The 117315-nt window shown below is 44.5% G+C and overlaps 3 protein-coding genes across 7 annotated transcripts; 1 reads left to right on the forward strand and 2 right to left on the reverse strand.

Moving 5' to 3' along the window:
- The first annotated feature begins 15185 nt into the window (after nucleotides 1-15185).
- ric3b (RIC3 acetylcholine receptor chaperone b) lies at nucleotides 15186-20673 on the forward strand. The gene is made up of 6 exons (XM_049031323.1): nucleotides 15186-15385; nucleotides 16179-16408; nucleotides 16852-16930; nucleotides 17883-17976; nucleotides 18625-18752; nucleotides 19612-20673. Exons 1-6 carry the CDS (start codon nucleotides 15268-15270, stop codon nucleotides 20088-20090), a joined length of 1128 nt encoding a protein of 375 aa, XP_048887280.1. The 5' UTR covers nucleotides 15186-15267; the 3' UTR covers nucleotides 20091-20673.
- Nucleotides 20657-69035, reverse strand: LOC125751902 (tubby protein homolog). Of its 4 annotated transcripts, none has more exons than XM_049031313.1 (12): nucleotides 68912-69035; nucleotides 41956-42007; nucleotides 33794-33956; nucleotides 30141-30275; nucleotides 28164-28319; nucleotides 27474-27595; nucleotides 25552-25746; nucleotides 24975-25087; nucleotides 24312-24426; nucleotides 23787-23885; nucleotides 23511-23682; nucleotides 20657-22615 (listed from the first exon to the last, which is right to left on the reverse strand). In XM_049031313.1, exons 1-12 carry the CDS (start codon nucleotides 68965-68967, stop codon nucleotides 22482-22484), a joined length of 1512 nt encoding a protein of 503 aa, XP_048887270.1. In that variant the 5' UTR covers nucleotides 68968-69035; the 3' UTR covers nucleotides 20657-22481. The 4 variants fall into 4 exon arrangements, with proteins under 4 accessions (XP_048887270.1, XP_048887271.1, XP_048887273.1 ...); XM_049031314.1 differs by having other exon boundaries at nucleotides 25552-25743; nucleotides 68912-69034; XM_049031316.1 differs by lacking the exon at nucleotides 68912-69035 and adding an exon at nucleotides 44569-44912.
- Nucleotides 69036-87977: 18942 nt separating this feature from the next.
- Nucleotides 87978-109281, reverse strand: rras2 (RAS related 2). Of its 2 annotated transcripts, none has more exons than XM_049030393.1 (6): nucleotides 108905-109281; nucleotides 92916-93003; nucleotides 92217-92319; nucleotides 91339-91447; nucleotides 90121-90239; nucleotides 87978-89909 (listed from the first exon to the last, which is right to left on the reverse strand). In XM_049030393.1, the coding sequence occupies exons 1-6, from the start codon at nucleotides 109004-109006 to the stop codon at nucleotides 89822-89824; spliced, it is 609 nt and encodes a 202-aa protein (XP_048886350.1). In that variant the 5' UTR covers nucleotides 109007-109281; the 3' UTR covers nucleotides 87978-89821. The 2 variants fall into 2 exon arrangements, with proteins under 2 accessions (XP_048886350.1, XP_048886351.1); XM_049030394.1 differs by lacking the exon at nucleotides 108905-109281 and adding an exon at nucleotides 104858-105935.
- Nucleotides 109282-117315: the final 8034 nt, after the last annotated feature.

Here is a 117315-nt window from a genome sequence, read left to right on the forward strand (position 1 = left end):
TCATAGTGTCCCTCATCAGTGTCTGTGACGGACTGGCATGGCATTCACAGTCTCCTCCATCTATGTCTGTGACAGACTGTCATGTCATGAAGAATGTCCTCCGTCTCTGTCTGTGATGGACTGACATGCCATTCAGTCTGTGTCTGTCTCTGTGACAGACTGGCATGCCATTCACAGTGTCCCCCATTTGTGTCTGTGACAGACTAACATGACATGCAGACTGTCCTCCATCTGTGTCCTGTGACGGACTGGCATGCCATTCAGTGTCCCCCATCTGTGTCTGTGACAGACTAACATGCCATTCACAGTGTCCCCCATCTGTGTCTGAGACGGACTGGCATTCCATTCAGAGTGTCACCCGTCTGTGTCTGTAACGTACTGGCATGCAATTCAGTGTGTCCCCCGTGTGTGTCCGTGACGGACTGGCATGCCATTCATGGTGTCCTCCGTCTGTGTCCTGTGATGGACTGACATGCCATTCATAATGTCCCTCATCAGTGGCTGTGACGGACTGGCATGGCATTCAGAGTGTCCCCCATCTGTGTCCGTGACGGACTGGCATGCCATTCACAGTGTCCCCCATCTCTGTCTGAGACAGACTGGCATGCCATTCACAGTGTCCCCCGTCCGTGTCTGTGATGGATTGGCATGCCATTCAAAGTCTGTGTCTGTGTCTGAGACGGACTGCCATGCCATGCAGAGTGTACCACATCTGTGTCTGTGACGGACTGGTATGTCATGCAGACTGTACCACATCTGTGTCTGTGACGGACTGGTATGTCATTCAGAGTGTCACCCGTCTGTTTCTGTTACGTACTTGAATGCAATTCAGAGTGTCCCCCATCTGTGTCTGTGACAGACTGGCATGCCATATTGAGTGTCCCCCATCTCTGTCCGAGACAGACTGGCATGCCATTCACAGTGTCCCCCGTCCGTGTCTGTGATGGATTGGCATGCCATTCAAGGTCTGTGTCTGTGTCTGAGACGGACTGCCATGCCATGCAGAGTGTACCACATCTGTATCTGTGACGGACTGGCATGCAATTCAGAGTGTCCACCATCTGTATCCGATGACGTACTGGCATGGCATTCACAGTCTCCTCCATCAATGTCTGTGACTGACTGGCATGCCATTCAGAGTGTCCTCCATCTGTGTCTGTGACAGACTGGAATGCAAAATAGAGTGTTCCCCATCTGTGTCTGTGAGGGACTGGCATGGCTTTCAGAGTGTCCCCCATCTGTGTCTGTGACGGACTGGCATGCCATTCATGGTGTCCTCTGTCTGTGTCTGTGACGGACTGGTATGTCATGCAGACTGTACCACATTTGTGTCTGTGACGGACTGATATGTCATTCAGAGTGTCCCCCGTCTGTGTCTGTGATGTACTGGCATGCCATTCACAGTGTCCACCGTCTGTGTCCTGTGACGGACTGGCATTCCATTCACAGTGTCCCCTGTCTGTGTCCTGTGACGGACTTGCATTCCATTCAGAGCGTTCCCCGTCTGTGTCTGTGTTGGACTGGCATGCAATTCAGAGTGTCCCCTATCTGTGTCGGTGATGGACTGGCATGCCATTCAGAGTGTCCTCCATCTGTGTCTGTGACAGACTGGCATGCCATTCATGGTGTCCTCCGTCTGTGTCAGTGACGGACTGGCATGCCATTCAAAGTGTCCCCCGTCTGTGTCTGTGATGGACTGGCATGCCATTCATAGTGTCCACCGTCTGTGTCTGTGACGGACTGGCATGCCATGCAGAGTGTACAACATCTGTGTCTGTGACGGACTGGTATGTTATTCAGAATGTCCCCCGTCTGTGTCTGTGACGGACTGGCATGCAATTCAGAGTGTCCGGTATCTGTGTTTGTGATGGACTGGCATGCCATTCAGAGTGTCCTCCATCTGTGTCCTGTGATGGACTGACATGCCGTTAACAGTGTGCCCCGTCTGTGTTTGTGATGGACTGGCATGCCATTTAGAGTGTCCTCCATCTGAGTCCTGTGATGGACTGACATACCATTCACAGGGTCCCCCGTCTGTGTCTGAGATGGACTGGCATGCCATTCAGAATGTCCCCCATCTATGTCCGTGATGGACTGGCATTCCATTCAGAATGTCCTGCGTCTGTGTCCTGTAAAGGACTGGCATGCCATTCAGAGTGTCCCCCGTGTTTGTCTGTGACGGACTGGCATGCCATTCAGAGTGTCCTCCGTCGGTGTCCTGTGATGGACTGGCATGCCTTGCAGAATATCCAGCGTCTGTGTCCTGTGATGGACTAGCATGCCATTCACAGTGTCCCCCGTCTGTGTCTGTGACGGACTGGCATGCCATTCATGGTGTCCTCCGTCTGTGTCTGTGACGGACTGGCATGCCATTCATGGTGTCCTCCATCTGTGTCCTGTGATGGACTGACATGCCATTCATAGTGTCCCCCATCATTGTCTGTGACAGACTGGCATGCAACATAGAGTGTCCCCCATCTGTGTCTGTGAGGGACTGGCATGCTATTCAGAGTGTCCCCTGTCCGTGTCCTAGGACAGACTTGCATGCCATTCAGAGTGTCCTCCATCTGTGTCCTGTGACGGACTGATATGCCATTCATAGTGTATCCCATCTGTGTCTGTGAGGGACTGGCATGCCATTCACAGTGTCCACCGTCTGTGTCCTGTGACGGACTGGCATGCCATTCACAGTGTCCCCTGTCTGTGTCCTGTGACGGACTTGCATTCCATTCAGAGTGTCTTCCATGTATGTCCTGTAATGGACTGACATGCCATTCATAGTGTCCACCGTCTGTGTCTGTGATGGGCTGGCATGCCATTCAGAGCGTCCCCCGTCTGTGTCAGTGTTGGACTGGCATGCCATTCAGAGTGTCCTCCGTCGGTGTCCTGTGATGGACTGGCATGCCTTGCAGAATATCCTGTGTCTGTGTCCTGTGATGGACTAGCATGCCATTCACAGTGTCCCCCGTCTGTGTCTGTGACGGACTGGCATGCCATTCATGGTGTCCTCCGTCTGTGTCTGTGACGGACAGGCATGCCATTCATGGTGTCCTCCATCTGTGTCCTGTGATGGACTGACATGCCATTCATAGTGTCCCCCATCATTGTCTGTGACAGACTGGCATGCAACATAGAGTGTCCCCCATCTGTGTCTGTGAGGGACTGGCATGCTATTCAGAGTGTCCCCTGTCCGTGTCCTAGGACAGACTTGCATGCAATTCAGAGTGTCCTCCATCTGTGTCCTGTGACGGACTGATATGCCATTCATAGTGTATCCCATCTGTGTCTGTGAGGGACTGGCATGCCATTCACAGTGTCCACCGTCTGTGTCCTGTGACGGACTGGCATGCCATTCACAGTGTCCCCTGTCTGTGTCCTGTGACGGACTTGCATTCCATTCAGAGTGTCTTCCATGTATGTCCTGTAATGGACTGACATGCCATTAATAGTGTCCACCGTCTGTGTCTGTGATGGGCTGGCATGCCATTCAGAGCATCCCCCGTCTGTGTCTGTGTTGGACTGGCATGCAATTCAGAGTGTCCCCTATCTGTGTCTGTGATGGACTGGCATGCCATTCAGAGTGTCCTCCATCTGTGTCTGTGACAGACTGGCATGCCATTCATGGTGTCCTCCGTCTGTGTCAGTGACGGACTGGCATGCCATTCAAAGTGTCCCCCGTCTGTGTCTGTGACGGACTGGCATGCCATTCATAGTGTCCACCGTCTGTGTCTGTGACGGACTGGAATGCAAAATAGAGTGTTCCCCATCTGTGTCTGTGAGGGACTGGCATGGCTTTCAGAGTGTCCCCCATCTGTGTCTGTGACGGACTGGCATGCCATTCATGGTGTCCTCTGTCTGTGTCTGTGACGGACTGGTATGTCATGCAGACTGTACCACATTTGTGTCTGTGACGGACTGATATGTCATTCAGAGTGTCCCCCGTCTGTGTCCTGTGACGGACTGGCATGCCATTCACAGTGTCCCCTGTCTGTGTCCTGTGACGGACTTGCATTCCATTCAGAGTGTCTTCCATGTATGTCCTGTAATGGACTGACATGCCATTCAGAGTGTCCCCCGTCTGTGTCTGTGATGTACTGGCATGCCATTCACAGTGTCCCCTGTCTGTGTCCTGTGACGGACTGGCATGCCATTCACAGTGTCCCCTGTCTGTGTCCTGTGACGGACTTGCATTCCATTCAGAGCGTTCCCCGTCTGTGTCTGTGTTGGACTGGCATGCAATTCAGAGTGTCCCCTATCTGTGTCGGTGATGGACTGGCATGCCATTCAGAGTGTCCTCCATCTGTGTCTGTGACAGACTGGCATGCCATTCATGGTGTCCTCCGTCTGTGTCAGTGACGGACTGGCATGCCATTCAAAGTGTCCCCCGTCTGTGTCTGTGATGGACTGGCATGCCATTCATAGTGTCCACCGTCTGTGTCTGTGACGGACTGGCATGCCATGCAGAGTGTACAACATCTGTGTCTGTGACGGACTGGTATGTTATTCAGAATGTCCCCCGTCTGTGTCTGTGACGGACTGGCATGCAATTCAGAGTGTCCGGTATCTGTGTTTGTGATGGACTGGCATGCCATTCAGAGTGTCCTCCATCTGTGTCCTGTGATGGACTGACATGCCGTTAACAGTGTGCCCCGTCTGTGTTTGTGATGGACTGGCATGCCATTTAGAGTGTCCTCCATCTGAGTCCTGTGATGGACTGACATACCATTCACAGGGTCCCCCGTCTGTGTCTGAGATGGGCTGGCATGCCATTCAGAGTGTCCCCCATCTATGTCCGTGATGGACTGGCATTCCATTCAGAATGTCCTGCGTCTGTGTCCTGTAAAGGACTGGCATGCCATTCAGAGTGTCCCCCGTGTTTGTCTGTGATGGACTGGCATGCCTTGCAGAATATCCAGCGTCTGTGTCCTGTGATGGACTAGCATGCCATTCACAGTGTCCCCCGTCTGTGTCTGTGACGGACTGGCATGCCATTCATGGTGTCCTCCGTCTGTGTCTGTGACGGACTGGCATGCCATTCATGGTGTCCTCCATCTGTGTCCTGTGATGGACTGACATGCCATTCATAGTGTCCCCCATCATTGTCTGTGACAGACTGGCATGCAACATAGAGTGTCCCCCATCTGTGTCTGTGAGGGACTGGCATGCTATTCAGAGTGTCCCCTGTCCGTGTCCTAGGACAGACTTGCATGCCATTCAGAGTGTCCTCCATCTGTGTCCTGTGACGGACTGATATGCCATTCATAGTGTATCCCATCTGTGTCTGTGAGGGACTGGCATGCCATTCACAGTGTCCACCGTCTGTGTCCTGTGACGGACTGGCATGCCATTCACAGTGTCCCCTGTCTGTGTCCTGTGACGGACTTGCATTCCATTCAGAGTGTCTTCCATGTATGTCCTGTAATGGACTGACATGCCATTCATAGTGTCCACCGTCTGTGTCTGTGATGGGCTGGCATGCCATTCAGAGCGTCCCCTGTCTGTGTCCTGTGACGGACTGGCATGCCATTCACAGTGTCCCCTGTCTGTGTCCTGTGATGGACTGGCATGCCTTGCAGAATATCCTGCGTCTGTGTCCTGTGATGGACTAGCATGCCATTCACAGTGTCCCCCGTCTGTGTCTGTGACGGACTGGCATGCCATTCATGGTGTCCTCCGTCTGTGTCTGTGACGGACTGGCATGCCATTCATGGTGTCCTCCATCTGTGTCCTGTGATGGACTGACATGCCATTCATAGTGTCCCCCATCATTGTCTGTGACAGACTGGCATGCAACATAGAGTGTCCCCCATCTGTGTCTGTGAGGGACTGGCATGCTATTCAGAGTGTCCCCTGTCCGTGTCCTAGGACAGACTTGCATGCCATTCAGAGTGTCCTCCATCTGTGTCCTGTGACGGACTGATATGCCATTCATAGTGTATCCCATCTGTGTCTGTGAGGGACTGGCATGCCATTCACAGTGTCCACCGTCTGTGTCCTGTGACGGACTGGCATGCCATTCACAGTGTCCCCTGTCTGTGTCCTGTGACGGACTTGCATTCCATTCAGAGTGTCTTCCATGTATGTCCTGTAATGGAATGACATGCCATTAATAGTGTCCACCGTCTGTGTCTGTGATGGGCTGGCATGCCATTCAGAGCGTCCCCCGTCTGTGTCTGTGTTGGACTGGCATGCAATTCAGAGTGTCCCCTATCTGTGTCTGTGATGGACTGGCATGCCATTCAGAGTGTCCTCCATCTGTGTCTGTGACAGACTGGCATGCCATTCATGGTGTCCTCCGTCTGTGTCAGTGACGGACTGGCATGCCATTCAAAGTGTCCCCCGTCTGTGTCTGTGATGGACTGGCATGCCATTCATAGTGTCCACCGTCTGTGTCTGTGACGGACTGGCATGCCATGCAGAGTGTCCTCCATCTGTGTCCTGTGATGGACTGACATGCCGTTAACAGTGTGCCCCGTCTGTGTTTGTGATGGACTGACATGCTATTTAGAGTGTCCTCCATCTGAGTCCTGTGATGGACTGACATGCCATTCACAGGGTCCCCCGTCTGTGTCTGAGATGGGCTGGCATGCCATTCAGAGTGTCCCCCATCTATGTCCGTGATGGACTGGCATTCCATTCAGAATGTCCTGCGTCTGTGTCCTGTAAAGGACTGGCATGCCATTCAGAGTGTCCCCCGTCTTTGTCTGTGACGGACTGGCATGCCATTCAGAGTGTCCTCCGTCGGTGTCCTGTGATGGATTGGCATGCCTTGCAGAATATCCTGCGTCTGTGTCCTGTGATGGACTAGCATGCCATTCACAGTGTCCCCCGTCTGTGTCTGTGACGGACTGGCATGTCATTCATGGTGTCCTCCGTCTGTGTCTGTGACGGACTGGCATGCCATTCATGGTGTCCTCCATCTGTGTCCTGTGATGGACTGACATGCCATTCATAGTGTCCCCCATCATTGTCTGTGACAGACTGGCATGCAACATAGAGTGTCCCCCATCTGTGTCTGTGAGGGACTGGCATGCTATTCAGAGTGTCCCCTGTCCGTGTCCTAGGACAGACTTGCATGCCATTCAGAGTGTCCTCCATCTGTGTCCTGTGACGGACTGATATGCTATTCATAGTGTATCCCATCTGTGTCTGTGAGGGACTGGCATGGCATTCAGAGTGTCCTCCATCTGTGCCCTGTGACGGACTGGCATGCCATTCACAGTGTCCCCCGTCTGTGTCTGTGATGGACTGGTATGCCATTCATAGTGTCCCCCATCATTGTCTGTGACAGACTGGCATGCAACATAGAGTGTCCCCCATCTGTGTCTGTGAGGGACTGGCATGCTATTCAGTGTCCCCTGTCTGTGTCTGTGACGGACTGGCATGCCATTCATGGTGTCCTCCGTCTGTGTCTGTGACGGACTGGCATGCCATGCAGACTGTACCACATCTGTGTTTGTGATGGACTTGCATGATATTCAAAGTGTCCCCCGTCTGTGTCTGTGATGGACTGGCATGCCATACATAGTGTCCACCGTCTGTGTCTGTGATGGGCTGGCATGCTATTCAGAGTGTCCCCCGTCTGTGTCTGTGACGGACTGGCATGCAATTCAGAGTGTCCCCTATCTGTGTCTGTGATGGACTGGCATGCCATTCAGAGTGTCCTCCATCTGTGTCTGTGACGGACTGGCATGCCATTCATGGTGTCTCCCGACTGTGTCTGTTACGGACTGGCATGCCATTCATGGTGTCCTCCGTCTGTGTCTGTGACAGACTGGCATGCCATTCAGAGTGTCCTCCATCTGTGTCCTGTGATGGACTGGCATGCCATTCACAGTGTCCCCCGTCTGTGTCTGTGACGGACTGGCATGCCATTCATGGTGTCCTCCGTCTGTGTCTGTGACGGACTGGAATGCCATTCATGGTGTCCTCCATCTGTGTCCTGTGATGGACTGACATGCCATTCATAGTGTCCCCCATCATTGTCTGTGACAGACTGGCATGCAACATAGAGTGTCCCCCATCTGTGTCTGTGAGGGACTGGCATGCTATTCAGAGTGTCCCCTGTCTGTGTCCTAGGACAGACTTGCATGCCATTCAGAGTGTCCTCCATCTGTGTCCTGTGACGGACTGATATGCCATTCATAGTGTATCCCATCTGTGTCTGTGAGGGACTGGCATGGCATTCAGAGTGTCCTCCATCTGTGCCCTGTGACGGACTGGCATGCCATTCACAGTGTCCCCCGTCTGTGTCTGTGATGGACTGGCATGCCATTCAGAGTGTCCTCCATCTGTGTCTGTGACGGACTGGCATGCCATTCATGGTGTCTCCCGACTGTGTCTGTTACGGACTGGCATGCCATTCATGGTGTCCTCCGTCTGTGTCTGTGACAGACTGGCATGCCATTCAGAGTGTCCTCCATCTGTGTCCTGTGATGGACTGGCATGCCTTGCAGAATATCCTGCGTCTGTGTCCTGTGATGGACTAGCATGCCATTCACAGTGTCCCCCGTCTGTGTCTGTGACGGACTGGCATGCCATTCATGGTGTCCTCCGTCTGTGTCTGTGACGGACTGGAATGCCATTCATGGTGTCCTCCATCTGTGTCCTGTGATGGACTGACATGCCATTCATAGTGTCCCCCATCATTGTCTGTGACAGACTGGCATGCAACATAGAGTGTCCCCCATCTGTGTCTGTGAGGGACTGGCATGCTATTCAGAGTGTCCCCTGTCTGTGTCCTAGGACAGACTTGCATGCCATTCAGAGTGTCCTCCATCTGTGTCCTGTGACGGACTGATATGCCATTCATAGTGTATCCCATCTGTGTCTGTGAGGGTCTGGCATGGCATTCAGAGTGTCCTCCATCTGTGCCCTGTGACGGACTGGCATGCCATTCACAGTGTCCCCCGTCTGTGTCTGTGATGGACTGGTATGCCATTCATAGTGTCCACCGTCTGTGTCTGTGATGGACTGGCATGCCATGCAGAGTGTACAACATCTATGTCTGTGATGGACTGGCATGTCATTCAGAGTGTCCCCCGTCTGTGTCTGTGACGGACTGGCATGCAATTCAGAGTGTCCCCCGTCTGTGTCTGTGACGGACTGGCATGCAATTCAGAGTGTCCCCTATCTGTGTCTGTGATGGACTGGCATGCCATTCAGAGTGTCCTCCATCTGTGTTCTGTGATGGACTGACATGCCATTCAGAGTGTCCCCCCCATCCCATCTATGTCTGTGATGGACTGGCATGCTATTCAGAATGTCCTGCGTCTGTGTCCTGTGATGGACTGGCATGCCATTCACAGGGTCCCCCGTCTGTGTCTGAGATGGGCTGGCATGCCATTCAGAGTGTTCCCCATCTATGTCCGTGATGAACTGGCATTCCATTCAGAATGTCCTGCGTCTGTGTCCTGAAATGGACTGGCATGCCATTCAGAGTGTCCCCCGTCTTTGTTTGTGATGGACTGGCATGCCATTCAGAGTGTCCTCCGTCGGTGTCCTGTGATGGACTGGCATGCCTTGCAGAATATCCTGCGTCTGTGTCCTGTGATGGACTAGCATGCCATTCACAGTGTCCCCCGTCTGTGTCTGTGACGGACTGGCATGCCATTCATGGTGTCCTCCGTTTGTGTCTGTGACGGACTGGCATGCCATTCAGAGTGTCCTCCATCTGTGTCCTGTGATGGACTGACATGCCATTCTTAGTGTCCCCCATCATTGTCTGTGACAGACTGGCATGCAACATAGAGTGTCCCCCATCTGTGTCTGTGATGGACTGGCATGCTATTCAGAGTGTCCCCTGTCTGTGTCCTAGGATAGACTTGCATGCCATTCAGAATGTCCTCCATCTGTTTCCTGTGACGGACTGATATGCCATTCATAGTGTATCCCATCTGTGTCTGTGACGGACTGGCATGCCATTCAGAGTCTCCTCCGTCGGTGTCCTGTGATGGACTGGCATGCCTTGCAGAATGTCCTGCGTCTGTGTCCTGTGATGGACTAACATGCCATTCACAGTGTCCCCCGTCTGTGTCTGTGACGGACTGGCATGCCATTCATGGTGTCCTCCGTCTGTGTCTGTGAGGGACTGGCATGGCATTCAGAGTATTCTCCATCTGTGCCCTGTGACGGAATGGCATGCCATTCACAGTGTCCACCGTCTGTGTCTGTGACAGACTGGCATGCTATTCAGAGTGTCCCCTGTCTGTGTCCTTGGACAGACTTGCATGACATTCAGAGTGTCCCCCGTCTGTGTCTGTGACGGACTGGCATGAAATTCAGAGTGTCCCCTATCCGTGTCTGTGATGGACTGGCATGGCATTCACAGTCTCCTCCATCAATGTCTGTGACAGACTGGCATGTCATGAAGAATGTCCTCCGTCTGTGTCTGTGATGGACTATTCACAGTCTGTGTCTGTGTCTGTGACGGACTGGCATGCAATTCAGAGTGTCCCCTATCTGTGTCTGTGATGGACTGGCATGCCATTCAGAGTGTCCTCCATCTGTGTCTGTGACGGACTGGCATGCCATTCATGGTGTCCTCCATCTGTGTCTGTGACAGACTGGCATGCCAAATAGAGTGTCCCCCATCTGTGTCTGTGAGGGACTGGCATGGCATTCAGAGTGTCCTCCATCTGTGCCCTGTGACGGACTGGCATGCCATTCACAGTGTCCACTGTCTGTGTCTGTGATGGACTGGCATGCCATTCAGAGTGTCCCCTATCTGTGTCCTGTGACGGACTTGCTTGCCATTCAGAGTGTCCTCCATCTGTGTCCTGTGATGGACTGACATGCCATTCATAGTGTCCCCCATCATTGTCTGTGACAGACTGGCATGCAACATAGAGTGTCCCCCATCTGTGTCTGTGAGGGACTGGCATGCAATTCACAGTGTCCCCCGTCTGTGCCTGTGACGGACTGGCATGCCATTCAGAGTGTCCGCCGTCTGTGTCCTGTGACATACTGGCATGCCATTCAGAGTGTCCTCCGTCTGTGTCCTGTAATCGACTGGCATGCCATTCAGAGTGTCCACCGTCTCTGTCTGTGATGGACTGGCATGACATTCACAGTCTTCCCCGTCTCTGTCTGTGATGGACTGACATGCCATTCACAGGGTTCCCCGTCTGTGTCTGAGATGGACTGGCATGCCATTCAGAGTGTCCCCCATCTATGTCTGTGATGGACTGGCATGCCATTCAAAATGTCCTGCGTCTATGTCCTGTGATCGACTGGCATGCCATTCAGAGTGTCCCCCGTCTGTGTCTGTGATGGACTGGCATGCCATTCAGTGTCCCCCGTCTGTGTCTGTGATGGATCGGCATGCCATTCAGAGTGTCCTCCATCTGTGTCCTATGACGGACTGGCATGCAATTCACAGTGTCCCCCGTCTGTGTCTGTGACGGACTGGCATGCCATTCAGAGTGTCCTCCGTCTGTGTCCTGTGACGGACTGGCATGCCATTCAGAGTGTCCTCCGTCTGTGTCCTCTGACGGACTGGCATGCCATTGAGAGTGTCCCCCGTTTGTTTCTGTGACGGACTGGCATGCCATTCAGAGTGTCCCCTGTCTGTGTCTGTGATGGACTGGCATGTCAATCAGAGTGTCCCCTGTCTGTGTCTGTGATGGACAGGGCGCCCCTAAATGATGTATCAAGACCTCTTTCGGATACCAAATCTATAGATGCTGTAGTCCCTCATATAAAACAGTGTAGTATTTGCATATAACCTATGCATATCCTCACGTACACTTTAAATGATCTCTGGATTACTTATATTTCCTGATACAATGTAAATGCTACATAAATAGTTGTTATAATGTATTATTTTGGAAATAATGAGAAGAAAAAAAGTCTGTACTTGTTCAGCACAGATTCAACCATCATAGTACAGACAACATAATCTTAAACAGAAAATATAAATTCATTTTTTCTCTACTTACATGTCACTTCATTCATGTGGATTCAGTGTAGGGTTCGGCCTGCGGAAAATTCTACTTTTGATTTTTTTCTGGATTTTTTTTTTCTCCCCAGAACATTTGGCTGAATCAGCAATTGCAGAACCCGCTCATTCAGAGGGCTGACTGTAGTTACAGAAATGCATGTGCGGAAGGATCATTATACACCACAGAAAACATGATCTTGAGAACAGGCAGGGTGGTCACCAAACTCCTCTGGGTAACACTCATAACAGAAAAGGAAATATCGTCCACCTATATTCATACACCACAAATCCTAAAAGACAACAGCATTCTGAGCTTAAGATGCTGAAAATACGAACTCTGTTCAATGGCAGTGCCAGTATAATGAGTTCTAAAATCATATTCTGGTTGGCGTTGATAATTTAACCATAAGCCATTAGCCAAACAACTGTTTTCAAGGATTACAATGTTGTAAAAGGACTGCAGCCAATAATTACAGGGTGAACAGTGTCAGTTTTGCTGAAAGTTTTCAAGATGCAAGAACCAAAAACAGCAAAGAGAGCAAAGTCCTTTCAGAGGGCCATGCTGTGTGCATCCATGCTACAGCAGAAAGGCAAAGATGTACCGGAATGTGAAGGAACTTCCTTCCCAGGTGCTGGATCAGGATGGTGTGAGGCGGCCGCTGGATCAAGTGTAAGGAAGTGCTGAACAATCAAGCCAGCTACTGGGCTCGGTATGAGGCCCAGCCAAGACGAGCTGAGGCAAGGCCGTAGGTTTGGTTCCATCATTGGTGGAGACCAAATCAGCCCCAAACCACCAGCCAGAGCCCCAGCTCACGCCGTAGGTGACACAGGTGATCGCCTAGGGTGCGATTCCATTGGGGGCACAAATGAGTGACTGAAAAATATTAGAAGAAATACCTCTGGCTGTATTCCACCGATTTAATATTTCAGTACTTTTCTGTAACAGATGCCACCTAGCTAGTTAATAGCCAGACACCCTGTGCTACTGAAATTTTTTTAAATAATTGACCTGACAAAATTTGTTTGCTGGGGGGAGAGGAATGGAAGAGTCTTGCCTACGGCACCAGAATGCCCCCTGAACACATATGGCACACACACAATAATGGTAGGGACAAGCATCTCCTGTCCAGGCACAAATTTACATCCTTATGCTGAGGGCCTGAAAGGGGCTCCAACTGGGTGGCATGATTAGTCACCAGCTGTATTTAACTGGGGTTCCCATGTGGTGAGGCCCGGCACTGCATTCTGCCGGCCCATGCCATTACAGTGACAGTGCCCTGGCCAAGGAAATCAGGACATAACAAGGGGACAACTAGGCACAACTAGGGCATGAGTAGGTGATCGTGGACAAGTGTTGGAGTCCTGCTGATATTGTTTCCTTACTCCCTGAGATATTAAGGGACTACCATCCCGGTGATGTGTAGTTCAGATGAGCGTCCACACTTGTTAAACAAAGACAAACATCAAGATAAAGAATGATTCAAGTCCTGAAAATCACAACATCAGGTGCTTTCAGTTTGGACATTCAGTTTTTATGTCATTTCAGGAACTACCTCCAATTTAAAAGTGAACGGCTTGAATTACTGCCACTTCAGTAATACCTAAAATGGGACAGTGACCTTTGAAACTTACTTAATGAGATAATAAAGACTGAACAAAGACAGATCATAATACATCCACAGGGCCTGCTTTTCCCTTGCCATTTATCATTTCCAATCTCGTATTAGATTTCAGAACACCCCAAAGACCACAGAAGTCTATTTTCCTCCTCCAGCACCCTCCATCTGCCACATGGAGGCTCCCAACTCTTCTCTCTGTTGCCATCACCCTTCTGAGAAGGTACCTGTGAGGCACTTCCCAAGAAATTTTCTGCTTCAAGCCCTTGCTTCCAGCATCAAAAGGCTCCAGCAGCTCCATAATGGCTAAGGGGTACATTTCTTGGCAAACCTTGAGTGAACTCACTGCCTCGAAAGTCAAGGTTGACTAGGTGCTCACGTGTTATTCTTGTGAGAAACCATACGTATCTCATGATGCAATATGTGTTCCTTGGGGAATCTGAGAAAGATGATACCATTGTCCATCTTTTACAACTTCAGTAATGACAAAACCATGGTACTATTCTCTATAGTATTTGGAGAGGAGATTGGGACACTTGTTTCTTGCTGCATTTACCCCATGCTCCCTGAAAAAAAAAATCAAATTCAACTAAGATCAACCACAACTTTCTTGTGATAGATAATCATGTAAATAGATTTCCAAAGTCCATATACAAAAAATTGACGGGCAGATATTGACAGGGGAAAAAAATGCAATTACTTAGTATATAGTCATTAGACATTGTGCAGAATTTTCATTTTAACAAGTGCCAAATTGCTATACTTCCACAAACCTAGCTACTGCAATATCGTTCCCTATAACATATGCATTTATTCAGTGCTTTAACTAGAATGAATAACAAAACACGATAACCAGCAGAGGGGCGGCATGGTGGTGCAGTGGTTAGCACTGCTGCCTCACACCTCTGGGACCCGGGTTCGAGTCTCCGCCTGGGTCACATGTGTGTGGAGTTTGCATGTTCTCCCCATGTTGTCGTGGGGTTTCCTCCGGGTACTCCGGTTTCCCCCCACAGTCCAAAAACATGCTGAGGCTAATTGGCGTCGCTGAATTGCCCATAGGTGTGCATGTGTGAGTGACTGGTGTGTGAGTGTGCCCTGCGATGGGCTGGCCCCCCATCCTGGGTTGTTCCCTGCCTCGTGCCCATTGCTTCCGGGATAGGCTCCGGACCCCCCGCGACCCAATAGGATAAGCGGTTTGGAAAATGGATGGATGGATGGATAACCAGCAGAAACGTATCACCACTCAGTGACAGAACTGACATCACAACCGAGAATATGAGAAGAGGATGAAGTTCTCTGATTTAACCCAGTACTTCCACTGCCATCTACTGGACGTCTAAGTGCAGAATCTTAACACATCCGAAAAAAGAAAAATCACCGCAATATACGAATGTAACAATAATCATAACTCATCAGCCTTTCTGATTTCGCTTAACATATTACGATGGAGCGCAGGTGTGCTTTTACCCTTGATGTTAACACTCGTAGGGCGCCCTAACTTACGCAACTCGAGCACACGAAAACTACATTATTAAATACGACTAACAAACAACGCCCCCTTTACGAGAGAGCTGAATGATTCGATTGGACTGCGCTTCTTTCTTGTGACGTATATTGCGTTTATCCGGAAGAAAAGGAAGTGACGTCGACAGAAGCCGCAGCGACTGATTTTACCTATGAATAAACGAGGTTATTCCTTCATGCGGCAAAATGTCTATGTCCACTTTTCAGAAGGTTACACTTTTCTCATGCGTCGTCCTCTGTGTCTCCCTTCTCCTACCTAAAATTCTTTTATCTAGAGGAAAAAAGGATGTAGGGCAACAAGATGGTAAGGTTTCATACTAATCTAGCCTGCCTTTTATTTTTTGTGATGGATGTTTTTTTATTAAATGTAAGTGCACTGTAATTTTTTTTGTTTTGGATTTACATTTCAAGCTATTTCTCTAAAAACAGCAATGTCAAAATTAATTTTTGTAAATTTGGTATTTGCATTACGACTTTTCTCTAGAGCAAATATTTATCATGAATTGTTATGAATTATCAAATGGGTTAGTAATGTCTATATATGTGTATCTCTCTTTAACAGTGAATTTGTGGTGCATTTCTGTTATGCATTTGTTATGCATTTTGTGTCAACTTGTGCCATTGTATTGTGTTTGTATTTTGCCTTTTTATGTTGTGAGTTTTTGTTGCGTCATTTATTTTTCAATAAAGTCAAACATAATTATAATTTTTGTTGATGTTTCTGTTTATTTAATCTAATTTCTCCTGCCACAATCCTGCCAGATTTCATCTTTATACCCTAATACAGTATATACAGAAAATTGACTTAGAAGTACTGAATTTTATTTCATTTGCACATTTGTCTCTTAAACTTGCCTCTCTACCTACTGGTATGTAACATGAATAAATGAAGTGAAATAAATTGTAATACAGTGTTTGCTTTATTATTAGATAAAAAATTATGTAGCAGATCCTGAAGTGTACAGAATCCCATAAAAGTAGAAAAGTTATACACTATACAGTACAGCAGGGTGTCTTTCTGATACTCGCATATGGAAAATTTATGATCCGAGTTCATTTGAAGTGCATTGAAGTTGGATGTCTGTTCCCATTGCTAGCTGGACCTGGACGTTTTCCTCCCATGATGCAACAGCAACAGATGTCAGATAGCCAGGCCCAGTGGGGCGTAAGGCCACCCAACAGCAAAGCTTACAATCCTGATGGCCTTACCAAGGGCAAAGGTGTGGGGACAGTGGGCAGGGGTGGGGGGAAATCCAACCTCATGGGGCGAATCATTCCAATATATGGGTTCGGAATCCTCCTGTACATCCTCTACATCCTCTTCAAGGTGAGCTTTTTTCATGTGGCTTTTATGGGTGTGTTACAACTTAATCATGAAAATGAGACAATTTCATGTGATTTGTGGTGTTTACTGTAGTAGGAATATAGTTCAGACTCATTATTGTGGCTCAATTTCATATATACTTTAAAGATCTCATATTCAGACTTTAGAACCATTGCCCAGATTACTCATGTAGCACCGTGATTCATGGAGAAACTAGGACTAAAGTTCAAAAGCGGGTTTTGGGGGGAACCCTGTCGTTTATAATCTGACATGTCAGAAAGTTTTCTGGTCTATCTGTGAACAGCAATTGTCCTTAAAAATGGCCTGCAAAAGTATTGTAATCACTAAATGTTTTCATTTCCATTCATAAAATATCAGTGTATTTGTTGAATGTGCAATTCTATTTTAAATATGTACATCTGCAATAACAATGATTTCTTTCACAGATAACATCTAAGGGTAAAAATGTCAAAACAGAAACAAGATTTCCTGCCCAGAAATCAGAGAATACGAAAAGAAAAATAAGTAAGTATAAATGCACATTTTCAGCTAATGACAGGACGTTTTGGGTCAGACCTGAGGTAATGCACTCATGAGCACTTTTATTGACTAGCTGTGACATCTTTTAGGATAATGATCCCTGTGACTGAGTGCGCATTGCTAGACCCTCTACAATGTAAAATGCCACAATCAGACGCAAGCAAGCCCGCTAATGAAGAGCAATGGTTCTTTGCCATTTGGCAGCTTCCTTCTATCAATCACTTCCTTGTGATTTTTGGGTCATTGTTCAGGCCAAAGTCTTCTAGTGGAGCTGCCTTCCTTGTCAGACTCTCGCAACACATATCTGTATCTATGGCTGAAACAAGTCTCTCAGATAAAGTAGATTAAGATTAAGATCCCGTCTAATTCTTGGAGAGCTTTCTCCGGGTCTTTGTTAGACCTGGATTAGCCCACTAAGTAACGTTGTATCAGCCCTGCAGCATCCAGTACCAATTATCTTGTGTCTTTTGGCTCAGCACAAAGAAGTTTACTTCTGCTCCATTCATCATATGGAGGCCAAAGAGTGAGAAGAACAAATATGGTGGCAATGTTATGGTTTTAGGGAGAATTGTTTAAAAGTGAATTTTTTTAATTCTTTATGCTTTTCTCTATTTACATATATCCAGAATTAAACACAACACTTTTTGGATAAACCTGAAGATCCCACCCTTCAGTGTGACCCTATTTCATTCGTAAATTATTCACCCATAGTATGTAAAGGATGCAGTATTTTTGTGGGTCAAAGTAGATCAGTGAATGTTTATATCGATAAAACATGTGATTGCCGGAGTGAAGTGAGTAGTGTGGTCCGGAAGAGCCAGAAGTCCGGCTGAAGTAGACAGAGCTCGTCAGAGAGCGCCGAACTCTTCCAGGAGGGCTGAAAGTCACACCCCCAGCCTGCAGCCTCAGGAACGCCTAACTGCAGGTTCTCTTCTAGCTGACTATGAGCTGGCCCAGCTACAGGAGAAGCTGAAGGAGACAGAGGAGGTGATGGAGAAGATAGTGTCAAACGCGGGTGACAGTCCCGACAGGTACTGTCTTACAGCTGCGGGGTGCTCCACGCTGCGGTATCAGATATGACCAGTCAGAATGGCAAATTCAATTAATCCTGTGATTCATCTGTGTTAAATCCTCATGAACACTAAAATTATGCATCTCCTTTTTCTATAATAATCCACTTTTGAGTTTCAGTATCTACATTTATTCTTTAACAAAAAGATGATATATATTGACTTGAAACTGAAACACTCTTTGCATGTTTTAAAGTAATCTAAGATAAAAATTATCCATCTTTTTTTTCCTGTAATTGTACTGCTTAAACTGTGAATGGAGTATTTAATTATTTAAAGGTTTTAAATTGTTAACTATTGTTATGGCCTATCTTAAATTGAGACACTAATGTTGAAATTACAACAGCAGTAAAATGTAATATATAGCAATTACTAAATACCAATTACCAGCTAAGATGTAGCTTAACCCGAAGAAATTGTTTGTGGGTTGAGCTTGTTCTATTAGAAGTGCATCAATAGTAAAGTGATACAATTACTGAGTGAAGAAGATGTGATTGTAAGTGGCTGATGCTGAATTATATAAGGGAGAGAGTGCAGCAGAGCAGAGTGACAGAAGCTGCCCAGGTGTCCCCACCCTGCCCAGAAGCCCTGGCTCTCTCCCCTTCACAGGATCAGGAGTGTCACGGCAGAACATGAGGAGAGGCTGCTGCACCAGTTGAAGGAGATCACCAGGGTGATGCAGGAGGGCAAGCTGGTGGAAGGCATCTCCCTGGGGAGCCAGCTCGAGGACTGGGAAGGTACAAGCTGAGGAGACAGCAGGGGTCGTGCTGGTCAAAAAAACTATCATTTTTAGCTGAAGGTTGCAAATTCATCATGCAGCATAGGAAATGCAGTAATATCTCTGAAGAATCTGATTTGCAAATGTACAGATACAGCCTGTCGCTCCCTGTACAGCCATCTGTTTATATCAGATAAACAGTATTTTTTGCTGCTTAAGTAAAACATATGGTTTATGTTTCTGCAATGTACTTTTTCGTTTGTAGCATCAATTCCTATGACTTGAGCCCAATCTGTTTTAGTGCTCTGACACATAGTTAAAGGGTGTGACTTGTTGTTTTCTTAAAATAATTCATCTTTGCAGTAGTGATTGCAGGCTGTGACTCACACTGGATGTGACAATCTCAGATAATGCTGCAGTTTACCACATTTGTTTTTTTTCTTATCCCCCAAGCTCTTCTCAAAAGCAGAAAAATGAGCTTTCTTATTTCCATTAAAATGTCATCTAAACGATTTACTCACTGAAGGGCGGCATCAGCTAGGAGTGGGTAGGGGAACAGCTCCGCCATTCGCATAGTAACATGCTCCAAATCTCAGCGAACAGTTAACTTTGTTGAATTATAAATAAATTTTAAGATAGTGTAATGCTTCAAAAAGAGCCAGACAAACTGATGGGATAACAGCTGCTGACTCGCCCTGATAGAGGGCAGGTCTTATAAGACTTGTAAGTTACACTTTGCGAAGAGCTAAACATGCTAATTGCAATTTGCACAGAAGACAGATAACTTAGCTTGTCCCTTAAGAAAGTCAATGACCTGCCTTTAGTCCATGTAACTAAAATGGTTGACATTGCACCTCCCCTCCCTCTGGCCTACACAGATGAACCTGAAGAGGTTTACCCTCCATACTCTGAGGCTTCCTGCAGAACGAGGTACGGCAACATCAGAATGGGGGAGCGAACTGCTGAGGAACTTGCTGAGGGGGTGGGCAAAGTGATGGAGGAGGCGGAGCTGGAGGGCGAGCTCCGCCTACCCAGGCTTTTCACTCAGGACTCACTGGACGAATGGGAGGAGGTGGAAGGGGTGGAAGCGAGGGGCCACTGGCCACACAGCATGAATCAGGTAGGTCAGAGGGGGGGTGCAGAAGACTGCAGCAAGGAGGGGGTGGAGCCAGTGGTGAAGGCAGAGAGGATGAGCTTCTGCAGTGCAGGCTGCGATGGTGACTACACGCAGGACGAGGTGGAGAGCTTCCTACACGCATCCGACTCTGAAGACACAGATGGCTTCAGCAAATCAGAGATCACTGCGGAACTGGGAGTTGGCGTGCTCCGGAAGCGAGGCAAACGGGAGCCCGAGTGACAGGCAGAAACAGTGGCACTGCCAGGCATCTTCCGGGATATCCCATCCTGCTCTGGCACGATCCTGATTTTTCTCTCCACGTACTTAAGCATGCTTGCCTCCGGCCACAGATTGCAGGCCGTTCCCTTCACACGTGTATGTTTCTGTCCACTGAGAGTCAGAGTAATGCTCTTGATAATCCAAAGACGCAGAGGACTCATCAAAGCTCTCGTTTTTAAGATTTTCCTGAATACAGTTTTTCCATTGAGGGAACCATTCTGCTGCGTCTACACTATAACAAAATCCAAAGAGTTTTAAGGGACAGCAAAGAACTAGACATTTTAGATAGATATATTCAAATGCAAACTTTCACTTTAGCATGAAGTGTATGTATTTTGGTTCAGTGATGGACTGGCATCCCATCCAGGGTGTTCCTCTGCCTTGTGCCCTATGCTGCCTTCGACAGGCTTCACAGCCCCCCCAGCCCTGATGGCGGGGGAAGATCAGTGATTGGATGGATTGACCTAATACAGTTTTACATGTCAAAGTAAACTACTTTGTTCTAACAAACTTCTGGTAACTCAGAATAAATTTTATTTCTGTATTCATACAGATTTTATTCTGAATAAACACTGAAAGGCACACTCTCACACACACAACACACTCCATTAAAGGCAATTTGATCTTCCCCACAAAAACACAAATGACCAGGATTTTGCTACATTTCAAATAGTTTATCTCAAACCAACCAATAAATCATATAAACACTTAAAGACGACACAGCTTCTGTGAAAGACCAGAGTTGATAATAAAAGGACAAAAAACAATGATGTAAAAATAAACCCCTCCATGGATATTCCTTGCTGTGTTTGATTTGCTTGAATTGTGAAGGGACAGAAAAATACAGCCTTCATATCTTCTGGATTTAGCATTTTTGACTGGTTAAAGGTTACATTAAATTAAATAATAAGTTCATCTTTGAATTAGCATTCTCAGGGTTAAGTCATGTTAGCATGTTTAGATAGTAAGAGAATATGGCATGTAAATAATATGCAATTTAATCAAAAAATACTGTGAAAAATTCATTGGTCTTTGCTGTCTGATTATATTTTTGACTTTTGGGCCTCGTGACTAAGTTGAAAAGGAGGCGTTGAACTTCTGTTGACCTCACTGCTGACACTGGATTCTAGCTCTCAGTGATAGATTTTAGAATTCAGTTAGTGGAGGTTTATGTGAAAATGCCACAAGGACAGATTATCAATCAACAGATAAGAACTGACAAGCATTCAGAAAAAGGAAATGCAATAGATTGGCGGCTTCTGCTGATGTGACAAATCCTGATATATAACCTAATGGCTGGGCTGACTTCAGGTTTAATATTCATGTGGAGCCGCCTTATCTGAGAAATACTGTGGTTTCATTTCATTTTAGAGAAATGGCAAAACAGCAGTGTGATTCCAGTGTTAGTGGGCAAATATTGACACGTTGATATAATTTTATAATTTCATTTAATTATATAATTTTATTCTGCCATCAACCTGTGAAGTAAAATGCAGTGACTGCATTTAGGGCTGCTGGGAAACAAAAAGCACCCACCTCACTGGCAGTGAGACAAATAATAGCCTTGTGCGTGCTGTAAACCATACGCGGCATCTAACTCAAAAGACAGCTGAGGAATAAATACCTCATCGTATAATGCAAACGTGAAACAAAACGCTGGATCCCCACACCAAAGGCACGACATTTACACGGAACATGTAGAAAGTTCTGCAGCCTGGAGGCTTTTGGCAGGTCACACCCTAACCACGCGTGAGTGTGAGGACACCATGCTGGAATGACTCAGTGGTTGGCATTTCAACACTTCCAGTCCTGGGTTCTTTGTTTATTCATCTGTATACATCATATATATATATACCAACTACAAGTGCAATGTGCTAGACTGATGCAAAATTTCTCATAAGTGTAGGTGTGACCCACCTGATTGCAGTATGTTTTTAGTATTTTTAGTTGTTTTAGTGTAACTCTCAAACTCTTGAAGAGCCTCATGCTTCATGTAAGGGTGCATTAAGTCACTGCCAAGAATGAGAGTTAGTACATATGCGGTCCTTAGAAGTAAATTCAGGTTATGGGAACTACAATGTTAACACATTACTCTGCTACATACAGTTGTGTTTATTCACATTTAATCCGACGAGTGAGAAAAGTTAGCTATCTGGCCCTCAAGGACTCGTGGAACATATTCACACAGCCGATCAGAACATGGAGATGTCCCACAGGTCTGTCTCATGCACAGAAGCCAGCCAGTGCTAGTGTATCTTCTGCCTCTCCATCACGTTCTTGGGAAATAAGAGTTCTTTCCGAGGCAGTAGGGAGGGTCGGGAGTCCAGGGCTCCTGCACTAGGGGAGCGTGCCCTACTCACAGGCCAGCTTGCTGTCGAAGCTGGAGAGTGCGATAGCGAAGGCCTGCAGTGCACACATCGGGTAGCTGTAGTCCATGGTGAAGATGTCCTCTGCCACTCGGCCGAACTGCATCACGATATAGTCGGCTGCGGAAAAACCAGATTCTCCATGACTGACAGGATAATTAATACACGTGTCGAAGACAAAGTATAACCCAGAGGAGAGAGTGGATTCTGCTTGTGTGTGAAAAAAGTGAGTCAATAGCAGAATTACTATTACAGAAAAATAAAATTAAAAAACATTTTCGTAAACTGAACTAAGATATGAAAATAAAAAATTAAATGAAAACTAAACATTGCTTCCATAACTACCTGAAATAAAACATGCATGAAATACTTTACCATTTTTAATTCTATTTAGCAAAATGAACTGTTAATCTTTAATTAATACGTGGAACATTTTGAGCATTGAGAGAACGTTACGGACAGGCATGATGCCCTGGAGGACAGGGGAAACACACAAGGCCAACGGCAAACGGGAAAAAGGCAGAGGACAGGGCCAGGCACCGACCCATACTGTACATACTGTAATGTGCTCTGTGAAGAACAGATACGGAAAAGAGCTCTAAGACGTTTAACCTATCCCTATTAAAACTATAAAAATTTAAACTGAAAGTAAAATATATAAAACTATGCAGAAATGCATCCTTAAAATAAAAAATAATACAAACTAATAAAACTACGCTGAAAACAAACTAAAATTAAACTGGATTGCAAATGAAATTTAAAAATAATATAAAAATCAAAACTATAATAACAATGTTGCATGATCACAGAAATGTTCGCGTAACAAGCTTTTACCCAAACTGCCTTTTCATTTGTGCACTTTTATACAGATGGAAGTTTTATTTGAATGATTCAGATGAATGGCTCCATTCAGGGGCCCTGCAGCCCAGCTTGAGTCCTGAACCAATTTCCAGTTACAAGTACCGTCCTTTGCCAGCTACTCTGAAGACGTTCCCTTAGCCCTGACAATACTTACGGTCGTTGTTGTGGATGATCTGGAAATTCTTCACGGAGGCCTGAGTCACTCGACCGTGGAAGTTGAGTACGTAGGATTGCGTGTCGTCATTCCACACTGGGGTCTTGTTGTGCAGCTCTATTACACTTTCTGTGTTCTTGTTCTGCCATCGTGCCAGAAGGGACTCATGGTCCTGGGATAGGGGTGGGGGGGTTACTCACATTCAGCGTTACATGTGGCACAGATTTGTAAGAAATTCGCTACAGCCCCCTCACACAAAATGAGAACCTCACTCACGTTGCGCGGCCGCACTGACACTCTCTCATGGTCCATGTTCATTCCGGGAATGATGACACTCATTTTGCGAGGTCCTTTGAAACCCAAAACATTTGTTTCCTAAAATGGAGATTTGTAAATTAAAGATAAAAAACACAGAAATGTACTTAAACTAAGATAAACCTTTGGGGGAAAAGATAATATAATATAGGCAACAAAAGTAACAAATATTTACATATTTTAAATTAATGTGCTGGAAATCATTTAATATAATACTGTGGTGCTGTAAGCAGGAGCCCGCTAAGTTCGCCTCTTGCTATTTCCTGTCTGAACAATAGGTGTCTCCCCATTACATCTCATCTCTCTCCAGCTCAGATACTGGCCATCTCCTTGCGGAGGCCATCTCTGATAAGTTGACTGTGCAGTGCTTTTTGCTTATTTTTGAACGTGTGAAGCAGACTGACAAGCCAATAAGCGAAGGCTATGAGCCGAACGCTTTTCAGGAGGGAAACGGTGTCAGCGAAAGCTTCCGGAAAGGATGCTCACGTAGCAGATCGCTGCCAGCTCCTGCCGCAGACTGCCGGGCTCTATGCCTGAGGCCGTCTTCCCTGGATTCTTGCCGCTGTCATAAACCATGAACTTGGTGCCCATCAGGTTCGACCTGCAAATATGAAACAACCCACAGCTGCGGGTGTGATCTATGAAATGCACAACTATCTGTAACCTGCAATATGACCTGCAGGACAAACAAGTCCAGCGCTGTGCTGACTATGGACACATCCTGCCTGGAAGCCATCTGCTCTCAGTCGGTAATTATGGTAAGAGGCTGCACAGTAATACCCTATTAGCAGGGAAGATCCCACACCCTAATGTTTCTGCTTCAGTACAGCGTCTGGTGCCCCCTTCTGATAAATCATGGCACTACAATCTTATTAATTTCAATAACTCCTTAAGAGCTTGGCTTTACAGAACTCCATACAACTAATATGGTTATTCAAAGCTATTTCCCTTCTGTTTAAAGTTAAAAAACAAGATTAACAATATTCTACAAAAATTTACCCTCTGTACCGCTGAGAATGGAATTGTAGTTCATTCATCTGACAACCTTCTCGTAGAAATCTTTTTTAATGTTGGGGCTGAACTTAGGCTGCATATTTACATGCAGCTGTATTCACATTCGGGTGCAGAACACAAGCAGCTCGCTCCTACCTCAGCTTCCCAACGAAGCTCTCTCCGTCTCGAGACAGATCCGTGGGGTCCACAGAGATGAGGTAATTAGACGTCTTGCTCTTCTTTCGTTTTCTTCCAGCTAACAGGAAGACCTATTTCGCCAAGAGACCCCCAGTAAATGTGGAAGAATAGAATTTTACAATAAACACCAAAAAAAGACAAAGGCACATTTTGAATATGTCATAAAATCACTCTACAGTAAATCTTATGTCTAATAATCCTTGCAAATAATTCCTTGGGTAATACATCTCCTAACACAAAAAGCAACTCGTCAAAATGAAAAACCTAATCATTTCAAACCAGTGGCGACACTAAAAGTAAATATCAAACATTAGGCAAACATATGGCAGTGCAGTGTGTCCCATTGTGAGCATAACATGCTTTATGTGTTTGTAAAGATTTATGGTCTTTAAATGTCGGATATGTTCTACAAAGAAAGATAACCAGGGGAGTTTTATAAACCCTACTGCCAATGCATGAGAAAAGCAGTGGAGGCATTCTGCCCTCGACGTCTGGCTCCTGCTGTTCTGTGTGCTAAGGGCAGCAGTGCGCTGACCTTCTTGCCGTCTTCCCGCTCCAGGTGTAGGTAGTAGGTGGGGTACATGCCCCGGTCCATTCCCTTCTTATCTCGCGTGATCCTGCACTTGATGGTGATGGCCTGAGGGGCAGGTCTCAGGGAGAACTCCTGCAGGTCACCCACATCGACGGGTGGCTGGCCGACCAGCGGGCTGGATGCTGAGGCCACGTCCTGCTGGGAGGGAGGGTCACGCGGGTGGGGGTCATGTGGAGAAATGCCGCTGACACTGGAGCGCTCACACTTATCTGAGTTACAGCCCAGTGTTTAGCCTTCATTACCACCACTCAAGACTGATGTCTCTAATTTGCCAGTGTGACACACTAATTACACTGGAAGCAGGAATTAATTCCATGTAGAAAAGTTGTAAATGTTGAGGTTACTACCAGATAACGCCACTCCAAGCTACAGAGACACTGGAGTATATTTCAAAACCACAGAAGATCTAATTATGACACTCTTGTCTCATTAGACCTTAGGGGTGAAGAATCCCATCTTCAGACCAAAGTCTGGACCCTTGCAATCCCCCAGAGATCAAATCATTGGCTTTTTTATAGAGGCAATATCCACATGGCAAACAGTGATAATAATCATTTTGGGGTCTTTGATTGTGAATGTGAGAACAGCAAAGACCTTGATTACCATTTGTAGTATTTTAGCAGGCAATTATATATCAACTTAGAGAGACTTAGTGCTGAAAATCTTTCTTTTTCATCATGCTAGTTCTTAATTTACAATATGGGAAGCCAACAGGCAGTAAATTAGGTACAGACAATTTACCACAGAATGGTTAAATTTTATGACATTTAGAGTCATTAAAATGGAGTGACAGGCATGCGAGTCCTTTTTAAAGCGTAGTTATAGATTGGAAATTAAGATCAGCTTGCAGATTGAGTCTGCGTGGAGACTGATGGCCTCTGCAGCACATGCTGCAGGGGCTCCTTGTTGAGGAGGAGTGAGTGGCAGGATGGGCCTGTGAGATACGGGGGCCAGGCCTGCAAGGCAGAATGGCGCTGGCTTTTCAGATGTGTCCCACAGAGCAGCATTACATCAAGCGGATGGCATTTTAGCGCATGGCGTCTGTCCATACATCCATATTCAAGCTGCTTATCCAGCATAGGCAAGCAGTGAGCCTGGAGGCCATCCCAGGCAGCACAGGGCCTGAGGCAGAGGAACCTGAACAGGATTCAAGTTCCCTGAAAGGCAAACACTATGGGAAATTCAGAGAAGGTACTTTAACCAAATTGTCTTTGGACTGTGGGAGGCAACAGAGAGCGTAGCTCTGGGATTCAATACCCAGCACGGGAGGTTTGAGGTGATGGTGTTTCTGCCTGCATCACCATGCATCAAATGAGACATGCAAAAAATCATATTCAAAAGGCAGAGTGATGGTTATGGAAATGGTAAAGCTAGCCAATGGAATCTAATGAATGAGGGGACATTTTGGTAATATATTGTAAGGATCCTCATCCAGCGGGCGGCATGGTGATGCAGTGGTTAGCACTGTTGCCTCACACCTCTGGGACCCGGGTTCGAGTCTCCGCCTGGAGAACATGTATGCGGAGTTTGCATGTTCTCCCCATGTCGTCGTGGGGTTTCCTCCAGGTGCTCCGGTTTCCCCCCACAGTCCAAACACATGCTGAGGCTAATTGGACTTGCTGAATTGCCCATAGGTGTGTATGTGTGAGTGAATGGTGTGTGAGTGTGCCCTGCGATGGGCTGGCCCCCCATCCTGGGTTGTTCCCTGCCTCGTGCCCATTGCTTCTGGGATAGGCTCCGGACCCCCCGCAACCCAGTAGGATAAGCGGGTTGGAAAATGGGTGGATGGATGGATCCTCATCTAAAAAGGGCAAGAGGTCATGTCTTTATTTGGTGTTATTTACAGTAGTCACTATGTACTGTACCTTGTTGGATTTCCTGCTAGTCGCTGAACCAGGTCTAGTATTGCTGTTGAGCTGGGAGGAAGAGGAACTGTCTTCATCCTCATCATCCTCTTCTTCATCAAAATTCATACTACTTGAAATACCTTTGCAGGTAGAGGACATTGGTAAAAACACACTCCTCACATATGCAACAACCCCCTAAGTTTATATAAGACATTTTTACTGCCAAGCCATGAGCAGTTGGAGCTGGAGGGGAATATGGAGACACACCTGCTTCCCCTGGCCAAGTGATGGGGGAAAGAGGGGCCAGGCGACAGACGGAGGTATCGTCCCACTGGCCCAGTGCACCATGGGAGCCAATCCCCATGTCACATATCATTAACTGCTGAACTGGTGAATCACCTGCGCCGCTAATTAACCAGAGGCATATTTGTGTGTGTTTGTGGGGGGGGCGAGGGGAAGCTGGCTGGAGCCAAGCCGAGCGTGTAGTTGGAGTGTGATATTACTGCAGCAGGGTGTCATGGGAAATGACTGCGGAGAGGGAGACTTTCAATACTGAGGTCACGAGGTCATGTTGTTCATGCAGAGCCATGCTGTTTACAGGGGCTGAAAGTGTTCCCATTTTTATAAATGCACCCCATAGCTTATCAGTGCATCTCCCCCATCTCTGGTGTCACTTCACGCTGCGCTGGGCTTGGTGCTACAGGGTACCTTTCTTCAGCATGGTCACCCTCAGGTCCTGCTTGGCATGGTGCTGCCCGCCGGCCAAGGCTCCGCCCCCGCTCCCATCCCCAGACGGCTGGCTGACCGTCAGGATCTGGATTTGGCTGGCCAGGTCCACCGCATCATCGGCTGGGGCTTCACTTCCTGCCAGACAGGTAAATCCACCCCCGCCCCCCCCCAAGGAACAGTCTCATCAGCCAATCAGGTTTCGGTTACACTGTCACTCATTCATGTGTAAATGCATACCGCTATGCTCACACAGGGTTATATACAAAGAGACCTTCTCTTTCCCTTTTGCTCTGTTCACTGACAGAAATGTCTCTGTTTAATACGATGCGATTCATCACTTTGTTCTGCTGTGTTTCTGTTTAGTAATATGTTTAACCACCGATCCCAGGTGTAATTCTCTTTAAACCTCATCCTGCCCTCTATAACAGACACAGGACCCCCAGCACCGTTATGGCCCAGGAGCAGAGCCTGCTCAAGAGCCCAGCGGGGATATGATTACTCTATAATGCATTATATCATCTATCATCCATCTTTCTATCATCTATATCATATATCATAATGCATTATAATGCTCGGTATAAGAATTAATAACCATTACAACCTTTTCTATTGGCAGTCATAAGGCATTATAGTGTTGATTATAATATTTCATAAGCTGTCAATACATTCATAATGCAGTACAAAGCAATTGTATTACTGACCGTTATAAGGCATTATCTACAGTACATTATGAGGGCCGTTGTCAGACTTTGTACAATTGGGGGGCAGACTAGGGCCAGACTAGTCCCAATGGTTTAAATGGGCTAATATTTTGCCAAGCAGGGGGGGGGGGGTTCATTTAGCAGACCACGAGCATTATCCATTAACCATCCATTAATGATGGAGTTGGCGACACACCACAATCGACTAATTTACTGATCGACGGGTTGGTTTATAGAATTAAATGCTCCATATTTCATATTTATTTTTTTGTTGAGGGTGGTGAGTTGGTGGCCAAGTATTTAGAGGGGGGACTTAGATCTGGCCCTATGCTGCATTATAGATGACAGCTTCACTAAAACGTTACCAGATTTTCTTCTGTTCTCCAAAATGTTACTGATCTTGTAGGATGGCTAGAAAAATACAGCATTGGTTCCCAAACCTCTCCTCAGGGGCAACCCAGCCATTTTTGTTAAATTTCACCAACAGCTCATTTAATTCATTAGCTTAGTGAGTGAATTGACTTCAAGAAGTATTGATTGCCCAAACAAGGTGTGCTACTGGGTTTAGTTCAACAAATACCTGGACACAGTGAATGGTAACTGGAAATTCTGGGGTATAATGATGTCTTTCTAGGAAAATATATATGGGGCTGTCTTTATAATAAAGATGCCTGCTAATCTTCATCTGGTGTGTTATGTTTCTGTAAGTAGTTTCATTATTACTGTAAAATTGTCATCCTTGCTCTATGAGGTTCTGGTTGCCTGTTAGCTCTGACAATACTTCAGGCTCTCATCCCAGAGTACAGTTACTGCCATTTAATGCGGCCGGCCACCTGTGCTCAGCTCTGATGAAGCCATCTCCATCACGGAGCCCAAAACGCTGTCCTTAATGGTGACATCAGCATCCTGAACATGCTCTCATCAAGAAAAATTTGCCATCGAGTCATTAGATTCAGGACGACGCCCTCATTTATTTAAGGCTGCTGAAATTATGCAGGCAGGCTGAAATAATGCCCACCATGAGCTGCCTGCTTCCCTCCCGCGGGAGCTGCTCTGCTGTGAGCCTTCTCTGACTCGTGCCGCCTGTCCTCGCCAATGACTCAAGGCAGTTCTTAATGATGCTGCGAGTACCCTGGGGCTCGCTGGCGGTTCTGGCCCTGTGCCGGTTCATGAGGTCGCCATGTCTTCCCACATGTGGCCGAGCACGGGCACTGATGCGTTTGGGGGCCTGCTGGGCGCTTCACGGCCTCCTAACCTCTGTGTTTCCCCCTTTTCTCCTTCTTCCCGCTGCTGGACTGTGGCGTGGAAGCAGCGGCCCGGGGCTTTTTGCAGGAGAGGGGGGTCTGCGAGTCTCCCGTCGAGTTCCCCTCCTCATGTTCAGCCTCTTGCACTAGGAGGAGTGAGGGAGTCAGAGGAGGAGGTGGAGAGAGAACCCAGAAGAGAAGGGAAACTGTGAAGTTATGCAGCTACTTTGAGGAAGAAGCATAAAGCCTGTCTCTGTCTATCTACCTGCCTGCCTATCTGTCTGTCTGTCTGTCTGTCTGTCTATCTATCAGTCTGTCTAAAATGCACTGACCTCCTTTTCAGTAGCAGTCAATGGGAGTCACACAAGTCAAACACACAGTGACCCTTCACCTGTGCCTCTGTGGTCACACCCTCTCTATTGATCGGACTGGGTCACACTGACGAACGCCATCCTGCCCTATCGGACCATGGGCCCTCTTGCCTGCAGTCAGAGTGAGCAGGCCGCTTAATCCAGCTGCACACCAATGAGTGTGGCGCTGCGGGGGCTACGTGAGGGGAACAGCAGGGTCCTGGCTGCTGCTGTCCTGCCACACCCATCCCCAGTGCCTTGGCGTGAAAGTCCATCTCACCAGTGATCATGTCAAACAAGAGGGAGAGAAGCGATCGATTCATCATGTTGGTGTGGAAATAGCGCAGCGAGGTTGGGGACGGCGCAGAGCCAGACAGATCGACTGTTTGCTTCTTAAATGTCAGAGAACTGATCTCTGGCTTTTCCGAGAGGCGGTACTTCACACCAGGGGAATCCAGCCATTCTGTCTGTCAGACCTAAACTGGGAATGGACTCCAAAGCCTCGACTGAGAGCGGCTCAGCCATCTGGGTGTCCTTATCCTGACATGCCGTGCCAATACCGGGCCAGCGTCAGGGGTTCTCAGCCCTCTCGGTACTCTGTGCTCAGCTATTGAAACCTCACAGCACTCAGTGAAGACAATCTGTGTGACGTACAACTCAGACCTCACTGTGACTAAGCCTATTCAGCTACAGTTTAAAGGTATTTTTCTCGATCTATATGGAGAATCAATGCTTTGAAATCCAATTTAATGACTGCTAAAAAACAAGAACAGAGTGTGTCTGGCCATTCTGTAAAACATCAGTAACCTAGGGTGAACATAAAAACAAACCAGGCCTAAAAATAGTTCTCACCATGGAGGTGGGTAAACAGGATGTACTTCATGCGGAGCGTGTGAATGAAGCACTACAGGCTTCCAGGTGAAGCAGAGATGGCAAGCTGGTCTGCAGTAACCTGACAGTGAACCGTTCCTTTAGAGTTGCCAGTTTGAGTTTCCAAAGAGGCTCGCAGTTGTATCTTGCTCCAAGTGAAATATCCGGCTGTACTGATGGTTAAAAAATTGTCAGGTCAGCAAATGAATGTGAATACAAATAAGGCCCATGGGAAAGGTTCAAGGGAATCCATTGTGGCCGATCTGCGTTAAACCCACAGACTGCCAGGAAATGTAGCAGGTGAACGAACTGGCATGCCTTCCCCGGGAGTCGGAGGGTATAAATCAGCCAGGGTATCCTGCCAGCGGGAGCACAGAGGCTCTGCTAATCCGCCGGGTGTCTGTCGCTTTCTGGTCACTAGGCAGTGGTGACTGGGCCTGTCTGTGCTTAGCTCCACAGAAGGTGATTAGTTGCATTCAAGGTAATATGAATAGAGATCTAGCAAGTGTAAGGTCATGTCTGAGGAAGAAACGGAAATAAGTGAAACTGGAGAGAGACAGTGTGTGTGTGTGTGTGTGTGTGTGTGTGTGTGTGTGTGTGGGGGGGGGGGGGGGCTTCTTTCCCCACCAGCCATCACAATGACCACAGCACCTATTCATCTGAAATTTGTTCTCCTTCATCAAATCCCTGACATCCACAAAAAAGGGAACCTACACATATCAGCAATCCATACCTCCACAAGAACATCTTCCATTTCCGCTGATCTGTTAGGATTGTGAGCCTACAGCTCATTCCAGTGACCTTCACAGGATTATTTTTAGTGCTGCTCTAATGCAATCTACAGGTAACCAAACCCTGGGTGTACTGCCCGGCCAAAAAAAGTCGCCATTTGAATTTTTCATTGGACGGCCTTTAGCTTTGATTATGGCGCACATTTGTCATAGCATTGTTTCCACAGGCTTAAGCAACATCTCACCCTTTATTTTCATCCAGATTTGCATTCATTTCTCACCGAGATCCTGTATTGACAAGTGAGCTGAACCACTCCATAAAGCAGGGGTGGCCAATCTTATCCGCAAGTATGTCAGCTGGTAAAACGCAAGTGAGAGGACTCCTCAGCCAATCAGTCCTCTAATTAGTAATCTAATTAGGGAGTTACAGTGAAAACCCGCTTACACACCGGCCCTTTGCGGACAAGATTGGCCACCCCTACCATAAAGCCTCCTTCAGCACATCCCAAACACCCAAAGATGGTTAAGGACACAACTCTATGACCAAGTCATTCGTAAAAATAATTCCTCATGCTCCCTGAACCACTCCTTGAGAATTCAAACCCAATGAATCTTGGCATTCTTGTGCTGGAATATACCCATGCCAACAGGGTGAGGAAAAATCCATTGATTATGAATGGAGGTGTAACCTGGCCATTCAGTAGATTCAGGTACTCACCTGACTTTACTTCATTGCTGCATAACGTTGCTGAGGTGTAATAATTATCCAGTCATTAGCTCTTAAGTATTTGCTGATATAAATTCAAATGGCTACTTTTTCTGGCCAGACAGTGTATAAATGCAGCTTTACTTTAATTGGCTGGTCATTTGCCCTCTCGTAGCCATGGTGTCATATTTCGGTCAGGACTCCCCAGGTGTTAGCCCTCATTTGTCCCATGTCTTCGAAGGTGAAAACCTGCTCTTGCACATCCCATAGCAGCTGTCAGGGATGCAAGCCAATGGCGGTGGGATAGGAAGTCAGTGACCCCTAAATTAAGACTGCCCGAAAGCCGAAACAGTGGCTCAGTTCATCACTCACAGCCTAAATTGTTTTTCCTTCCCCCTCGTGGGTGAAATTGCCCTTCGGCACAAATCAGCTTCAAAGCTGACTCGCCCGCAAGCATCAGATGGTGCCATTCATGCAGTCAGGCCAGTGGGACCCCATTCAGGCTAGATAAGAGCCTCCTCTCCTGGAAATCACAGGAGTTTGAAGGCTGGATGGTGCCACACGTGGCTGAGGGCTTTGCCATTTTCCTCTCTCCATTCCCTAAAACATCGGAAATGTTGTGGCCCATCGCAGCACATTCGGGGCTCAGAGCTGTGCAATCTGGCATCATCATGCATTCAGAATGCGAGGATGGATGTAATTGGGGCTTCCCAAAATACAGATACGAGATCAGAACCTTCATCAGCAGAATCAAGCATGGTTAGACTGGGGAGCTTCTCAGAGCATTCCCTTAGCAGATTATAAAATTAGCAGATTAGCGGATGTTGCATGCCCAGACATCTCCTGCGGTACAGCGGCATTTCTATGGCCAGTAAACAGAAATATGCAGGGTTAAGAAACCTGATTTGATCAGGAAACTTCCCAACCTTCTGAAACATCACCTTTCCCCATTTTCATTTATTTTTATAACCCAGGAGCTTATTAGGGTCACAGCAGCTGCCTGTTACCGTGGTAAATGGTGCTGCTGTTGCTGCTGAGGTATGACTCCACCAGCGGTGCCTGCTCCTCACTCTGCTTGGTCCTGCGGACGCGTGAGCGGCCGTCCGCGTTGGCTTGCACCATCAGGGGCTCCTGTCGCTTCTTCTTCTGCTTCTGCTCCAGCAAGGCACGCTGCAAGACACACACACACACACACACACACAAACACACACACGCACGTAAAGAGACACACGCACAATCTCCTGTTATTATTCTCAAACACTGTAGGCAGTACAATGAAATACACATTCTGCTTTTAAAAGTAATTTTATATTCTCCTTCTGAATAATGATCTTCATACTCATCTTCATTATTATAGTTTTTTTCCTTATTTTTAGGATGCATCTAAATATCTGACTACAGATACATTCAAAAGCACAGCGCCAATGGATTCCTGCACATACCCTACCTCCTCCTTGGATTACTGCATTACCAAACCTTTATATGTTTATATAAACAGGGAAGCACATAACTGGTACGAAAGTTCACATATAAAAGCGATGTGCGGCAATCGATTGTTCTAACATAGCAAATACATATTTTTTTATGTGCATTTGCACTGATACGACAAACGATCGTGCATTTTAACCTTTAAATGCTAATTTGTACTTCATTTGTGTTATGAAGGTTAAAATGCAGAGTAATTTCTTGTCATATCAGTGCAAATGCACATAAAATAAGTATGTGTTTGCTATGTTAGAACAATCGAATGCTACACATATCGCATTTAGTTTGAATGCGTGAATGTACCAGTTATGTGCTTCCCTGCATATAGAAACATAGAGTGTAGAGAGAGACCATAACTGCAGGATGCATCAGTCATGCAGCACAGATCAGTCCCTTGGAAGGATCACTGCTCTTCTTTCTGGGGCTTCACACCAGACTCCCATTCATTTCCATAGACGCAAACATCATTTTGATACAGAACCACATACTTACATTACATTTTATTTATCATTTTTATTAAGCATGGTCAGTTAGTTCCAGGAGCAATTGTGGTTAAGGGTCTGGTTCAAGGGCCTAATGCTAAAATGACTCTGTGACCCAGGGACCTTTGAAACCCACTGATCCACACACCATCTCCTGATACACTCAGGCTCACAAAAGCCACTTTTGGGAACGTGGTGCTGTTACGCCAGGCCAAACTTCCTCACCGGGCACCAACAGAGCACAGCTCAGCCAGAAACATCCAAGTCCTTAAGACATCAAACTGACCGCAGCTCGGAGACCTTCACACTGCGTTCTTAGTCCATAACCATAACCAGTCATGAGACATGCTGCCCCATAGCATTTTAAATGCAATGGATGTAGGATACGTGAAGAAAAGTGTGATCAGGAGAACGGGCGGCTTCCACAACCAGCGGCATGTTGGGAGAATAGCACATGGGGTGTGCATGTGTCACCTCTTCCGTCTCGTTCATTTCACAGTAGCTCCTGGCACTGCTGCAAGGGACACTGTGTTCTGTCCCCCCTCCCAAAAAAAAAGCCTTGACGTCAATAGAATAGTAACAGCATTTTGCTTCCAGCTTAGAAGAATTACTACGTTAATTATAGATGGTACTTTTTGGTTTTGAGAAATGGGAAATGTAACAAAAGCACAACTAGAACAGTAAGCTCTCAGCAACTCTTACTGTGCTTAATTCTAGTGAAACCTTTCCAGAGAATGGCTTTGATGTCGCACAGCAGGGCACTTCAAGTGAATTAACATCTTTGCAGATGCTTGGAGAGCCCTGGCAGCTCTCACTGTGGGGCTTTTAAAGACAGCTCATGAAAGGTTATCATTCAAAGCAAACAAGGATTCAATATGCAAACCCGATGCATGGCTCTCCGCATTGTAAAAACCGTCCCAGGTAGGAGATCGAACCATGAGAAGACAAGTCCTCCAGCACCCGTCTGTCCCAGAGCCACTGAAACAGCCCGTTAAGCAGCTTTTCCACATGCCGTCGGTTCCTCTGCTCACACAAGGCTTGAGCTCACATCTATCCTCTTCCACTTGTTCTTGCCACTCTCATCAAATCTTGCAGAACTTGCCAAAGAGAGACCATCCTGAATTCCAGTGCAATGGGATGTCTAATGATGAGGTTCGGAATGATGCTGCCGCACATCTCAGTCACAGCCACTTGGTAAAATGGTTATATTTCGGTAATGAAGTGCCCATGGAGGACCATAAGAAGATTTAAAAGATCATCAAACAGGTCACAATTATCTTCCACCAATTGCAACACAGATTGCTCTGACCATGAGGAGTAACAGGTCACAGAAGATTAATCTCACTCTTTCCCATTTTCAGTTTTACGGTCTTTTTGATGGCCTTTCATTGTGTTTTGCAGTTTAACCATTCTAGACCTCAGATGGGCTAAATACATACTGCTGTTACCAAAAACCCTGTCAACATGTGATCATGTGAAGTATGAATGATAATTTGGACATAAATGGTTATATTTGCTGTTTAGCACAACAAAACAAAGTGCATTTTACATCATTCCCTTCACATTCAATAAAGACAAACTCACCAAAAGAAGAAATGGCAAGAAAAGATTTATTTTATCTTCATTGGGGTTAGGGTTAGCTGCCTGCTTCCCACTCATGCGTAAATGATGAAGCACATGTCCAATGAGCTGGCATAGGTGCCCCAATATCTACACAGTCGGCTGTGCTGCCCCCTGAATCACAATCAGAATACTTTACTTGCCAAGTGCAAGACGCGCAAAGAATTGATCTTAGCGCAAATGACAGCATAGAAAATATAATTTCCCTTCCCCCAAGATAAATAAAACAAAAGACATGTAAAATATACACTCACCGGCCACTTTATTAGGCACACCTGTCCAACTGGTCGTTGACGCAAATTACTGATCAGCCAATAACATGGTGGCAACTCAATGCATTTAGGCATGTTGACATGGTCAAGACGAACCGCTCCAGTTCAAACCGAGCTTCAGAATGGGGAAGAAAGGTGATTTAAGTGACTTTGAACATGGCATAGTTGTTGGTGCCAGACGGGCTGGTCTGAGTATTGCAGAAACTGCTGATCTTCTGGGATTGTCACGCACAACCATCTCTGGGGTTTACAAAGAATGGTCCGAAAAAGGGAAAACATCCAGTGAGCAGCAGTTCTGTGGGCGAAAATGCCTTGTTGATGCCAGAGGTCCACGGAGAATGGCCAGAGTGGTTTGAGCTGATAGAAAGGCAACAGTAACTCAAATAACCACTCGTTACAACCGAGGTATGCAGAAGAGCATCTCCAAACCACACGTCGAACCTTGAGGCAGATGGGCTACAGCAGCAGAAGACTACACTGGGTGCCACTCCTGTCAGCAAAGAACAGGAAACTGAGGCTACAATTCGCACAGGCTCACTGAAATTGGACAATAGAAGATTGGAAAAATGTTGCCTGGTCTGATGAGTCTCGATTTCTGCTGCGACATTCGGGTGGTAGGGTCAGAATTTGGCGTCAACAACATGAAAGCATGGATCCATCCTGCCTTGTATCAATGGTTCAGGCTGGTGGTGGTGGTGTAATGGTGTCGGGGACATTTTCTTGGCACACTTTGGGCCCCTTAGTACTAATTTATCATCGTTGCAACGCCACAGCCTACCTGAGTATTGTTGCTGACCATGTCCATCCCTTTATGACCACAGTGTACCCATCTTCTGATGGCTACTTCCAGCAGGATAATGCACCATGTCATAAAGCTCGAATCATCTCAGACTGGTTTCTTGTACATGACAATGAGTTCACTGTACTGAAATGGCCTCCACAGTCACCAGATCTCAATCCAATAGAGCACCTTTGGGATGTGGTGGAACGGGAGATTCGCATCATAGATGTGCAGCTGACAAATCTGCAGCAACTGCGTGATGCTATCATGTGAATGTGGACCAATATCTCTGAGGAATGTTTCCAGTACCTTGTTGAATCTTTGCCACAAAGGATTAAGGCAGTTCTGAAGGCAAAAGGGGATCCAACCCGGTACTAGCAAGGTGTACCTAATAGAGTGGCCGGTGAGTGTATATAGACTATATATAGGATATATAAATATCCTATATATAGTATAGGATATATAGACAAACCTTAAAACACAATTATGTTAAAAAAACACATGCAAATATCCGCTGTTTAAGTAAAGATGCATAGTGCACCTGATAAGTTATCCATCCATCCATTTTCCAAACCACTTATCCTACTGGGTCGCGGGGGGTCCGGAGATTATCCCAGAAGCAATGGGCACGAGGCAGGGAACAACCCAGGATGGGCGGCCAGCCCATCGCAGGGCACTTTCACACACTATTCACTCACACATGCACACTTACGGGCAATTTAGTAACTCCAATTAGCCTCAGCATGTTTTTGGACTGTGGGGGGAAACCGGAGTACCCGGAGGAAACCCTACGACGACATGGGGAGAACATGCAAACTCCACACACATGTAACCCAGGCGGAGACTCGAACCCGGGTCCCAGAGGTGTGAGGCAGCAGTGCTAACCACTGCACAACCATGCCGCCCCCTGATAAGTTATATACAGTCAAATTATAATTGTACCGCTAAAAAGGCCAGTTAGTCATGGATGAGGGATGTGGGAAGGAAGCCTATTTGTAAGGGTTTTGCACTGAAGAACAGACACAGCGATTAGTCCATGTCTTTAGGGCTCTTATTCTCAGCCATTGTTGAGATTCATCTCTCCTGCTTCCACATCCTTGTTGAGTACAGGTATTCACTGAGTATAACCAGCAGCCTGTGATGTTCTCTACACACTCTACGATGTGTTGCAGTTTAGAGTGTGTTGATGCAGAGCCAAACCAGACGGAGGATGTGATCTGGTGTCTGAATCAATTATGGCTGCATAGGACTGAACCAGCAGTGCCAGTGACAGCTAGCATTTAAGGTGCTCCAAGAAAGAACATGTTTAGCTCCTCACCATGATACCAGTTGACTTACTTTCTCCCAGTAAGTGGGCTCATCCGTTTGTTTAACCATGATGATGTCATTTGGAAATCTGAGATGCCATTGGTGTATAATGACTACAGAAATGGAGACAAAGCTCCTGCTGGTCTCTTCCTTAGCGAAAATCAGCTGAGAACCAGGGTTTATTGTTGTACTTAGGAACGGTCTTCCTTGGGATGCAGGTGTCCTTGCAAACACTGATGTAAGAGGCGACTGTGTCAGCATGATCATCCAGGTTGTCAGAAGTTCTTGGGAAAATGTCCCAGTCAGTGGAGTCTCTGAATTCCTACAGCTTCAGTAGACCATATTCTCAGTTTCGCCTCACATTTAGCAGCTATAGCATTCTTCCTGTGAGGAGGGCATGCATCATTGCTTGGTGAACCCCCTGATATTATAGGTGCCTACAACCTTGCAAGTCAGCACAGCATGTTGCGGTTTCTAGATATAGCATCAAACAGCCTTTCTTGGGAGATTGACTTTGTGTCCTATCATTTTTTGTTGTTTCCTACCCATTTGGAGAGTAAAAGATTTCTTTCGTGTGCTTGTACAAAAAATGAAAGGTTCCAGTATGCAGGCTGTTTTCACAGCTCCAAGTAATTCCCAGGATGTCCATTAGAGGGCAGCATGTTGATTTCTTTAGGAGATTGCCTAGCTTTCCAGAAGGTTCCAAACTATTTGATCTTCTCCTCCTTCCTGCCCTATGAACTGTCTGGTTTTCACCTGTGTCTTATGTTCCCAAAGTTTCCTTTGAACATTTTTTCTAATAAATTTTTCTAGTTTTAATATACTTTCCTGTGCTGCCTGTCTGCAAGTGTCCTCAAACTAGAACAGAACCTGCTAGCGTAGAAACTTCTGGCAGTGAGCCTTGGGGTATGTTCACAGCAAGACTGAGCCAGTCATGAGCATAGCAGATGCAGACCCGCTTTCTGCAGCTTTTGCTAGCCAGGGTGCACTGCATGGAGTCCAACAGCTCCGTAATTTGCTGAATCCATGACCCAGATAACAGAGGCAATCAAAAATCTCAGAGCCTGGGTTACTGCCACTTATAACAATAGGCTCAGTCCCAGCTTTGCCAAGCAGTGGAGATCCATCTGAGTGGAGATCCATCTTGGAGCTGAACTTCTCTGCTCCACAGTGCCTTCATGGAAGACCAGAGTTTCTGACTCATATGAGTGTTTGCTCATTTTTGAACTGCGGCCATCTATGTCTCAGAGGCCAATTCAGCCTATATCATCTCTTTGCTCATTGGTCATGCATTAGAGTTGATTACAGTAGTCTGGGAGCAATGGTGACCAGTGTGGAGCAGCTTCACAACCTTCACAAATGCAAGTTCATAACCACCCTGTAGGTGGCCAGGAGGCTGCTTTATGACTGAGCCAATGTTCCATAGCTGAATATGCTATTGATTTTAGAGCACTGGCAGCTGAGAGTCAGTGGGACACTAAGGCACTTCACACAGTCCAATGTAGCCTTTGAGGGAGTTGAAGATGAGCCATCCGAAATTGGGGCTGCAATCTGAAAGACGTAATCTCTTCTGCTACAGTATTTATACAGAAACTGACAGACATCATTTATGCTCATACATCAGCCTTGCCCTCCTGCTTAGAAATCATACGACTGGGGTAATATTATATGACCAAGGAGTAGAGAAATAGTTGGATGTGAGAAGACAGGTGACTTTACCGTGCAGCTAAAGGATATGTCTGTACCCATTGCCCAGAGCTCGGAGTAAATTCCAAAGCTCACTAGAGGGGGAAACCTGAGTGGTGCACCATCTGTTCCATTCCTTCATGTGCTTATCTGCAGGTGCCCACCATGGCTCAGGCAGCAGAAAACTTGGATGCAACTTTAGCACAGATAATAGGCTATTTTTTCCAAACAATGTCTGACCCCATTCTTAGAAAATGCAACAGTTAACTGGTTTATAGGGTTGAGGAATGTTAAATCAATGCAATAAACCATTGTGTTTGATCACAGGGACTTCTTCTGCAGAGGACATGGTATAATCATCTTGAGTCTCCACAAAACCCATATTATTCTTAGATAATCTTAGTTGAATAAACAAGTCCCAGTTCTCCCCTACAACCGGGGCTATATGATGGTGGGGGGGCTCTTGTCTTTCCTTGAGTGTGGCCGCTCCTTTTACTGGGATCCTCCTGATCCAAGCTGTTTTCCATCATAATATTATGAGCTGGCATGAAAGCCCATTCCTCATTGGCCCTGGTCATACATCAGAATGGATTTCATTTTTCGTTTTAGTGTTTCACCTCCAAAAACCACTCATGCAGGAATGAAGTCCTAGTTTGGACAGAGATTGCCCACAATCATTTGATGTCTACATCCACAGGGACTGCAGGCTTTGAATTCCAATTTGGCTTTAAGCATCCTCTGCTCCCCAGTGAAACCCAAACCTACCTCTCTGTTGTCTCCTCCGTTGCTTCCTTTGCCTCTAATTATAGCCATTGTAGGGATTCATGTTTATACAGTTTGGCGATTCCTGATTTAATAGACCGATGACATCAGTAGCTGGTGACTTGGACCGATATGATCCTAAGGAACAACCCTGGGTTCCTGTGCAAAACATCCTGGACCTGATAGAGGACTCACACTTCTAACGTCCTCACCTTCATTTCTTTAAGAGATTCACTGGGTTTCCATAAGGTTTTAAATAATCAAGCATGACCAATTACTATTTCTGTTTGTTTTCCTACTCGCCATGGTCATTGATTTCGCCTGTCTTTTGTCCCCTACATAAGCAAGCCGCTCTACAATCTGTACTAAGTCATAAGCAAGCTTAGCTTGACACAAATACTAAGTGATACCGGTCATACAGTTGCATTTTGTAAACTTTGTTCCCTTTTGTGCCATTATGTACATTTTGGTCTCTCCTATCAAGGACTTTTCTGTTGAATTTTTCTGATAATTACTGTTGTAATACACCTTCCTGTGCTGCCTGTCTGCAAGTATTTTCAATCTGTAAGTCTCCCACAGGCAGCTTCACAGCTTCTGGCAGTGACTCTTCAGGGTGCAATCACAGCTGTCCTTCCATGTGCAAAAAAACAAATTTACATGCAGCTCCCAGTAACACCAGGGGCAGAATGAGGAAAATGATGGAAAAGGAGGGACAGGAGGAAAAGGAAGATGAGGAAGAGTTCTCAATCTGCCCTGCTTTTGTAGGGACGCACCTGTCTGTCCAGCCTCTGCTGGCGAAAGCTGCTGCCCTCGTCATCCAGAACACTAAAGAGCGGAAAAGGAAACAGGGAGAGACAAAGGTCACTGACAGCATGTGTTCACCTAATCTCATCTGTATACAAAAGACACACACTGAGTGGTACATGAACATTAGTATAAGGGTGAGCCTCCCCCACAAGGGGCTGAAGTCACCTGACACTGATCTCTGTTCATGGGTATATCATTTATTATGCAGGTCCCTCCACAGCATCTTGAGGAACGTGTCACAAGCCTCTTTTGTGTAGACCTAGAAAAGGCACTAGTCAACTTGACACACTGCCTCTCTGTCCACTATGAGGCCACAGAGGCCCGGACTCAGTGTCCATCAGATAGTGCTGCCTCCACGCTCTCCCAGCTGGAAAATCCGCTTCTTCCCTGAGATATAAAGGCAGGACTGTGAGGGCTAAAGGGGAGCTTTGTTAAGGGCCCTATTAAAGATGAACTCCTTCACGCAACGCTGTTGCCTTCCCTCCTTCATTGGCTGTGATGCTCACAGGGACACGCCCCCTAGTTTGTGTTCCCGTGGAATAACATTACACCTAAAAGGAAAAGCTAACCAATTAAAAGGCAGCGGTGCCCCCGACAAAAGGCAATTCTGGCCCCCGAGCCATCACACATCTGTCTCTCAATGCTGAAGTCCATTCTGCATTTTCCAAGACCCGCTACACAGCCAGCATTGCCTCTGACCTACATGAGCACACGCAGACAGACACATAGACACGCACAGCTCCGTCAGCTCAGCACATAACGAAGTAAACGAAGCCGCTAAAAAGAACACTAGAGTCAATATTATTGGGAAAGAGAAATCTGCTCACTTGCAACCACAGTGAAAAGGAAGAGCTGAGACACCAGGTGTATGGCGAAGCGCTGCATTTCACATTGGCATGCCAGTGCTATATCAGAGCCAGGGCTGACATACGAGGGAAAAACCGCCTTTTGCCAAACACAAGACATCACTTCAGCTCTCAGCTCCGAGACAGATGAGACTGCTGTTTTGAGTGACCTACTTTAGATACACCTTGAAAACAGTGAATACAATTCAGCAAAATCACTCCTCAATCTCTGAATAATACATCAACGTGTGGCACTATGGAGAACATAAAACAAAATATTCTTTGTCTGACTGAGAAACCACCTTAGGTCGTATGGTTATAGTCCATAATAAAATGGATTCAATTTGATTTAAAAAAACAGTCTTTGGTCAAAACTTGCTCTTGTTAAAAATAAACAACTTAGAGATGTAACATAAAATACTATCAAGTTTTTATCAAAAAATATAAGGAAAAAGAAAAACACAAAAAGACCAGGCTTGTTACCTGACTGACTTAATAGGCACTAGAAATCTCCCGGCTTATGTGTGCACACAGGGGTCTTGCCGACATTCCTAGCACATCTACAGATATATTTAGCTGTAGGCTTGAGGATGACGACTGATGATAGACATGGTGAGTACAGAGAAGCCACACCCAAACGCGGTCCTTCAGCAAGTGGCTCATCTGATCATCCCTATTCTCAAGAGGAGAATTTTGTCCCGGAAATAATCCATAACCATAATATTCGTTCCTTGATACGAAGTCAGAGTATGCTATGTAATTTGGCATATAAATGGTTTGATTCCTGTACACATCTACTGCCTGTTAAGATCATTTCCTTTAAACTGTTGGTCCGCACTATAGCCTGCTTTACTTAAATATTTACAGTACTCACACTCACCAAGTAATATTAATTCACGTATGCCTTGCCAGTATTTACAACTGCTGCAAAGACTTGGCACTTTTAAAATACTTTGGAAGCCACCACTGATAATCAACTATACAGAGTAATTTAACATTACAAATATGAAATATATAAAAATACAAAAGTGCGTATTGTTTTTCATGCCTAATTTCACACTTAATGTTATTCACACCTTCTGCATCTAACACGAAATTTCCACTAACATGACTAAATGAGTAGAACCCAGAAACTCAGATAACCCCACGTCCACGAAACAAGGCTTCAACGCAGCAGCTTCCGTAACTTATAGCAACCAGAAGCCAATAGGAACAGAGAGAACAGTGCAACCATGGCAATAGGATTTCTCTTAGTAGCGACGGCAGTAAGATGCCATTGAGAGCAGACAACCATGTTCACGTTTCACCAAAGCCCACGATAAGGTTAATTTGTGATTTTTTTATTTAAAGCAAACTATCTAACAAAATGATAATCTCGTTTATAAGAACTGTTATAATAGTATTTAAATATTTCAAATAAACAATTTTACTAATTGTGGACTCTCAGTCCCCCCCCCCCGATTTATCACAATTAATGCGTTACCCGTCAGCTGAACTTCCCTATACAAGTATTGATCACATACATTTACCAGCACTTCATAACAAGAATATCTCTCATATGTCGGATAACTAGGAGAAGAACGGAGCTTCATTATAAGTTCCAGTCATGCTCTGTCGCTGCACCGCATCTCTCTAACACTAACCCCTCCCGCGGAGAAGCTGTTTCATCGACACATAAAACGTACATCACAACTTCAGCTACGCAAAAGGACACGGTGAGACACCACACAGTACCTGTAAGGGATCCAGTCCAGATAATGCTTAGAGCTCATATCTCACATTTGCTTCTGCAGAACTCGGATTTGAGGACATGCGGTAGCAGTGGCGGCAATCCTGATGATAGAGCCCACGCAAAGGAGCAGCACAGCCCGACCATTCTCCGCCTGTTGAACGGGTCTGTGCGTATGCACTTCAGCGTCCCTTATCCATTCAGCGATGCTGGCGAATGCACTAGAAATGCGGCCAGTCGTGCCTGGAGCTCACGCCTATTTGCTCCAGCACACATGCCAAGACGCGCGCAGTTTTGAGCTCGCCGCTTTCGCCCTGCGCTCTTTTTCTCTCCCGCCCCCCAGTCCCGTCTGTCGCTTTCTCAGCTTTCCATCTCAAGGTGATTGTTTTATTGGCCTCACAAGATGCAGCATCCAATTAGCTTTGAGATTTCATGTGCAAACTGGATCATTTACAATTGGTATAATCATGCATATAGCGGCGTAGGAGAGGGTTTGATATTGTGGGGGGCACGACTTAATAGTTTATAAGTCTGTATACTGAAGGGAAAGGGGGTGCTGGGGCGTGAATCAAGTGTAATTGAAGAATTATTGCGGGGTACACCCCCCCATCCCTCCAACCCCCACCGCCCGGTTCCTACACCCCTCAATACATTCCTTCATTTCCTGTTTTTTATTAATAATGACACCGTGGCGGAGCTAGACTTTTATTTAAGGGGGGCCAAAGGATGAGCAAGGGTTTCTCAGAGGGGTCCATATAAATATCATAAATGAAGTAAATTGAATAAATACAACAAACATTTACAAAATCATAAACATCAATCATAAAGACCAAGACTAATCTAATCCAGGACCAAACATGAACTCAAACCCCAGACTAAACCAAGACTAAACCACGACCAAACAAGAAGTAAAATTGCACCAATGACCAAACAAGAGCAGTGCACATGTAAATTTAAAGCTCAGAACAGAGATAAGACTAGAAACAAATTCTCAAAAAACAAACAAAAATAAAACGGCATCTAAATTGTAAACAGCAAGACTTACGAATACCAGTAGAACTGACCAGCATTCCCCTGGTGGTATTTGCAAAAGTTTTCATTTTATTTAATGTAGCTAGCTATTACTAAATTAAAATAGATTAATTAAATCAATTAATCTAGGCATCTAATTAAACCCTCACATTACAGTATAGTGAAGTTGATTCAAAGCTTTAATATGACATGTATAGCCTGCTTACATGCAGTAGAAAACTAATGACTGGTTCTCCACATATACACTTACCACAAGGGCTAGCTTTGCTAAAATAATAAAACACTATAATACAGCATGTGCAGTAAAACATATATACGTACAAAGACGCTGTTTAAAAGACGATCTATAGACTATATCAGCACGAGCAGGGCTCGTGGCTAATTTAAACGAGCAGACAACGCGTGACGCTTTCATGCTGCTATTTTTTATTTACAGCAAGTGTGTGACCACCTCTCATTAAGAAGGTAATAGAGTGTAATATATTATAAATACCTGCTTAACTCCCGTTGTTATCAATACCGCGGGTGTGTTTTGGATCACGTAGGCACGAGTGCCACTGCCAGAGCTTTTAGCCAATTACATGTCAGTAAGCAGCAAGCACAGGGTACTGCTGCGTCGGGTTGCGTTCAGAGCCACTCGGAAATTACAGTTTTCCGCTCAAATCTTTGCCCGATCTCCTCATTGGTATATTTTAATGTTAACCATTTCCAGCGGGGTGGCACTAGGGGTGGCAAGGGCTCTGTTGGGGGTGGCAATTGCCACCCCTTTAGCTCCGCCCCTGTAATGATAAAATACAAGATGGAAAGTCCTCATATTATGATTTTTCCACCTTCCACAAAGTTCAGTGACAAGAAGCCCTGGCACGGCAATTACGTGGCACTGGGAGGGTAATTAGTGGGGGGGTAATACTTAATATATATTTTCCCCCATATGACAGCTGAGGAAACCAACTAGTCTGTCACTTTGGTGGCTTGCTTCTTCATGTGAATGTCACCTATAGTGAGCAGTTTAGCTCTGACCAGCGTCTTGTGTGCTTCAGCGGTTAAGTGTGCTATAAAACACACAGCCCAGAATCCACAAATCATGCCTTTTGAAAATTAGTGCTTTTGTTACATTCTTCTGATTCCACTAGTGGTTGAAATTGTTCCATTTTCCTATGTCATCCTCTAAAAAAAAAAAAAAAAAATCCATAATCACAATGCTGTGGTGTGGAGCAATGCTTCAACCTGCTTCACTGGAAGCTAATTAGTATGCTTGTCTTATATCCTTTTCAGGTATGCAAGTCTGATCATTTAGCCTCAGTGTGGTCAGGGGCTATAGTACATAAGTGCGATGATGTACAGTGAAGCAGTAAGCGTCAAGTTAACCTGCTTCTATGGCAACCTATGGTTTCTGTGGTTATCTGGATTCAGGCTCTATATTTTTCCAGCCTAATAATCTAAATGATCTATTGTGTGTGAGACTGACCACAAGCACCTAATAAAGCCATTATTCTTTCTTCCCACACATTCATTCACATTAGCATTTTTATTAATCTTGCTGACTGCCTTCCTGCAACAGTAATTCCAACAACAGGAAGCGATGGCACACAACCAGTTGACAATCGTGAGCTGCAAGTATTGCAAGTAGGCAGCTTAATATTTGTAGTGAAATTAAATTACTTGTTGCAGACATGTTTCTGTAAGAGACTGTGGTTTTAAAGCATTATTAAATATAATTTATCGAATTTTAATCAAATAATGCAGTTCTGTGCTATAGATTTTGGGGGTAATGTTACTGTTGGTTATGCACTTAGGTTTCATTAACATAAGGGATTCCTTTCATACACACCTTTTATCCTATTGAGGATGGCATATGGGAATATGTATGAGAGGCTACCTCTGTGACAGTGAGTGCTCTTTACAAAACACCTGTAGTGGCCAGGATTTAAGTAGCAATACTCCTCCGTTATGATTTATGAGTCAACCTTCCCTTTAATCATGCCACTAATGGATAAGTAGGACTTGAAGGAGATGGCACAGTGTTCCTTTATGACTGTCTACCAACAGGCCTGATGCAGTGCACGCATGTGACCTTGCTGGCTACTGTATGCATAAATGGCAGATCGACATGGTGACCAGGGTGCCAGCACATTCCTCTGGGAAACGCCCAGGTGTAAGATTCCCCTGCAGATGGACATTATTAGGACCATGAGGGAGCCATGGTCTCTCTGAGGTCAAATTTAGCATGCAGACATAGCGGTATCAAGAAAAAGGCATCGGTGCCTCTCAAGGCATCCCTTTATGATAGCACAGTACAAAAGTCTACTTAGCTCCTTCTCCCATATTCAGTAGGGGGGGGCATAGAAAAGGCATGATTCCATGATCTATTCATGGATCTTTACAGCATAGTTCATCAATATGGGACAGTGCAGAGAGGTGATAATTGCATTCTATTAGCGCGTTCTGCCCAAACAAAGACCTGATAAAAATAATATGCAAGAGATTATGTCTCAGTGAAACCTCCAGCGTATTCTTCTAATTACAGGTAACACCACAGAACAAAATTTGAATAAACAGATCCCCTTCACCATCAGCTGTGAAATCATTTACATTACATATATATTTATTATATTTCTCACATTAATTAAAATAATGAAGGCTATAAATAAACATAATAGAATACAGTTTGAAACACCCCTGTATATCCAAAGGTGGCATTATGAAAAGACAGTCTATGTACGTTTGCTGATATACGTCGCTGTGTTGTTGCTGTATGGTTGTGTTTCCTGCACACCCTCTCATCTTGATTGTCCCAGCACATCCCTTTGATCTGATGCCTGCCTGGTTGCACTCAAACATCCCTGTATATCTGCTGCATCATGCATCTCCCTGATCTTTTTCCCCAACCGCCAGGGAACACATGGGCAGAGTGATTTGCAGATGAGAGAGTCACTGTATATATATATCATTCATTATTATTCAATGGACACTCTCATTCAAAGTGCTGCACAACTGAGAAAGCAGGGTCAGCCAGTGAGGGGAGTAAGTGGGGGTAAGGGTCATGATCAGGAGCGCAACAGCCATGTCAACTCTGCCCATCATGGCATTTCGAAACGGTGATCTTCTGATTACATAATAACCCCCAAAGCCGCTTATTTATCCATTCATCCATCCATCCATCTGTCCCTCCATCCATCCATCCATCCCTCTATTCATTCATCCATCCCCCTTCTAACCACTTTCTGATCAGAGTTTGAGGGGAACCTGGAGCATAGTGCATAATGCAGATGAATACCCTCCATAATTCATCGCAGGACACACACAATTACATGCTGTGCACAATTTGCAGAGGTCATGTCATGCAACTGCAAGCATTTGATCTCCAGTGTTACAAGTTACAGTGGAGAACCAAGTGAAGTAAAAGGCACCACTTTTCCATATACGAAAGTCACTCAGTATACTCACACAGCGTATGCAAGGCTCGGGCACTCATTTACTTTAAAAATTAAACAATCCATTTCAGTGATGTAATTTTGTGAAAGTTGAGTGCCCGTCATGTCATTTTACATTTGTAACATTTTGTGAGTGACAGAGCGTCCTCTTTTTTACCAAATATGGTAACCATACCTATAATCATACAGGTGTCACTAATGTTAAAGTGAAGCAGCTGGGTGAGTCTTTCAATTAAGGAAACAAACCAATCAAAGCACAAGAAAAACTGAAACATTTAGCCAATCACAGGAGCCTTTCAGTTTTGAAGTAGTTTGTAAAACCTGAAGCAGCTGGAAGTGTTCTCTCTGTTATGCAATATCTGGTCAACCTAAACAGCGCTACACACAGAGCCACCACACCGCTGTCGTTATAAATCTGTCATACATAAATGAAATCAAAGTCAAACATACCATGAGAAACACCTTAAATGGACTGAACACAGATTGCAGAGTTATCTGCTCCCTTTCTGATGCAAAAAATACAAAAACTAGAGGAGTAACGAGAAACCAGGGCACCTTTGAAGCAATTCCAGCAAAACCCCCTTGATTATTTACCATTTGTTTATCACTCGCATATGTGTTTATTCATCTGAATCTGTGAAAACAGGAAGACAGTCTTTCCAAAATACAGCAAACATATATATGTTTACTCATGTAAACCTCAAGGAGTTAACTTCAGTTGTAATGTTTTCATCCAAACAACAGGAGCATTTTGTGTGCGAAAACAATTTAATAAGTTGTTCCTACATGTCTTTTTATCTCTCCGGCAGCTCCCTGATAAGATGCTAGAACAATGGTTATTTTTCAAGGTCTTTGAGTCTTCATGTAACATCAGTCTCCAGGGACCCTTGAAAATAAGGCCTACCTCTCTGTTATGGAGAGGGGAACCAGCTCACATTGAAGGAGATGCAAAAAGTGCTTGTGATACCATGCCAACAGGCAGCACTCCCCTCTGCTTGACAGACACCTGACAGGCACCTGTAAACATGCATTTCTTGCGACTGTATTTTACTGGTGACTTGTCAGCACACTGAATCATTCTGTGTTTGCATTCGCACTCTGTGTAAGACAGTGACTCATTCAATTAGCAGCAGACTCTTTTAGAGAATGTGGTGTAAATTATTCTTCAGTTTGATATGGGAACACAGGAAACGAGCTTCCAGCTGAATGCAATGCCAAGAACAAGACTGGTCAGGACATCTCCCCCCCCCCCCCCCCCGAGCCTCCTTCCTCCCTCTGGAAGAGATAGTTAGCATGTGAAGTCATTGCTCATTTGAACTTACATCTTCATCAACAGCTGGAAACTTGAGATTCTCACCCTTTCTCTCCTTTTGCAATGACTGCAAAGTCCCACCACGAAGTATTCGAAAATGGGTTTACCAATTAAATCCATGTCGAATCACAATTACATTCATCTTCTACCCACTAATCCTGGTCCAGGTTACCTATTCCAGGCAGCATGGGACACACAGCTGGGTTACTCCCTAGACAGGATGCCAGTCCATTGTAGGGCACCTACATAATCATACACTATGGGAAACTTAGATACTCAAATTAGCCTAACTGCATACACACAGGAAACCCCGTATGATACAGTGAGATCATGCGAACTCCACACACAGAAGGGTGAAGGCAGGATTTGAATCCCCACCCACTGAGCCACCCCAAAATTACCACCGCTTGTGCAAAATTAATTTCTGTTCTCTGCATGTGTGACTGAACGATCAGCCCGCTTCAGATTCAATGAGTCTGTCAGGCACTGAGTGGATGTTCCTCGGTGTTGATTCCATCTGATGTTATCTTGATGTGCCAACTCCAACCAGGCTGACATTTAAAGCTCATCGACAGATTTTTAGAGTACAGCTCAGCAAGAGTAGCTGGAGCTGCTGGCAGTGAGTAGGGCTAAAAGCGGGTATAACCGGTGAAAACTGTTAAACATACTTTTCAGATTGTTGATAATAATGTATCATCATATAACTAAACTGAGTAATGCAGATAGCATTAGAATGGTAAGCAGTGTATGAATGTCAAATTATAGGTCAGCATTTTCTACATGAAGAAATAACAGTGTAATTTACTAGTGTGTTAATTTAATAGTGTAGCTCTAATGAGTTGGGCCAGTCAGATCAGCCACATGCGTTTGATATCATTTACATTAGCATGACTGCAGCAAACACTGTGGATGAATTAGTGGCTCAATATCCCATATAGTCCATCCAAGGCGGACTGTCATCTATTTTGTCAGAGATGCAGTAAGAAAGAATATATGTAACGTAAACCATTTAATCATTCAGTTGACCACACACTAACACTCACAGACCTATATAATGGAGTGCAGACAAGCACAGTCTGTGTAGGCCAAATCATGCGATCCCATGCAAAGCCACCCTCTGGTGAAGTACGGAAGTGCCGCTCACATGTGTTTGAGCCCCAGATATGATTGCTGAGCCGCTTTTCTCAGCACAGACTCTCAGACATTTTATTTATTCCAACTGTGCTGCTTTCAGCCGCTTGTCAAAGACAGGGTCACGGAATCAGGCTCCTGTTTCACGCACATACATGTACTAAAGCATGCGGGCCCGTACCTTATGCAGCTTTTCTGTGTGTGCATTTTTGGTGCACTTTGGACAGAAATACTGATCATGCAGATTATAAAGTTCTAGAAAAAAACTGCATTTGCCATTCAGACTTATTTATATTCGAAACATTTTCCTGTAAGCCAAAATTTGGATTGTAAAATAGCAATATGACATACGAGTACATCTTAGGATAGTGTATCTATAGAAATCTTGAGTTTGAGGAGTACCTTAAGCAACCACAAATTGCTTTACCATTAGCTTTATGAATACTGGAGCAGACTGATGCTTCATATTGTGGTTTGTGCGTTTTCCGATTTGGCCACTTGAGGGCGTACACACTTTAATAATTCAGCCAGGCCACACAATAGAAAAATGGGTGGAAAAATAGGAGCGGGTTGATTATCCAGTGCAGAACCTGTGGTAGTCAGTCTGCTGAGATTTATGGCATTATTGTAAACAGATAATGACTAATGGCTACACAACAGATGAAAAGGAAAATACCAGGGCAGTTTATTAATATGGCTTAAATAATTTCGAGTCCCTCTAGCTTAGATAATTTCGCCTGTTTTAAAATACAGGTAATTATACTGTTGTTAAACCTGAAATGCAATAATTCATAACCCTTATCACAGAAGTATCATTAGTGAGAAGATGGCTAGTAATTTGTGTCTTTCTGTTCTCTAATAAGGTGCTTCTAACCCCCCACAGGCGTGTTTCCCACTCCCTGCTCCCCACAGTCCCCACACTGATCGATGCCCACAGCAAATTAAAGGCCTACAAGGTGCAGCAGACTCCAGGCACCAGTGTCAGCCAGCCTGTTAGAAGCTGTACTTGTTTTCTCATTAAATCACACATTAAAAGGAACAACCAAACTCAACAGGTCATCTCTGTAGCTAAAGATCTTCACCACCTTTGATACCTTCTTCAAAGATCTTCATCCCCGCAAAAATATTCTGTATTATTACTTTTTTCCATCAGTCTGTCATAAGGTTATCTCCTCGAGTTTTCAAAGCCAGCCTGAATTCAAGTCTGCATTTTAAACACAGAATAGCCTGACGAGTATAACACACATTTCCCAGAAGATTGTTCAGTCCATTCTGTCAGTGCTAAATAGCCCTCAGAGGAGAAAGGAAAGAAACGATATTAAAGCAGTGACATAACACAAGATCAGAGGATGCAAACAAAACCGATATTATATATTTGTTTTCAGCCCTGGAATGAAACTGTTTCATAGATAATGTAAAAACATAGGTAACGCTTTCTACGAAGCCTACATCAGTCAAAAATACACAAAGAGGTTTGCCACATTTTCCAGATGGGAATCGACAAGAAAATTTACAAATAATGCAAAAAAATATAAAATGCATATGAACATAATTCATAGAACGTACAAATAAATGTTCTTCATGAAGGAGTGGCCATTGCTGATTCAGCTACTGAAGCCTGGGCACTGAGCAAACTTACTTCTGAACCTTTGAAGGGCTGGGACAAAACCTGACTAAAATGTATGTAATAACTTGTAGAAGGCAAACTGGAGAAACTACATTGTGAATTTAACCTTCAAACTTTTATCAAGAGAATTTTCAAAGAATGTCTGCTTCGATCATCTTCTGTCCACCATACATACATAATCCATAAAATCATACATAAAAAAATCTTAGAATTATTCATAATGTTCACCAGGGCTAAGTAGCTGCCTCAGGAATTAATATTAATATTTACACTCCATGTCTAACAGGCATCACAGTCTAACATATAGGGACCTTTTCCCCATATGTATATACAGTATGAAAATATTACATTATATCAAAGTGCTGAGCATCGACACTGAGTGAGCAGTGTAATCTGCTTACCCCTAATACATTTAACATGTCCTTACAGCTTTCACATGGTTATATAATTTATAGATTAATTGCACATTTTATAGTTCACAAAAAGATGAACATAAAGTGCCTGTATACCCCACAAAATACTTGAATATGGATCAAGAGCTACAGTTACTCATACAAGATATACCGATATACTAGTGATAGCAGTGATACAGCCCCCAAAGCCTTCCCCTTAATAGGGAAACTATTCAGCATAACAGACCTACTGTCAGCTCTCATTTCCACCAACACTCTTCACCATGGCAACAGGCTCAACAGGCAGACCACAACAAGTCCTCTGGTTGGATGAGATTCCGGGTAGCGATGAGGCATGTTGCCATCTCTGCTGACCAGGAGAATCTCTTACTAGGGGCACAGTGAAGGGGGGGAAATTAGGATGAGTCCAAGGGCCCCTGAGTGACAGGGGCCCTAAAGCTTAACATAATTCGATTGATCTGAGTTGGGGGCCCAATATGATATGCCCAAAATCTCAAGGGGCACCCTTGCCACTTGCCACAAGAACTCCACAACACTACAGTGGTGACACCAAGGTGTACTTGGAGCAGGTGGAGGGTGCTGCGACCTTACAACGATAACAGGAACCTTCCCCAAGTCTGTGCTGTGTTCTCACTCTAATTATTCTTCACTGGGCATACAAAGACTGCAACAGAAGTCCAGGGGATTCATTATGGCATAAGAGCTGTTCTTACATTGATTGAAATGATTTAGAGGCGTTTTCGGTGAGATTGAAATGAGTGAAAATGTCCACAAATGTCAGACATAAACAGGGTTGGTAATAAACATTACCAGACCAACCACAGAGGAGCGAGAAGGTGATGTAATGCTGTAAGGTTAGTGTGGTGCTTATTTCATTCTCTCCATGCCTTACCATGCCTTTTCCCATTATATAACATAAAGTTATGCAATAATAAAGTTATTATTAATAAACTTGATTTTTTTCAAAAAAACTAAACAATTTATTCAGTCTCATTTTCTCCATTTTTGAGTGAGCAGTTGTCCCTCTGGGTCTCCCTGCAACACATGAAGACTGACACACCCGAATGGCTGCTTGCTCCTGGTCTGCAGGGGTGGTAACTCCCCTCCGATGACTGATCCGGCAGAACGCTTCACCCTCTGCAGTGCTTTGCGGCCGGGAGTTGTGCAGCTTTCTATACCAGGTGGATGTATCACAGGTCACCAGAGGGGAGTTTCCACCCCTGCAGATCGCCTACCCCAGGCAGTGCCGGAGGAAAGCTGCAAAAATCGTCGAGGACCCCAGCCACCCCAGGCACCCAGCCACCCCAGTCACCCCATGTGACAATAAAAGTGATTTAATTATGTAATTAAGTAAGTAATTTATCTACAAGTAAAAACTGCCTATATCTCTTGACATTCGTGACCAATCCAAGTGAAATTTGGGACATATGTACCATGACAAAGCCTGAGGTCTGCCATGTACAGTACTATTGCAGCCATATATCGTAAAACCCTGGGCACCATCAGCCAATGAAAATCAGCCATTTGACAGGCTTAACAATCACCAGTCTGAACCAAAATTGGATGATCCATTTCTCTACCGAGCCACAGCCCTCCCTGGGAAGGGAACCCTAGTCTGCCAGATGGGGGTGCTACAGTGACACCTTTTGCATTTCTGCTTGCTTCTCCTGAACTGTCAAGCTTACAGTTGAAATTTCTCGCCGTCCCAATTCAGTACCTTCTGCCAAATCAAAAAACATACAAAACTTGCTTGTATCTCTTTGCATTTTGGTCTATTTTGTATGAGCCTGAAAACAGGATTTTCCAAATTCGTCGTAGGATTTTTGCCCAGCCTACATAAATCTGGTATCAATCATATCAGCAGACAGTCATTATAAATAATTATTAGCAATATCTTAAACTTCTTGTAAGGTACGGCCAGCAGCTACACCCAAACGATACCTGCACCACACTCAATTTTATCATCCAATTCTATGGCCTTCCAGCTAGTTTTAATGAGTCTGGCCATTCTCCTCTGTCCTCCCTCAATACAAAGGTGGTCAGGTTATGGCATCATTCTCTGCAGACACTGTAGTGTGAAAAGTCCTGGAAAAAGATTTTGGAGATGCTAGAGACGGCAGGTCTGGCAGGAACAATCAGACCACATTCAAAACAACTTTGATCATGCATCTTAGCCTTTCTAATGCTAAGCCAGACAGTAACGGCCTCCTGATGCTGTCCTGTCATTCTCTACGTATTCAGTTGCAGCCACATGATTCACTGTTGGTAGGAAGAAGCTGTTTCCATTAACAAGCATGCACAGCTATTAATTGCACATATTTGCATGCTGAGTCAAAGAGCCCTATATAAAACACATGCAGCCAGTGGCAGGCTAGTTTTCCGATCTCTCATTAATTAACAAGTTACTGTATGCTGGTCTTCATGACTTCAGCAGGAAACACAATGTGGGGCTTCAGCAGCAGGACACATGCAAACCATCTAATGTCACACTGTAGCAAGGTCAGGGCTAAGGTTAGGCTTAGGGTTGGGGATAGGATTGGGGATAGGGTTAGGTTTGCCCTGAGCCAGGCCCTGAGGGACGCTGTCCATCAAGGCCTTGTCCATACTTCTGTCCACAGAGAACACACAGCACGCAGGCTCCATGCTAAATGACAGTAACTGAGCCAGCACCCAAGTTTCAGGGATAAAGCAGACTATGGTCCATTTAGATCCTGTGACTGCTATGGTGAATGAGGGAGAACCTCTCGCAATGGTAGCTTTGGTCTCAGGGGGCAACACCATACTGGATTTTCATGGACATTTTGATCAAAACACACTTTTTTACCACAAATTTGATATTTTTTAAAAAAAGCATATAGTTTTTGTGTCTCAATCGAAACATTTTTCCACGGACACATTGTCCCTGTATGGACAGGCGAACGATCTCTGCTCAGCCTGTAACCATTAACCTGTAAACCCTTTCAAAGGCACTGACTCTAACAGTGTAGGCGCACGAAGCACTAAATGCATTAGAGCTACGTTTCAGTACAGATGAAACATAGCTGACACAGAGCTTTGCTGAGTCTAACAAAACACACGAAATAAAGACACATTTGCTGTTATTCTCCTTTCCCACTTAATGACTAGACCCATCAGTCAGAGTACTGTTACCCAGCTAGGTACAGGAGCAGCGCAAAGCTGCTCCAGGACAGCACTCAGCTTTCCCCTGACTTAGCATTAGATATCCTGCTGTAAATCTATAGCATTATCCCCGCCTTTGAGTCAGACCTCTTGCCGATTCCGTTCCTTCGTGATAGATCTCAGCTGAATCATATCTGCCCCGCCCTCTGGCCTGTTTCTGCAGAATAAAACACATTCATCACCATCAATCTTCATCAGCATGGACTTTGGTTCAGTGACTTATGACACTGTGTCCATCACCAGAAGGCCACAGTTCGAATCGCCCTGGTTGGCAAAATCATGCAGCCGTTGGGTCTTTAAGCACAGATTTTAACCCTAATTGATGTAGGGGTGCAGGAAACCAGTCGACCCTGTGCTGTTAGCTTAATGTTTGCATTTCCCTCTTGTTGAGCGTGTGTTTGCCCATGACTTGTATGCATCCCGTCCGATCCTCACGTGTTCTGGTATAACTCTCCCACCACGTGTCTGACCGCGTGTCGACGTCTGACCACCTTGTGTTTCCACTGTGTGTATTTCACTCCTGTTCAGGACAATAATAAAGAGCGTGTTCTGTTCTGGCAAGCAAGTCTCCTTGTCCTTTGCTGCTCTCGCGATGCCCCAGTCTGCCCGGTGCTACAGTATTAACATCAGTGGCTCCATTTTCAGTATAAAAACCCAGTAAAACAGGAAAAAAAAGCAACACTGCACATGTGACTAAGGTCCTGGAAGATGCTTTGTGGGGACCGATATGAGACAAACAGAACTGATTCCAGAACTGATTTGATCACAGTGACTAAAACATGACGAATTTACAGTTTTGACCAAACAGTTCCTTCTTCAGTATAAAATTACTGGAAGTAAGTGAGAAAGAGTGATGATGAGCAAAAGGTTAAGAATTAATTTCCTAAGACTGTGTGCTCATAAATTACATTAGTTGAGGTGAAGCTCTTTAGGGTAAGAATTACTGTAGCTGTGCAATCCATTGCAACGCAATAACACTGAGTAGTGTGCTTAATGGACTGAATTAATGATTTAATGAAATTAAACTATAATTTCTCAATTGATTTCTTCGCTGGTTTAATTTACCTACATTTAGACAAATAAACCAATGATAATGGGAACATAAAATAACATTATAATCCAACAGATATTTCATAAAAGACAATTACCTTATAAATATAAACATTCCTGGCAATGCAGTGTCATGGCCATGCTCCCCAGGGTGCCGTTTCATCTCTGAGAAAATTTTATCAAATCAAAAGCATGTTTTGATGACCGGAGCAAATCTGCCCTGCAGTAGAGGGCTGGCTTCTCGGGACTCTCAGATGTGGAGTAAGCATTTTCTGGATGTTAGACAATGCCTGACAGCAATTCTCTTTATTGCCTTTTCATGCAGACTCACTGTGCTCCAGGGAGAAATCAGTCCTTGCCGTTGTAGCCTTCTTACTTAATCATGCCAATAGAGTAGAAAAAGGCTGTCATGTGTTTGCTGCGCTGAAACCCATTTCTGATTTTTTTAGTATGGCTTCAAGAGCATAAGACTTCAAAAATAAAGGAAAGCAAAGAGCATACAGTTCTAAACACAGATTGAATGAGCTTAGTTACGCACAGTCTGCAGGTCTATGCTTGATGAGCTTTTACATCGGACCTGAGCAAAAGCCAGTCCACAGGCCATATCCATCCCCAGGCACCGTTTTTACTGGCTCACACAATCATTTAAATGAAAAAAAGGGTCATGTTTTATAAAGTCCCGTGAATAACTTCGAATATAGCAGCTACTTCCATACACTCGTATAAAAATTAGCCCATCTACTGTAGCTTTCATGGGCCATGGGAACGATTGTTAAGAAATGGCCCCTACTGACATGGTGAGGTTCAGGTTTGGCCCTCCGCAGAACATAACCGGCCCTGATCGGCACAATCTAAAGCCTGTATCGCTCGGCCATCTTCCAGGGTTCTGGCATTTTCTCTCCCTGTCTAAACTGATAGAGGTAAGTAGGCCTGCCCCCTTCCAGTATATCTACAGTAGGCTTTTGCAATTAAATAATCTTCAAAACATACTGTAACATAGTTAGAAAATAATAACTTGCCTAAAAAACAAATATTTAACAGTTTATAACAATCATCAATGCAACAAATGTAATGTACATCTTATTTCTTTAGCAGATACTTCTACGCAAATCGTGTACATTTTTGAAAAAGTGAAGTTAGACATTCCCTGGAGCTAGTGGGTGTTCAGGATCTTGCTCTGGGCCCAGTGGCGAAACCCCCTTTGCATGTGGGATTCCGATCAGAGATCTTTCCTACTGAGCTGCACACGGAAAAAGTGTTTGCACAGTTGCCCAAAATTACACAGAGTGATATTTGACAACCAAAAAACTTAAACATGACTAGAGCACATAAATTAGCACCGCTGAGGGTAGTAGAGAGACGGAAGGCCTTATCTGTCACTTCATGTTCCTTTTTTAAAGAGAGATGCATGCTGCAGGGGCAGAGAGGTTTGACATTAACCTCTCACTAACTCATCACATCACCTCAGCCTCCCCTCTCTGCCCAGGGCTCTGGGACTGCAGAGCATGCAACCCTCAACACCCCAGTGCTTATGCCACAGACCCCAGACACACTGCTGCACCTACTACAGACAAACAGGTTGCATATATTAAGGAAATCAATATCGCATTACCCAGCTATCTGAGCATACATCCCATTGCTGCATATGGCAACTAGTCAGCAACAAAAATGTTCAATTTAAGCTTCAAACATTGATATTTTAGTCAGAGGCAGCATATTCTGGATGTCAGACAAGGTTCATTTTCCCTGATTTTGAATGATTCTGCATTAAAGTTTCAAGGAAAAACAAGGAAACTCACTTCAGTGAAATACTATGCATTCGTATAGCTGGACGGCTGAGAGACTCAATGGGTCATACATGTATGTTATACATACTGCCCTCAATCAAATATGTCTCTGAACCTTCCATCTTACAAGTACTATATGCATATAATGTACATGACAAATATTATCCTAGGCCTGTGCCTTTTTCTGCCCAAGATGGTACCTAGGATAAGCTCTAGGGCCCTTATAATGGGAATAATCAGCTAGAAGGCAGATGGATAGATGGATATTACTGTCTGTTAATTAACTACAAAAAGACGAACTGAGCAGGTGAGAACCTGGCTGCTCACTATGACAGTGCTGCTGATCAAACTTGGTTTCTATGTCAGCTCTGTAGCTTCCCATAACATTCCACGTGAGACATTTCTGCCTGCAACCCAAAATCACACCAAACTCTGCACAACAAACTCAATGTAAGCAGAGTGACCTGTTGGCCGTTTAGCTCCTACTCTGGTTCAATATCACCAAGAGAAGCCCATAGTCATGCCTGTTCAGCACTTGCTCAAAAGGGTCCACTTAACTTGGGAGCCTGTGGGGTTGAGGGGTGCAGAGCATCTGTTCAAACATTCAGCTGCTCCACCAATAAGTCTACATAGTGAAAGGCCTTCCATGTCTGTGGACTAGCTGTGGACCACGGAATATAGCTTTATGCCATCTTGAGAATTTCATCCATCCACTGTCTAAACTCTTATCTTGGTCAGAATCACAGTAGGCCCATCACAGGTAGCGTACAGTCCTCAGGGACCCCCAGATAACCCAAGTTTTTACGCCCTCCCTACTCCTTGCCAGACAGTGCACATTTTTGCTCCCACCTAGCTTGCTCATGGGCGTTTTAGACGTTCAACTTCGCAACTCCGCACGACTCCGTAATTCACAGCTCTGCTGAGGAACCAATCCTGCTTGTGTGTTTATGTTACATAATTTGGAAACCGGAAATTGTATCCGATTTCAGAGGTCTGCTGAAATACCAATCAAATTCTGCATTTATGTCCCATGAATTTATCTAGTATGGTTTGAAGTTGAAAATAAGAGTGTTTTGACAAATAATGAGCACTACTGAAAAATCTGAGGAAAAATTAAGCAGTTTCAAAGTGTCATTTCAAAACCATGTAAATGTTATGGAATTATACCACTAAAATGTTCACTTAATGCAAATGCAATCTAATATTACTAGTTAGGTTTAGAGTTAGCATTTGAAAAAGAAGTCTTGTTTTCAGGTTTGTATTTCTCATTGTTTCTCTGGTATGGTTCTGTATTCTTGATTGTAACATAAAAAAAACTGTCTACGTACATTATATTTCTATCATAACAAACATATGCTTAATGATTAAATACTTCTGTCAGCTTTTATTTTGACAGCAAATTTTCCATTTGACAACAAATTCTCTCTCAGAGAACAATGCAGTATTCTGAAATTTTATTGGTTCTTCCAGCGGAGCTGCAAATCGTGAAGCTGTGGAGTTCTGTAGCTGGACTCCTGTTGTAACTACCCAATCCGTACCACCAGCAACCCACTTTCTACCTTGCACGTCTGTGTATGCGCAGCATTTCACTTTACGGCATATTTGATGACAGTGCCCGATTTGTACCACTTTGTTTAATGACATTTTCACAACCCAACCTGGGGTGTGTTTCCCAGAAGCTTCCGTTAGAATCTTACAGTACATACAGCGCCCTCTGCAATCATTGCCCCCCCCCTAAAGATTTGTAAAAAGGGTTAGAAAAAAATCCACCTTTTGGTGAAGCAGCTTCATGTCACACTGAAAAATTAAGAAAAATCCAGTCTTTTAACATAAATTTATTCCAAGAAAAACAAATCCTTCATCAAGAAATAAATTAATAGAAATAATTAAAAAAAATCTTTAACAAAAACACATGTGCCACGATTATTGGCACCCCTGCTTATAATACTTTGTACAACCTCCCTTTGCCAGTATAACAGCAGAGTCTTCTCCTATAACATTTTATAAGGCTGGAGAATACAAAGCAGGGCACCTGAGTCCATTCCTCTTTACAGAATCTCTCCAGATCACCCAGGATCCTAGGTCCTCTCTTGTGCACTCTCCTCTTCAGCTCAGTACACAGGTTTTCAATGGGGTTCATGTCAGGTAACTGAGATGGTCATGGCAGAAGCTTGATTTGGACGTGTGCTTAGGGTCACTGTCCGGCTGGAAGATCCAGTGACGGCCCAATTTTTGCTTCCTGGCAGAGGCAGCAAAATTTTTTATTAAAATTTCCTGGTATTTCATGGAGTCCATAATGTCATGTGCCCTAACGAGGTTTCCAGGACCTTCGGAGGAGAAACAGGCCCACAACATCACAGCACTTCCACCATATTTTGCATTTGGGGTAAAGTTCATTTCATTCTGCCATCCATCTTTTTACGCCAAACCCACCTTAAGTTTATTGCCAAAAAGCTCCATTTTGTTTAAGCAGACTATTTAATTTGGTTCCAGGCAAAGTTGGAGGAGTGTTTCACAAAATCCAGGTGTTTATGTTTGTCGTTAACTGACAAAAAAAGCTTTTTATGGCAAACCTTCCAAATAATCTGTTAGCATAAAAAGAGTGTCTGTTTTCAGAGACGTGATAACCCCAAGGTTTTACTTGATTTTATAGTTCACCAACAGTCATCCTTGGGGATTTTTTTGCCTCTCTTATGATCCTCCTCACTGTATGTGGGGGCGAAATAAACCTGGGTCCTCTTCCAGCAGGTTTGTAACACTTCCAGTTGTCCACTTTTTAATTATAGCCCTAACAGTAGAAATGGGCATTTTAGGTGAGTAGCTATTCTTAATACCCATTCCCTTATGAAGGTCAACACACTTCTCCCACATTTGGTTTGTATGTTCTCTTATCTTTCCCATGTTGATGGATGACTAAGGGATTTTGGGCTCTCTGTCACCTCATGTTCATATCCCTGTTAACCAGGAAGTCATGGATTACAGCTTGAAGATTTCTATTCACTCCACTCAACTCAAGCAAGTAAAATTTACAGGGGAAACATGCTCAGTTACATTGGGTTTACTATAATTTCCTGGGGTACCAATAATCATGGCATATGTGTTTTTTTAAAGATAATTATTTCTTGATGAAGGATTTATTTTTCTTGGAAATTTTCTTGGATAAACTTATGTTAATAAAAGGTCGGATTTTTCTCAATTTTTCAGTTTGACATGAAGTTGCTTCACCAAAAGGTGGATTTCTTTCTATCCCTTTTTACAAATCTTTTTAAGGGGTGCCAATAATTGTAGAGAGTGCTCTAGCTGGAAATGTTCAGTTGCATGGTTGCAGCTAAGGTTGTTAGAAACCCCGATGCAATTGATATTTCTATTCATGACATCACGTTCATTTTACGAATTGTGTGTGAGTGATCTCCACTAGCCCAGAATGGGATTTTCAGCCAGATATTTCAGCCACCTGCAGTGGTGCCCATTGAGCTCGGGGTTACGGGCCTTCTTCAAGGGCCCACGGACATGTGACTATTCTGCAAAAGCTGAGCTCAAAGCAGCGACATTCTGATCACAGACACAGCGGTTTAACTCACTGAGCAACATACTTCCCCCGAGCCTCATACCTTATGGGCCTTGCTACTGCAGATACCCTAATCGGGTGGTGACCCTTACCTAATCACTCTAATCAGGTGGTGACCCTGTTTCTCCCTAATGGTTGCCACTACTATGCTGCAGCAGTTAGTAGATTACACCAACAGGACAAAGCACGACAGAAATTTATATCATTTTGTCTTATTTTTTTCTGGTCTCACTGATCCCATGTACAAATATGGCTGCAACAAACGCAAAATACCTCAAACTTAATATTTCAATTCAGTGTGAACCAAGTATACCAAAATACCATGTTACTGGATAGTAGCTATTTCAGTCAATGGAAATATAAACTAATATTTCAGATATGGTATGTTTAGGTAATACATTGTTTTCACAACTGGAAAGAAACAAAAGGAAGTACTTAAAATGACAAGCAAAAATAATGTTTTTTTCTCAGTAGAATCATTAATGTCAGTTCTCAATGAACAATACAATGAACAATGCTGTATATGTAGACAATGTAGAAAATGGCAGCATCAAAGCATTGGGCTGTGCCAGAAAATGTAATGGGGTATAAGCATGTTTATTCTGCGCATGTGCGGATTTCTGAGGTATAAACCAGGCAGGTGATATGGATTGGGCAGTGAGAGCCTGCTGTTTCAGCATCTCTCACTAGCATACGTACAGATTTGTATGATACAGTATGAACCAGAAGGCATGCAAACATGGAAAATGATGAAGCAAAGGAGAGAGAGTATAGGGAAAGAAGCATGCAGACAAGAGAAAAAGGCAGCCACCAAAAGAAAAACTAAGCACACGATGCAGCTCAAAGAGATGCCATGAAAGGCTCACTAAACCGTCCTCATTCCGTCCTTCACCTCAATTTCACCCACCTTAGTTCAGAAAAATAGCACAAGTAACATGATGGATGTTGCTCAGCCAACCTACTGCAAGATTAAATGCCTGGAATCTGATTGCATTACACCGATATAATGGCAAAGTGGTATGTAATATGCCATCTGCTAATGCCACAACATTTTAATAAACTGCTTAGATATGAAACATATATGAAATATGAAACCATTGAAATGGAATAAAACTGTATAAATGATTTCAATCTGACTATGTATGACTGTTCCACTTTCTGTTATAGATCAAAGTACATTTGCTAAGAGTGACAAAAGGAATACACTGAATGAAGTTATTGTGTTCAATCACCTGTTTTGATCAAATTTTTGGTGAAACTGTAACAAAACTAAGTAACCAGAGCCAAACCACTCAGTTTTATTTACACTAAGGTTTAATGGCTCAGCTGAAGAGGAATCTTCAGTGTCTTTCACATGCAGCACTCCTGTTATTCTAATACCGTAATTCTGCTGCCTAATTAACCCCCAAAATCTGGGTCGCTTTGATAGTCCATCCTTTTCCTTTCAGTCACTACAGCTACAAAAGCTCTTTCCAAAACCAGAACATAAGATAGGTAGTAACCACAAGCATTTTCTGATAATAATCTGTCACTGACTGATGGAATGGAGCAATTTCCATCCATCCATTTTCCAAACCGCTTAGGAGGGTCCGGAGCCTATCCTGGAAGCAATGGGCATGAGGCAGGGAACAACCCAGGATGGGGGGCCAGTCCATCGCAGGGCACACTCACACACGCACACCTACGGGCAATTTAGCAAGTCCAATTAGCCTCAGCATGTTTTTGGACTGTGGGGGGAAACCGGAGTACCCGGAGGAAACCCCACGACGACATGAGGAGAACATGCAAACTCCGCACACGTGACCCAGGCAGAGACTCGAACCCGGGTCCCAGAGGTGTGAGGCAACAGTGATAACCACTGCACCACCATGCCACCCCAAATGGAGCAATTTGGTATTAGAATTCCCAAATGTCTGCAGAGATAGTAGCAGACCCATAATGATAAGCCAGCCTTCCAGCTGACTAGGGCAACTTAACCTCACTGCAGTCCCAAGAAGGTCTTGTGTCAACATGTGGCTGGCAGTTGATATTTACTTAGAGACACATGCATCTGGCAACTGAGAGAACGAGGAAGTCCAAGATAAACTATGAGCTTTCGTGTACAGCTGGCAGAATTTTGGGAGACTCTTTGGGTTACAGTTTGGCCTAAAAACTGGGACTGACTGAATTCTGTAATTAATCCAGAGTGATCAAAACGAGGCCAGGCACTAATCAACATATATGACCAATTTTAAATATGCAACCGACATTTGACAATTCGTCATACCAAAAAACATCAACATTTTTGCCAAAGCATGTAATTAAAAAAATAGAGTCATGAACACGCAAGCAGAACTATGTATCACTACATTTTCCCACCACATATCTAGTACAAGATCCCGGACATCCTGATCCATACATGCATTCACACATCTCAGAGCAATATAGAGAGAACAGTTCACTTCAACACATACAAAATGCCTAGAGGAAATCCATGTAACACAGAAAAACATGTGCATTCCACCCACAGAGAGCCAGGGTACGATCTGGGCTTCGAACCCTCATGGAATAAGGCAACAGTGCTACCTTAAGGATCATCTAACCACCCCTACTACTGAACAAAAATGGCAATTTTAGCTCTCAATGAGAAACTCTTAATGACCTACAAATAATGTTGCATGCTACATCATAATCTGTGTGTTCACCTGCATTGTGATATATGCTGTCTTTGATAGGCCACACCCCACCATACCTGTACTATATAAACAGTTAGAAGAGACAGAAACACTGGACAGAGCAATAGAGAATACAGGCCAGGGCAAAATGGAAGCAGGATAGGGTAACGGGACAGCGACCAAGGTGTAACCAGAGGATACAGGGCATGTCTGGGGAGCCTCCTGGACCCTGGAGAGCTGGGTGGCGACCCTGTCACCTGGACTGTTATGGGCCAATCATTGGTGAGGATGGGCCCTTCAGAACAGCAGGTCCTAAGGGCCTCAGAAAGTCAGCAGGGCTGGAGGGCACCGAGGGGACTGGAGGGTCAGAGCAGGAGTGCGCCGAGGGAGTAAGAGGGTGCTGCAGGTCCTATTCTCTTGGCCTCAAAAGAAGAGTTGCCCAGGTAGAGAACGTTAAGCGCATGAAATACTGATTGGCTGGCGTGGATAATGTGACCCCGTCTCTCCCTCCAGGAGATGGAAATTCTGCCAGTGCCTCTCCTGGGCCCCAGCCGACACCGCTGACTGCACCAGGACTTGGGACCCATGGAGTGGGATACAGGGCAAGGTCCAGAGGGTTCCACTCTAAGTCCTCTGGTGGGGCATCTTCCAGGTCAACCCAACCCAGCCTGGAGGAGACCTGCAGGGGATGAGGGGACCACTGGTTGGGAGCCAGGAGGCTGTGAGGAGGCCACCAAAGTGATGACAGGAAATGAGGTGGGCAGTGGTGGGATACCAGGAGATGAGGCGGGAGCCAACGGGATGGCAGGAGATGAGGCGGGAGCCAACGGGATGGCAGGAGATGAACAGGGTGTAGCCAGCGAAATGGCAGGAGGGGAGCAAGGCACAGCCGGGGCACCTGGAGGCAAACGGGGTTAAGCCGGGACACCTGACGCTACCACTGGTTCCCTGCTGGATGGCAGGGGAGAGAGATAGAAGCCCACACTGCTCAGAGTGGAAACTTAGTAGGAGGTGTGCTCTCAACTAGGATGGATGTATGTGCAATGGCATCAGTTGGAGTAGGCTCAGGTGGCACGGCTGCTGCAAGACCGGGCGCAGGTGATGTTACCCCTCTTGGGCTGGGAGCCAGGTACTCGGGCGGAGTAGCCTTTTCTGGGCCCAGTGCCTGGAGCACAGGCGGAGTGGTCCTCCCTGGGCTGGGGGGCCTGAAGCGTGGCCTCTGGGGGCGTAGCAGAGCCGATGACAGCTTCTGGAGGAGCAGCAGAGGTGAGGACGGGCAAAATAGGCCATGTGTGGGCTGAACTCAGGAGGCTCTCGACGAGCAGATGCCACTTCTAGGCTGGGCTGTGGAGGCATGGTGGCAGCTTCCCCTGGGCAGAGCTCTGGAGACACTGGGTCAGGCTAGGAGGCAGCCATAGGCACAGCTTGCTTCTTCTGCTTCTTCCTCCAGAGACAGCAGGCGGAGCTGCGGCGAGCTATGCTTCACGCCACGGGGAAGTGGTGAGCAGAGTGACCTCACATCGCGAGGAAGCGGCAAGCTGGTCCATGTTGAAGATGCTGGGCTCCGGAGGGATCAGCTCAGGCACGTCGTCCTAAGCACGATGGCAAGTCCAGTACAGTGTCCATACAGGTGGGGCGACCCACACAACGGGAGACACACCGGGGTCCTCATCCTCCTCAGGTTGTTCTCACTCAGTGAGTCGAATAGTGGGTTGCTCACAAACCATCACCAAGTGAGAGGCTCGGACACCGGGAAGAAGATAGGTGCAAGGGAAACCATGCAGACTGAGAGGGTCCTGGGGATACCTGCTAGGCAACTGGAGGAGTCCAGTCATTCTGTCATGACATAAAATGAACTTGAGGGCAGGCATTTGTTGAATAAAAACAGGGTTTTACTGTGGTTGAGACAAGAACAGGGAAATAAACAGGAACGTCATAGGTCAAAACAGGGAAGAGCAGTATGGGGAAGGGCACAGGCAACAAGGGGACTGACTTCAATGACTGGACAGGGGTTGACCAAACAAAAATATACAAAGACTAACAAGAGGCAACAAGCAACAGACGTGGCTCATCAGGGAGGAGACAAAAGGGTCAGGCGGACATGCCGAGCAGCCACGTTACACATGTATATTTCACGATCTATTCACAATCTACAGAACAGAACCCAGCTAACGAAAAAGACATAAATTTTATCGAAGCATCCGCAGAAGCTTAGTCTATTGTTACATAGATCTTACCATAATACACAATGGGAAAAATGTGACCTCATTGTCATGTCAATGGACGCAATCACTGAATACCAATCTCAAGTCAGATGGGAAATTCAGGAAGTAAACGAACAAGTAATTGGCTAAGGGTTTCTTAAAGTGTGTGTGTGTGTGTGTGTGGGGGGGGGGGGGGGCAGCTTTTGGCTGCTGAGTTATTTCTTATATTTCCTATTAAAGGCTGTGATATTCATTCACACACTGTGTATACAGAAGAGGTATGCGTATAATGTTTACAGATCTCAAATTTTTAATCACTACGGAAAAAAGGGATGGTGAGTGCAGCTAAGTGATATGAGGGCTATACACTTTAGAGAGTACTGACTGTGATTTTTAGAAGAATATATATATATATATATATATATGCACACACTTTATTAATAATTTATTCATGTTGATATTATACATAGCTAGATCTTGTAGCCTACCTGAAAGCCAAACACTACACCCCCTCCACACACAGAGTACACTACATATTATGTCACATAAATGATAAATATACAATTCATTATTTATAAAGTGATGTACGACACTACTATATACATACCATATACACAAACGTTGTAAAATGACTGATTCTAGCGAAGTTTAAAAAGCTCACTTTGACAGTCTAATAAATACGTTGTTCATAATCATTAACTCGAAGCTCACATAATTATACTTCCATTCAAAAAAGCATTTTAGGAGCTGATCGACGTGTTTTGCGTGGTTCTGCGAAATCACATACACCTGCTGTTATGAGGCAGTAACACTGAAGATCCCTTACACAAATTTAGTGGCATTTAAATTTAGGACGCATTCGCAACAGAAAACGACTTCGTTCAGTGACGCCTGTATTTTACGTACAGTCATCACTGACACCAAAATAAATCGAAACCAACAAATAAAAAACCTACTTGTCATAACTCCAGCGGCTGTAGGACATTGTCCTGTTGCTACCAACTCCATCCATGATGGCCTTTGCAGTAATATCTTAATGAAGCCGAATAGATGAAAGGAACACGCACATTCAGCACCGCATTTAAAGCGCTGCGGTGTTGTATTGGCGACTCAGTCACTACGAACTGAATTTCCATCATTCAGTTCATTTCGCAGTGAAGATGCGCTGAAACCAATACCGCCCGGGTTTTACACCGCAAGGGATGTACCATTTTGAAGATGAAGGGAAATTTCTCATGTCAAACAGCAAAACTGCCTTTTTTACTTCTGCTATTGGACGTGAAAGCTAAAAAAGCGAAGTTGTTATGAGTACAGTCCAACGCGCACATTTCAGGACACACTTATCAGGACACACATTGATCAGTAAGCCTAATATGTCTGAAACGTCTTCTTTCAGATGAGTGCTATAATTCACTGCATGCAGGAATAATAAACGGATACCATGCATGCTGGCTGACCCGCTGCTGATCGCTGCAGGTGATTTTATTTCTGACCAATATATCCTAAAAGATATCTTTAAGATGTATTACAGAAATGCCATGTGATCTAAAAAACACTTTGTACACTTGTAAATTGTTTGTGACTTATAAGCAATATTCTTCCACACCGATCCAACAGTAATAAGTTAGTATGACTGTTTCAGTGGCAGAGATGCTGCATTTGCCGTCAGCTAATTCGGCTATGTACGTCTGTGTTATCTGGCTATGAGTCGCTGCCTCTTAATCTTCTTTTAATGGAGTGATGAGCAATGCATGTTTCTTAGATGTCATCATTGCTTCTGAGCATGAGACTCATTCTTAACTGTACATTCTTAACCATGCACTGACACACCTACTCCTAAGCCTAGGTTCTCCACTTCAGTTGTTAGTGATGATATTACCACACAAGAGTTATATGAATTAATGGGAGATTTAGGTCAGATAGGTGATTCTGTGGTCAATCGCCTTTTACCTAGTCAGCCTCCACTGCACTCACATCAGACACCCTCACTAGGTGCCACTCAGGTCGAACTGACTTGTAGGGCTCTTGATCTGTCTAAGCTTAGTCTGGTGGTTGAATCCAACATAAAAGAACCACCGGTGTTCCGAGGTGATGGGAGAGACAGCTGTCCCATTCAAGAGTGGATTGACCTGATGGAAGTATATCTGCGAAAAAGCGAACGTTCCCAGTCTGAGCAGATTGATTGGATCTTGGAGCACCTGATGGGCAGAGCAAAGAACATTGTTAAGGTTGTTCTTAATAGTAACTCTTCCTCTCATGCTCTCGTCAATCCTGCAACAATTTACTGCACCCTGAAATGTTACTTCAGCGAGGCTCCCATATCATGCCTACCACTGGCTGATTTTTATTCCACATTGCCTGTCCCTCAGGAGTCTCCTGTGGATTATTGGGTGAAGTTCAACATGGCGGCTGAGGTAGCCCACCGACACTTGGATCAACGAGGGAGCAGAATGGAGAACATGGATGCCTAAATAACAATGATGTTCATTCGGAACTGCCCTGATGCCGATCTTGCTAGCGTGTTTAAGTCTAAACCCATAGGTAAATGGACTGTTATGGAAGTGCAAGAGGCCATTGATGAGAACCCGAGAGGAGCTCATTCAAAAAAGCCCTTCAAGTATGTCTAAACCCTGTGCATTCCAAGTGGCCACAGCAATGTCTGTTGCTGACTCTCCAGTCACTGATAATGGTGAGTGTGTCTGTGCCAGTGTGGCACAGTGTGCTCCAGCCAAGTTAGGCGAGGCCAAATTGGGTGAAGGTGCTGCTGCAGAGTCTGGTACGCTGGAGCGTGTTCTCGACATATTGGAAAGGGTGCTTGAGCGAACCAGCCAGTCTCCTGCAGTCATTCCAGCCAGGTTCCAGCCTCCCTCATGGGAGTAGCACACCCTTTGTCAAGTGTGCGATGACAAGTCTCATTCCATACGCACACACTGTATGAAGGAGAAACGATGTCTCAACTGCTTTGAAGTAGGTCATCAGCGAAGAGAATGACATAGAGCATCTGGCCCCACTGCCCACCCAACCAGCAATTCACGGAACCAGGGAAACTAAGTCACTTGCATCTGAGAGGGGACTATATGAGTATACAAATCGAAACCCTCAGAATAGATGACAATAAAAAGTTTGAAGAAATTGTTGCTGCCGCTTCCACCCACGCAACAGGGTTGTTCCAGAATGTAATGAAGTTGGAAAAAGTAGACAGTCTCTTCTATGTGGATGTTTCTGTAGAGAGTAAGATCTCTCTACACGCTTTGCTGGACAGTGGGTCCATGGCATGCACTATGAGCGAAGAGGCTGAACAGAGGCTGCTGGATGCGGAGTTAGTTTCAAAGCAAAGTACAGTTCCTACAGATGTTGTTCTTGTGGGCTGTGGTGGCGTCTAAGTGCATGCCAAGCATGTATATGATGTAAATATGGAGGTGTATGGCCATGCAGTACCCACATTAGTTGTACCTGAGCAGCAGGACGAGCTGATTTTAGGCACAAATGTCATGAAATACCTGCGGAGTCCAATGAAACAGATGCTGTCTTTCTAGTGCTGTGTCACCCAGCCTGAGCCACCAGAAATCCTGGAGATCTCACAATTCTTGAACATGTTGTCCGGTCTCAGTCGGTGGAGGGGGGGCAAAATACTTGAGGTCTTGAATTTTTCCGATACTAGCTCAAAAAGGACCCAGGCTATGAATACCATCTATCTGAATACTCTGTTGAGAAAGTGCAACAATTTTTTTTTTTTTGTGCACACACATATACACAAGGAAAAGAGCTGAGTAAGAATACAGAGTACTACTTCAGGTATTTCTGAAAAAGGAAAGTTTTGAGTTGTTGCTTGAAGACAGCCAAGGTTTCCGCTGTTCGGACATTAAGGGGGAGTTCATTCCACCAACTAGGCGCCAGGACAGAGAAGAGCCACTAAGAGCCACATCATTGAACCACTAATAGCCAAGACGCACAAGAAAGATGTGATCGTTGGCAGAGTCACAGCCACCATGACGGGATAGATTGGTGCCAGTTAAGGTTTTGAACCCAAGCCACTTCCCCATAATCCTGAAACGAAACACAAAGCTAGCTGACGTCAATCCATGTGTGGCCATAGAAGACCTTGACGTGAGCATCAAGCAACCATTCAGTGAGACAGCCAAGGTACAGAACCAAGTGGTGCAAGCCAGTGCAGTGGTTGCCTCCAGAGTTCCCTTGAATTCTAGCATCAGTAATAGCTTACAACAAATGGGGTTGGGAGATTTGGATATTGATTCGTGTGAGGTGTCGTCTTATTGGCGGACTCAGCTGCTGTAGTTGATTAGAAGTTGCCTTACAGGCGTGTACCCCCAGGACACTACAAGAAACTTCGAAAGGTGCTGACAGAGATGGAGGAACAAGAGATCATCAGGATATCTAAGAGTGAGTGGGCATCTCCCCTGGTGCTTGTATGGAAGAACAGTGGTGACCTCCGTGTTTGTGTTGATTATTGTCGGCTGAAGAATGTTGATGGCAATGTCTCGCCAAGGTCCATCAGGTAGTGGTGTCCATCAGGTTCTGGTGGGTCAGGTCTTGCCACTCTTTGGCAGCCACAGAAAGTCCTGCAATATCTCTCAGCTGCTCTATTCATGCCAAGCCATCACACCAGTTCTGAGATGCTGTTTCATTCCCACTATAATCAGATGTTCCTCATACGCTAATGCAAGTGCTCATGTTGTTGGGGCCTGTGGAGGCACTATATGTGTGCCTCAGAGAACCAGGTATCATATTCTGCATAGCTCATTTGCAACAATTGCTTAGTGTTTACATTCCTCAAAATGTAAATGTGCTATTACCCTACGTACCTCATGCAGCTTTGGGTCAGTAGCTGTCTCGTGCACTCGGTCAGTGTTGTGTTTACTGCCAGAAATCTAACTTATTCTTCTGCCCCATCCTCCTGTTCCACCTGCTTTGCTGCTTATACCTGTAATTGTGACAGCGGTTCAGCAATGTTGTTTTTTCCTGTGACGTAGATCACATTGAATTCGTATGGTTGTAGCCTCAGAACCCAGCACTCTATCCATGCACACGGTTTGGGTCTGGGGCCAGAGATTACTTCCAGTGGTTTATGGTCTGTGACCAGGTAAAATTTTCTATTGTGGAGGTATGGGTGCAGCCTCTCACAGGCCCATACCAGACCCAAAGCTTCTCTCTCCATCTGTCTCCTCTCACAATCAGTTAGGCTATGACTCACCTAGCATACAAGAACATTAACATCCTTTTGCCTTTGTATAAGTACTGTACCCAACCTGACTGGACTCACATCAAGTATTACATGTGTAAAATATGCTAGAATTGTAGCTCTGGCTACCTCTGTTTTCAGTGCACTGAAAGCATTCTTCTGTTCTGGCCCAAATTTGAAGGGCATGTCCTTCCTTGTCAGGCATTATAGTGGCTGTGACAGTGTCGCAAACTGTGGGATAAATCTGCTGCTGTAACAGAAAAGCCCAAGGAAGCTCCTCACCTATTTGGGATTCTCTGGCTCCCGTGCCTCTGTTACAACTTACACTCTCTCCTCAGTCGATCCAGCACCTTTCTCTGATAATAGGATCCCCATGAAAATCACTGTGTTGAACTGGCACTTTTCTAGGTTCAGTGTTAGTTCCGTCTCTCTGAGCTTTGCCATGACTGCATGCAGTATATTGTCATGATTCTCTTGGTCATACGCATGTATGGTCATACCATCTGAAAAGATTCTCAGCACCTTCAATCTCAGCTCGGTCATCGGCTATCTCTGCTAGTACTGTTTGCTGGTTGAAGATACCCCAAACAGTGCCCTCTTATATCTGTACACTCTGTGGTGTGTTGGAAATGTGATGATGTCACATGACTCATAGTTAGCTCAAGCAGGTATAAAAATGATTAAAACTAAATATAAAAGTAAAATTACATAAAACAAATTAACCTGCACTTTACCTTTAAAAAGAATCATGGATGGTGTGAGGGAGACGAGAGAGAGGAGAAGAGGAGTCTTACTGTCTGGGTCAGTAAGAAGTTTGCAACTTACCTGTACAGACTAGACTGCTTCACACCCCACACAGATCACAAACTCCTGGTAACCCTGATAAATAACAAGGATCTGACTGCTGTGCCTTTGAGACGCGAGAGACTTAGCAAAGACCAGTCCCAGAGACAGGGTCATTCCTAAATTTTAATTTAAAAGATTATATAGTTGACACATAGCTTGTGTTAGAAATTAAAGTGTCTATAGAAATTAATAATACATTTCACAATCGAGTTAAGCAATTAACATTGATACATTGATTGGAACAAACATTGATAGAAATGGGATTTGGAGAAGCATTAGCTTCTTGGATTAGGACACTTTATAAAGACCCTAGATCAAAAGTCAGAGTTAATGGATGGTGTTTTGATGCATTTAAGGTGGAAAGAGGTGTAAGACAGGGGGATTCACTGTCACCTATTCTCTTTGCGCTGAGCATTGAGCCCCTAGCAGAAAGAATACGACAAGATACACAAATATAAGGAATAACAGATGAAGAAGGAACCATGCACAAGATAGCTCTTTTCGCGGACGATATTTTGCTTTTTATAAAAAACCCACTTCTTCCCATTCCTGCACTTAAGCAGCGCTTATACAAATATGGTTCAATCTCAGGATATAAAATTAATGAACAAAAATCAAAGGCAATGATGATATCAGGGACTTGGCCTATACAATTAAATGATAGTATCTCCTTTCGCTGGCCCAGACAAGGATTTAGATACCTGGGAATTACTCTCACTGCAAATTCCAAACAATTATTTGATGCTAATTACAAGAAGATAATTGGAGAAATAAAAAATGATATAACACGATGGGAGATCCTTCCTCTCTCCTTGCTTGGAAGGGATGAGGCAGTTAGAATGAATCTCCTGCTGTGACTCTTGTTTTTATTTCAATCCTTACCTGTAAGACAACCTGTTTCCACCTTCAATATGTTAAACAAACTAATTTCTACATTCATTTGGCAAAAAAAGACCAAGGATAAGACTTAAAACTCAAAAGAAAGGGGAGGCTGGGCAAATCTTAGATATTATTATTGGGCCGCACAATTAAATGCGGTGGTGACATGGATTACAAATGACCAGGAATCTGGGGGGGGTCCAGATAGAACAGCATACAGCTAAGGGCGTACCCTTATCAACACTGCCTTTCCTTAATGTGAAATCTGTTTCTAAACTTAAAATCAAAAATGAATGGAGAAACCCTAAAGGTTTGGACAATGGTAAGGAAAAAACTGGAGGGCCCACTATCAGTTTCAAGGGCCATGACAATAGCGGGCAATATAGAATTTCCTCCTGCTATGTGGGACAGCGGGTTTAAAAGGTGGGTTAACAGAGGTCTTAATACAGTGAATTCACTATTTAATGGGACAGAGTTTAAGTCATTTAGCCAACTTCAGGAACAATTTCAGCTCCCATCTAAAGACCTATATAGATATTTTCAAATAAGGCACTATATCACAAATCATAAAGAAAAAGAAATGGTTAGTAAAAATCCAAAAAGTATAACAGATTATTTTACTGGCATTGTGGAGAAACATCTTCCAACTAAAAACATATCATATGTACAAAAGACTGATAAATGGAACCATAGAAAATACCAGAAATATTGAAGAAAAATGGGAACTTGAATTAAATGTTGTAATTACAGATGACTTGTGGGAAGAGTTGTGTATAAATTGCCATAAAGGAATTAATAGCCAACTATGGAGAGAATGACAGCAAGTCTACAACTGAAAATGGACACTTTTGAACAAAGGTGGAATTGTGCAACTCAATATTTATGTGACTGATTAAGAAACATGGGCTATTGTAACAAAACCATTACCATAATAGAATATTAAAAATGTTTTTGCCTCTTTAAGATGGAAAATGTACAAACCTCATTTTCGGTATGATTATCTGGTGCCGACACTTTATTTTATTTGACTGTATAAGCACTTACTTAACTCCGTGCCTGCCTTCCATCCTAACCACAAGACGGTACAATGCTTTATATACATTGGTAACAAGGAGTGCACGAGAGGCAGGTGTGGGCCGTAACAATTAACTCATAACAAGGAATGGTAAACGGCTGGAATAAATGCCAACGAAAGGGCACAGGATGGCCAGCGGTGCCAAACAGGAACACGACGGGTTGATTGAGATAGCTCTTGAAAGAACCCTGCCAAGGCGCCTACTCTGGGCATGAGAGGTAGCAATGGAACCAGGAAAACAACATACCAGACAGGACTGGGTACATGGGACCAGGAAGACAGGACACCAGACTGGACCAGGCTGATGGGAGTAGGGAAGCAACACATGAGATGCTGAGCATCATTGCAACCAGGAGAACAGGACTGATGAGGGTAGGAATAGAATCCAGAGGGAAAACGGAACAGAAAGACAGAACACTGGTCTTCAGAAAAGGGCTGACAAAAGGGAAATCATGACAGAGGAGAGGCAAAGGGAATCCCACAAGGGGAAACAAATTGACACTGGGACCGGAACTTGGGCATGACACTGGGAGGCGGAAAGTGGTTGGAGTGTGCCTGGAGACTTGATGATCTGACCAAAGTCTGGGGAGTGGTGGTCACAGCAGGCTTGGCTGAGATGGTTGGCTGGGATGAGCTGAGGTCCGGATGTACTGAGGTATCCATGGATGGGGTGGAGGGATGAGTGGTTGCCTCCCAGAAGTACCACCACCCACTGAATGAGCCTTTTTTCGAAAATGGAGGTCTGGATGGAGCACAAAATTTTAATTGCAGTCATGAAATGCTAAAAGGGTTGATGTGTCACTTTATGGTTTCGGACTTTATCAATGATCGTAAGTGTCATGCCCGGCTCGTCCAATCCTCGTGTGTGCCACGCCCCCTGATTATCCACGTGTGCTTCCCTGATCTTGCCCAGCTGTGTCTGATTATTTTCGCCCAGTCCTGTCTATTTCAGTCCATGTCTTGCCTTGGTTTTCGTCCGTCATTGATGTTTGTTAACGTGAGTAGATGGTTCCTGATCTCCATTGCCCTGATGCCTTCATTAAATCCCCGTTTTCCCTGTATTTCGCCCCCTTGCCTGCTTGCCTGCCTGTTCGCCTTACCAGCGATCCTGACAGAATGACGGACCTATCAAAGAAAGCATCTGCCGGGACCGAGGAGGAGTCCCATGGTCTCGTCGACCAGGTGCTATTTTGGTTCACCCAGCCCGGCGTCCAAGAAGATCCCCGGGCGTGGGAGCTGGTGAGCCATAGCTGGGAGATCCTGGACAGGCTATCCCTCAAGGAGGACGCACACCTTGCGGAGGAGGTGTGCGAGAACCTCCAGCAGCTGGCCCAGCACATGACGGAGCGGAGGGTCGCGCCGTGAGTCGCGGGGACTGTCCTCCCGCCATCAGTGCTTACCGATCACCCGGGAGGTCACCAGCGCCGTTAAGCTGCCTGCACGGGCGGCTCCCCCCTCCATGGAAGCGCACCCCATAGCCGCGGAACTACCGCCGCCCCTAGAGCTGCTAGGGACGCTATCCCGCGGGTTCCCTGGGCTATTAAGGGGGCAACGCCCGTCCAGCCAGCGCCTGTTCTGCCGGCCCCGCAGAAGGTCCCGGCTACGTCCACGGCCATCGCCAATCAATTCTTCAACCTCCAGGGAACCAGCCACACAAGGCTTCCTGGAGGGGGACCAGGTCGCCGCGCAGCTGCGGCTTGACTTTGCCACGTTCTCTCCCGCCTCTCCTCGGGGTGAATTAGCGGAGGACCTAAGGAGGCTTCTCCTATTACGGAGAGCCCCGCCTCCGCCTGCGGCACCCGCGCCCGAGCAGCCGCCTCCACCTGCGGCACCTGCGCTCGAGCAGCCGCCTGCGGCTCCTGCGCCCAAGCAGCCGCCTCCTCTGCCTGTGGCTCCTGCGCCCGAGCAGCCGCCTCCTCTGCCTGCAGCTCCTGCACCCGAGCAGCCGCCTCCACCTGCAGCACCCGCGCTCGAGCAGCCGCCTGCGGCTCCTGCGCCCAAGCAGCCGCCTCCTCTGCCTGCGGCTCCTGCGCTCGAGCAGCCGCCTCCTCTGCCTGCAGCTCCTGCGCCCGAGCAGCCGCCTCTGCCTGCAGCTCCTGCGCCCACGCCCAAGGCGCTCCCTCTGCCTGCAGCTCCTGCGCCCATGCCCGAGGCACTCCCTCTGCCTGCAGCTCCTGCGCCCATGCCCGAGGCGCTCCCTCTGCCTGCAGCTCCTGCACTCACGCTCGAGGTGCTTCCATCCGTCCTGCCGCTTTCTGCAGCTATGCCCGAGGTTCCTCTGCCTCCGCCTGCGGCCCCGTCCGCACTTATGACTGTAACCCCTGTGACTCCTATCCCTGAGCTGACTCCAACCCCTCCAGCTCCTGCCCCTCCACTACTACAACAGTGAGGTCGGCCTTAAGGCTGAGCCAAGAGTTTCACTTGTTCCTGGAGCTGAGTACCTAAGTTTGTTGGTCATTCCCCTGCATTCTTCTGAGCTTCCTTACTTTGACAATTAAAGCTACATTGTATAGAAGACATAGAGCATGGCATATTATGGGCAAAGAAGTTATTATTATAAGGCGATGTTTTATGTTTTTAAGTTACAGCAAAGGCACATGCAGGAGTCAAGCAAGGCGATGGCTTTTGATGGTATGTTCTCTATGACAGCAAACAGAAGCCGTGAGAGTGATGACGTGGCGTGAAAAGACTATTCACCCAGTGAGTCCAGTTTAACAGTCTGCTACAGAAACCACACTGTCAAGCACTCTGACGTGTGAGTGGACATGAGCGCCTACATTGTTTTACTGGAGTAACTGAATGCTGCATTAAAAAAAAATGCATGATTGCTCTGGTGTCACAGCATGCTAAACACCACTTCGGAGCTAGCAGTAAGATCTGCTAATGCCAGCAGTGAGAAGGACTGGAATATTAATAAATGATACACTACAGGATATTCATATACACATTATGGAATAAGTATGTCATAAGATAAATAAGTGTATGTTATAGACTTATTTATATGTATGTTATTTTTGTATAGAATTCAGTTCAAAATCATAATTCAATGTGAGACATAACAGGGAATTGCTGGAATTAAATGAGGATTGCTAAAAAAATAATTGGTTGCACTGTGATTTTTACTTCATGCCTCAAACTGCATTTGAGATGACTGGCAGGAAATTGAAAGGCTCATTTATTTGCCCTATTGGATACCATGGATTTTTTTTTTGATGAAATAGCATTTCAGTATTTTGGTTCATTTTGGAGAATGGTTTAGCTGTGCAAAATGAATAGTGAGATTTTTTCCCCCCAAATGGTTGGTACATCACATTGTACATTAAAGTTTGTGAGGAAGCATTAACAGTACTGGTTTCAGGCTATGCAACACTAAGTAAATGTTCATTAATCACTATTCTTTCTTAAAACAAAAATGACAAATAAGGCAACTATTCTCAACTATTGGGCTGGTGGGACTGCTGCATTGTGCGGGACTGGTGTAAACACGGTGTGCACTTGTGTTGCGCCCCTGTTGAAGCAGTTGACTAGATTATTTGTAAATAATTTGAGTGTTTGGGTGCCAGTACGGCTACGTGGTTGGTTGGTTGGTTGGTTGATTTGTTTGTCTATCCTTATTAATAAACAGCGCGAGTGTTATCGATACCTGCGGGTGTCACGTGAACGGCGTTTCTATCTGCGTGCCCTCGCATCAAACACCCGTGGGGTATAATATCTAATATGAGTAACGTTACTCGGAAAAGGACAGATGCTCCTGAGCTTTGCTCGGTCGCCAGTTGGGGCTGGGAGGACATTTCCCACTTTTTTTTCCTGCTCCGGCAGTAGCCTGCTTTGAGAAGGTTTTTGTGGTTTTTTGGCCTCCCTAGAGCAACTTTACTTTACTTCGCTTTATTTTAGTTAAACGTGGTTCAGCAGGAAGTTAGCCTTCTTAATTGTTAATTTGGTTATTTAACCTTTCAAAGGTTGTTATCGCTGATGCTGTCGGATAATTTAAAAAGTTCCGTTTTAACGCAAGTGTTAATTTAATGTTTTTTTTGTACTCGGCACTTAATTGTTTTAACTATACGTTAAGTAGATCAACTAAAAGTTTAAATACGCTATATTAATATACTGGACTAGGAGTAAAGGGCAGGGTCATAGTGAGTTAGGTAATTATGGGGCAGCTCAGTGTTGTGTTTGCAAGATGTTTGCCCTTCTGGATGCTTGCGTCCAGTCGGACTTCATCTGCGATCGATGTAAGTCAGTGGACTCACTCATGGTCAAGGTTCATGACCTCGAAGAGCAACTGGCTCTCATCCAACACAACAATGAGTTAAAGGAGAGAGTTAATACGCCTTTTAGGGAGACGGTGTGTACGTCACAAGCTGGGAGGGAGGAGAATGAAGAACAGGTAGGTCGAGAGAGCTGGGTGAACGTAGGTCATAGCTGTAGAAAAGGGCGTACACAGTTCACAGAGGTGGCATCACCTGAAGTGACGTGTCTAACCACTTTCCGGTGCTTCCAGCTTTAGAGCCGGAAGAGACTGGAGAGGCAGGTGGGCCCTTGGACACCCAGGAGCCCCCCTACCCCCAGGAGGAGGGAGGTTGTGGTAATAGGGGATTCAATTATTAGAAGTGTAGATAGTGTGAACTCGTGATAGATGGTCCTGTACGGTGCCTTGCCTGCCTGGTGCCCAGGTAGGAGACCTTCCGAATCGTGTGGACAGGCTTTTGGCCCCAGCTGGGGTGGATCCAGTGGTCATGGTGCACGTTGGCACCAATGACATAGGCAACAGTCGGAGGGATGTTCTGCAGGATAAATTTATAGAAGTCACGGATAAGCTTAGAAGCAGAACATCCACAGTGGTATTCTCTGGAATACTTCCCGTGCCACATTAAAGCCAGGCTAAGTTAGCTGAGATAAGGAGATTCAATGCCTGGCTAAAATGGTGGTGTAGGAAAGAGGGGTTTAGGTTTATAGGCCACTGGAAGACCTTGTGAAACAGGTAGGACCTGTTCAAGCTGGACAGGTTGCATCTGAACCAAAGGGGAACCAGGGTATTGGGGAGGTGTATGTGTAGAGTAGTTGAGGAATGGGGACTAGGGGGACTAGGGACTAGGGGGGCAGGGAGGTTAGTTAAGAATATATATACCTGGCATACAGTGGGACACAGTCTCTTGCTCTTCCGTAAATGAAACTTGAGATGGTGCAATTAGTACAGGATTGTTTTTTTACTCAGTTTGTTAATACCCCTACCAGCGGAGAAGCCCTTCTTGATTTTGTTTTCTCTAATAACCAGAATAGAATTGGAAAATTAGAGGTTTTTTTAACCACTTGACAGTAGTGATCATAACATGGTTAAATTTGAGGTAAATTTTTGTGTCCAAAACAAATGTATACAATGTTAGGAAGATTAACTTTAATGGTATGAGCCTGAAACTGGAAACTGTAAACTGTATGGAGTTAAATAGCAAAATGGTTGAAGAGGCATGAGATTTTTTAAAAGCTCATTGTTGCAAGTGCAAGAGGACTTCATACCTGTTTCCAGCAAAACGAAATCTAGGAAACTACAACCAAGGTGGTTTACTAAGGAAATTAAGAATAAAGTCAGGAGAAAAAGGGCTCTGTTCCACAAATGGAAAATAACTAATGATTTCAAAATAAAGCAGGAGTCTACAGGTCGAGTTAAAAAATAACATTAGATACGCCAAGAGGAATATAACAACTCATCTTCATATTTCCCCAACGACGCAAGGACAAACTTTTCAGCGAATCTGCACAACAAGCAACAGCGTAAGTGAGATTTTAAGTAAGATGGCTAATGCTGATGTTGTGTTTTGTAGCGAGTGTAGAATATTTAGCCTTAGTTCATTCCATCAGAAATGATAGTTTAAATAGCAAAAACTTTATCTGCAGGAAGTGTAAAGCAGTAGAAGCTCTGACGGAATGAGTTATAGCACTAGAGTCGCGCCTCCAGATGTTAGCACAGTCGCGAGGTAGCAAGTTAGCTACAGGTTAGCAGTCAGGGAGTCTGGGGGCTTCATAATTTGACTTAGATAGCACGGCCCAAGCTCTGGCATTAGAGCCCATGCAGCAGGTGTGATGCCCGGCTCGTCCGCTCCTCGTGTGTGCCACGCCCCCTGATTACCCACATGTGCCTCCCTGATCGTCTCCAGCTGTGTCCGATTACTTTAATCAGTCTTGTCTTATTTAAGTCCTAGTCTTGCTTGTCTCCCTTGTCCGTCATTGTGGTCTGGTGATGGTAACCCACCTGTTCCCTGTTCATAGTCCTTGTTCCCTAAATAAACCCCGAGTTTGCCCCGATATTTGCCTGTCCGCCTGCTCCTTACCAGCCGACCCGCACGATCACCTGTCTGCTCGCCCAAGATCGTGACAGCAGGGCGAGTGGGTGACAACTCAGCGACATAGTCGCAGAGCCCCAGCTTCAGTGAAGGTTACTCCCGAGCACCACTTTCCATCTCTTAACGTCTAAAACAAGATTTCCCCACTCAATGAAACACCCACTGAGATGCCTGTTGAAAGTGGTCTGGTGACAGGTGATTTTATCCTACAACACGTGAAAATAGCTAGACCGTTAGCGACACTAGCAGTCGAGGTAAATTGTTTACCGGGAGCCAGAGCGCTGGACATCCGGCCAATCTTGCTGACCAGAAATAGACGTAGATATTCCAAGATAGTTGTCCATGTCGGCACCAATGATGTCAGGCTCAGACAGTCTGAGGTTATAAAAAGTAATTTTAAAGAGGTGTGTGAGCTAGCCAAGACAATGTCCCAGGCAGTAATCATCTCTGGCCCCCTCCCAGCTAGACGTCTCGCTGAGACCTACAGCAGGTTTTGGTCGCTGAACTGCTGGCTGTCAAGGTGGTGCTCTGAAAATAGCATAGGTTTTGTAGATAACTGGTCCACTTTCGAGGGGAAGCCTGGTCTTTTGAGTCAGGATGGTATCCACCCCTCGTGGGAGGGTGCTGCCCGTATTTCAATGAACAGGTACAGGTTTAGACGGCCTTTCAGCAAACTGCAGAAAAGCTAACCGGCCGCATGCAAGTTGTCTTGAATTGTCACCTAGGTACCACCATATTGACATTGTACCTGTGCCCCAAACCAAAAATAGTACACGTAGACCACAAAAAGCACCCCTTTCAAATTTAATTTGTATTAAGTTAGAGCAACTGATGCAGACCACCTGCACCATTAAGCTAAAAATAGGATTACTGAATATTTGATCATTAACTACTAAGGCACTCATTCTAAATGAAATTATTTCTAACCACGTCCGAAACATGCTCTGAGACGTAGGTAAAACCTATTGAGTACTTAGCCTTAAATGAGGCGACACCTCCAGGATATAGTTATGAGCACAGACCCCGACTCAATGGTAAAGGGGGAGGTGATACTGCAATTTATGAAGAAACACTTCCAATAACGCAGAAGTTGGGATTTAAATTAAAATCATTCGAATTATTGTTCCTCAAAATTTCACGCACCTGTTCAAAATCTAAAACTCTATCTCTCTACCCTTCATTACAATTTACCATCCACCAGGTCCTTATTCTGAATTTTTAGCTGAATTTACAGAATTCCTTTCAGACCTAGTTATTTCAACTGAGAGAGGAATAATTGTGAGGGACTTTTAATATTCATGTAGACAACTGACAAAATCCCCTGACAGTAGCCTTTATTAATACACTAGACTCTATGGGTATCATTTAGAATGTAATTGGGCCTACCCATAACTGCGGTCATACCCTTGATTTAATCCTATTGTTTGGTCTTGATATAGATAATGTAACTCTACTGCCTCAGGCCAGTATTATCTCTGACCATAATCTTATTACTGTACGTTCAATATTTACTTTGCTCAAAATATTAGCCCCCCGACTTGCTTCTATGCCTAACGTACAATCACGTCACATACAGCAAGTAACTTTAACGATAATTTCCCTGAGCTATCGTTTTTGACCAAAGAAATGTCGAATCCTGCTGAATTTGATAGCATTATGGATTGTTTAGCATCTATGCTTAGTTCCACCCTAGATAAAATTGCTCCGTTAAAAATAAAAAAGATCAGAGTAAATAAAATTGCTCCTTGGTATAATGACCACTTGCGTACTTTAAAACAGGAGACATGGAAACTATAATGTAAATGGTGTCAAAATAAACTAGAGGCTATGGGTAGCTACAAAAAGGCTCTTAGTGCCGCTAAATCAGAGTATCTATCACAACTAAGTGAAATAAACAAAAATAATCATAGATTCCTATTTAATATGGTGTCCAAGCTGACTAATAACCAGGCTACTACTCAAAGTGTGCCCGCGTTATTTTCTAGTGACGACTTTATGCAATTATTTGACCAAAAAATATGTTCAATTAGACAGAACATTTTGAATACTCCAATAACTTCATTCTCTGGCCTCAACACGGCATGTGCTAATGCTGCAACCACCCAGAGATCATACCAAAAACCCACACCCACACCAGCTCTCCATGGATCAGGTTCCCTACCCCTGCTAAAGGCCAATCAGTTTAACTTGCATAACTGGAAAAATAATGGAAGCTATAATCCAAGTGAAAATGGTAGATTACCTAGATTCAAATAACATTCTGAGGGATAGCCATCATGGATTTAGGAGAGGTACAGTAGATCCTGTTTAACTAATTTACTTGAGTTCCTTGAGGAAGCTGCAAGGGAAATTGATCACAAAAAGGCCTACGATGTGATCTACTTAGATTTCCAGAAGGACTTAGATGTTGTCCCCAACAAACAGCTCTTGCTTAAGCTCAAGACTGCAGAAATTTTAGGAACTGTAGCAGCTTGGATCGAAAACTGGTTAACAGACAGGAAGCAGCGAGTAGTTATTAGAAGCACAATATCACAGTTGGCCTGCGTTCATAGTGGGGTACTGCAGGGTTCAATTTTAAGACCACTATTGTTCCTAATTTACATTAATTATATTGACACTAATATGTACAGTAAACTGGTTAAATTTGCAGGAGACACCAAGGTGGGTGGTGTAGCAGATACTGATGTAGCAGCAGAAAGGCTACAACGGGATCTGGATTTAATTAGCGATTGCGCTGATACCTGGCAGATGAAATTTAACATAGATAAATGAAAAGTAATCCATGCAGAGAGCAGAAATATAAAGTACAGATATTTTATGGGTTCCATGGAAATAAAGCTAGCTTATTACGTGAAAGACCTCGGTGTGTATGTTGATGCTTCCATGTCCCACTCTTGCCAGTGTGGGGAAGCAATAAAAAAGGCCAATAGGATGCTGGGTTACATCTCTAGGTGTGTGGAGTTTAAGTCAAGGGAGGTGATGCTATGATTGTATAATTCCTTGGTAAGATCCCACCTAGAATATTGTGTGCAGGTTTGGTCACCATACCTTAAGATGGACAGTGCTGCCTTGGAAAGGGTGCAATGTAGGGCGACGAGAATGATTCCTGGTCTTAGATGAATGTCTTATGAGGAGAGGTTAGCTGAGCTGAATCTGTTAAGCCTCGAGTAAAGGAGACTAAGGGGGGACATGATCCAGGTGTATAAGATTCTAACAGGTCTGGATGCTTTTCAGCCAAATGGTTATATCAATATTAGCTTAAATACTAGCACTCGTGGCCATAAGTGATAATTAGCGGGAGAACATTTTTAAATGAATTTGAGGAAGCACTTCTTTACACAGCGTGTAGTTAGAGTATGGAATAGTCTTCCTGCTAGTGTAGCGCAAGCTAAAACCCCAGGTTCCTTTAAATCAGAGCTAGATAAGATTTTAGCAACTCTGAGCTATTAGTTAAGTTCTCCCCTAACAAGCTTGATGGGCCGAATAGCCTCCTCTCGTTCGTAAATTTCTTATATTCACCCTATTGCTGGTGCACAGCCATACTTGCTTTGCTGAATTGTATGGTGGGAATATTTGGCACATTTCACCACATATTTAGCAGATGCTTTTACCTAAAATGACATACAAGGAAAGGAAGGCTGCCAGTATCGCTGGAGCAGCTGGGGAAATAGCTCTGCTCAAGGGTCCAGGTCAGGCTAGATTACTCTTCCTACTGCAAGATTTGAGCCCATGAACTTCTAGATCAGAACATAGATTCCAAGCCAGCTGAGCTGGACATCATCCAAGGTGCCCACTTCTCCATCCCCATCAGGAGGCCCTGAAAATACAAGCATGCGCATTACTGTGATACATTCCTTCCACTAGCTCACATCTCATACCATACACTGCTGGTCACATGACACTGGATCAAAGTACCTCAACAGGCTATTGCAGATGCCAGTGCAGTGACCAGAAGAGAAAGCTTGACGAGAGAAAAAATGTAGGGCTGTTAAAACCCAGCAAGGCATCTACACACCTCAACTGAAGACCTATGAATTTAGTTTAGCTTACCTGCAACCGACCACACCATAAGTTTGCCTGCTAGTGCTTCTGTACATGTCATTTTTATGTACTGTGCTTGTCCGTTTATGTGTCAATGCATGTTCTGACCATCCACATGTCCGGGTGGTACCCCAGGGTGGGCACCATCTGAGCTGGAGTTCTGGTTCAGTCCCATGGAGTGGTGACATCGCAAATGGGCCATACAAATTAAATCATTGTGGGTGCAGCCTTCAGTGCCACCCAACACAGCCCAGCGTGGAGAAAAGACCTTGGCTACCCCTCAGAGGCCAACATGGATAATGGACTGATTGATGGACTTTGTCTTCATTCTTAATCCCAGCATATACCTCCCTGTTAGAAAGCATGTCCACTCTTTTCTGTAATGTTAGTATGCCTGGGGGGGTTGGGCAGCCAGTTGACCTTGGACCCCCAGAGGTTTTTTTTCTCCTTACTTGGGAGTTTTGGGTTCCTCTCCTCCATTGTCTTCTGGATTTCTTTATTCAATTTCTTTCTTTTCTTTTCCACCGTTCTGTATCTCCCTCTACTTCTGTTTCATGTATCACAACACAACCCTGTAAAATGCTTTGGGACAACTCTGTTGTGAAAGGCGCTATAAATTGAATTGAATTAATGATGGATGGATCCTGCAGATAATTTTCATTATTAAAAAGAATTAAGAATATTATTTAACTCTAGATGCATGTTTCATCATAAATAATGTTTCATCATAAGTAATAAAATGTTCACATTTTGGCAAATTTAACATATATATTGTAAAAAATTCCTCAATAGTTCCCTTTCCAAACAATGATTTAATCAGCCTACGATGAGTTGGACCCATGTCCTGGGTTGTTCCCTGCCTCGTGCCCATTGCTTCCGGGATAGGCTCCGGACACCCCGCGACCCAGTAGGATAAGCAGTTTGGAAAAGGGATGGATGGATGGATTTAATCAGCCTGACGTAACAGTGAGAAGCTGAGGGATATTCACAGGGAGAAATTGGTGACTTATTGATTAATTATTCTGTGTATTCTGTTCACTCTCTTTAAGGCTGCTGGTAAATAATTCCTAGTTCACCCAGAAAAAAAATGTTTCAATGGATAAAACATGAGCAAAATTTTTGATGCTTACAGACATGTTGATGATTCGTCGCTCTGTGAAAAACCTTTTCTGGGCACCATGGAAACCCCAGCATTGTTAAATTTGCAGGGATGGGGCTGTTGCCAGAGTCTGTGTGAGCATTAAAGGTGGGAAACGGCCACTTGGCTGTGCTGATGACGGGTGACCGGAAGGCTTGGACCATGTAACAGGGCAGGCAAAATCCCCCCATGTGCACAAAACTCGCTCAGCCAAAATGTCAGCTTCCCGTTTCACAAAGCGGGGGCAGAGTGACGATAAAAGGTCAAGCCTGTGATCAAGGTCCAGCATTATGTTTAAAAGTCAGCCATAGCAGCCACAGATGGCTCCAGTCATATATTTTAGCAGTGATGGGGCTACAACAATTATCCTCTTGAATTAAAAACCATAGATTTGAAATGTGCAGGATATTTTTAGAAAAAGACAAAATTGGTGCCAGCAAAATATGTAAAATTAGCATGAGGGACCTGCAGAAGGAGGTTTAGGGAGAGTGACCATAACATCAAATACATTGACCAGTTTTTATTATAGCACTGGAAGCTATACAACAGGAGGAACTAAAGAAAAATAAAAATTACACAATATGGATACATACAGTAGAAAACAGGTGGACAGAGAGTCGTACACCAGAATAAAAGGACAGAGTGATGGTGCTCTTGCACCAGGACCATAACCACCAAACCACAAGATACTCTCCAACGCCAAATTAGGCATGGCGGATCTGTATAACTGTGACAGGGCACGGCAGCGGAGTCCAGCCAATCCACTTAGTGTGCAGGTAAGGCAAAGTGTTTGCCAACCAGAATGTTCTTCATCCACGTTTCAAAGCTGCCAAACAAATTTTAAAACCAGCGGAGTTGACTAAACAGTTACACAACCTTGCCATGACAATTTTTTTACAAGTGTACAAAAATACTTAACCAGTTTGATAAGAAAATAACATATAAAAGGTATATGGCCAAAAGCCGTTCACCATCAGCTCTCATCAAAGTAACCAGTGGCTAGGCATGCGTCAAGTGAGGAAGATGAGGGAAACATTACTACTTAGTCACAAGCAAACCCATGGGATGCAGACACATAGATCACTGTGAAGACATAACCTCATCTTCAATCCAGAGCAGTGGTTTAAAAGCTGTTTATTTGTTGTTGAAAATCCAGGAAACATATATAAAAACACAATTTGTATTATACAAGGCATTTTACAGTATCAAAGCAGACAATGGAAATAACTGCTTAAATCAGAATCTGGGTGACCCCAAGGTGAACACCTGGACCAAAGTCATTTTAAGAAACCTGTACTGATCTTTACAGGATCTGTCCCAGTTCTACCAGCTTCGCCTGATGTCACAAAGCCAGTTTCACCTGGGGGACTGAGGCGAGGCACCCAGAAAGTTCACAAGTGCCCCTGACTGAGGGGGCAGTACTATTGAAATGCTGAGAACCTATCCCAAATGGGCGTGGCCTCCAGCTCCCTCTCCCTACACATGATTGGTTTGGTCGAGGCTGTGAGGATGGGGGGGGCGAAAGGTGTGGACAAAGCGGTACGAGGTGGAGAATGTCCAGGTTCATAGTATCGCTGATGCATCAGAAAAATAAAAAATTACAGTTAGACAGTCAGGATGTGGATCTCAAAACAACCGCATCCTAAGACACAGATACTGAATACATATTCCTTCATTTACATCCATAGTATTTTTTGGCAAATTCTGTACTTATACCATAGTTACTAATATACCTTTGTGTTTATTCATGTTAACCAAGCTCTTCAACCTTCAAAACTGTACTTCTGCAAAGTAATTCACTGAATATGCATTTGCAAAACACACAATTCTTTTGTACAGTAGTTGATTAGCAAATTAATGCAAAAACAGTTATGGCACAACACACACACAAAGCTTAATTTGAACACTCACACCGTAAGGTGGAAATATTCTCTTGCTTGTTTACATTTCAGGATTTTCTTGTTTTGTTTGCTGACAGCATTATTGTCAGAACGTACAAATTCCACAACGAGGCAAATAGAAGTCTTTCAAAATACAAAAAGGAATTGTTTATCATTTTAAGAAGCAGTGCTTAGTGTTGATAGGTTCTGTACTCCTGTCTGATGGCTGTTTCTTGTGCACTGGGCGCGGACAGCGACCTTCCGTCGTGTTCTGTAGTCTGCCTTAGTCGTTCTATTAGTGTAGTTCCAGGATCGCTTCTCCAGTCAAGGCCTTCGCTGCTATGGCAACCGCGGGGCCATGCACGTGAGCAAAGAAGGCAGTGGTCATCCACACAGGAAGTGATGTCAGTGGGCAGGGCAGGCACTGGTAAAATAAAATAAAAAAATGGGAGTGGGGAGGCACCCCAGCTCAGATAATCACGCAGTGGCAGCCACTCTTGTCCTTCTCCTTGCGGGTTGGTTCTGGTGAAGGCGGACACTCCTGCTCCTGGAACTTCCTGCAGAACCCAGAGCAGCGCTTAGCTGAACGGATGGCGTCTCATTCCCACATTTTAATGTTACAGCACACTAAGTAAAATTATGGGAGCTTTCATGTAAATTAACCACAGCCCTCTGGTCTCAACAGAATCAAATATATTAAGTACCAGAGTGATAAATGGCCTCAGAATTGGAGCTTTGCACCAGGACAGATCCTGAAAAACCACCCACCTTATTACTCTAACGAGCTCATGGAAGGCTTGGTCTACATTCAGTCGGATCTTGGCTGAGGCCTCCATGTATGTCACCTTCAGCTGCCTGGCCAACTGCTGGCCTTCTTCCTGAGTCACCTGGAGAAATGAATAGCAACTCGAAGCACACCTTAAAGCTGCAGGAACTTAAGTCCTTGTGCAGAAGCCATTTACCATTAAAAAAAACAAATTGAAGAGTGGTTTTCTGTGCCCCCTGCTGGAACGGTTGAGGAATGCAGTTCAGTGGGTTTAAAAGTTCATTGGACTAAAATTCATATTTTCAATCATTTTAATCATATGCTGCAGACACTTTGACCTAAAACTACATAAAAATTAGACAGATAGTATATTACAAGCATACAGCTGTCAAGGAACTGGCAATGGTGCTGCCAAGCTGACCAACCAGCGAGTGACTAGTAATATGTGTAAGTTAGCACTGGAGCAAAGCTATACAGAACATATTTAGAACCTAACATCAGAAGAGAGTCAAAATCTAAATATTATTAGAACTTGTTTACTACAATGAAACAGCAAAATACAAAGTAGCATCAAGTCAAGTGATACAATAACAATGGAACAGTGAGCAAAGACAAACAGTAGGAGAGGGTCTGTTAGCTGAGGTTAGCTGAATAAAAGCTCTGAGGTGATGCTGAATATAAAGGGAAAAACCTGAAAAAAAAACAAAAATATAGTCTTTCATAAGGAACTCTTCTACTGAAGAAGAGATAACAGCTCGCTTGTTTATTTAGCTGTCATAGCATTTTTCATCCTCTGGGTGGCAGGCTTGAGTTGAGTCTTGATATGATATATTGGCCTACATCTCTGTGAACTGTCTACCACAGGTACCATCACCAGTGTAAGTAGTATTACCAGGCAATACTTGTTTGAGAAGTAGTATTGCTATGGCAATACTGGCAATACTAACGGCAGCGGCTATGCAGTCAACATGGGCTAGTCAGCCTTCTGCAATAGAGTTAATCACAATCACGTGGAGGTTAAATTATGTTCTGGAAAAAAACCATCAAGCATCTCTGCTTAAAAAAATTACCAGATTAATAAGGATAAGGATTCCCACTCTCCATCACAACATTAATGTGATTAAGGAAGTGAAAGACCTCAGTGACTTTTCCATGGGAGGGGCTCACACAAAAGATCGGAAACATTAAGAAAGAGGCGGGGGGTGCCCTTAAGAACTTACTTGTCTCTGCAGCTCCAGATCTGCCTTGTTGCCTACGAGGATCATGGGAAACTCGTCACGGTCTTTTACTCTGAGGATCTGCCTCTGAAACTTGTAGATTTCCTCAAAACTGGCAAACACAGAGATGAGCACAGTGTGAGGACACAGCTCCTGGAAACACCGGCGTGGCGGTGCGTGCTCGGAGGACACCACGGGAAACCCCAAGCGTCACAGGTTCTGTCTGAATGTGGAGGCTTCCCCTCCTCGGGAAACCTCCGTGGAATGCAGCATCGAGGCCAGATAAATGAAAGCATTTCCTCTGCACAATCCAATCTGGATGGGGCTTCTTTGTGAAAGGGGTCCAACGGAGAACAAGGTGGACGGGGATGACCTGTACATGATTAACCCCTCCCGTGCCACTAGGGCATTCCAGGAAAGCTAGGCACAATGTCGCAAAAGTGACAGGAAGGAGCTGACTGTTCTGTTGCGGGACACCATGCAGCCTTGGGCGATTTGCGAGTTGCAGGGAGCTAAGAGCACAGGCCCGCAGAGAGCCGAGTGAGTGGGACGCTCAGCTCCAAATGGGATAAACAAAATGTTCCCATCGACACAGGAATGCAGTGCAGCAAACAGAGAGCTGACAGCTTAGTGGCCACACAGTAAATCTGGTGCAAGTTAGAGTAGGGATGATAAAAATGAAGGAAGGAAAGGCTGCGCACACGCGCACACACACAGACACACAGACACATGAAAAGGGTGGACAGAAAGAGAAAGCAAGGGATGAGAGAGTGAGGAAAGTGAGGGAGAGGAAGACCAGCTGGAAGATCCCTAAGCCTAACCTTCCCCCTACCCCCCCGAGCTGTACGGGTGAGGGAAAGGGGTTGGGGACATGGGCTCACCTTCCTCTGTCGGTGACGGAGAAGACCAGCAGGAAGCCCTCTCCCGTTCTCATGTATTGCTCTCGCATGGCACCAAACTCCTCCTGGCCTGCCGTGTCCAAGACTGCATAGCAGTGAGAGAGCACAGCCTTTACACACCTTTACCCTGCCCCCCGGAGGTGCCCTCACCCCATCCCCTACTATGTACAATGAATCCTATGCCAATTATAGTAGCAAGATAGCTAAGCTAAATTACACTACTATTATTCAATTTATCAGATGCTTTTATCCAAAGCCACATATAACTAAGCGCGGGGTCAGCCAGTCTCAGGAGCAATCAGGGTTAAGGGCTTTGCTCAAGGGCCTAAGAGTGGCATCACACTGGAGGATATGAACCAGTGACCTTCTTAAGCTGCTAAGTCATGGCTACATCAGCCCCATCATCAGTATTAATGTTCATAGGAACTGGAACGTGTGCGGTCATTCACTCCCACGTTAAAAGACCAAATACTCGATTTAAAATAAGCCTGAAAGGTGACCATGTATCTTGAGTCAATCAGGTCATAGTAAGTAAAGACAGGGCACAGACGGACTCGGGTGTCTCGTGGTGAACCTTTACTGGGACCCACAGATTTTAGCTCTATATCCGTTGTTTATGGCCCTCAAAGATAAAAAGACAGGCTCGTTTTTCCACATGGGCAACGGCGGCAGCACACTCACTGTCCAGGCGCGCTGCCCGCTCGTCGATCACACACTGCTTTGTGTAAGAATCCTCAATCGTGGGATCATAGTCGGTCACGAAGTACGACTGAAAAGAAGAAAACGGCGACACAAAACATGAGTCCACCTGAGTTGTTTATATGGCACACGTGACGATGAATAAAATGTTTATGGTTCAAGCGACAGCGGTTACAGGGATCCATGTAATCACAGCGGCTGATCCTCATGGAGGCACACAGGCTGGGATTCATGTAAATACAGGTTCATGCGGGAAGCGGAAGCCGGCATCCTGACCCTTTGTTAAACAATAAAGGTAGCCTGCACCAGGGTTTACAGTCCAAACACTGATTTCTTGTAAATGTTAAGAAGAAATGGCCCCCACGGCACCAGCAGTAACGCACATTCACACTGCATCCCTTTAGCACAAAGTAAACACATAAACATGAATTAGTTCAGACAAGAAAGAAACCACTAAGTTGATTTGGTCCAAAACAAACACAACACCACTCTAGTTATGGTTGTACAGTAAAACTGTGTGGTTAAGGGATCTGATGTCTCATTAATTTTCACTGAAAGCTTGAGGAACAAAATCTCAGTTTTTTTTTTTTTCCTTCATTTTTTCCTCTCTCAATTCAAGGCATAAATTTCAAAACCAAGAAGGGTAGGTGGCTCTGGCACGGGGATTAAAAGCCAGTCCAGTGTGGAGCTGGCGATGAGGGGCGGTGATCCCACACGCCACACAGGGCTAGTGGAAACATATTATATATTACTACTATACCATATGTTTCAGTGACATTTAGGCCTCAAACTCATGAGTCCAGGCCTCGAGACATCCTATATTTCAAACTTTGATATTTTTCATGAAAAAAATGCTTTTGGCAGCAATCTCTTCAGCCTGGAGCACGCTTTGTCAGTTTACAGACTATTAAAGATTCCGGTGTAGAGCTGGAAGTGTGTGGCTTTATTTCCTGTCCTGACTGATGGCTGCGCTGAATCGCTTCCGGTTTTCTGTAGTTACCTGCATATACAGCTTTCTACCTTGTGGGGTCCTTCTGTTCCGACCGGTGATGCCTCACTGTGGGATGTGAGGTCACGCCCCACACTTGGGGTAGCTTAAAGTGCCTGTGTCAGTCAGGAGTCATGCATCCAGTTACACCCCCTAATCCATGCACATGTTCTCTCATTGTCTCCCCCACACTGTAACCACAGGAAGGGGGGGGGGCATCTCTGCCTCTCATCTTTCACTATGGCACTGGCCATATTATTTATATTTAAACAGAATTATTGTTTGTTCTTTTTTTTAGACTTCTGACTTAGGTTAAAAGAAACAGGTCTGCAGTCTGGTGAATCAACACGAGTGGAAATGAGAGCATGGTCACAGAGACCCTTACGCACTGAGTGACCCTAGACATTAAGGTGCAGGATTAGCAGGCGTATCCACGCCTCTCCTCCGGAACGCCCCCCAAACCGACACAGCCCCTCCTGCCTCCATTCCAAACTGTTAGCGCTAACACCCCGGGCTATGACATCATAAGCCAGCCCTCTGCACTCATCTGCCAGCTGGTGAAAAGCCCAGCCCCCCCAGGGAACACCCCCAAAAAGCATGGTGAGGATCCACCACTCCCACCAGCCCCGCTGCACAGCACATCAACTCTCCCGATGACATCACAGCCCCTTCTGCAGGAGTAGGAGGAGCCCACACACCAGATGAGGTCACCATCACCACCATCATCACCATTATCACAAAAGTGATGTCTTAGTGCCCATGACACACTCATATTTTTATCACCAAGTCTAATAGTTGCCATGGTTTTAATTCCAGCTATACCAAAGGTCGATTACATTTCAAGACACTGGCCTTAAGAATTCTCTGCTGACCACGCCCACCCACCCCGGATGATTCCCGGGCCCCCTTGACCCTTGCCCCCCAGTTGAAGTTTCCATTGCGTGCAGCGTATTGCTTGCAGCTTGCTGGCTGGCTGGTCTCTGGGCCACCCGCTCGGGACTCCGGCACAGGAAAAGGCAGGCGCCCTCCCTCCAGAACTCAACCCAGCCCCTCCCTGCTGCTGGCTGGCCCACGTGGGCCCAGAGGAAGGGAGGGGCGCCTGCACGCCGTGGGACACTCAGGATGCTGGGGAAGGGAGGGACAATGACGTCACATGGGAGGCACTCACATTCACGGGGTGGGAGCCTTTCATTCCCAGCAAAGCCAATTAAAAATACAAACGCCAAACAGGACGAGGGTAAATGTACAGCAAAGTTGTGGCAATGTCAAGGCTTGAGGATAATAACCTAAAATGAACCAAAACACAAAAACAGGACCTGATCGAAGCTCTCTAGGTATTAGCCGTCTGAATTTTACAAAAACACTCAAAAGGTCCACAAATAATGACAACCAGACTTTCCAGTCATTAAAAAAAGTTTCTTAAAGGTTAACTAAAGTATAACAGAACTGGAAAATTCTTTCATTTGAAGACATGGGCAGAATTTTCCTAATGGGTTAAAGTGTCTACGTGAGGTATGCTCTGTTTCTGAGGAAAATACAGCAAAAGCATTGGGTGGGGGGGGTGTCAGGTAGGGGCCTGAGGCTGCCAGGCTCTGCTGGACTGAGAGGCAGCCTCTTCTAACCATGTTAACTAAAACCAGGTGTCCTGAAAACAGTACGTTATACTAGGACCTCTACAGGAACCACAGTGCCCAGGAATTTGCCCCCATGCATTTAAAAATCCCCCCCCCCCCACCAAGTTCCTCTTGACCTGAAACGGTTTCCTCTCTTCTCCCTTTTACTATGAATCACAGCCTCAGACATATCAGCTACTTGGTTATAACTGAGGACAAATTAGCTAAATTTGTTACTTCCCTAATTCACGCAAGACGCACAGTAAATAGCCAGTTTCGCTTTTAACTGATTACCACAGTGCTTCAGTGAACTCTGTCCATAACTGAACCTTTAGAAAGTCCTAGAAAACTAACAGAGGTCCTACAGCGGAAGGAAAAACATACAATGACATGATTACATGTCTGGTGCTGCAGGACATACATTTTCTTTATGGAACTAGTGACGGAGACCAGTTAGGTCACTTCAGGGTGGGGGAAATGTGCTTTTTCCTGCCCACTGGACACTTCAGCTAGTCTGCATTTACGGGAACACCAGCAGTGAATTACAGCACAGCTGCTCTAAGTTCTTCCAGATGTTGGAGAGTTCCTTCCTGGTTCAGCAAAGCACCCTTCAGACTGGACGGCAAAGTATGTTCATGTGAGAAGCCCCCCCCCCCCCCAGGCCTTAACACAGGACACTAACGTCACAGACTCTCTCAAGACTCCCAAAAGCCAGACTCTTCTAAATCATATTTCGAGAGAGGAAGTGGACAAATTAATTTCCGCTCTCCCATCTTTTAACCAGCTCTTTCTGTTTCCCATCTCAGCTGGCCAAGATCCCCTGACATTACACCAGACTCAGCGAGTCCTCTGAGAGATCGGCGCCCCAGGGTCTTGGGCATGACGTCAGGCGCACCAAGCCAGTTGTGACCGAGGTGCATGCAAACAGTGCCTGTGGAAAAGGTATTTCTACTCAGTAGAAGAACCACTGATCAGGCCAACCACTGATCCAACAATCCCATTCTTCACATTCGACCCTGTAAACCAGGTCAGCGTCATTGCACAGCTGCAATCATGAAAACGGGGTCAGGGGCGGGCTATCTTGGACCAGACAAGAGCGTGGGGGCGCCCCATCTGCCTCCACATGTCTTGGTTACACAGAAGACACCACTGGGCAAGTTTTGCACACCCCTGTGTCTAAAATGACTCAGTTTCTCAGGATAACACCCATTATTCTCATGACATCATCCAAACTGCTGGCAACACACACCAATAAGCACATGAGAAGTAATGGGAGAGGAGAAATTAAACGATGAGCCATCTCTGTATGAGGCTCTTACCTCCTAATCCGACGCTGTGAGACGCTGAAGAGACAAGGCCATTCCTGACTTTTCTGATTCTTCCAGATCACTGACTGAGGCCATTTTCCCCAGTTATGTCACATCTATGTGAAACCAAGTATGAAGGTTCGGCAACTTGCTGATCAAAAGACTTCCAAAGACTTAGGGCAAGCAGTTGCTTGATGGAACATGGTATACAAACGGCTGCTACAGAGCACCAGGTCGCCATGGGCCTGGAGCTGAGTGTCAACCTCACTGTGACCTCCTTGGCAGTATATCTCTGCCCTGGCTTTCCTCCAAATCAGAGGGGCTCCACAAGAACTGATGACCACAGGAGAGAGTAGAGGCTGCCAAAATCATCCTCAGAAAGGCTAATTAAATTAACCTAGTCGGCTGTTTATAATACACCAGAACCAAAGATCCAAAGACCCCATCGCCCCTTGCCAGCATATCAGTCTCGTTGATACCCTTCAGCATTCAGGGTGGCCATAAGCAGTCCAGTTGAAACAGGATTAAAACATTCAGTTCTTGGAGATAAAATAAGCAAGAATTTCCCCAGTGTCCAAATTTCCTGATCAACAGCTAAATCAGACGGGCAAAACCAATTCCAATATCATCTGGAGCGTGACATTAACAGTCCCTGGCATCCCTAGTGGCAGTTGGGTCTTGCAGACCCTGGACAGGGCCGCATACTGGGAACCACCAGCATAGCAACATCTGTTACAGCATCTAAACAGCAGGATGCCCATGCTGATGCTCTGATTTTAGTCATCCGTCTGTTACCAGCCTCATGGGGACCAAGTCACCAATGGGAGGACCTTACGGCAGAGGACCCCTTTTCAGATTCCCCTACAGCAGAGCCGTCTGCCATTCACCTGAGACGACCTGCATTCAGGAGGTTTCCTCCACCGCCAACCCACCCCTTTGCTCAACAAGTTACTTCAACAACCAAAGGACCTATTGGCTCCAGTTAGCGCCACCTAGAGACAAGCAGGGCTAAACACCAGATTCAACCCCCACAGAGCCTTTGTCCCCTGCAGACTGAAATTCCCCACTGGTCATAAAAGAACTTAGCCCTTTGGTCAGTACTGGAGGCTTTATGGCTTCAAGGGTTCCACTGAAGATCAGGCCTGTTTGGTGACCTCTGGACTGTTTCAAGTCCTTCAGGAGACAACATCAAAAAAGCCATCAAAGACCACCAGCCCACCCAACTGCCCACCCCCTGAAACATCTGACCAATGGCTTGTGCCCATAGCAAGCAAATTGTGTTGGGCTTTTACGCAAAGAATAGATATGGTTACTACATTGATACTTTTGCTTGATTCTACTTTTCAGAGAGGTTTAAATTATAGCATTTTAAAGGTCAAATCAAACTTGATGTACTTTAGTTATGTATCAAAAAAACGATACAATGACAACCTTAACCCCTACCCAGCCCAAACCTCAACCATAAGTAACAGAACAAAATACATTTTTGAATGTTTTGATTACAATGACAGATTTCTGAAATTGAGTTTCTCCTTGTGTTTTGATCAAAATAACAGGTTTTTATCAAATTGTGAGGACATTTGGTCTCTACAACATAATACATACATCTCTCTTTCTCTCACACACACACACACACACACACACACACACACGTAGGGTATACCTATCCTTATGGGGCCCGCTCATTCACTTCTATGGGAAAAATGCTAACGCTAACTATGACAACCTTAACCCCCACCCTGCCTTAACCATGACCATAAGTAACCAAGCAAAGTACAAGAGTTTTTGCATTTTTAGTTTTTTCATAGCAGTCACTGATTTTTATAAAATAGGAGTTTTCCCTTATGGACACACACACACACACACACACACACACAGTAATAAAACCTAGAAGCCTATAGAGGTGAGGCTACAGCACTACTAGCTGAGCCACTGTACCACCCATTCTTTAACTACATGTACATAATTAAATTTAACATATGTTATTTAATGCATGTTAAAAAGTAAAAAGCCTGCAACATGGGTCACAAATTCAGTTAATTTCTTACTAAGACAGCAGACCACCGATGATCCCCAGGAGCCGTAAACATCAGCTAATCGCTTTGCTGAATTCATTACCCACATAGTAAGTCACTTAACCTGATGTCCCAGCTGTCATCTGGGTGCTAATTAAAATGTATCTCCCTGAACCTTGCACAGGATTGACTTTCAACTGGAGCCGTTCATACCTGCATACATTATTCGAAGAAATGATAACTGTCCGAGATGCACCCCAGCATCATGCCCTTCACTTCAGGAATATCTTCCAGGAATATCTCTGCGACCCTGACCAGGATAAATGGCTGGAAGATGGATGATTACAGTCATCTATTTAAGTTGAATAAAGAAAAACAAATTTGTTTTTGGGGAGGATGATGACTGTACACACATTTACCAACAAGAACTAATTAGTAGCTGAGCACAGTACTCAAGAGAACAAAAGAAGGTCACTAGTTTGGCCTTGAATGGAAACCCTTGGTCACAAAACTACTTTACTAAATAGGCCGCCTGCTGAGAGTCTGACACACTAGCAGAGCGTGTGCAAAATGTCCGCCACACCACACTCCGGACCCTGCCGGCCGGCCATGTGACACCCGGAAGCCGTGCCTTTACCCCTCTGTTCCAGGGCTGCATGTGGCCTTGTGGACAGAACCAACCACAGAGGGCACTGACTGGTCCCGCACAGGCCGGCTAACCAGAAAGCTGCCATAATAACGGTCCTCATACACTGGCCTAAGCAGCCTATTAGCAAGAACGTTATGGTTTTGGAAAATACTGGAGCCTGACCTCAGAGGAAGAACATGGGGGGCATCTCCTTGGCATCGCTTCTGAAGAAAAGCGGCACTGCAGCTCGAGCCCAGAGGTGGCACATCACTGGCAACATCATTAGGTAAGAATGTTTTTACTGTATCAGGCAACCCCCGCAAACACCTCATGGACGGGAGCCTCCTGTGATCTGTCCTCATAAGCCAACTGACAATAAATAAACAATGGTATTCTAATTTGGTTATCATTTTTATCATGAGAAACAGACAACAACCACAGTAAAAAAATCTGCCACAGCCTCTAGATAATACTTACTAAACTGCTAAATAGCATGTTTTTTTTCCAATACAATGACAGAAATAATACAAAAACAAACTTCTGCACTAACCACTTACTCAGAGGAATATATATATATATATATATATATAAATAAAATAATATAAATAATATAAATCCTTAAAAGGCACACAGGCTTTAATATGACAGATGTGGGTCTTGCAGACCCATGTAGGAAAGGACTCTGAGCAGCAGCATCACCAACATGTGGTGCTTTTACGAGCCACTGAGCCTCCTGATTGTGAGAGCTGCATGCTTTGTTGCGTCGGCCCGGGCATTTCAGGACAGCCAGGGCTCCGCGGCTGCCAAGAGCCGACAGGGAGGTTCTGCCGTGGCATTTAGTCAATTGCTGAACGCGACCACAGGCTGAGCGCGGGGACGCCAAGGCTGAGCGCGGCCCCCGAGACCCGATCAAGCACGTGCGGGGGTGGGGGGTGGTGGTGGTTTGTTGAGAGACCAGTACTCACAGATGCTCCTTTGACCTGACATCTCAGCCCTTCAGTAGCAGTGCTCCCCCGCCCCCCCACATAAGGGTTAGGATGCCCCTATAACCCAACAGAAGAAGTCCAAAATGTTATGTGTCCTACAGGAACATCAATTTGTATCTTCCAAACATGTGCCCTCCCTAGTGGATAACTACACCCCAATAAGTAATGCACTAACTGTTGATTGAATACTTTCTAAAGCCCACAACTAAGAATATAATGAATAAAAACATTCCTTTTTTAACCAGATTTGATTTTGCTAAACAGTGGCATACTGACAGTCCAGATTCCTCCATGTCTGCCATAATGAAGTACATGAATGTATTCAATATAATGTCAGCCTCTAAAATTTACACAAACCAAACATAGCACTTCAGGAAGGTTGCTATATGAACAATCCTGTTCTATTTCATCAGGGATGACATTTCAGGGAAACAAAAGGTTGTGCACATAATGTAACATGAAGAAAACAAAGCCTTGTGAGTTTAGGAAGTGGGCTGCAACTTTGAAAAGCTCCATCATCTCAGAATCCTGCATGCAGACAACCAGGTCTCAAGTGCTATACATTGAGAGAGAGATGCTGAGGTCTGGGCCAAACCATCCCAGGACAAAAACAGAATGTACAGATTGTTACTGGATCCACATGCTTCCCAGTCTAATGGTTAAATAAACCATGAAAACCAGTATGAATGTAGGTTGCAACTCATCCTGGAGTCCCTTTAGCAAATACTCCACTGTCATGCACTGATTAATGAAGACAGGAGGCTCCAAGTAATTCTCACATGCATAGATTTTCATCATGTATCAGGAAAAAAGTACAATTCATCCTTAGGGAGATGGCATTTTCAGTGGTGGGTCACTGTTTCCACTGCACAACCATCCTGCTAATTCAGCATTAGGGCCAAGTCCTCCTAATACCACCCACAGACCAGAGGGAGGATGGAGGTAAACGGAGTGGAGAAGCTGCACTTTGCAGGAGAGGACAAGAAAAGCTCAATAGCCGATCTTCAGCTGTGCCGCTGATTGCCCATCCAAAATAATGAAAAACACTGGACAGATTAAAAACCATGTTAAATTTTGACACAGCTTATCGCAGGGATAGGTAACCTGTCGGACACAGACAAACGTGGCAAGACTTGTCTTTCTCCATGTTTTGATTGAGGGGAAAACTATATAGGCTACATTTCTAAATACCATTATCATTCTAAAAAAAAAACCATTTTGATCAAAATGTCCATCAGGGTTCACCATAGGGTTGACCTCTGGTTTAGGGGTGCTTGTGTGTTAAATTGATACAGGAAGATCTACATGCATTTGCAGTGTTTCCCCTAGGTTTGCAGCTTTATTTATGTTTTTTTTTTTTTTTTTTTGGGGGGGGGGGGGGGAGGGTCGCAGACGGACACTGAAAATATTCATGCTGTTCATGTGTTTCTTTTAATGACAGCAGTCAATATAACAACTGAACTTAACATCAGAACATTTCTTTTATGACAATTATCCAGAAAGTGTGCAGATATTTTTGTCTGCTTTTCAGGTGGTTTACGCGATATATTTTCTGACGTGTGCTCTCTGTCCGCTGGTGGGAGTGTGCTCACCTGTGTGTGCGCGCATGTGTGTGTGAGTGTGCATCGGGGCGGAGCTCTGCCATGCGCGATACAGAGAGCAGAGGAGAAATGTAAACGAGCGACCATGTAGGGACAAAAATGACAAGCTGTTGTGTAAATAAGATAAATAACATAAGGCTATTTAGTTTGTTTAATAAACGGACAATGTATAGACCTGTTCTATAGGAAACGTAGCCTTAAATGACTTCTGTTGTGATCTGGCGCTAATCAGAAAATAAAATTAAATAAAATTAACTTGACCTTCAAGGGGGGGGGGGCATTGGGGGGGCAGGGTGCCCCCCTAATGTAATGATAGGGGAAACACTGATTTGGGTTCCCAACCAACAAATGTCAAGCAAGTCTTTCCAGCAAGACAGGTCGAAGATCAGAGAACAGGATTTTTCCACACAGGAGTATGGGGGGTAGGGGGGGGCTGAGATGTGGCAGCTGGAAGGGCAGTAGGAAGAGGCTAAAAGCATGATATGCGTGACTGATCTGAAGTCAGATTTTACCAGCTCCTGGTGTGTAGGCTGAGGCCAGAGGTCACCCGAGCAGTCAGCAATGGGGAAGTGTGACGGCATGTGGACTGCACAGGATTCCTGACCGCGGCTGATGACCTCATTGGGACTACAGTGCAAACAGAAGGTTCTTACGAAGCCAGTATACCAACCATCCTCTTTTCACTTTGATCATGGAAGTAAGAGCAGAGCACCCATCCTAAGTGGACAATTTGACTGCATGAGGGATGTTAGCTTCTTCTGAATTTCTCCAAATTCTTGCCATCAAGCAGCTGTCAAAGCAATGTGACCTTTACATGCTCGGGGGTGTCTTGTGTAATAATGAGAAAAACTCCAGTTCATTCTGAAGTGACCCCTCCCTCACTCTCCCAAAACCCAACCCCATTCTTAGTAACCGTTGTGCAAATGGCTTTATTCTGCACGAAGAGATGCACCCCCGTTGTTTTTTTGCCTTTTCTTCCTACAAGCTTGGCCTCATTTTTCTTTTTTCAGAGCAGCAGAGAGGTGCTGAGTTTTCTGTCTCACTAGCGAGACACGGGTACAGGAACCAGCGCTGCCAGACGCGAGTCTTCCTGTGCTCGATTCACGTAAACAGGATACCTCAAGTGGAGGCGAGGCCTCTGAAAAGCCACACATACATATGTGTGTAAGGAAAACACGCCACAAAAGGGTAACGTGAGGGCCAAGATACTACAGGAGGGAGACAGGGTCCCCCATCTTCACACCGCGATTGAGTATGAATCCTTCAGCCACTTTACAGACAGTGGTCTTCCAAAGCATCATTACAATACATGCAACACACACACAGGTTTGTAATTACATTTTTGTAGGGACTCTCCATTCATTTATATGTGAAAAACCTTAATCTCAACATGATGATCTTAACCTCTACCCAGCCATAACCTTAACCATAAGTAAACGAAACAAAATATGATTTTGGCATTTTTATTTTCTTGATTGCATTCACAGATCTTTGTGGGGACTTGAAAATTTGTCCCCACAACTTCAAAATAACAGGTTTTTTTTATTACATTGTGGGGAACATTTGGTCCCCACAATGTAATATAAATATAATCCACAAACACACACACACACACACACACACAAAACATGAATGCTTTAACTAATGAATCATCTCCCTTGCAGTCCCATCCAGCGGTGGAGAATATTACAAAAAAAAAGAATGGACAAAGCTGGCCTTTTTCTTAGCTATTCAGATCCCTCCCAGGCCCCCACCTTTAACCAGCACATGAATTAAAAACAGATATCCCCCCCGCTCAGCTGCTATACCGTCCCAAGTGGACTGGCCTTCAATCTACCCCAAAGCTGCAAGTGGCCATGGCCTAGTAAAGGTAGGACTGGCTGTGCTTCTGGAAATGCTACATCCCATCCTTGGGCGCATCGTCTAGGCAACAGAAGGATCCTCAGTTTTCCCATCTCTCACACCTTTTTCTGCTTTGTTACATGTCAGGGCTCCTCAGTTCTTATAGTGAAAATCACACCACAAGGTCCTTCACAGTCTTAGTGACTGCACACATTACAACAATTACAAAAGCCTCTTCAGTTGGGTGGGTGTAACAGGAAGTAGTTTATGGGGTCTGTAGATGTTATGACATTCCAAACCGGTGTCTGGTGACACTAGAGTCACAGACCTGATTGCAGTGACATCGTAACTGGACATCAGATGCCAAAACCTCAAACCAACTAATGTCCTCTGCAACTTAACCAAAACTACTCAAAGACCCCATTCCATCCATATGAATATCATGTTACCAGTCAGCTGAAACCTCCTCTTCATTCCATCAGTAACTACAAAGAAACCATCAGACACAACCAGAGAGAGAGAGAAGAGGCAGAAATGATCTTGGTGTCTTCTTCGTGCCAGACCATAAAAAATCCACACTGTCGATATCAGGGCTACGTGTTACATGAGGTAGTTTTATATAGAAGCAAACACATCTCAAGGACAGATGACGCTGAGACCACGTAAGCTCTCTGGCATTTGGAAGTTGTGTATATCCTTGTGATAAAAGTTTGTGAGAGGAAACATTGTGCCGTCAGCCCAGCACATCAGAATCAACATGTTACATTCCGTATTCCCATAAAAAAATCAACAGCAAGCATCTTAAGTGATTCGGTGTCATAGCAAAAAGACTTGTTTGCTTTGACAGAGGGAAAGCTGCTCGGTGCATTGCGTTGTCATGCGTTTTTGGTGCCAAAGCGAGGAGGAATACGCAGGTGTCAAACGAATGCTGGCCGGGAACCAACCTCAAAAACAACCAGTCTGTCTGTCATTCTCTCTCTGACGCACACTCAGAAAGCCACTAACTGATGCTCAGAAGGTGTGCAAACCATCATATCTATATGCAAACAGAGAACACAGAAAAAGCAAAATAACATTGGTATGCTATCCAAGGCATTGATATGGCAGATAAAACACCACTGATGTTGTTTTTCCAAAAATAACTAAAGTGCAACAAAAAACTTGTTCCCCCCTCCAAACCCGCAAAAGTATATCCGGCATTTTCTCCACCTTATCGATGGGAATTTCAAATTTTCAAATGCCTTGTCCATACTTGCCCAGTCAAGGTTATCCTTCTTGCAAATTTTTTGCTACTGGCTGGTGTAGATGTTCAAAGCATAATGGAACCACAGTGAGCACCAAAGGATAGCGGCCACCTGAAAAACGTCAGGACAGGTGGAAAGGACAGAATTCTACTGCTCCACATGATCACGTTTACCACCAACATTCTTGGGGCTCCTACAGAAAACATTTCTTCTGCCATTGGTAAAAAATAAAAAAGCAGCAATAAGAGCTGGGCTATTAAATTTCACATAATTATGAAGCCATACTGTCCGCTGCTGGTTACACTATTTGTCGGTATTTTATGCCTGAGCACTGAAACACAAAGTGAGCCTTTTCCATCAATCTATTTTACTAAATGCTTATCCAGGTGAGGGGCAAGGTATGATGTTTCTTATTAGTGCAGCTAATACAGATTGTTATTAGTCTATTACACATGGTGCTTTAACAGGATAATATGCCCTATGGTCTGCCACTGGAAACAGCCTGCAATGTTATTTCAGGGCATTTTAAAGCTTTAAAAGTTTATTTGCTGAAAATAAAAATGAACACCATGTATTGCCTTTTACTTCTTCAGCCTGTCGTTTTTGTGATGCTCCCCACTGGATTGCTTTATGCCGACACCAGGCCCTGTGGGACCAGGCTGTAGTTTGATTCTCTCCAAACTTACGGAAGGCCTGAGCAGAGCTTTCTTTTCTGAACTGAAATAATGCCAGCCATGTCGGGGTCATCAGCTTAACATGACTCACATCCCCCCCCCCCCCAACCACTTAACAGCAAAAGAAATTTGCAAAACAAGAGATTTGAGGTGTGGACCATAACCAGCACAGCAACCAGCACAGCAACCAGCACACAGCAACCAGCACAGCAACCAGCACAGCAACCAGCACAGCAACCAGCACAGTACATAGAAAAATGGAGCCAGTAGATCTTCAGGTGAATCAGTTTATGTGCTGCTTCGGCTGCTTATGCCAAAGGTGCCCCGCTATTAATTTTTAGCCTGTGCACTTGATCCACTGGGCTATTCACCCGAGGCGAGGTTAACTGATCTGAGCTGCAGGGCAAGCCTGCCGTCTCACTCGGCACCTTGCGATTCATAGAGCCGCACTCCCCAGCTGCCGAGCACAGGCACAGGTGTTAGCATAGCATAGGTCCCATCCGCCTGCATCTGCGTCTAGGCGGGCAGGCAGGCGGAGACAGCAGCAGGCACTTAGCTCTCTCACAGCTGGTCTGGTTCATATTCAGACTATTTAGGCTAAACAGTGGAAAGAGTTCAATGAGGGGGAGAAAAGAAAAATTAACAAGGGATATTCAGTCCCTCTTTGCAATCAATGTTGCAATACTGGACAGATTTACCTCACACCGTCAACTCATTTCCTAGGAGGATCTGAATGATTATGCTCTAAAAAGTACCAGATCGAAGAGGTCAAAAGGAGCTTTGCAGGTCCTCAGGGCATAGAGATTTGAATGTGACCACAGTGAAATTTCAGATAAATTTCAGATTTTGAAACCGTTGTGATGTAATGCAATTCCTATGGTAAAGCAACCAATCTATTTTTATTTAGTGTTTCCCAACACAGTACCCAAGTCTGATGGGTTTTCGGGAACAATATAAAGTTTAATTTCAAATTAGAAATTCAGTGAAAATAACAGATGACTTAAATTATCTTCTATCATGGCATTTAATTATCCTGACTAACATAACTGCAATACTTTTTCAGTTATTAACTGCAGACTAATATCAGTCCATCTTCCAGTCAGTTACCCAGTAAGGAAACAGAAGGGATCAGCAGACTAAATTATTGAATTGGGAATTTGCTGTACTAATCTCAAAACAACTGGTATGGTTAAAGGGGATAAATGCAGATAAATAAGGAACTGCAATGGCTGAGGGAATTAATCACAATCAAAGTCAATGAATAGTTGGTTATGCCAGTAAACTGTTCACGCAAACTATAGGTTGCAACCCAGATTCTATACGTTTAATAGGCTTTTGCTAAACCCATTACAGCACAAAATTCAATAGGAGCAGCATAAGGGTGGGCCTGCATTAGCGAGCAGCAGTTTCAGCCCTTCCTGTGCGAATGATGTAAGTTCTGGCCAGATTTCATGCAGGTCATACTTTTTAAAGCCCACGCAAAAGGTGCAGCCGGGGTAAAATATTAGCGAAAATCGTACAGTCCGGCAACGGGCCGTGCAATCCAAAGGAAGCGTTACACACATTTTCAATTAAGAAAAAAAAACGTCTGAAGCTGACAGAGCAGTTGTAAATAACCGAAAAAGTGCAAACATTTGGCCTTCGCACATTTCAGTCGTGATTTGCCTTGAATAAAAGTGAAGCGGCGTCACAAAGTTCTTAAAAAAAATAACAGGAACAGAAACAAAGATCGAAAGCATATAGAGGGCGGAAACGGCTTCCCTTAGTCCATCGAAGAACGCTTAGGTAAGTGGCTGACACTTGGAAAGTCTTGGATCTGGGAAGAGCAGAGTGACAACTAGCTCTTTGCACAACAGCGTTGACATGATTATGTCAGGAATATACACTTATCATATGGCCAATAATGAGAAAATCTCAGCAAGGTCGATAGTTTGGTTTTGATATGGAAGGGTGAAATTTACGTACAAGAATTCCACTGAATACAGCATCACCTGTGCAATGATTTAAATTCCTTAAAACTTTATCTTTTGTAAAAGCAAACCGCTTCTATAAATTTACATATTATAGGAATATATATTTGTTGATTTTTCTGTCATTTTTCCTTCCACTTAATATTACCATTTATACGTAGCCTACGCTACACCTTGCAATTTGTCATTATGTCTCACCCAACAAAGACCACCGAAATACGACCCTAAAGGCGAACCTGTTGTCTCTTCCGTTGCCACACACAGGAAAGCATTTTAATGGCCCCAAGGTGGGGAAGCTCTCACCTCTCGTAGTGCCTTTGAAAGCGCCTTTTCCAGGTCGCATTCACATTAGTACCGAACTGCCAGGCTAAACCCGTCATTTAATTACACAGCAGTCCCGTTACACTGATGTGTTACGGCGTCTGGCCCACGGATCCGGATATGCACTAGCTCACAAGGGATACTTCTAATTTTAAAAAAACTATTTTTAAACTTTTAGCAGGACCTCGGGGAAATATATTTTCCTGTTAAAACACCAATCAACATAACGCCGATAGTTGTATTTCATCAACTAGTGTGTAAATTTACCTAACTTTCCAATACATATATATTTTTTATTGTGTGAAATATTAATAAAATTATGCACATTTTCGCACAATAAAGTTGTTTGAGCGTTATCAGTCCGTGCGTTGATTTCTGCCAAAAACAAATTTACGGGATGAGATGGTTTTAATTATGGAGACAGAAAATTACGTCCATACAAAGAGATACATCAATTATTAGTTTTATTTTGAGAGATAAGTCTAAATTTTGTGAGACAAAGTGTTCAGATACAGAAGTCCACATCTTCCTTTTGTACTATCCCTACGCGACATTGTCAGCGTTGAAACAACAGTCTATTGAACAACAACAGCAGCAACAGCAACAAAACACAAAACTTTACTTATTTGTTTCCATCCAGTGTTATACAATTACAATAGCAGGCCTCGGCCAGCGTTGATGCCAGACCGAAACACTTTTCAGCCCAAGCCACCCCAGCCCAGATTCCCACACACGGAGCGCAATGGCTGGTAAAATAAAAAAGACAACGCGTGTTTACCGACCTGGATGAATTGGATAGTTAAAGCCGACTTGCCGACCCCGCCACCTCCCACCACGACCAGGCGGTACTTCTCTTGCACCGATCCGTCCTTCCAGCCTGCCATCGGGGCACCGTACGGCACTATTGCCGCTGCCTCTCTGCACCGGTCAGCAGACACGCTCCGCACACTGACAGCCTGTCCGTAGAAGGAGCGCAGCTAGGAAGCACCGACGTGCTTTAAAAAGGACTAATAATAATAAATCCTTTAAAACATAATACAGTGTGCTAATGTTTGCTCTCTTCCAATTGCGACCACTAATAAGGTCCGCCACAATCCATACGCCCTCCTGTGATAACGAAACCAACCGCACCGCAGCAATAAGATGTGAAATAGATATGAGGAGGGGGGGGGGATCAGTTACTACAAATGGCCGTCGCTAGAGGCCCTTCTGCTGCTTCAATATACATGACAGACATGTAAATGTATCTTTTTTTTTTTTTTTTAGCGTTTCTGTTCTTAAGTTCTGAGAGATCGGAAAGAACGGTTCGGGAAATGCATAAGTGTGATGATTCATGGATACAGCAACGTTTGTGTAACATTTTTTGTTGTGTTTGAATGTTTCTATAAAAATGCGACGAGCACCGATTTGTCTACTACAAATAAAGTTTTGGATTTCTTTATCAGCAGTCAATATTTATATATAAGCAAATAAATCAGACCAAGCCACATTGGGGAGAAAAAGAAAAGAAAGGCAGATACTATACAGAAAGTGTAATGCTAATTTAGCCTACATATAAAGCACAATGTGGTGTAATTACAAGTATTGCAATCGAATTATTTGTGCTAAAGATCAGCAGATTTGTGGATTGTGAAGTGCAAAGAACTTCGAGTGACCTCGGTTAGCATATCTACTTAGAAACTGTAAAACGTATGTGCATTTTATTGCCGTGTGGATGAGGTCAAGAAAATGTAAGTTGTGAAAACGTGATTATTTGAATGCATTCCGGCAATTAGAGTTCTAAGAACACCTTAAAAACATCACAAACAATTTTATGTATTTGGCCTCAATACATGTTTTTCGTGTTTAAAAAAACGGTAATTTCCGCACACGTGAGAGGGGCTTCAGGATCCGGGGTATAGTTATCTCTGTGATGGAGATATGCAAAACGGTCTGTATATATATTTTTGGTCAGGTGCTTCGCATTCAAATATCTTATATATAGTTTATATACAGAGAGCGTGCAGCTGATTTACGGATATGTCTTTCACTAATGTTTGCGTTCGTGAGTTTTGTTGGAGAAATGGGGGAGGGTGACTGAAGTTACAAGCGTGTGAGGGGGCAGCGCTGAAATAGCAGTACTTACTCCCCCACAGCCTCCCATTTCCCCATGAAACTTACCCGTATGGTTGTTCTTGTTTAGTGCTTCAAGGGCAATTGCTATGCACATTCTAAAACGATGAAGCACAGAAGAAGCAGATTACATTCCCTTCTGGATATGTTCATTCACATTGAACTGAATGATAACTTGTGATGTACAACGCTTGTTCATTGAAAATCTCACTGATACTATTACTGTTACTACTGCTACCAAAAACATGCCTTTAGAACTCCCCAAAAAGTTGGGGCAATGTGTAAAGTATAAATAAAAACAGAATGGAATGATATGCAAATCATATAAACCCATATTTAACTGAAAATAGAACAAAGACAATATATCAGATGTTGAAACTATTGTTTTGTGACAAATATATGCTCAGATTAAATATGATGCCAGCAACACATTTTAAAAACGTTGGGACAGGTGCAACATGTGATGCCCGGCTCGTACGATCCTCGTGTGTGCCACGCCCCCCTGATTATCCACGTGTGCTTCCCTGATCGTACCCAACTGTATCCGATTATTTTCAATCAGTCCTGTCTATTTGAGTCCATGTCTTATCAGAGTTCAGGGTCTATCATTGATGTTCGTCGATGCCTGTGTTCCGTCCTGCCCTTGCCCTTAATAAACCCCTAGTTCTGCCCCGTATTCTGGCTGTTTGCATGATCCTTGCTTGCCTGCCTGCCTCTCCGTGCGTTTACCCGCTTGCAGCGAACGTGACACAACAAAACCCTGAAAATGATGTGTGATGCTAAAACAAAACACCTGGTTGATTATCTCACAACTTCTTAGGTTAACTGGCAACAATTCAAGATGACTGGTATAAAAAGAGCCTCCCAGTGAAGATGGGGAGAGGTTTGCTACTCTGTGAAAGACTGCATGGGAAAATAGTGCAACAATTTAAGAAAAATGTTCTTCAATGTAATATTGCGAAGAATTTGGGAATTTCGTCATCTACGGTGCGTAATATCATTAAAAGATTCAAAGAATCCTGAGAAATAAAGAGAAAAGGCCAAAAAATCCAATATTGGATAGCCATTATCTTTGTGTCCTCAGGCAGCACTGCATTAAAAACAGATACAATTCTACAGTGGAAATCACTGCATTGGCTCAGTAACACTTCTGAAAACCATTGTGTGTAAACACAGACTGCCGCTGCATCCACAAATGCAAGATTGAAACTCTACCATGCAAAGAAGAAACCAAATCTAAACATGATCCAATTTTATGTATCCACCTGCCACCTTCTCTGAGCCCGAGGTTATTTAAGATAGACTGAGGCAAAATGGAGAACTGTCCTGTGGTCTGAGGAATCAAAATTTCAGATTCTTTTTGGAAATCTTGGACGCAGCATCATCTGGGCTAAAGAGGAGAGGGACCGTCCAGCCAGCATCTGTGATGGTGTGGGGGTGCATTAGTGCCCATGGCTTGGGTACCTTGTAGATCTGGAAAGGCACCATTAATGCTGAATGCTATATACGGGTTTTGGAGCTAAACATGCTGCCAACCAGACAATGTCTTTTTCAGAGAAGGCCTTGTGTATTTCAGCAGGACAATGTCAAACCACATGCTGTGGGTATTACAACAGCATGGCTCCGTAGTATAAGAGTCCGGGTGCTAGACTGGCCTGCCTGCAGTCCAGACCTGTGACACACTGAAAACATTTAGTGCGTCATGAAATGAAAAAAATGACAAATGAGAACTGCAACTGTTGAAATTCTATATCAGGAAGAAATGGGACAATATTTCACTTTCAAAACTCCAGCAACTGGTCTCTTCAGTTCTCAAACATTTATAGTTTGTTGTTAAAAGAAGAGGAGATGCAGCTCAGTGGTAAACACGCCCCTGTACCAACTTTTTTGAAACGTGTTGCTAGCATCAAATTCAAATTGAGCATATAGTTGTCATAAAAAGATAAAATTTCTCTGTTTCAACATTTGATATGTTATCTTTGTTTTATTTTCAATTAAATATGGGTTTATATGATTTGCAAATAATTGCATTCTGTTTTTATTTACATTTTTCACCGCACCCAGCTTTTTTGTAAACTGTGTGGTAATTTAAATACGTGGTTTTGTTGACTGTCTAAAATGGCAGGAAATGGAATCTGCAGTATTCCGGCTGTTGAGTTAACCTATAATCCCGAAGCTTTTTTATGGCTATACAATTGCACGTTTAATTTTTTGCTGTTGTGACTACACCTACACTTTTAGTGATTCAATTTCTATATACTGTTTTCAAAGGTGAAACAAACTGAATCCTAATTAGGTCTGTAACAGCTGTTAACACCCTGGCACTCGACATGCGGCATATCGCCATCCCATTCTGTTGTCACAAGAAGGTTCTAAGATTGTTAGAAATCTGTGTCTATATATCATGGAGGTTGTGGATTCAAATCTTGCGGCCAGGACAGTAAATATATTAATGATGTAATAATCTTGTGCCAGTAGTGATAGGATGCTGTTGTCACAAGCACATCTACCTGGTGTTGAAACCTAGAGCCCTGTGTTACACCACTAACAGCTGGAGTGAGTCAACCAGGATGCTGAGGGAAGAGGGGGTGTTCTGGGACCCCGTACAGAGCATCAGTGTTGTGTAATTAAACAGCTGGCCATCCTCCACAACATGCATATTGCCTTTGTTATGATGAAACTCAGCTAGTAGCTTGGGCACCAGTTCCTGGGCTCACATATAGTCATAGTTTTTTTAGGCCAGTGGTTGACAAGTAAATTCAAAGATACTATAGCAGGTAATGAAACAGAACACACCTTAGATACATAAAAAAATATTTACTTTTCATTCATCCAATCTTCTGACCACTCATCCTCATCAGAGTTGCCTGGAACCCACCCCAAGCAGTACAAGGTCAGGGAACATCGTGGGCAGGATGCCCACCCACACACACAATCATGCAATATAGGCAATTTTAAGATGACAATTAGCCTAAATGCATTTCTTTGAACCATGGGAGGAAAGTCACATGACACCAGGAGAGTATTTGAACCCCCCAAACCAGGAAGTGTGAGGCAACACTGCTACTAACTGAGCAACAATGCCACCCATTTATGCTTAAAACATAACTCATTATCTTCTGTTACCTAGGATTCCTTATCTGAGCTTTAATTTCTAAGTAGATGTAGTCCAGGTGTCCCCACCATAATATAACATGAGAAGTAAATCTACACAGTGTCTCTAAAGTGAGGAAATTAATAACTAACCGCAAGCATCAAGTATGAGAACAATTGTAACAAAGGTTCTAACAAATAAAAAAGGAAATTTGAAGCATTACAGATAAAATGTAATATATATATAATTATATATATAATATATAATTTTATTATTATTATTTTTTTTTTCCTGGAATGCACAGATATTAATAAATGGGATGCATATGCTTGCTCTTTACATAACTAGAAAAAAACCCAAATCAATTTATTTTAAATTGAAATAAAAATTATTGCATTCAAAGGCAATGTGTCTATGAAAGTCCCTCAAATTTATGAAACACAGGAGACAAGTTCGTTCAACCAATGTCTTCTTGAACGAGGCTTTTTACATTTCCAATTAACCAATATATATTTCTTGGCAGCTGTGCTAGCTAACAATATAAAATATCGTCTGAAGTAGAAAATACTTAAAACAATCAAACCCCAGGTTTAATATCAGCATGTGTAACAACTACCTATAAATACTCAAAGTTCTTGTAATGCTGAACATTTCCAGAACATCTTCAGAGTTTATTTTACACCTTTGGCATATAGGAGATGTATTTTGTTCATTGTATACAATCTACACTATATTGCCAAATGTATTGGGACACCCCTCCAAATCATGGATTTCAGGTGTTCTAATCACTTCTATGGCCACAGGTATATAAAATCAAGCAGCTAGACATGCAGACTGCTTCTACAAACATTTGTGAGAGAATAGGTCATTCTCAGGAGCTCAGTGTATTCAAGCATGGTACCGTGATAGGATGCCACCTGTGCAATAAATCCATTCCTTGCTACTAAATATTCCACGGTCAATTGTTAGTGGTATTATAACAAAGTGGAAGCCATTTGGAACAACAGCAACTCAGCGACAAAGTGGTAGGCCATGTAAAATCGCAGAGGGGGGTTGCAACGCATGCTGAGGCGCACAGTGTGCAGAAGTTGCCAACTGTCTGCAGAGTTAATAGCTACATGCCTCCAAACTTCATGCGGCCTTCAGATTAGCTCAAGAACAGCTTGTAGAGAACTTCATGGGAAGGGTTTCCATGGCCGAGCAGCTGCATCTAAGTCTTACATCACCAAGTGCAATGCAAAGCCTCAGATGCAGTGGTGTAAAGCACGCCAACAGTGGACTCTAGAGCAGTGGAGACTTGTTCGCTGGAGTGATAAATCACCCTTCTCTCTGGCAATCCAATAGATGAGTCTGAGTTTGGCAGTTACCAGGATAACGGTACTTGCCTTACTTCATTGTGCTAAGTGTAAAGTTTGGTGGAGGGGGGATTATGGTGCGGGGTTGTTTTTCAGAGGTCGGGCTTGGCCCCATAGTTCCATTGAAAGGAACTCTTAATGCTGCAGCATTTGAAGTCATTTTGGACAATTTCATGCTCCCAATTTTGTGGGAATAGTTTGGGGATGGTCCCTTCCTGTTCCAACATGACTGTGCAGAACGCAAGGTCCATAAGGACATGGATGAGTGGGTCTGGTGTGGAAGAACTTGACTGGCCTGTACAGAGTCCTGACCTCAACCTGAAAGAACACCTTTGGGATGAATTAGAGTGGAGACTTTGAGCCAGGCCTTCTCATCCAACATCAGTGCCTGACCTCACAAATGCTCTCCTGGAAGAACTGTCAAAAATTCCCATAAACACACTCCTAAACCTTGTGGACAGCCTTCCCAGAAGAGCTGAAGCTGTTATAGCTGCAAAGGGGGGGCCAACTCCATATTAAAGCCTATGTATTAAGAATGGGATGTCATTAAAGTTCATGAGTGTGTGAAGGCAAGTGTCCTAATACTTTTGGCAATATAATATATCTGGTATTAAACATGTTCTATGTAAATTATTGAACTGGATTAGCCAGTGACATGTGGAAACCAATACTGTCTGCATTCTTTCCATAACTGTCCCACTCTAAAGGATGGCAGGTACAGAATAAATATTTCTTCCCTCTCAGCCTAAGTGTAGTGGTATCAAATAGTGGTAAACATTTCATGATGGCATCATAAATCAGAAAGTTTATCCCCTCAGGACCAGATATCTGTTGATGTTCAGTTGGAGAGTCTTTTGGAGCCACTGGGAAAAAAAACTGGGTGTATTTTCTTTGACCCAGTGCTGTACATATAGAAAAATATCGTTGGGAATACTAAAGGTTTCTGAAATCTGCCCAGAGCTAATGAACTTGATAACACAAAGATCCCTTATAATCTTATTATAACTTTTTATTGATTTTTAATAGCCTGTCATATCTTCAAAGTTGTGCAAGAGACAAGTTGTCCTGAAAAGGGTAGGTTTGTAGAATAAACAGATATTTTTGTTCCCTGGCATCAATGTCTTAATAATAATTTTTTTTGGTTAAACTAATATACCCTTAAAGCCCAACAATGGAATGCCCTATAATGGAATGTGTTCTTTTTCGGACTGTTCTACCGAAACCCATTTAGGACCAATAATTTTGGGATGCAGCCAGATCCATGTAGATTGCAACTCCGAGGTTATGCAAGAGTCTTGAAAATTAAGTGGTCAAAATATGGTGCTTGTAATTTACCTACCTCCACAGATGTTGAACTGCATTGCACATGCACTGCTAAAATGTGCGACAGATTACCTGGGTCAGCAGAAATATAACAAGGTTTTCATTTTCTCAAGAAAGTGATTTTTACAGGAAAAGGTGTTTCTTTTATTTACAGGAATAAGATCAAATTTATAAGGCAAAGAGATTCCCTAGAGTGTTTTAAACGATCTCCTCTGAATGGAATTTCTTCCAAACCTAGAAATCAAGGCACAGATCCTAGATGACCATGGCAGTTCCAGTTAATGCCAAATGAAAAATGCAGAGCAGTTTCAAAATGTCCCATTTCTGTTTTACAGGCTTGATATTTGCATCTTTAATGTCCAGCAAGCCTGCAGACTGTATCAGAACATGCACATGCCGAGAATCTAATTCCGATTCATGCATCTGTTGGTGGGGAGCTAATGGCTATCCAAATAAAATATACTGCAGTGTCTATTTCTGTTACTTGAATGCATTATTTATTTCCAATAACAAAGTTAATCTGTGTTGCATAGTCTGTCTTAAAGCCATTTATCATCATTTACCGTTGCACTGTATTGCTGGACTGGAGATCCACATTATAAGAAGACTGTAAAACCTTGGGGAGAGCGGTGCAGATCCACATTCTCCAATGACCCACTTTACTATAAAGATTTTGACAAGGTGCAGAATAATAAATGGAAGCAACATCTGTTGTTCCCCATCTACACCCTTGTACCACAATTTCTTCGATGACAGACCATTTTTAAATAATAGGATGTAGGAGAGAGGAGACCAGAGAGAAGTGTTCTGTGATGCCAGGGATGCAGTTTCCAACGTCCCCAATCCCTAAATAAAGCAACTTTAAAGGAAAGTGGTGCATCTAGCAGCTTTAGAAGGCAAACTGAAGATGGATAATTAAACAAATACCCTGGACTGTGTAACAAGCTCTTTAATTAGCTGGCAAATTACCACTCGTTTCTTCTTTTTGTAACTAGGATTTGTCCCTAACAATTTAATCTAGAAGTAGCGCTTTGCCAGTATATTTTTTTGATCACTGGCCAGATAAAAGCCGGTGGCTAATGATTTAGGTTCAGACAAGCTGCCCAGATATTTCTGTAGAACAAACACCTCATTTTCACAACAGACATCAGCAATGAGTCAAAGAACAAGAAAACAACTGGAAAGACTCCGTGAAGTCCTGTTCTGCAGTTACTTGATGAGGAACTGCAGTTACTTTGTAAAGTGTTTTTTTAAGGTTATATGCTATTGCTTATCTCTACTGCATGTGGAAGCATGGGAGAGAAAAATA

The sequence above is a fragment of the Brienomyrus brachyistius genome, chromosome 11 (genome assembly GCF_023856365.1).
Source record: "Brienomyrus brachyistius isolate T26 chromosome 11, BBRACH_0.4, whole genome shotgun sequence".
NCBI lineage: Eukaryota > Metazoa > Chordata > Actinopteri > Osteoglossiformes > Mormyridae > Brienomyrus > Brienomyrus brachyistius.

Coding starts and splice junctions, on each gene's coding strand:
- rras2 (XM_049030393.1), bottom strand. CDS start 109,006: ATGGCAGGCTGGAAGGACGGATCGGTGCAAGAGAAGTACCGCCTGGTC. Junction 90,240..91,338: donor ATCTGGAGCTGCAGAGACAA/GTAAGTTCTTAA, acceptor TCATTTCTCCAG/GTGACTCAGGAAGAAGGCCA. Junction 89,910..90,120: donor GAGCTCGTTAGAGTAATAAG/GTGGGTGGTTTT, acceptor TGGGTTCTGCAG/GAAGTTCCAGGAGCAGGAGT.
- LOC125751902 (XM_049031313.1), bottom strand. CDS start 68,967: ATGGATGGAGTTGGTAGCAACAGGACAATGTCCTACAGCCGCTGGAGT. Junction 28,320..30,140: donor GAAAAGGGGGAAACACAGAG/GTTAGGAGGCCG, acceptor CCTGTCTGGCAG/GAAGTGAAGCCCCAGCCGAT. Junction 25,747..27,473: donor CTAGCAGGAAATCCAACAAG/GTACAGTACATA, acceptor CCTCCCTCCCAG/CAGGACGTGGCCTCAGCATC.
- ric3b (XM_049031323.1), top strand. CDS start 15,268: ATGTCTATGTCCACTTTTCAGAAGGTTACACTTTTCTCATGCGTCGTC. Junction 16,409..16,851: donor TCCTCTACATCCTCTTCAAG/GTGAGCTTTTTT, acceptor TTTCTTTCACAG/ATAACATCTAAGGGTAAAAA. Junction 17,977..18,624: donor GCGGGTGACAGTCCCGACAG/GTACTGTCTTAC, acceptor TCCCCTTCACAG/GATCAGGAGTGTCACGGCAG.